General features: G+C 43.7%; 1 protein-coding gene across 1 annotated transcript; it reads left to right on the top strand.

Annotated features, from left to right (window-relative positions):
* Positions 1 to 28600: 28600 nt before the first annotated feature.
* On the top strand, positions 28601 to 119310 carry TGFA (transforming growth factor alpha). The gene is made up of 6 exons (XM_087823750.1): positions 28601 to 28640; positions 59145 to 59198; positions 100951 to 101071; positions 110545 to 110694; positions 110896 to 111103; positions 119281 to 119310. The coding sequence occupies exons 1-6, from the start codon at positions 28601 to 28603 to the stop codon at positions 119308 to 119310; spliced, it is 603 nt and encodes a 200-aa protein (XP_087679876.1).
* Positions 119311 to 144179: the final 24869 nt, after the last annotated feature.

Genomic DNA, 144179 nt, shown 5'->3' with positions numbered 1-144179 from the left:
ATCATAAAGACGAAGATTCTTACCTGTGGTCGACTGGGATGAGGTACTGTGGTGGTGTTGTGTTGGATTAGGAAGAAGGGTAGAGCTGAAACTATTGTAGGCAATTGCAATTATAAGTGTTTTGAGGTTGTCTAGTTTTTGTTAACTGCCCTGAAAGTCTTGAAAAAAGAACATGATGGAACCAGGAAAGCCAGCTCTCAACTTACAAAGCATGCTGTGTAAGCCAGATTGCTTCTATAGAGGCACTTAGTAAGACCCCTCATTTCCAGCAGCTACAGAGCACATCATGTCAAAAATCAAGCCAGAACCTCATTGTAAAAGTAGCAAAATAGGAAAGGAGACAACATGTATCCACATAGGTGTCACATGTAAAAGTCAAGGCCCTCATACAAAAAGAATGAATCTGTGACACATGGGATGGGGGCATTTGGATGTATGAGCCTAATAATTTTGAAACTCTAGAATTCCCCTGAATAGTGTGCACTAGGAGAAACAGTCACCTCCCCCTTATCAGGCGGAGCAATCTCCTCTTGCCTGGGGACCTGCAAAGACTACCTGAGGTCGGTACCTTGCAATATAGACCTTCATCATAGTTGTCTATAGGCTGACAACTATGATCATGTGTCAGACAGCCTGAGGATAGAAATATGGTTCTTGTCCCAAGCAGAATTGCAGGACCTGACTCATACGCACTGGCAGGAACCAGGGAGCATATCTGGGAGTGGTCTTTGAAGATATTAGACCTGGGGATGCAAAATCTAAGGAATACATTGATATGGGGCTCTCACCAGTGACTTGGGATGTAATATTCTGAAAGGACAGTCAAACAATTTACTGGAGACCTATTTCAGACCTTTAAGAAAAAATAATTAAAGGGGGGGGAATTTTTTTAACTGCTCCAGAGAATACAAACTGTAAAATATTTCTGATGTATAAAATAAAACTCAACTTATAAAATAAAGCTAATATTCCCCTGAAGGCAAAAATGACAATAAAAATTACAGACCAGTTTGTTTTATCAACACAAGGGAAAATCCCTAAATAAAATATTAGCAAATACTTTTGAACAGTATATTTTTTAAAAATACACCACACCATGTCCAGATAAGGATTTATTCCAGGCTCCAGGGGGAAATCAGAAAAAGAATATGTTCAGGGGGAAGATTTCCCAAACTCCGTGATTGAATTACACCAAACTCTGTCTTCAGAATTAGTCTGTCATCTTTTAGAATAAATTATTTTTCTCCTTTCTATGGAAGGATACTTGAAATAATAAAGGAGTACTTAGTTGTGATGTTTTAAAACATATATTTAAAAGTCAAGGGTTTTATTATACATCAGCAATAACTAGTTTAAGATGTCTGATAAAAAAAATGTTCCCAAACCTTTTTGTGAAATGTCTAAGAATAAACTTCATATGAAATAAGCAGCAATTTGCCCAATTAGACAACACAATATACAACAAAGACAGTTCAATAAAGGATACAATTTTCGATAATTGGTCAAATGGCTAACCATTTGGAAATAAATAGTTACTTCACACAATAACACAATAGAGCAACATCATCACCAGATAAAGGCATGAATGTAAAAAGTGAAATTATAAAAACCCATAAGGAAAATAAAGTAATCATTTTTATATATTTATTTTGGGTAGGGAAGTACTTTCTAAGAATGATACCAAAGACAGAAATTATAGAAGAACTAGATCATTAAATTTTCACAATATAAAATTACTTATATCAAAAATAATTCTAAAATAAGATTAACAGGCAAACAACAATTTGGGAGAAAATATTTGCAACTTGTAAAGGAAGCAAATATTTGATATCATACATATATACTCCTATAGATCAATAGGAAAGAGATGGATGGTCCAACAGAAAAATGAGACATGAGCATACAATTCACAAAAGAAGAAATACAAGCAAATGCTGATACTGAAAAATGGTCTGGGTCAATAATGACCAGCAAAATACAAATTTCTAAAAAATGAGATGCTATTGTATACCTACCAATTTGATAAATACAATTTAATAATGATAATAATAACTAGAATTAAGGAACATATGGGGAAATGACTATGCTCATGACCTGTTGGTTTCAGTATAAAAGGCACAAACTCTTTGAAGGACAATTTGGAAATAAATATCAAATACCTGAATCATGTTCATACATTTTTGAACCAGAAATTCTACACCTAGGGCCCATGTTTAGGGCATTTATATTAAGAATATACACTTTGGCTTCAAAAAGAAGGCTTTGACCTCAAAAATTATATTGTCGATGCAAAAACAATTAGAAGCAATCTAAAACTACAACAATAGGGGATGGATTAAATATATTAATATATATTGTATAATATAACCCTAGCAACCATTAAAAGCAATGTTTTAGAAGCATTCTTAGTGACTTGGAAAGACTGCATTATATTGTTAAATTAGAAATTAGTTTACTAAACAACATGTACCACATATTTATTTTTGTAACACAGTATAACAAGATATATGTTAATAGTGGTTATCACTGGTTTGTGGGATTCCCATTTAATTTATATTATCTTTCATTGCTTTCTGCCTTTTCTAAATTTCTTACAGGCAACAGAACTTTTATAATATAAAAACCCCAATAAATGCTAAAAACAAACAAACATAAAAACACTAGGTCACACCCCAGAGGTGGCTAAAATTCTCTCTGTTGGGTTTGTGTGCTGCCCAGGACAAAAGTGGCAATAGGAAATTGAAAATGAAGTTATTATTCTTGCATTAATTACTATTATTATGGAGGCACAATTGCAGTCTGTCAGTTGCCCAGTTCCTGTTATTATGTGAGTGTAAGTCTTCAGGGAGTCTTTGTGCCCCTCTGGCCTCTTTCATCAGCAGATCTCTGAGCAGCAGACAAACATCCCCTTCCTGGTGAATTAGAAATGGTGCAAAGACCATCCGGCTTTCAGATGGACAAACACAGCTCGGGGAGACAGGGGGACTTCCCATCCCAACACTGGAGTCCCTGGAGCTCAGTGATGGACATCATCTTAGGAATCGTCTGTCACCCAGCACAATGCTGAGTCCCTGGTACCCTGCCCTCGTAGAGCACTGTGCTCGAACCCAGGGCCAGGCAGTGGATCTCTGTTATTGGGCCTTTCTAACAGTCAGCAGGCCCCTCCTGATCTCAAGGCAAAATCTGCATCCCTGGAATTCCACTCCCTGGCCATGATGAGAGAAACGGAATTTTTTTCATTGTTCTGATGCAGCTCTGGTTCTGCTGGAGTCACCAGTAATCGTCCATCCTGCAGGAGAAACAGGAGCTATCGGTCACTCTTTGCATCTAAATAGCTCTCTGTGATCTGCCTCTTTCTTTTCTTTTTATTTAACAGCTTTATTGTGGTAAAATTCACATACCATAAGTGTGCAACTCAATGCTTTTTAGTAAATTTACAAAATTGTGCAACCATTATTACTATCTAATTTTAGAACATTCTCAACACTCCCCTCCCCAGTAAAAACCCTGAATCCATTTGCAGTCTCTCCCCCCCCTTCCTACCTGCCCCCTAGGTTTCTATTTTGTACAGGGGCCTACAGCTAGGCTGTCTCTTGATCATCTCTGAGGTCAGTATTCCCCGCTTACATTTTTTTAAACTGTTTCCAACCTTGTTTCCTGTTCTGCAGCCCAGTCCTGAGAATCCAGGCTAACCCAGGTTTAGAGCCTGCAGAGTGACGAAAGTCAAGGAGGTAACACTCTCTCCCTGTGCCTGGCTTCCACTGTTCCAGGCCAACCTGCACCCACATGCTTTGCAAGCATCTTTTGCAGAAGATGGCCAATGTGCTCCTGAATGAGCATCTGATGTGATTTAGTTCAGTTTGTTAGGGGTCATGAAAGCCTAGGAGAGGGCGGGACCCATGATTCACCTTTGAACACTACAGAGAGATTGTTTTAAAAGAAGAAGCCCTTGCTTCTCGCTCAGCTCTCTGCGATCAGATGTGATGATTCAAGAATCATGTCCACCCCACATCGCACTGAATTGGGAGGGGTGCTGGCTGGGTGTCTTAGGCAGAAACCCTTCAGGTGGCAATTGAAGGCCAACAAAAGCCTTCCCAAGGCCATGTCCAGGGCATCTGGGGATGAGTGGAGGCAGGGAGAATTTTGTAAAGATGCAACAGTTTGGGTGGGTCCTCACATGGAGATGTGTGACATAGCCAGAGTTTGCTTTCCCCCTACAGTCCTTCAGGGAATGAGGCTTGTATCCTGTTTGCTGGATGCATGAAGGAGCCACAGATGGAATGACTCCGTCCAGAGGAGTTATTTATCCCATAACGCTCCAACCAGGAACAGAGCCTTAAACTGTGAAAATTCATCTGTAGCATACTACACTAGCCATATCTTTAGAATTAATTCTGTAGCCCCGCACCCAACTTTCATGTTAATATCATCAAACTAATCCTTTAATCAGCTACCCACTTTAAGCCACCCCCACAGATGGCTTTTGGTTGTTTTTTCATTCTTATTCCACAAATAAGCCTACAGCCATTATGTTTAAACTAAACCAAGACATTTAAAGGTCTCTTACCCTCCTAACTTGTTGAAAGATCTTACCCAAAATTGCCATAACCCAACCTAATTGTCAGACAACGCATTCACCTCTCCCCAAGTCTGAAATTACTATTTCTGGGAGTGTAGTGGAGGTGAAATTCAAGGAAAGATTCCAAAATGTAGAAATAAAGCCCAAGAATAGGTTTAAAATTCCTCTGGGATTTACATCTGAACCAAGTGTCACGGGCTTCAAACCACCTTCCCTTCCTGTTTCTGTCTCTGTGTGTGTGTCTCTGACTCTCTCTCTCTTTCTCTCCCTCTCTCATCTTAGCAGCTTGATGACAAGTCCAAGGGGACCCAGGGGGAACATGACCGTTTCTGGAATAGCAGAGCACTCTGTTCTTAACAAGGTCTGTCATCAGGGGAAACCAGTTCATCAGCCTAACCTGGTGGGGTATAATCAGAGCCTAACTAACCTGGGAGGAGGGAAATACCCAACTCCAGTCAGCTCTGGACATCCTCTCACACCTCAGGGGAGAGAAAAAATACAAAACACTTGTGAAGTTCACAGTCCAGAGGGACGGGCTCACTAAAAAGTTGAGACCAAATTATAGGACTGTAGAATGCCTCCTCTCCCACCACACCTCACCACCATGCTGTTAAAGGCCTGTTTACAGCGGTTTGCTTTACCTGACACATCATGTCCAGATATCAAAGAAAATATTATATGGCATAGCAAAAGGCAAAAGCACAATTTGAAGAGGCAGAGTAAATACCAGAACCAGACATGGCAGGGATATTGGAATTATCAGACTGAGAATTTAAAACAACTGAAGGGAACCAACGATTTGCCATCCTTGAAACAGCCTTTTTGGGATATTAACTTGATGCTGTTTATTAAGAAACAAAAGACTCAGAATGAACCTTTGACTGCCCCCTCTTTCCTGCCCAAGAGATTCAGACAGAGAAACCTGCTTCATAGACTCGCCTCATCCTCGACATGACATCACAGCTACTTAAAAACCTCAGACCACTTATGATACCCCAGGGTTTCCACTGTCAGGCTTGGGGCTGTCCTCCAAAGACGTATCGAAAGATGCATATAAACTCAGGAATTTCTAAGCTTTCGTTCTCTGTCTTCCGATGTGGAATTTTCAGACTCTCCCCTTCACCAAAAACTCCATGTCCAGATAGGTCATAGGAGGGGAAATGACAAGTTTTACGCTTCCCGTTGGACTACTATGCCTGGGTGACATTCGGAGATAAAACTATTTACAGATTTTAAACATTTGCTTAAAGTTTGGCAGAAGACGTAACTTTATTATATGTACATACACAAGCATATATACAGGAAGCCTATATACATGCTTACAGATAAATATCCATATATATGTATATGTACTTTCTTTCACTGGCAGAGGCGCAGAGGTGACTAGCGGGGGAACTGCTCTCAGGATGCACAGTAAGACGTAGATCAGCTCTATGCGGTGAAGTAAGTGGCATTATTTGCGAAACAACAGAATGGGGGCATGTGGGAGAGAATTTATCATGGGACTTACTGGACTGCAGAGGTTCCCTGGGCTCCACTGATGTCTATCAGGGCATCTCTAAGCACCGGCTCCCAAATTGAAAAGTAACTTTATGAAAGTGTCAACCACTTTTTTTCTCTCTCTTAACACCAGGTAGTCAGATTGACAGTTTCATGTGGAACTGTTTCCCGTTAGAGTCTAATCCTTTGTCCTTTCTGCCGTGGCGTTCAAAGCGGGACTTCGTTGCTGTCATTCAGTTGCCTCCCACATGCCATCAAGCATACTACCGCTGACATTTGGAGAGCTTATAAAGAAGGCTACATTTATCTATGAACTCATTTATGGCGTTGCCTACATTGTGGCCTCAGGGCGCCCACAGTTGAAATGGCTTTGTTTCAGCAATCACCAAGGCGACAGTATCTATAACCCAGCAGGACTGCGGAGCTGGTATGCAGCAGTGCAGCGCCGAGGGGACTCTGTGCGATGGGGGAAGCCAGATTATTTTTACAACTATCTCAACTGAACAAAGACAGCCACAACTCTAAAAGAGCTTGCGGGGTTTGCGATAGCTTGCTGTTAGCTGATTGGGAAATACCTAAGCTAGAGGGACAGCAAGGGCGTGATTGGTCTGTTTAAAATAGCTTCTGATTTCCCCCAGAAATCCTGAGTTTGGTAGTATTTATTGCCTCCAGGGCCCTAGTAATCACTTCTTCACCATCCAGCCCCAATCCACCCATCCAAATGCATAGAAGATGTAAGAAGGTGTGCAAACAGTGAGTTAGTTGTTTGATTTCAGGCATTTCCTTTTGGATATTGTGCAGAATTCTAAATGCAAAAAAAAAAGTTGATAAGCATAAACAGCATTGCATAGATACATCTTGTCACGAGGCCACACAGAGAAGGATATGACCATGGATATCTTGGTTGGGTTATACAAACCCACAAATGGAGCCAGGGCATCAACGATGGAGGAGACTGGAAAAGGCTTCTTCATGGACTCAAGTTGGCCATTCATGGGGAGACGGTTGACAAGTTAGCTTGTTAAAAACATCAGGACACACATAAGATTCCTGCCACCAGAAATGAAACAAAAGAGAGCACTAAGATTACTCAGAGACCAGTTAGAACAGGACAGAACACATTGACACTCTCACAGAGAAGACAAATCCAATTCCTGCTCTACTAAAAATAAAACCAATAGACTATGGGTATCAAGAATTTTGGTTGAAAGTGACAGATATAAAGAAGAAATAAGAATAGCCAATGAATATTTTGAAAAAATGATCAACTTCGCTAGTAAACAAAGAAGTGCAAATTAAAAGTTGACAAAGATGAAAAAGAGTGAACAGATTGCAGAGTGCTGGTAAGATATGCGAAGTGCTTATTCATAAGTATCAGGTGGCAGCACAACCTCCATGGCTGCCAGATTGTCATTTGGGTCACCCTTAATTACAAGCTACAGTTGTGTTCAGGAAACCCTAGTGTTGCCCATGGTACCCAAAACAGGCTTTAGAAGCCAGAGGTGGCAAGATTGAGACTGGAGATACCCAAAGGCATACCCATCGTAACCATCACAAACTGCTGGAGGTCCTCTGACTTTGACCTTGACCTTCATGTGTGTTTTTCTTAAAAGTCTCAGAAAGGCACAGAAACAATTCTAGAACAGATGAGTAATATTAAAATATTTTCAGTTTGTTTATTTGATGGTCCCGGTGCTATCACAAAGGCCTATAACATCTATGGTGACTTGCCAAATGCGTTTGACTGGAGGATATTTTCAGCTACAGCTGGGTCACTCTGACTTAACTCGCTGATATCCCATTAGTTACAAACTGGATACTGATGTGTTTCTAGGTCACATTTCAATGTTGTACAGAGCAAGAGAGCAATTCCTGTGGATGCTGAGGTTAACACAGCTATGGTCTGAAGCAGGGTGGAGCCCCAGATGGGTGCAATCTGTTATTTACAGCTGTATGATTTAAACTAAACCACCAGACCCTAAAAGCTTTAATTATAGCAGTGATAATTTGTCTTTTCCTGCTTGTTTTCAGTACAAGTAGGACAAAATCCCAGCTAATGAAGCAGACCTTCTTGTTTCATGAACCTTCAGAATTTATACCTACAGCTTAGACTGGTATATTCAGCTGTCTACATGACATCTTTGCTTAGTTGTTCATTCTTAAATTTAACTTGCTCAAAACGGACCTTCTTCCCTTACTTTCCCCCAAAAAACTTGTTCTAGTTCCTAAGCGACTAGAACAATGCTTGGTACATAATTGTAATTTTCTTCCCCATGTCAGTAAATAGCATTTCCAACCTTCCAGTTGCTCAGGCCAAAAATCTTCCTCAGACATTCATCAGTTAATCAAAATTTTTCCAAAATCAAGCTCTTCTCACCAACTCCAAGAGATCATCCTATTCCAAGTAGTCACAGCAAGCCCTCAGGAGCCTATGAAGAACTGTTTGTTTGCTATAGTCTTGTGGGTGTTGTGAATACAAGCCCCATTAGCTTTTAGAGGTAGGTATTTTGGGGGCCAATCTCTCAGGTGGAAGTAGTAAAAGATGTGGTGCTAGATGCTGGGTCCAGACCCTTTGCTCCTCAGAGAGAAGCTGGGAGTTACGAGTCTTCCCTCACCACCACCAATTGTTTTCTAGATTTCTTTCAGAGGGAAACATGTAGCTATGAATTTGGTATGTGTCCATGGGAGGAGGTGAGTTCAGGAGCCTCCTATGTCACCATCTTGGAACAATACTTCCAGGAACAAGCTCCTTGTCATGGGTCTTGACAATGATTTTTTTGGATGTAACACCACAAGCACAAGCAACAAAAGCAAAATAAACAAGTGAGACTACAAAAGCTTCTGCACAGCAAAGGGAACCATCAACAAAATGGAAAAGAAACCTATGAAATGGGAGAAAATATTTGTAAATTATACATCTGATAAGGGATTAATATCCAAAATAGATAACAAACTCCTAACTCAATAGCAAAATAAAACAAACCAACTCATCAGATTAAAAATTAGGTAAAAGACCTGGATAGATATTTCTCCAAAGAAGACATACAAATAGCCAACAAGTACATAAAAAGTACCCAACATGGCTAATCATCAGAAAAGTGAAAATCAAGACCAGAATAAGATATCACCTCACTCCTGCTAGGATGACTTTTTTTTTTTAATCTTCACCGAAGGATATTTTTTCCATTGCTTTTCAGAGAGAGAAGGAGAACGAGAGAGAGAGAAACATCAATGTGAGAGAGACACATGGATTGGTTGCCTCCCATAGGTGTCCTGACTGGGGCCGGGATCAAACCTACAACCAAGGTACGTGCCCTTGATCAGAATCGAACCCAAGGTGCTTCAGTCCATGGGCCAACACTCTAACCACTGAGCCAAACCAGCCAGGGTGGCTTTTTTTTTTTAATCCTCCCGAGGATATGTTTTTATTGATTTTAAAGAGAGAAAGGGGGAGAGAGAGAAACATCTATCAGTTGCCTCCTGTATGCAGCCCAACTGGGGATTGAACCCACAACCTAGGTATGTGACCTGTGCAAACTTTTGGTGCACAGGATGACACTACAACCAACTGAGCCACTTTCCCAGAGGATATGGAGAAAGGGAACCCCTGTACACTGAGGATGAGAAAGTAAATTGGTATAGCCATTATGGAAAACAATATGGAGGTTTATAAAAAACTGTAAAATAGAACTACCATATGACCCAACAATCTCATTTCTGAGTATTTATCCACAGAAATTGAAATCAAGATCTCCAAGAGATACCTGCACTCACTGCAGTATTATTCATAATAGCCAAGATATGGAAGCAACCAAATGTTTATTGATAGATGAATAAGAAAGAAAATGTTGCATATACATACTGCTATAGATTGAACGTTTGTGTCACCCCCAAAATCCATGTGTTAAAACCCTAATCCCCAAGGTAATGGTATTAGGGAGTGGAGCCTTTGGGAGGTGATTTGGTTAAGAGGGCAGAGCCCTCATAGATGGGATTAATACTCTTATAAAAGAAGCTGAAGGAAGCTCTCTTTCCCCTTCCACCACGTGAGGGCACAGAGAAAATATGCTATGAGCCAGGAAGTGGATCCTAACCAGATACCAGATCTGCCAATGCCTCGATCGTGGATTCCCTGCCTCTACAATATTTATAAGCTACCAGTCTCTGGTATTTTGTTAAAGCAGCCCACACAGACTAAGACACATAAAACAGAACATTATTTGGCCTTTAATAAAAAGGAAATCCTGCCATTTGTGACAACATAATAAGCATGAGGACATGATACTAGGTGAAATAAACCAGACACAGAAAGGCAAATAATGTATGGCCTCACTTATATGTGGAATAGTCAAACTCATACAAGCAGAGGAGAAAATGATGGTTTTCAGGGGCTGGGGAGGGGAAATGGGGAGGTAGGTGATGGTCAAAGTGTTCAAAGCCTACGTTATGCAAAGTAAATAAGTTCTGGAGATTTACCACTCAGCATTGTGCCTATAATTAACAATGCTGTATTGTATATTTAAAAGTTGCTAAAAGAGTAGATCCTGTGTTTTGTTCTTACCCCCTCCACACACACACACACAGTAATAATAATAATAAAGCGTGTGTGAAGACACTTTGGGAGGTGAAACATATGCCTATAGCCTTGATGATGATGATGGTTTCTCAGTATATACTTATGCCCAAACTCAAGTTGTATACATTAAATATGTACAGCTCTTTACATGTCAATTTTACCATAATAAAATAGTTTTTTCAGGAAAAAAAATGTAGAGACTTAAAAAAACACATAATCATTTTATTTTCTCCCTTGGTTCCTGTGGGTCAGGAATGCAAGTAGGGCTGAGCTCTATGTTTCTGAGGTCTCAAGCAATTGTAGTTGGATGATGGCTGGAGCTGGAACATCAGGGACTAGAGCAGCGGGGGACTGGCCAGGCATTCATATAGTCTTAGGGCCTCTCTATGTGATCTCTCCACATAGGCTAGTTTGAGCGCCCTCACAGCATGGCACCTCAGAGCAGTTAGACTGCTTCTATGGCAACTGAAGTCTAATAGAGTGAGTGTTCTAGTAATCCAATAATGCAGCAAGTTAAAGCTGCATTGCCATTTATGACCTGCCTAGGAAGTCATGTGATATACAAGCCCATCTGAATTCAAAGAAAGGAAAATTAGACTCCATGTACTGATGGGGCAGTGGCAAAGTCACATCGTTGAAGATCATGTGGGATTTGGATTTGGATTGAAAACCTTTTTGGAAAGAAGTATTATCTAAACAATATTATGTGTCTTGATCCATGAACATGGTACATTTCTCCATTTATTTCGGTCTTTAAAAATATTTTTCTTTTTAATATTTTGTAGTTTTCAATGGAGAGATCTTGAACATCTTCTGTTATATTTATTTCTATCTAAATAGTTGATGATTTTTATGCTGTTGCATATAGTATTTTTACTTCATTTTAAATTATTTATTGCTAGTACATAGACATTAACAGATCTTTATATTGACCTGTATTCTGCATCCTTGCTAAATCACTTATTAATTCTATTTCTACATTCTACTGAATTTTATACATGTGCAATCATGTCATCCACAAATAATGAAAGTTTACTTCTTTCTTTCCAAACTTTATGCTCCACCTATACTATTATGTTGAATGGAAATGGTGACAATGGACATTCTTGCCTTGTTCTCAGTCTCAGAGAGAAAGCATTCATTATTTCACCATTAATTATAATATAAGCTGTAGGTTTTCTGATAAATAGTTTAACCAGGTCAAGAAAATTCTCTTCTATTCCTAGTTTTCTGAGAATTTTATCATGAATTTATGTTCAATTTTATTAAGCTTTTTTCTTCATCTATTGAATTTTTTTAAACCTATTCTGTTAATACATCAATCATTTTTTTAAACCTATTCTGTTAATACATCAAACATTGATTTTTGCAATGTTACGCCAAACTTACATTCCTGCAATAAGTCTCATTTTGTCATGATGTATAATCTTTTAAAATATATTTTCTGGGTTCTATTTGCTAAAATTTTATTTAAAAGTTTTAATCTTTTTTTATGAGAGATGTTGGCATAATTATCAGCAGTGTCCCCTTTCACTCTAAATGGGATAAATTCAATGATTACTCTAATAAATACCATGTCTTCTTGCATTTCATTGAATTTGTAATCTTCCTAAAACTTTCTCCTGGTTCTACAAGAGATTTTTTCAGTCTTCAAAATCATATTCCCTTTCCCTCATTCTGTAAGTTTTTTACATATGCCCAGTTTTGAGGTGTGAACAGCAGGATTTGTGGGGTTTTTCTCATCTTCACCTAAGATGAAATCTTTCCAGACTAGATGTTGTTCATCAGTCAGTGTAAGTGTGCTGCCCTTGGCAACACTGTCGTTCCACTGTGCAGTGAACATCTTTTCAGATTAAGAGTACAAGTTGACATGCATCATGTCCAGACCAATTTTCAGTTTCTAGCAGGTGTGCACCTAACATGGCTCCATTCAACTGAGGTTGCATATTCTCCCACCTGACTTTCTATTTCTTTGACCCATGGAGCCACCTGCAAAACTGCAATTGATAGTGTGTACTGCTATTAGAGACCTTCCTGTCCCCACCCTGCCTGCAGTGTTTAACTTGTAAATTAAACACCTCCCAGGATATAGTACAAAATTGCTGGTTCTCTTTCCTCCCCTCCCCCATATATATACACTTCCTGACCAGTTATTTCCTGGGAGGCACTCCCTCCAAATAGGTATAGTATTAGCATCTCAAAAAGCAGCACTGCCTTAATAATACTGTATTGCATATTTGAAAGCTGCTAAGAGAGCAGATTTTAAAAGTTCTCAGCATAAGAAAAAAAATTTTGTAACTATGTAAGCTGGCAATGTTAATTAGACTTTCTGTGGTGATCATATTACAACATATACAAATATCAACTCATTATGTTTTACACCTGAAAATAATATAATGTTATTTGTCAATTATACTTCAATAAAAAAAAATTTTAATTTTTTAAAAGCAGCACTTCCATGTCATATGGGTACCCATGTAGAGTTCTAGTTGGTACAGACCTTGAATCTCTCTGTCTATAACAAAAGGTGGGGGCAATTGGCTTCCCATCGACTTCTACTACCTGAGACATCACCTGCATAGGTTTGTACCAATTCAGTGTGTCCCACTTTATAATTAATAAAAATGCTTCCTAGAATCTGGTTAAACCCTTGATTGTATCAAAGTTTCTAGTGTCTTTTTGAGTTCCTGTCTTTTCCAGTTTTCATAAATATCATAAATTGGAATAATCTATATCATACACTTTGAGCCAAATGGTATTTAAAGCCAGAAGTCATTTCTTTGTGGTTACCTATTTTATATATGTGTTTAGATGTCATTAGAGAGAAAGGCAAGGTTCTGGAAATCTGTGAAATAAGACTGTTTGTTTTTGGTTGGGCATGAATGGCATAAAGAAATAGAACCCAGATGTCAGAGAATGCTATTCTCTTGTCACTTGCAATGAGCTGTTTACACAGGAGATGTTACTGCATGGATTTCAGCACAGAGAGACCCTTTTTCCTGTGTCTCCTCCCCTAGTCCCCTCACTACAAGTCCGCTTTTCTAACCATGGGGCCACTGTCTTTCCCATCCCTTGAAACCTCCTCGAATGCAGACCTCCACTCAGTGAGTTCTCTGCAAAGTGAGAACTCCAGTCTCACTGCTTTCTTGGAGAGAGTGGAGCCTCCCTCTCTCCATCCTCTCAAGTCTCCATCCTGGGTTTATTCTTTTAAAAACATTTGGTTGGGCAGTTAAAGCTGGAAAAAGTCAAGAGGAAGGGTGGTCTGGTAGGGCCCATCAGAGGTAGAGGTGAGCACTTAAAGGCACCTAATCCGTGGGGCTGAGACCCACTCCTGGTAAAAGTGCCTTTAATCTTACCTTTAAAAAAACCCTGTTTTTCAAAAATTGAGATTTCAGATTTGCAGGGCTGACAGGTTTTTTAAAAACATGCTGGGCAGTGAGAATTTTATGATTTTGTTTTGGTAAAAGTTTCTGACAAGAGGATCTGGGATTATTGGGAGATTTATGGAACTTTTCAAAAATTAATTCACTCACTCATTGAATGAACATTTATTGGGAATCAACTAAATTCTAGGCTGTGCTAGGTATGTAAACTTCTGTCAGGGGAAGGTAGACATAAAGCCAATAATTTTGGAAGTTCTTATGTACTTATAAGTGTGGTATGGTATAATAGTCATGAATTTAGATGAAAGAAAAGACATTTTGCTTTTCCTAAGTCAAATACTGCTTAAGAAGCCACTTGCCCAGGTTAGTGAAGTTCACCCTGGTGATCCCTGCTCTCCTTGAGCTGATACCATCCAGGAAAACAGGGTGGGACCCAATTCCTCAAGCTGGATAACTCCCACTTTGGCTGACCCTTTCTGCCCACATTGCCCTGCTGTGGTAGCCTTTATTCGGGAGGCTCCACCCTCTCCATCCAAGCTTAACCATTAGAGTCCCAATGAAGGGCCCAAGTTTGCAGACTTAGTGCCTGAACTTCACAGGCATCTCAGCAGTTACTACTGGAGGTGATGTGACATGGTCAGGCTCACAGAATCAGCAACCTTCTCCTCCAGCCCCGATCTTTCATGGTTCCAATGCCCACCTTGACTCCCACTCCCACCCAGGAGGCCCAAGACCTCCCCATCCTTCAGGGGATCCTTCCACTTAATACCCCAGGATACCTGTAAGACCAAGAGAACCTAGTGAGGGGTGGAGTGGGGTAGAAGGGCATCCTCATCTTTATTTGGGGGTCAGACAAAACACCCTGAGATGGAGACAAAGGGAAAGGCCCCTTGAGAAGCCTGCAGCCTACTATCAGAGTGCATGTCTCTATGTCTGAGGAATCAGAGGCTGAGGGATCAGATCATTTGGCTGAGCTGGGAAGGGGAGTAGGAGTTAACCAGGAAAGTTTTAGACTCAGTGGCATGGGGGGGGGGGGGTATGTGTGTGTATATGTGTTCTCAGACAGAGGTAAAGGTGGAAAGTTTATTAATCACATTAGAAGGATGACATTTTGATTGTGAGTATAGTTTGGTGAGTAAGGCTGCTTCACTCATATTTGCATTATTTCTTACCTTCTTGGGACTTTTGGAGACATTCCCAAGGGAACAGGTGTTGGTTTTTACTTTCCAGCTGAATCCTGCAAGAGTCAGAAAGTTCAGAGATGTCTCCCAAAATTTAGGTTGTTTAGAATGATCCACAGAAGCAAATCATTAATCATGATCCAGACTGTACTTTATCCTGACTTTGTTTCTTTCCAATCATTCACCACCAGCATACGTGTGGGGACATGTTTGGTGTTAAGATTCCTGTGTGTGAAGATCTGCACAGGTAGAACCCCTCCCAAAGGGAGGGCATGCTTGTCATTCCTCATTCTCTTAGTCACTAGGTTCTCTAGCTACTTTGTAACTTCTTTTGGTTGTAATGGCTTCCAACAGTTTTTAAAAAATTGTTCCTTTCTTGCTCTCTTCTCTTTTTTTTACAAGTTTTTAAAAATAAGAAATGGGCAAAGCCAGCTCTGTTTTCAGAATTAAAATGTAGAACAAATGGGAAAATTGTGGTGCTTAACCTCCCCAAGTTCGAGCCCCCACCAATAAGTTTTATATTTTCAACAGCCCTTCTTCATATGCTCCATTCTCTCTAACTTGGTTCCAAGTTTTATCTTAATTCCCATGTATGCCAATTCCATTGTTATTGGAAAACGAAAGGCCTTCATGGTTATTGTCAGAAACTGCCCTTTAGCTTCCTCCCTCCACTAACTAGCACACTAGAGAGAGGCTGGAGTGGAATGTGAGCAGTACCAAGAGTGACACAATTCACGAGGACCAGTCAGCCCTTATAGGAGCCTGGTTGCTAACCTTTCTACCATCTGTGACCATGACTCCTGACTGTTATTTCCTCTGAGAAATGGGGGGATTCCTTCCTTTTCCATGGAAGTAGTACATAAAACAGCTGTCTCATCAGCTGAGCTGGCAGGGACACTCCAAAGAGGCCAAGGAGCTCTGAGATCTGAATAATTAAGAACACAACAGGACCATGTCTTTGATTCCTCTCCTGGAAAGATGGCCCTGCAAGAGAAGTGATGGCTTCTGTTTCTCTTGGGGCAGGTGCAGCAGGAGGAACAAATGTTGACTGAGCCCACGGCGAGCCAGGCCCTGGGTTTGGTGTTCAGAGGCCAGAGTTCAGCTTCTTGCTCTCACATTTCCTGGTTGTGTGACCCTAAGCAAATCACTTAGTCTCTCTGAGTCGCAGTTTACTCATCTGTAAAATGGGGATACATTAGCGGCTTCGCCACATGTAATATAAGGATCAAGTGATAACGTGATTCAGAAGGGTCTCTGAAAGTGGGAGCAGGAGAGGGAAATTTTGGTTCTGATTCAGTGTGCCCCAGCAGCAACATCACTGAGCTCATCTCACCTAAGAGGTTCCATCCAGGGGAATTCCAAGGCCTTGCCCAACTGGAGAAGCAGATCACTTGGCAGGTTCCTATGTGGCACCAGGAGGGCTGTGAGAGCTGCAGACCAGGTCGCTAGTGATCGTTAAGTCAAGGACACTATAGGTAGGCACACTTGCTCTCAGATCTGGGGTGTGGTTTCACGACACAGGTAAAGGCCGGGTCATGGACAGACATGGAATAATGCTGAGCTGTTTACTGCTATATTTACAAACATGTGCCCTCAAGTTTATATGAATGCTCACAAGAAAAAATATTAAAAATCAGAGGTCCAGTTATATGAAAGTAAAAAATAAAATGAAAGCATCGAGTCTCTTTCAGGTAAGGATAGAAGTCAAAGGTTTTTGTTGCTGTTTATTGAGAATGACAGCCCTGGGCAGTGTTTCTCAGTGGTTAGAGCGTCAGACCCATGCACTGAAGGGTCATGGGTTTGATTACTGGTCTAGGGCACATACCTGGGTTGCAGGTTTATTCCCTGGCCCCAGTCGGGGCTTGTGCAGGAGGGGACCAATCTGCATGTCTCTCTCACATCGATGTTTCTCTCTCTCTCTCTCTCCCTCCTAACCTCCCTTTCACTCTCTCTAAAAATCAATGGAAAAAAATATTCTCAGGAGAGGATTATAAAAGAAAATTGAGAATGGCATACACACTAAAAAGAAAAAAATTAACTGAATTATATCTGAATAAAGGCCAACTAAATTTAGATTTTTTTATTAAAAGAAGATAAAATATTAATATACTCTTAAAACTAAGGACAAAATACAAAATGTCACTCATTAAAATGGAATCATTTGAATGCTTAGTTTCTCATGTTGTTGGTAAACAGAGGGAGAAGGGGAGAGATGGGGAGAGGCTAAGGAGGCAGGTTAAGGTGCGCAGGAGGCAGCCAGGAGGACGAGCTGAAACAGAGCGCAGGGAAAGAGGCGGCGGCGGGAGGTTCTAAAGTTAGCATGGAGCCAACGAAACCGCTCTTGTCACTCGAAGCACGGACCTCAACAGAAGTTACTACTGACTTTGGTTTTCTGATTATCTCTCAGAGTCATCACTTCTGCTCTAGAAATAGCTCATCTACCTGTTTTAGGAATAAATGCTTCTTTCCACTGGAATTTTGAAAATTTTTGATGTGCAAAGGGATGGCTTAAGTTTTAAGAATTTTCTTTGTGTGATCTTAGTTATATCTTAAAATCCATTGGCTTACTTTTTTTTCTATGTTCCTGCTCGTGACTAATAAAAACTCAGTGGCTAAAAAGTGGGAGTGTCTGGCCTCACTGGACTGATTTGCTTCTGTGTCAGATCTTTGAAGATTCAACTCTATACGACATTTTTAGAAGAGACTCAAGGATCCTTAGGATCTGAAATATGACAAAAACGTCACTTCAGATATTTGCTTCTGATGATGTTAGTAATGGTAAGATTTGGCAGGACAGAGGATGATACATGGATATAAATTAGTGGTCTCCCCTTTCCCCTTTCCATACATTCATATATTCACCACACCCCGCTGGGGACATCTCTCATCACAGGTGGCCATTCTCAGTCTCACACTGCTAGAACAGCACATCACACTCGGAGGGTAGGATCAGATGTGGGGTGCAAAATTTCCTCCCCAAAGTTTCCATGTCCACCCCCTTTGAGAGTTACTGGTACTGTGGTAGTCACTCAAGAATAAGCCAGCATCAGACAGAAAGTCACTGACCTACAAGCTGTGCCTTCCAGTCCTACACATGCCCCAGTTCAGCCCCATCTTCCCGAATTGGGCATATGCTATAACTGCCTATTCCATATCCGGTGACGACAGCAGTGACAGCCACCATGCATTGAATGGTTGCCATGCATCAGGCTCTGATTACACCCTTAACACACATCATCTCATTTAATTTTCATTAGTGACTCTGTGCTGAGTGTCATGATTATCCCCATTTGATAGGTAAAGATATTGACAATCAGGAAGGTTTGGAATGTTGTCCTTGGGTAATTAGTGCCAGGGCTAATTGAGCCCAGAAGCCACAAAAGTCCATACAATTTTCACCATGCCATGGGCCTTCAAGAGCCCATTCCCTATAGTCTCAGGCACAGTCTTTCCATGTAGAACTACCTTGACTTTTACCATTTAAAGATTCCTATGTCTGATAAACGTCTGTCCCTTTGTAGGCCTAATTTCCTAATTTTGAATGAGCATCTGAAAGGAAAAAGAGTTTTCCACTGTGTGGGAGGTTGGACAGAAGGGAGGGAGGAGGCACATGGCCATGAATATGTGGGTGCTTCCAGCCTATAATGAGCTTATTGCAAAAGGTCAAGGGTCACTTGTTCCAGCTGACTGAGATACAGGGAATGCCCCATTTCCTGGGCAATGAATGCACAATTCAAGGGCCTAGTCAGTCACTGCTCCTTCTTAGCCTTTAAACCATAAATCTAAAAAAAAAAAGAAAAAAGTAATAATAAACAAGGGAAGCTCTTTAAGACTCCCTCAGCAATCTAGTCTGATTGATTTTTATTCAGGGAAGATGCCAAAAAATCCCCGACTCACGACAATTTGTTTTTTTGTAAGACACTGAAAAGAAGGAAAACTCAAATGTTTTTGCTGCCCTTCGTTTGAACGTTCCTAATCCAAAGTAAACAGGGGACCTCTGTCCTTTGTGCTGGACAGTGGTGGACACAGGGCCCTTGTTGGAGGAGCGGGGTATGGGCCCATCTCAGGCCCCAGTGCACACTGAGGCCCCTGTGTCCAGGCCAGAGAGACAGGCCGGGCTGCCTCTGACTCCTGCCCGGGCTGGTGCAGCAGGGCAAACGGTTGGTGTTCAAATCTCATCTCTGCCCAACCCCACAGGCATCTCTACCTCCACAAAAGGAGAGAAACTCTCTAATCCCTCATTCTCGGCAACTCTGAAACCCACCAAGCTGCACTCTCTGCCTTTCTTTATGAAAGAAATAAGGTTTCTTCTTATTATGAAAATGAAATAAATTCATTGTAGAACATTTAAACAGGAGAAATAAAGAGAAGACTAGACAAAGAATTGCTTCAAACCACCCAGATCTAAGTGTTAAGCATTTTGGTACATCTATAGTGTATATCTGCTTCTTCAGGTATGGATATTATATTTATGGGGGAGGTATAACATTTGGATCATACCGTACATTTCTTAGGGGTGTGTTGTAAATAATCACCAAAGAAGTCAATTGGATTAAAGGATTCAATGAAAAAATGGTGGAATAAATATAGATATAGATGACTACAGGGTGGGCAAAAGTAGGTTTATAGTTATTTGTATGGAAATGATACAAGAATTAATAAATAATGATACAAGAATAAAATGTGTTTCATGTACTCACGATTGTAAACCTACTTTTGCCTACCCCTGTATTTATATCAGATGTTGTTAACCTGGGGTCCATGCATAAGCTTCAGAGAGTCTATAAATACATAGACTAATATGCACAATTTGGTATATTGATATATACAGATATAGATATAGACATAGCTATACGGGGAAAAAAGGAGTTCATAGTTTTCATCAGATTCTCCAAGACATATGTGATCCAAGGAACCAATAATTTCTATTAACTTGGCTGAGGGAAAACAAGGAATGTAGAAAACCGCCTACCACATAGCTGGTAGAAATGTTCAACTTTTCTGTAGGGCAGTTTGGACACTCGTGTGTGTGTGTGTGTGTGTGTGTGTGTGTGTGTATGAGAGACAGAGAGAGACAGAGAGAGAGAGAGAGAGAGAGAGAGAGAGAGAGAGAGAGAGAGAGAGAGAGAGAGAGAGGGAGACTAATTTAAAATAGCCATAAGATATTATGATGTTAAAATAATGCAAAAAGCCTGGAAATGAATGGGACCAAGAATATAAAAGATTTGTGATATGATAAAGGTATTATTTCAAATCAGTGAGGAAAGAATAGATAAAAATAATGAGCCTCAAAAATGTTAAGATTCTTCACCATGAAATCAAATTTTATGATGAAGGTTATAGAACAGTGGTTAGATTAACCTTTTAGATCAGATTCCCTGATTATTCCCTTTTCTAAGCCATTATTTTTGCTTTAATTGTGACTCCTTAGATTTATTTTTTCTTTCTATTTAAGTTAAATTGTCACTTCATTTAGTCTTATTATTTCTAAATAATAAAAGAAAAATTGTGGCTACAAATTTTCTTTGAATACATTTGGCTGAATCCCAAATATTTTTATTTGAAAGCAATGTATTTATCTCTATAGAATAGAAAATCTTGATCTGTGTATATTGAGTTAATTATATTAGAAAAATTTTCAAATTCATCATAACTTTACTGAATATTTAGCCTGTGGAGGTGACACAGAGAGAAATATTCAGGTTTCACAAAGTGTATCCAATAGCTACAAACAAAACACCCTAAAATTTAGTGGTTGACCAAAGGTAGAACATTGACCTTTTACTATTCCTCATGATTCTGTGAGTTGGATGGATTCATTCTTACAGAGAAATTCAACTGGTGGATTGGATAGGGCCTGGGTTCGGAAACCGTGGCTCCTCTTGCTTCACAAGGCCTCCCTTCCTCTAGGAGACTAGACTGGGCTTCTGCCCAGCGTGGCAGAAACATTCCAGGAGGACAAGCCCTAATGCACAGCAGCTTTTAAGTCCCTGCTTGTATCATTCGACCTACTGAGTCCCACTGAACTAAGCAAGATACATGGCCAACCTCGGACTCAGTGTGGGAGGAAACTACACAAGAGCGTGGAACAGGAAGCATGCTTCATTGGGGACCATTAATGCGAGGATCTACCACATAAAGGGATTATAGTTTGTCCTGATAGTTTTCCTCATATTTCTAACAGTTTTGACCAAAATGACCCTGTTTATATATTAATTCTTTTTTGCTGCAAATTTTCATTTTCTCATAATTTTCTTACCTCATCAGATTTCTTATGGCTTGTACTCACAGGGCAATTGTGTTTGCTTTTTATATCACTGTCAGGTGTGTTTCTTAAAGGTTTCTAGTTGGGTTTTGTATTTTTAAAGGGGAGTTAAAACTATTCGCATTTAATGGGAACATGGTAACATTTGTGCTCACTTCTACCATCTGATCATATATATGTTTTCTGGCTTTTACATTTCTTGGACTTTTCATAATTCTATCCTTTTGCTATCATTATCTATCTATGTGTCTATCTATCTATCTATCATCTATCATCTATCTATCTATCATCTATCATCTATCTCTATCTCCTCTCTTTTTTTCCTCAAGAAATATGGATACGTTCTGTTTTTATTTTATTACTAGTAATCTTTAAATTTTTAAAAATAAATTTATATCTCTAGCAAAGAAAATAATATTGCAGTAGCTATTAATTCTCTTTAACAAAAGATGACAAAACAAGTATAATTTTTTCTTTCCCTTCTCCTATGCCACCCTGTCCTCCCAGTTTCTATAACAATAATCTGGGCCTTTAAATTTAGGTTATTAGTATTATTTAATCCCAGCTCCTAATTCCTATATATATGTTTTCTTTCAAGAATTACCTTCACTAGTTTTATTAACTATCCCACCATCCCTTCCACCTCACACATCAGACTACCTGACCCACAGTGGCTCAGACATTCAGGACATTTAACTGTATCATAAAGAAAGGTAGGTGAAGGGAGACAGGTCCAGGGTTGGTTCAGCAGCTCTTCCACGCTCTTCGAGGTCCTCAGTGGGCATCTCTCAGATTCTTTTGGCCTTCTCATAGTCCCCAGAGGAATGCCACACTCCCGACCGTTCATCCTTAGACAGCCATCATCGAAGCAGGGGGAAAAGTCAGGCTCCCTCACTTCCTGTCATTACCGAAAAGCAAACTCCTCCCCAAGAAGTCTACCAGGAGACTTTCCCTGACAGTTTGTTGGCCAGAACTTAGCCCCATGCCCAGCCCTAGGCCAATCATCAACAATGGACTAGACATTGTCTTGCTTTATCTTCTGGGTCAATCACACGAAATTGGAATCTGTTAGCAGGAAGGACAGGAAAACGGTCATCCTATTGGCAGCCAACCATGAGTGCCACGGCATATAGAAAACCAGGAGTGCTGCTCCACATTAAGTTCTACTGCTTTCATCAACTCACTGACATTTCTTTTATACTATTTCTTTTACATTATTGAATTTATTTGCTCGACTGGAATATCTTCTTTGGAGTCTTTTTTTTTTTTCAGTTGGGGTGGTACATGGTTTACTTTTTAATAACTGGTTGTCTGAGATATCTTAGTATGAAACAGAATTTTAAGTCATAATCATTTCTTCTCAAAATCTAATGGATATAGCTTTGTTGTCTTTGGCATTTATGTGACAAATGTATTATTTTTTTTTCTCTCAGAGGTAACCTGATACTTCTGCCTGAGGAGCTCTATGAAGCGCAGAACACCTTACTTGTCCACTGTCGAATCTCCACTGCCTAACCCGGTGCCTGGAACATAACAGGCTTGTCATGGGCCAGTGTCTGTGAAGACTCCCCAAAGAGCAGAGTTTTGCCTTCATATTATAGAGGTTTTTTCCTCCCCTGCATGCTGTAACCACATAAAGCTAGCTGGGAGCTGGTGTGGCTGCCTTACCATCACTGCCCCAGACATCAAATGTGAGCCCCCAGGGGATCTCTTTCCTGTGTGCCCAGTACCTGGGCACTTCAGGACACTTCAAGACGATGAACATTGCCCTGGTCAGGTGGCTCAGTGGGTTGCAGTGCCCTCCCATGCATCCAAAAGTTGTGGGTTCAATTCCCAGTCAGGACACATACCTAGGTTGTGGGTTTGATCCCCCCCACTGGTATGTGTACAGGAGGCCGATTGATGTTTCTCTCACATCAATCTTTCTTTTTCTCTCTCCCTTCCTCTCTCTCTAAGAATCAATTAAAAATATATCCTCGGGTAAGGATTAGAAAGAAAAAGATGAACATTTGCCCTTCCCGACTTTCCTGTGATTAATTTTTATCTACAGCCCTTGTCACAACCAAGCTTGGATCTGGATCCAACCAGCATTACTGGATCTCTTGGGAGTCCCTCCCTCAAGAGATCTTTTTTTTTCTGTGAGGTGAATTGAAGGTTGTTGAACCCTTCTCTCAAACCGGTCTCATCTGCATTAAGTCGTACAGAAATTCCTTAAAATGTCTGGTATGTGGGTGGAATCCTTTTTTTTTTTTTTCTTCCTATTTTGAACAGTGACAGATTTTCCCTATCATTATTTATTTTTATTCTTTATTTTTGGCTGTTTTGATGGGACTTTGGAAGAGAAGCAGGATGGGAAGTTCAGTGTGACGGTCTGAATGTCTGTCGCAGAATGGAAGTGTTCCTTGCACTTTCCAGAGTCTCTTTAGAAAAAGTCCCCTTCTCCTTAGAAATCTATGAAAAGTACAACCCTCTCCTCTCCTCAGGAGTCCCTCCTGTTTGGGGAACACGAACATTTTCTCTATCAGCACTATGCTCCTTTCTGGGCTCCCTATTAAAAACATTTTGGATATCCTGGTTTTGTCTTCCTCTGTCTCATAATTTCTCTCTCATAATTTTTTTCCCTCTTCCTCTGAGCTTAGGGAGAAATTTTGAGTTTGTCAGACAGATTGACCCATCCCTGAAAAACAAATTATTGAGCCCCCTTTGCAGCTCTTAATCTTCCTTTGACTCCTCACTCAGTTCTTTATATTTCCCTTTTCCTGTCTATCCTGTGCTTCTCTTGGTCATCACTGCCCTGGCTCCGTCCACATCATCAGTTTTACTTGCCTAGGGGTTTCTAGGTGTGTGATTTAGGGCTTTCCCCCAGCACTCCTGAGGGCATCTTCCCAGTCTTCAGAGCAATGTGGCTGCACGGTTGAGGCGGCCAGAGGACAGCAGCAAGGACAGCAAGGACGGAACTGAATGCACAGCTCCTCCTCCAAGCGTGCTTAGCGTCTGACATGAGCTGTGCTGAATCCTCTGGGCACCTTGGCTGCATCCAGTCACCTAGGCACTTCACGAGCTATACGAGAAGATAATGCCTTTGGTTGCAGCAGCCACCTGGTAACTCCAAGCCTCAGAATCTCAACCTAGTGCCTTGATGTTTTTGCGCTGCTTGGACCACCCATGGAATCATCAACCTCCAGACCTCAATATTGGGCTTTAGAGCCATCCTGTGATATCCTTGGGAAGGAAGGATTCAAGTTTAATACACAACTTCAATGTGCATTCCCAAGGCAGACCTGAGTGCTGGGCGATGGAAGATGTTAAGCAGAAGGTCAGGCCAGTCTTTGGACAGCAATGACCATGAATATCACCCCAGTAGCTGAGGACAAAGCAAATGCTTCTTACCCCACCCACTATGCTGGTGATGAAAACTGTAAAAATGGACCAAGCATAAGGTTTCCCATTTTCCTTTCAGCTAGAGATAAGGAATACACTAATAGCTAAGTCTTCATAGGGAGCTGATACTTGGACAATACCTTACTCTGGATTAGATTTCTTTTCTTAAATCCCTTAACACACTAAAATCTTCTCACTCTGCCTAAACACAGTTCTCCAGAGTCCTTCATAAAATATCTCTCTCCCTCCTCTCTCTCTCCCTAACAGATCACATCTGACTTTTGCCCTCCTACTGTACCAGGCACCCTTTCCTGTTTTCCTCTGAGCCCCATGTCTGCTGCTGCCACCAAGGAAGGTCTTGCAGCCCCCTGAAGCCGACTGTGGTCATTGCTCTCTGAGGCTTGTCTGCAGGAATTGTGATTCCTTCAGTGCTGAGGCTCATGGCTATGCTTCCTCCCGACGAATGTCTAGGCTGGTTACTCACTGATGTCTTGGGTAACTGAGCAGTGGCAGCCTGAATCATTCAGGGAAGACTCCGGTGATGGTTGCCCACGGTCACTTCTACAGATGAATCAGGACAGAGGAGGAGGCTGATTACAGTGAAGAAGGGGACTCTTTAAACACACGCTCTGTAATAAGTATGTAGAAGAAAGGAAAGAGAAAACTAACAGTGGGATTTTACTGGCCTCTGAGTGGAACATAACGTAGTTCTAGTTCGCACAGGGAGGAGAAACCGATTGGCTTCTTACAGCAGCGGTTCTCCTTGAGCTCAGGGCCAGCTGAAGCACGTGTGCTCAAAGGCAGCCCAGGCGGATCCCCAGTGCAAGGCCACCTATTCATTAGGTTCCATGTCCACACAGAAACAGGATCTTCAGTGGCCAAGGGAGACAGCTACAGTGCCTGTAGCAGAAGAAATGCACCCACGTGTCTGCATAGCTTCCTGGAACTTCACTCCATTCGCACAGCAATGTATTCCATACCGCCCTTTAGGGAAAAATGGTTTCTTGCTCTAAATCACATTCTGTAATTTTCCCCCCACTCCTGTTACCACAGACTGAGAAACAAATACAGAGCTCCTGACTTACCTGTGACGCTCTCCCCTGTGGGAAGGTGTGTTTGTGTGCATGCACGCACATGTATTCATATGCAGCAGCAAGTTCTGATATGGGAATGATAAAACAAAGATAATGGGAGGAAACTGAGAGAAGGGAAAAGTATGGCCACTGAGGGAGTTTTTTTCTTTAAACCATAGCTAGATTTGTTGATATCAAATGCTGTGCTAAGCATGCAAAAAAAAATCCTTGTAGTTATTCCTCATAACAACCCAGTGAGTTCAGAATTAGTCTTGTTACAATGTGGGAACTGAGAAGCCAACACATAGGCTTGGAACCAGCTCGTTTTGCTTTTAAAACTAGGCTCTGCCACGTGCTGGCTTTGCAACTCTGGGTAAGTTACTAAATTCCCTAGGTCTCAATTGTTTTTCTATTAAAGAGAGATGGAATCTACCTCATAAGTTTGTTGTGAGGATTAAATGAGATACACAGGTGCCCAAGGCAGAGTGTTAACATTTTAGGTTATTAGCTGTCCTCCTACTTCTATAAATAAATGTTCAAAAAATTATTTCAGTTCAGTTTACAACAAATGCTGTAGACATTCTAAAAACAAACAAACAAACAAACCCAACCCCGATTATCTGTTTGACTTGAATAAATTGGAAAGTTTATAAAACTAGTAGGTATGGATTGGCTCTTGAAAATATTGGGGGAGAGTCAATAATTTCCATGCATCAGAATGTGCTTTGGTTTGGATACTCTTTAGTTTACAAGTTGGCAAATTACTCTTGATTTCCCAGTCCTGATGGGCATGTGCTCGCTGGCTTGATTCTGCTGCCACTTCCCTCCACCCCCAACTTCATGTGAACAGAGAGGGGGAAACTGCTGAACCTGACTCTCACCAGCTTGGACGCCCAGCCCTCAGCCACAGTAAACCTGATGTGTGCATCCCAGTGGGAGTCCTAGAGAACAGGAGAGCCTGAAGATTGATTTCTTCCCTCTTGTAGCCAAGGCAGGCTAGTCTAGGAAGGAGACAGATGAGCCACCAGAATAGGTCCAGACCAGTTAGAAAGAGGTAGACACAGATGCTGGAAGGGAGTCAGGGACCACTTACTAAAGGAAGCATGTATGTGCCCTGTATCTGCGTAGGCGTGGACAGAGGTACCCCAGGGAATGCCGAAACATTCACCATGGATCATTAAGGGCTGAGAGAACAGCAAAGTCTCCTCTGACAAATGTATTGAGAGGAATGATTTCTCAAGGTTAATTTACACTGTTCTCAAAATCCCTTTCCACGCTGGTGTTTCCTGCTCAAATGTTGAAGCCAGTGGCTGGTGCTTCCTTTCTCAAACTAGGCCTCCCAGCTCATATGAAACAATCTTAGCAAAAGTCAACCCTGAAAGTCTGATCCTTGGGCCACGGAAACAGCAGGAGATTTCCCCCTGCTCCCCACCCTCATCCCACCAAGAAGAAGGGGTCTACCTGGGGCAGCCAGGCTGGAAGAGTTAGAAGAGAATTAGTCCCTGAGCTCCGGGCACCTCGAGAATACCACTGGTCACTGCCTTTTGGGGGCATACTCTCCCTATAGACATTCCCCAAGGAACTTATGAATGGTTCCCGAGGAACCTATGGTTCTTCCATTCTCTGCCCAGAATGCCTTCCCTCTGTCGCCTTCACTTCCCCAAGTTCTAGCAGCAAGGGCCCCCCAGGTAGCTCCAGCACATACACCCTGGCTCAGGGTGTACTCGTGGGCATGCTGCCCCACTCCTGGCCGCAGCGCCTGTACTGGGGTGGGTGGGCTGGGGGTTGTGGTAGATAACCAGGTGCCCGGTAAACAGAGACCCATCGTCATTGTCAGCCCCGACCTGCTCAGGCCAACATGTACGAAGACCCGCTGATCTTAACCCTGCGCCTGCCGGTGAAGGTGGGGCGGCTGTGCTGGGGGAATCAAGTGTTCTTTGCTGGGAGGAGGGCGCAGGTGAGCAGCCTCGTTTAACAACTTCTCTGATTCTAGGGAGCACTTTCCTTAGGCCAAGTCTCGGCAGGCGGCTGGCGAAACTCACAGGTCAGGTCGTTTTGGGGGCCGCGTCCCTGGCAGTGGCAGTGGGCACAGGTGACCCCCGCCGGGCAGCTCCGCTCCGCCGCCTAGAGCCTAGAAGCTGCCACTGGCCCTGGGGACACTCCGGCTCCGCAGCAGGCACCGACCCCTGGCGCAAGGGGTCCGGACCACGCTGAGCCACTAGTCTGAAGGTGGTGTCTGAAGTCGGGCGCTTCCTGCCTTTTTCTTGGCCTGGGTGCCAAGCTCCGGCAGCAGGGCTCAGAGAGTGCGGATCGCCCCGCCCCGCCGCCCGCGCCCTGCAGGGTGCGCGCAGCTCCCCGCCCCCAGCCCGAACCCCCACCTCCTATGCCCTTAGGGGGGCACCCCCACCGGGGCGGGAGGGTGGTCCGCCGTGCCTGTGGCCGCGTGGAGTGGCGGGGAGGTGACGGTAACCGCCCTCCCGTTTCCGCCCAGCCGCGCCGGAGGGCGAGCGCCAGCCGAGGCGCTCTGCTCGCTCCGCCCGCCGCGCGGGGGCTGGACTAGCCTCGCCCGCGCCTTTTCCCCCCGCGCCGCAGCGCCGCTTCGCCACTCGGGCACCGCAGGTAGGGCAGGAGGCTGGAGCGCCTGCTGCCTGCCGCCCGTAAAATGGTCACCTCGGCTGGACAGCTCGCCCTGTTCGCGCTGGGTACGTACGCTGCCGACTGCGCGTCCCCTCCCTTGGGCGACACCCCGTTTTCTCCTTTCCCTTGTCCCCTTTATTTCTCTTTCCTGGGGGGTTTCTCTGCCCGCCTAGAAGAGTGGAGCGGTGTCAGTGCTTTGCAAGGGTTGGAGGCTAGGAGGCAAGGGGAGTCGGCAGGGCTTACTAGGGATTTGGGGAGCCCATCCCAAAGAGGGGGGCCCGTCGAACTCCCAGGCTTTCCCCCACAAAGTGCCCTCCCGGGCGGTGTAGCAGGACGCCCGCCCGGGGAGGGGAGCGGCGTGAGCTCGGGCTTGAACTTGAACCCTCCGCGCCCGTGCGTGCGCGTGCCCTCGCCCACAGCGCGCGGCTCACCTGGCCGCCTCCGAGCTGCTTCCCCCGCGCCGGCGGCACGTACGCTCGCGAGGTGACCGGCGGCTGACCCTCCGCCAGACCTGGCCTGCTTACCTTTGCTGCCCCCTTGCCATCCTCGAGCCCTGGCAGATGTTCACGGTCAGTTGAGGTGCCCTCAATCTTCTAATTTACAGGGCTCTTGGGCTTTGGGGTAGATTTTGGATTTCTGTGCGGATTAATTGTTCTTTTAATTAACTTCCCTGGGAGACGTGGTTTAGGAGTCAGCCAAGGGCAGGAGCGAAACCTTAGAAAGTTGCCTATTTCCTTTGAGTTTGTTCTCGGATGGGAACAAGGGATGGGGGGAAGGGAGGGGCAGTTAAACCCGCAAGCCGGGGGTCAGGTCTGCCCAGCTGGTGTTTGCAGAGGTGAAGTTCACAGGTCGGTCTGTAAGGTGAGGGGCGCGGCGCCGCGCACCCCGTGGCGAGCTCTGGGCTCTGGGGAGTCGGGTCTGGCCAGTGTGGAGAGAGCAGATTAACAGCCCAGGTGTCCCGGTTGGTGCGGCAGCTTCAGTGAAGTGAATTGTGCCTGGGTATCCCCTGAGTTTAACCCTATAAAGCAAGTTGCTAGCTGCATCTGAATCTGAGAAAAGCTATGGAACTTCTGCCCTCAAATGCCCAGAACCGCAGCCTTACCCAGTCCCGTGTACAGTTTCGGGGGGTTCACGGACCCGCCTGGGATCCTGCCCACGCTGGTTAAGAACCGCAGCAGAAACGCGGGCACCACCTAAAGGAATTACGGAGCCGTGTGGAACCGAGCGCCCAGCTGCATCCTATCCTGAAACTCACCAACAGGTGGCATGATTATGGATGGCTCCCCCCACACCCCCACGCCCGCTTTTTCTAAGACCTTTTTATTTTTTTCTATCGATGTTTGTTCTGATTTTAGATGTTTTAAAAGCAATAAAGCATGACTGAGCCAATAGAAGCCTCCAATATGCAGTTTCCCTGTGGTAATTTTCTTTGCAGATTCTAGTAGTGAAAATAATAGCTTGAGCTTTTTACTCTGTGTGAGGCACCGTGCTAAATGCTTCACATGTATTAACTCGTTTAACTTCCACACCAACCTGATAAAGAAGGAAATATCATCCCCATGTTATAGAGGAGGAAAGTGAAGCCCACGGGGCCCACAGTGAGGAAGTAGTTGCGCTCAGGTTGTTAAAGAGTGTGGACGGAATGTGGTTATGAAAAGTCATTTAACTGTGGTCTCTGTTGTCCCATCTCCCAGGTTTGGGACTTTGCCTTGAGGAGAGATTATGTAGAATAGCCTGGAACTGGCTGTTAAATTCTGTTGAATTCCTAGGATCTCAAGGTGGTCTTAAGTTACTCAGTGAAAATTAGAAGCAGGAAATGATAAAGGTAAACATATTTGAGGAAGTCTTTTGAAAGTTGTCTCCCCCCCTCCCCCATTGCAATATAATTGCCCATGAAGACTGCATTCATTCATCATATAATTTTTCTCTTTTGCCTAAAAGTTCAACCTCATCTTTGTTTCCTTCTTTAAGAAAAATATGTACAAACTTAAAAGATTGATTAATATGTAAAAGCTGGCTCATACAATTCCAAAATGTGAGAAGTTGCGAAAAAAAGTCAAGGAAAAAAATGGCAGGAGTAATTTACACCGGTGAGGATTCCTTCCTATTTATATTCCACCTCCCATCTCATTTTCTGCTAGATTACTAAATACTATCAGTGCCACATGCATCTTTAATTTACACATCTCCTCCAAAGCTGCATTCCTCTCTAATTTTCTTAAAGTAGTTGAAGGCAGTTCCAGGCAAATCGGCCAGTGTTCCATCGCTAACCATGATCTCAAACCAGGATCTCTCCCCGCTTCCCCATTTTCATGGGGACACTCTGAGACAGAACCAGTTAGTACTCCTGATTACTTAGAACCTGAGCAGTGATTGGTGTTTTGGCAGAGAATGGGGACACTGATGATTAAATGACAACATTGGGAAAGTAATCCAGGTCCAGTGGTGGCTGCCCTCCCATGGCAGATTTCCATCACTGGCAGAGCAAACCTCACAGGAGCCTGGCCCCTCCAGTCCCACCTCCTCCTTTGTGTCCGGAGAGCAAGATGTGTAATCTTGGGCAAGTTACTTAGCTTCTCTGTGCCTTGCTTTTCTCATCTCTAAAAGGGATATATTAATAGGGTTGTTGGGTGTATTTAATGAACATAGAATGGTGCCTGGCATGTAGTAGAGCTTAATTAGTCTTAGCACCATCAAGTTATCACTGTTGTTAAATGAACCCCATAGAATTTCATTGCAGGTTATGTCAGTTCTGTAACCGGGAAAGTGTCTTATCTCATCTCCCTGCTCTCCATCCTTCCAAAGCCAGAAAAATACCACCCAACTTAAAAACTTGCCTAAGGATTTTGGTGAATATCATTTGACAGATGACAAATTCAGGCAAGTTTGGGGGTTCTTTTGGACATTGTGAATTCTTTAATTTTTGATGCAAAATATTTGTATTTCTCCCATGACATTTTAATGGTCAGTTATTTACTGAATTCAGCACTAAGTTCCAGTTTTCTCACCTGTAAAATGAGAACAAAACTATACCCACCTCACAGGTTATTATGAGAATCAAATGAAATGGAAATGTGGAAGCTATTTATAAACTATAAAAATAAAGGGTTACACACAAAGTGAAATTGATTTTATAATACAGAAGTAGGTTTTATAATCCAGAAATAAAATTATTATTTTTCTGGCAGCTCCCAGAAGTAGGACTGGGTGTAGACCTAAAGGACATCCTAGGAGGCAAAATGTCATTAAGGATGTGTAGAGATGAAACAGGTCAGCTTCCCTGTGGATTTGAGACTGAGATCAGTAGGAGGCATGAAGTAAGACATTTCTCCATTGCATGGAAATTATGTCTTTCAATGTAGACAGTGGGGGTTGGCCCAGAACACAGGTTTTCCTTACTGGGCAGCCATAATTAGGGAAAGTTCACTTAGAACATGGCCCTAAAGGTGTATATGGAGCCTTAGAAGCTGAGTTTCCCATATTTGCTTTTCCAAAATTTTATTTCCTCAGGATTTTTCTGTAATACTCCATATCCCCTGCAAAGGGGACCTTTCTTGTAGGAATAAATGATGCTTCATGTTTTTATGTTACTATGGTAACATGAAAAATAGATGACTTTTTCCATTAGCCCTATCTCTAAGGGCCTTTAGAAAGTGTGTTTGAACAGGGTCCTACTCTTCGGGCTGCCCACTAAAAGGGATGGGCAATGGGAAGTGGAGGTTGGGTCAACCAAAATGGGAATGGCCTGCCACACTGAACTGGGCATTTTGTGCTTGGTTTCCCATGCAAACCTCTGTAGCGTCTTCCCCAGCAGTGCCCTCAAATCACAACCAACCACCTGGAGGCTTTGGTAAACCAGATTGCCAGGTGGGAAGTAGGGGCGTTTGCATGGCTAACAAGTTCCCAGGTGTGGCTTATGCTGCTGGTGGGGAGGACAGGGGCGGGACACTTGGAGAACCACCGCTCTTCAGTCCCTTGTTAGGGAAGCTTCTGGCTTAACCAATTGCGTTTTATCTAAAAGTACATTCTGACGTTTATAAATGCCGCTGTGGATTTATGAGCCATTATTAAAGGTGCTTCTGTAGCCTGCCTTGTTGACCAGGGCAGAGTGAGAACTCTTGCTGAGATCTCTTAATTGTTCTAAGTGTTCTTAAACTTTACCCAGCAGAAGTGTGACAATCCTGTGTCATTAGACTTAAGCTAACCACCGTTAATCATGTCACTCTTTCTTTTGGGCTGCTAAAACTGACCGTTGTTTTGCTACCATTTCAAATATATTTTTTTAATCCTCACTTGAGGATATGTTTTATTGATGGGGTGGGGAACGAGAGATACAGACAGACATTGGAGTGAGAAATATCAGTCGGTTTCCTCCTGTAAGCACCCCAACTGGGAATCGAACCCATAGCCTTTTGGTGTATAGGACAATGCTCCAACCAACTGAGCCTCCCAGCCAGGGCCATTTCAAATAGTTTTAATCACCTATTTTAAAGTATAAACTTAATTTTACGCTAAATGCTAATATGTTTAAAATTGCATCTAGATAGAGAATTTGGGTCCTTTTATAATGACATTTGGTTTGATTTTTCTTTGCTTTCCCCTGTGAACTGTCAAGTATAAAACCCTTTCCTAGGAAAGCCTGAAATCTGGGCTACCAGAACCATCTCTTAGGAACTCTTCAAGTACAAGACACATTCCCTTTGTGTAAATCTGGGTAAATTCTTTTGAAACATTCTGAATCGGTTGTATTGAATATGACTTAAGTAAATCGTTACCTGGGCTTAGAACAAGTTGGAGGCTTATTGAAATGGAACTTCATGTATTTGCTAGTGCTTTTTTTTTAAGTCATAGGAAACAATTTTCTTTCATATAGAGTCTCTCCCCCTGTCAAGTGAGTTCTATGCTCAATATCTTTGCCTTTAATTTTTCGGTGTCGCCTTACCTTGCAAAGCATCCACACACACACACCCCGCTTCTTCCTCATACTTCTCAGGTACTTGTAGATGTTAAGGCTTCCCCAAGAAGGGATATGCACACAACTCCTTTGTGGAACAAGCTTGTGCATATAACTTTGTGGAATTCCAGGCTACTGTTGCCTTGCTTTCGTTTGTTTGTTTTAATCGTTGAATAAGACATTGCTGGCTGGGAACCTCAGCAGCAGAGTTCTGGTCCCTTCGTGCCCTGCCTTGGAATAACACTGGCTGGTGCTTGCCCCCTCTCTTCTGCTTGTTTGAGGGCTGCTGGGGGGCAGAGACTCTTGGTCTTCATCTCTGCCCTTGGCCCTTTGAGCGCAGGTAGAGCCTCAGAAGTGACCGCTAAGCACTTGGGGTGTCCTGTGCTGGATCCTCCAAGTGCACACTCAACTGGAAGACACTTGGCCATGTAGTTACCATTAATCCTGAAAAACTCTTTATTATGATAAGGGTGATAGCATGTAAATTCTCACAACACTGAAACAAGTAGGCTTCAGAATACTGTTTTACTGTTATTTAAAAATATAGATTATGATTTAATGTTTTTAATGATTATGAAAACATTTTTTTCCTCTAGAACCATTTGAAAAATTCTAGAAAGCATAAGAGAAAAACTGTTTTTAATGACCTATGAAAAGAAAATATATTTTTAAGTTTGTTTCTCTTGGCAATGATATTTTAGGGGGAAAACCCCGAACTTTTGTTTAATCATGAAACCAAATTTAAGTGAAAGCTTCATATTTAATAATGTTCCCAGAAGCCTGGGTGAATAACTAGTTTATTTACATAATTGCCTGTGCCCAAGTTGTTATAGTAATGCCATTTCTGGTTTGAATGATGCATGGCATTATAACTTCTAGCAGAAGCTGCTAAGTAGTTTCCTATTGGTTCCTTAAGCGTTAAAATGTTTTAATACCTCCAAATACACAATTGTGTTTATTAGATGCTACTATATAGCATTTGGAGTAAGAGGACCCATGCTTGTGTGGGAGATTTTTGTTGTTGTTTGCTCATTTGCTTTTTGTTTATTTTTGTTTTGTTTTTAAGATCAATACTTCTAGGTCAAAATATTGGATTCTTACAAAGAGGCCAGATCTTCAGCTTGAGTTCCTTAGGGCCTACGATCTGAGTTTGAATGAGGTCAGTCAGTAAACAAGTCTCCTGGCCACTTAGTGGATAGATGTACCTTGACTGCTCTTTCGTCATCTCTTGCCAGGTCTGAGGCATTCTCTGGGTAATTAATGTACTTCCAAAGGTACCAGAGATTAACTGACTAAATGGTACGTGTAATTTGGTGACACAAAAGCAGCTGAAGCTGATAAATGAGAGGTTTGCAATTACATACTCTGCTCCTGCCCTTCACAGGCCTTGGCAACCAACTGGGAAAACACAAACTTAGGCTACTTTTCTTAGTTGAAAGAAACAGTGGGACGGGAGGAGGTAAAAGAGAGAAAAGGGGGAATAAATGGTGATGGAAGGTCCTTGACTTGAGGGGGTTAACACACAATGCAATATACAGATGATATATTATAGAATTTTATACCTATAATACATAATTTTATTAACCAATGTCACCCCAATAAATTTTTTAAAAATTAAAAAAAGACAGGGACAGGGACAAGAGTGTGGTGAAGGTCTGGAGTGGGGCAGGGGCTGGGTGCAAGGGAGTAAGGGGGGGGACATACGTAATACTGTCAACAATAAAATAAAGAAGAAACAGCTCAAGACCTGTAACTTTCACCGTGGCAGTGACTCTGAGGAACTGGCGCACGAACTATGAAGGGACGTAAACTCTTCACCTTACTTGGCACCCAGCTCGGATGGACACTCAGCCTGGGCACTTCTCACCTTGAGGTGGTTATTACTGTTTTTGCGTCAGAGGAGCGCATCCCTGGGGCTGCTTCCACGCTGTACACACCCCCCACCGGCCAACTGAAACAATGACAGATGTTTTTTTGCACATAGCAGACCTTGGGTGTTATAATTAGGGTTTCAAGGGCTGAATCATAGGTCCCTGAACTAGAAGGAAGAAAGCAGGCCTGGGGCCTGAGCATTTTTTAGGGAGGTGAGGTAAACTCAGACATTACCCAGTTGGCGAATCCTCCTGGACCTGGACTCTCTCTGAACCTCATCAACCACAATCCTGACCCCCTTCCATAAACAAACAAACAAACAAGCAAAATGCAAAACAAACACACTTCCCATACTGGCCACTGTGCAGGCCGCTGAGTGTTCACAGACTTGCGGGCCATTGGGGATGAGCCTTCCCTGCCAGCCTCGGCTACATCGGCTCACTCTTTATCCAAAAGGAGACAAATCGGCATCTACAAACAAAGGAACCTAGAAACTCCCCAAATCTGACTCACTGGAGGCATCCAGTGAGGTAGGCATCCTACCAGATCTCTTTCTGGGAATGGATACAGATATTTCTATGTTCATTTTTTTCCTTCACAAATGCTGTTTGATAGATTATGTTTTCAAAGCTGCCTTTCATTTGCAGTGTGTAGGGAAAATATTTCTGTGGCAGAAACAAACATCTTTTCAACCTATTATTTTTCAGTGACCGACACATTCCGTTATATAATTATCAGTTTATTTCTATATCCTTTATTGATTGAGATGTAGGTTGTTTCAAACTTTTAAATCTTCAGACCTGAAATAAGAATTCTTGCAGCTAAATTATTACTAGCATCTTTCAGTTCTCTTCTGTGGACTAATCCCCAGAAATGGGTTACGAGGTCAAAGGTACACGCTTTTTCACCTTGTAACATGTTTTACAATCTGTCCTCCAGAACAGTCACCCAAACTGATACTTCTACCACCTATGTGCGAATGCCTATCTCTCAGCAAACCTGCCTAGGGTGAATATTATCACTTTCTAGAATTTTCTAATTATGTTAGCAAATGGCATCTCATTCTTTTAATTTGTATTTCTTTGGGTTAGACCAAAGTTTGGTACAATTTAATGATTTTTCATGTTTGAGTATTTGAATTTATTTGCTTGTGAATTACTTATTTCTGTCCTTAGACCATGTTTTGCATAGGTTATTTTCTTATCAATTTGTAAGCAGTTTTTAGATACGTTGAAAATATTTTCTTTATTTTGCCTTTTGAATTAATGTGTTGTGTTTGGGTTTACAGAAGCATGTTTGTTCTTTTACTTTTAAGAACTTAAAATCCTCATCATTCCTTTATGATTTCTACTTTGCATAATACTCAGGCTTGGAGTAGGATGGCATTTCAATGACTGTTTGATCTCTCATTTTCCCTTGTACTTTTCTGTTGTTATTTTTGGGGTTTAAATTTCAATTCCTTGGGAATGTATTTTGGTGTAAGATGTGAGATAAGACTCTAACTTGCCTTTTGTTAAATAGTGATCCAGTTACTCTAACACCATTTGTTGAATAATTTATTCTCTACTCACTGAATTTAAATCCCACTTTTTGTCACTTGATACATTCTTAGGAGTACCTGGGTCTGTCTGTGGAATTTCTGTTCTGTCCCATTAATATGAAGCTCACCCTGTAGTGAACCATTCTTTGGGGTTGGGAACGCGTCATTGCCCCAGAAGTTGGAGCAGAAATTATTGAGAACTAGGAAAGCAGACACTGTATTATAGTGACTATCACTTCACTTCTCCCTCTCATGGCAAGACTTCTCTTTCCCTCCCACCCAGGGAATGTTGAAAGAAGAAAAACCTGTGGTGGCGGAGAGGATTACTTACCATGTTTCAGTCCCTGGGGAGAAAGGATGTCTTACCTCTTCCTCAGCTTGGTTGAAGACCGATGGGTGTTGGGTCTCTACTGAAAGGCATGGTGAACCTGCCAATGCTCTCGTATTCTTTCTGGAACTTTGTGCTTTCCAGGATTTGGGGGTCACAAGGCAGGCCTACAGTCCGCCATGTGACATTCTAGTTAACAGAGACTGTATTTTCATGTCCCCTTCTCAAATGGGAGTACTGAGGAGTATGCCATGGCATTTTTGGCACCACAGACCAAACCTAGCACATCTCCCTGGAACAAAGAATAATTAAAGAATCTAAAAGCAACTTATCTGGCAAGTTATGTTTCTATATTAAAACATACTCTATTAGTGAATAGAATGGAAAATGGAAATACCAAAATTAACTTTTAGAATGTAGGACCTCAATAAATGAAGGTGTGTGTTTTTCCTTTGATTGTTTTAGACTGTGTCCTCAGACCCTGAAGGAATGGGTCTGAGTTCCTTATCTTTGTCATTTCAGGGATTTTAATGGAAATTTTTGAGAAATACTGTCCCATGTGGCTGAATAATTTTCAGATATTTAAAGTAGAACAAGACAGTAACTAAAACGAATACCTTTATCATATTCTTCTTTCTTTGAATTTAATTTGTTTTTCCTTTTCAGACTTTTCCTAAGGTTCTTTCTTCTTTTCTAATATATTTATTCGGTGTTATAAATTGGCCTCTAAGCACTGCTTTTACTACATCCCACACATTTGGATGAGCTGTATTTCTACTTTTATTTAATTCGAAATATTTTTTGATTTCTGAGATTTCTTCTTTGACCCATGTGTTATATAGAATTGGGTTGCCTAATCTTCAGTATTTAGCTCTTTTGTTGTCTGAAAGCAAACAATGAATGACTTCTAGTCTTTTAAATTTGTTAGGGTATGTTTTATAGTCCAAAATGTGGTCTGATTTGATGAATAATCCATGTGAGCTTGAGGAGAATGTATAACCTTCTGTTGTTGGATGCAGTAGTCTATAGATGTCAATTATATCAAGTTGGTTGATGGCGTTGAGTTCATTTAGGTCCTTACTGATTTTCTGCCTGCTGGATCTGTCCATTTCTGATAGAGGAGTGTTGAAGTCTCCAGCTATGATAATGGATTTATCTGTTTCTCCTTGGAGTTCAGTTAATTTTTGCCTTGTGCATTTTGACGTTCTGTTGTTAGGCACATACATGTTAAAAATTGTTATGTAACATCATCATTCTTTAATGATTCAGAAGCTTTTGCAGGGTCTCTTGGTACCTGAAGGTCATAACTAGTAAACTCTCATCCCCACATGGTACCTGTAATTATTGCAGAACTTTCATTACTTCCTGTGGATGAGAAGTTCCAGTGAGTAGTTTTCTTCCTGACTTAGTTTAGCAAAAACTCTGCTCTATTTTAAATTTCCTTGGGAGAGAAAAAAATGCAAAAGACATTACTCCAAATTCCTGGACCAGTGCTCTATTAGGATCAAGAGAGTGGGACCCTTGACTGAGGCCATCATTTCAAGTAAGTTCTAATTTTGACCCTTCTGTAGGTTGTAGAAGGTTTCAGGGAATGAACTGGTTATGCCTCAGTGAATAACTTAAAAGTTAGAGATTTACGCTTAGGAAAACAACATCAACTAACTGTGTAATGTGAGCTTATTTTCTTGTGAAGTGCCTCTTTCCCCTACTCTGGAAGAGAGGGAAAAATAAACAAAAGTCCTTTCAACTAAATTGGATTTTTTGATTTCACATAAAAGGCAGGACATTTTTTTTCTTTTAACAATAATAACAGGCATTCGGAGTATCTCCACTGTCATCCCTTGTAGACTATATCCAAGTGATCAAACAGTAGTTGTGATTTTTGTGAACTGGGCCTAATGTGATTCTTAATTCACCTAAGGTAGCTACTTTATTCAGTTAATGCTGTATTATAGTGCCAAAGGAATGAATAGCAAAAATAAGATTTATCAGCTCAAAGGGAGGGATGCTGTTTATTTGTTGAGATTATTTCTTTTATGTATGGATTGTTCAGATTCCCTGCTGAGTTTGGTGATATTAATGCAGAAGGCCGTGACCTAGCTTTTGCACCCTGCCCTTGAATTTTTTGTAGATTGTAGCCAAAGCAGACACACAGTTTTTCACACTATGATGAGATACACAGTGGGCATCTCGGGCTCAAGAGGAGGGTTCTTGGTATGACAGGGCAAGGCACTCTTTGGGAAGATAATGGCCATCACTTAGAACAGTGCCTGTACATGGTAATTTCTTTTAAGCCCTTTATGTGTAGCACAAACTCCTTTAACCCATCTACAAATCCTGTGAGATGTGATTATCCCCATTTTGCAGATAAGGAAACTGAGGCACAAAATATAAAGTAACTCACCCAAGCTCCCATAGTCAGCAAGTGGCTGAATAAGCATTTGAACCCAGGATCCTTGCCTGCTGACCTAGCCATCCCACTGTTCTGCTGCTCTGTGTCTGTCATGGAAGCTCTGGGTGCTGAGGCGTCTGGAGGCACTCACATCGGAGAGTGTCATTTTGTAGCAGATATTAGGCTCAATGTAATCAGATTTTCAAACAGCCACTGCCCCAAATATTTACCATATTGAGAGTAATTGCCATGCAGGTAAGTGTCATGCTGGCCAAAAAGAATTTTATTACTTCCCAATGCTGTGAAATATCATAAAGAAAAGAGAGTGGGAGAGTTCTTTCTTCTCTCCTTCAGCCAGAGTTCAGAAGACAGAGAATCACATGAGTTGACATTTTTTGTTGTGGCCAGGGAATCTCTAGTAATAAATTCATTAATGGCGGCCTGTTTACATTTCTACCATAAACTTTTTAAAGGTGTTGTTTTTTAAAGGTGTTATTTTAAAGGGCTATCTCTTCTGTTTACAGTTCGCATGCCGTGGCTTTCAGGCATAGTCTCTCAGACCCTCTGCTAGGGTGCTGGCATCACCTCCTCCTCACCCCATTTCCACACCTCCCCAGGTGATGTTTCCCCCCAAATAACAGCAGAAGATGGCAGAGTCTTTAACACTTTTACTTTCACACATTTAGTTCTTCACAGTCCAACTCAAGATAGAATCTGGGTTAGCACATTTGCTAATAGCTGGCTGGCTTTCAGACTCTTCACCCCCAACTTTAGCAATGACACATGCCCACGAAACACACAGGCATTTCCACTGACTTGATGGAATAGCCCCTCAGGACAAAAGTAGCATTTATGGTTTCACCTGTGCATGGGGACGTTCTTCATGCAGCTGGCAGCATATTTTGATGGCCTTTATGCCTCTGAATAGATAATTTAGTACCCAGATCCTTGGGTGTTAGAGGAGTGCCATGGTGTGGGCTCTACCTGTGTTTATTAAAGGCAGTTTCCCCCTTAAGTAAAGATAAAGGTGGTGTGCGCACTGGCAAACTGTATTGCTAACACGTGAAACAGCCCGTGGGACGGATCTCTTCTGCAGTGAGTGAGCAGCTGAAAAAAAATGTGGGTTTTAAAAATCAGTGTCTTAATTATAGGACTTTATTTGATAATCCTTTTCTAGAACAATCTCCCCTTAATTGGTTTGCTTAAAATAGATCACCTTCGCTAAAGCGCCCCCAGACCCCCGCCCCCCACATTGACGACTTGGTAGTTAGGTAAAGGCCCATCCTGCTGGCCCTTGGGGGAGGAAACGCTGATGTTAAGGAACCAGGAAACTAAACTATCTCCTAAGATTTAAATGCACAGATAGTAAGTAGCTCCTTATAAAAATCCCGTTGTTCTCAGAGCTGAGGGCCTGCTTGTGTTTTCCACGGGGCTCTGCACCCCACCCCACAGGCTTCCTTGATCTTCACTTGCGTCACCTAATCTCTAGTGACCCACTATCAAACGTTCCTTCCTCTCATTGATGTTCGTTGTAACATTCAGCAGGAGGAAAAAAGAAAGAAAGGTTTAAACTTTTGGAACAGGACAGTCCCTTTGGGTCAAAATTTTTTCATCTTTTCACTTTGCACCTCAGAACCCAGAAAACCAAAATGACAGGGAGCTGGTGAGTGATGACAAGGACAAGACTTTGGTGAAATGAGCCTGCTCTTTCCCAGCAGAAAAGAAAATAAATGTGCTTAATCACCCAGAGATGGGCTTCACCTACTAATCAGGCACCAATGCTTTCCGGCTGTTTGCTCTTCTCTGAGAGGAGCCACCTGAAGCAGGGACAGGGTTTGGCCCCAGTGGGTGACTGTTCACAGGCCAAGGATGGAGACAGTCTGTCTGAGAGGCAGCTCCCCCTGCAGAGAGCTCCCCCCAGCCTGCCTTGCAGAGGGACAGTTTATCTGAGCTCCCAGAGGGGTGTGGATATCTTTGTTATGTCAGAAAATGGGATATGATATATGTCTTCCATGGAATATACCATTAAGCAAGGCAGGTACCCGCTGCCCTTGTGATTGGGGAGAGGCTCAGGCTGCGAGGTGCAACCCCCCCCCCATGAATAGTCTTCATCTCTGAGGGCTCCATGGCCCCAGGGCCTGGTTCTGGCTCAGCCAAGGATGCCCTCTGAGGGCCGTGATGTCATCTGACCCCGTTGTGAGCTGAGCAAAAGTGGGCGAACAGCCTCATTGTTTGGCCTTGAAGATAAAGTCATTAATTTTTTGTGAAAAAGCATGTTTAGGCTCCCAATAGAAAGCATGAAAGAAAGCTGGGTTGTTCTGAACTACCTACCTGCGTGCTGTTCTTGGTTTTCTCCTGTTTAATAAATGGTTCAGTCATTGTTTCCACCTGGGCTCTGTATCCCCTGATGAGCTGGTTATTTTCAGAGGCTTCACAGCAGAAATTTTCTGAAAATCTAGGGCTTTGTTTATATTAAAACCTTTGGCTTTGAGGAGGCAGAGAAATGGGTAGAAATAACTATTGATATTCTCAGGTTCTACCTCCCTTATGCGGGGGGGAAAGAATCCAGTTTGATTTTGTCATACCAGCGGTGCTTCTGGATGCCTCTTGCTCCGTTGGCAGTAACTGTGTGTGAGTGTGTGTGTGTGTTTCATCTAGAGATTTCCTTTACTACTTCATGGACTTTTTTCTTCTATTCTCAACTTCTGCAGTGCCTTGCACAATACCTGACATTTAACGGTTGACAAATACATTTTTATTGATAACAAATAATTTACCCCCAGAGTCTCTCTTCACTTCTCTCTCCTTTTCCTTCTCCCCCCTCCCACCCTCATTTCCAAAACATTGTTGACATAACAACAGATGTTTTATGAGCAGAAATGGGAAATGGGTCCACTTTCTGTAACCACTTGGAAGTGGCTGTTTGAAAGGATTTAAGGCCGTATCTGTGTCCGTGGGAATAGTGCTGTGATCAATTAGTAAGTCTGCTGTGGGCTCGGTGTGAACGTGATGATACGTGCAGTATATTTGATTCCTGCTCGAGATGGTAGGACACTTTTCCTTTAAATTAAAATGTTTTAATTTATCTTTATTGTTGAAATTATTACAAATGTCCCCTTTTTTCCACCATCAATCCCCTCAACCCTGTATTGCCCCTTTCCAAACCAGGCCTTCAGTGCACTGTTTTCTGTGTCCATGGGTTATGCATATATACATATAAGTTCTTAGGTTAATCTTTTCCTGCCCACCCCTGCCTTCGCTCTGAGATTTGTCAGTCTTTTCCATGCTTCTGTGTCTCTGGATCTATTTTGTTCATTGGTTTATTTTGTTCATTAGATTCCACATATGAGTAAGATCATGTGATACTTGTCCTACTCTGACCAGCTTATTTCACTTAGCATAATACTCTCCAGGTCCATCCATGCTGTCCCAAAGGGTAAGGGATCCATCTTTTTTACAGGTGCATAGTATTCCATGGTGTAAATATCCGAGAAGATGCTTGATACGATTTCAGCCTTCTTGAACTTATAGAGATGGGACACTTTTCTTAAGAATGAGACAAAGACATGTGTTTTCAACGAATTAGTTGAAGTTGGTCCCACTTGTGTTATTTACATTTCATGCCCTTTTTAATATACTACTCTGATTTTTAAAAGATGTTCCATAAACCTAATACCGAAGTCATAGAAGTGCTACAGAGTCCTGTTAGGCAGGATTAGCATCCCAGCAAGACAAGCAGCCTATGAGGGTGTGGCCTGGTATGTCCTGTCATCATTTGGGACACGGGCATTTGCCTCCCTTCAAAGTAAGAAGCGGAAAACCACAGCTAGTGCGGGGTGACAAAGCTCTGTGGTGGTGTTCAAGTCAACAGATCTGGGGCCCTTATTGAGTTATCAGCAGGAATGTTCTGGCTGTCTCCTGTCTTAGAGGGGAGGACTCATTTCCCAAGAGGATATGTGGCGTGTTGCGTGCTCAGCTGAGTAGCCATCTCGTTATCAGTACACCTGCACCAGTGAGGTGACTGTCCACAGGCCGTGGAGGGCTCTGAAGGAAAGGAGAGAGCTGAGCTGGGCTGTGCCCACAGGGGCCATAAAAGATCCTGCAAAGACAGGACATTTAGGCCAGAAAAACCCAGAGCAGAGAATACCTCTGGGCCTGTACATTTGCACCTTGCACGTGTTCTGGTCTCAAGTCAGCACAGAGCCTGTTAGCTTTGCTCCTTGCCGGCCCTTCACTTCTGAGCCTGGATACTTTAGTCCAGGCCACAGGCAGTGGCAGAGAGGTACAGACGCCTTGGGCACAACCATCATCATCCCGAGGCTATCTTATCCTGATGTCCAATGTGTGTCTCTCAGGAAAGCCTTGGACCTGCCTGGAGATGACCCAGGGAGGAACCTTCATTTTAGCATGTAGCATCCTGGGGGATCTCAGGGATAGTGGGCAGACCCTGGAAGGGACTTCATTAAAAGCTCTTTAGAGAAGTTTGAGAACATCATGACCAAGACAAGACTGACCTGTATGGATTTGACTCGTGTGGGCATCCAGCCTGCTAATGGGTTTCTCTAGGCCTGTGTTCTGGTGCATTTATCCATTTGTTTGCTTTTTAATTTTTTGAGAAAGATGGGTGATCAGGAAAGGTTTTTGAGGACATTGATGTTTCCCATGAACTGCCCTTGACAGTAGAAGAAGGCCTGTGAAGGTGAAGAGAAGGCAGAGGGATAGTAGAGATAAAGACAGGGTAAAAAGAGGCGGTCCCTGAAGGGACAGGACCAAAGCCTACCTCCCGTGTGCAGTCCTCCCAAATTCAGTGAGTCCTGTCAGCTCTGATTATATCATACTCTACATCCGACCACTTCCCACATCCTTTCCTACTTCCCCTCGTCTTTCACCTGAACTTCTGCAATAATCTCATCTTTACTCCTCCAGTTTCCAGTTTTGCCTCTGGTGAGGCCTCTTCTGTTCTCAGTACCCCAAGTGATCCCTTCATATACATCATATGCTGTTACTTCTCTGCTCAAAACCCTCTGGTAGCTGCTCAGCTTAGAATAAAATTCAGATTCCTAGCACTCCCCACAAGAAATGTCTGCCTTGGCATCTCTCCAGCCTCATTTCCCACCACTTTCCTGCTCCAGCCACACCAGCCTTCTCGTTCTTCTTTGAACAGGCTAAGTTCACTCCCACCACAGGACCTTTGCACTTTCTGCTGCTTTAGCTTTGGATGCCCTTCCCCCAGATATTTGCAGGACTGGCTCCCTAATTTTATTGAGGCCTCTATTAGATGTCACTAGTTCAGAAGGAACATCCACAATGACTCTCTTCATCTACACACACATTTCCAGTATCTGCATTATTTCTTAGAGATCTGTCATCATAGACAAGTTCTTATGGTGTCTTATTTCAGAATGAAAGAACCTAGATTCCACAAAATCTTTATAAAGTTTTGCTGTTCAAATAGGAGTCTTCTTTGATTTGCACCCCCTAGACATCTCTATGGAACTGTCTGACAGGTTTGGCTTGAAAAGGAACTGATTTCTTTTAGCAAGTATTGTTGAGAGATGTCTATGTGTCAGGCACTATTTGGGCACCGAGAATACAGCAAGCCAAAAAATCCCTACCTCTCCCCCACCCCCACTTGATCCCAAAAGGACAGAAAATGAGCAGGCATATAATAAAATGTCAGGTTGTGATAGTGCTGTGGATGGGGAGTGAGCTGCTCGCTTCATATCCTTGTCATAGGTTTTTACAGAAGGGCGATGTGGGACATTTAAAAGGCCCCCAGTGCTGTCCTGTTCCTTTCCTGCCTGAAGTGTAAGAAAAGACAGGAAGAGGAGGATGAGAAAGTCCTCTAACTGTACCTTCATGTTATGATAAAGGCTGTGCTTGACACCTGCTTGGGAGCCATGCTTAGATGCAGCTGGAAGGTCAGGAAATGGGATGAAACCGTCTTTTAGCAACTCCTAGATTCTGTGCCCTCAGTCTCTGAGCTCACACAGCTGACATCAGGTTGAAAATCTGATGTCATAAGTCACCCTTAGCTGAGAAACAGCACATCTAGGAAACATCATCTGTTTTACATCAGGGGCCACAGAGGCCAGTTGCCCTGAAACTGGGATACTGGATTTCCTTGGTTGGTTCAGAGGCTGCTTCAATTCCTGACTGTGCCTGTCAACCTCTCTGTTGGAAAACTTCTCTTGAAGACCCCTCACCCATTATCCCCCCCTTTCCTCCCCTCCAGCACCTCCCCTGCCTTCTCTCTGGCCTGTTTCCACAGGGAATGTGATTCCCCTCTGCTTTCTCTCATCTGACATGTGCCCCGTTTGAGAGGGAGGCACAGGGAACACGACAGCCCAGCCTGTCAGATCAGCCACTGACAAAGCTGGTCCTTGCTTCTCTTGGGAGTCACTGTCAGTGTTTAGTGAGCACAGGCCTACAACCCATTTCACAACACGGGAGAATAAGTGTGCTTCTTGCCCTCTGAGTGTTCAGCTGGCTGGATTTCACAGTGATGGCAAGAGCTGGCTGCGGAGTGAGCTCTGTTGCCTGTCTTTACACTCTGCCAAGCTGATGGGGCAGCGATGATGCCCAGAGCCATGGGGCTCGGTGGAAGGCTGTGCAGTGTCCCTCTGCATTTATAGAAAAGTTCAACCCTTGCTGCTTATGCCAGCGTGGCCTTCCCAGGAGAAGGACATTGTACTTGAACTTAGGGAAACAGTAAGACTAGACAGTTCAGAATGTGAAGAAAATAATATGGCTTCACAGTGTTGTAATTATTATCAGCTGATTTTTTTTAATAGACATTTTTAGAGCAGTTTTAGGTTTATAGAAAAATTTAGTGGAAAGGTCAGAGTTCCCATATACTTCCTTACCCCACCCCACGCAATTTTCCTCATTATTAACATCTTGCCTCGATGTGGTACATTTGCAACAATTGATGGGCCATTATTGGTGCATTATTATTAACTAAAGTCAATGTTTTTTAACTAAAGTTAAATGTAAACTACAGTTCTAGTTTACACTTTGGTTTATTCTTTGTACTGTGCATTCTCTAAGTTCTGACAAATATATAATGACCTGTACCCACCATTGTAGTATCATACAAGATAGTGTCCCTGCCCTCACAACCCCCTGTGTTTCTCCCATTTATCCCTTCCTTCCCTTGTTCCAAGCCCCTGGCAACCACCGACCTTTTTACTGTTCCATAGATTTGCCTTTTCCAGAATGGCATATAATTGGGATCACACAGTCTCAGTTCATGGATTTTTCTGATTGTCTTTCACTTAGTAATATGCATTTAAGGGTTCTCCCTGTTTTTTATGGCTTCATACCTCTTTTTTAATTGCTGCATAGTACTCCATTGTCTAGACGTACCACCGGGTATCCATTCACCTATGGAAGGATGTCTTGGTTACTTCCAAGTTTGGGCTATTAGGAATAAAGCTGCTATAAACATTCGTGTGCAGGTTTTTCTGTGGACATAAGTTTTCAGTCATTTGGAATAAATACCAATGAGCTCCGTTGCCAGACCAGATGGTAAGACTATGTTTAATTTTGCAAGAAACCACCAAACTACCCTCTAAAGTGGCTGCACCATTTATTCAGCTGATTTTGGTTCCTACACCACTTTCATTGAGATGAGTCTGGTTTTCCTAGACAATAATACACTGAATGTTAGTAATCTAAGACCCTTTTCTCTGCACCCCTCCCTCCCTGGGACTTAAACGTGCAGGGCTGCCACCCACATTCCTCTCTCTGCCGTCCTCCTATTCTTGCCAGAGCTAAGCCATCCTGGCGGAAAGCTTCCTCTTCTTGCTCCTTCAGCTCCTTTGCTTCTCATCTTTACCCTGTTTTCAAAGAGGTAAATAGGGACAGGGCAGGAGCAAGGCCACTGGGAGAGATCCACTCCCATTTTCCCCTGGAAGAGCTACTGTTTCTTCCCTGGGTTTTTGTCTTCCTTTAAAATGCTTTAAGTTGACACCACTAGAAGGAATGTGATGCCCTCTGCACCAAAACTCTGGGGACAGGCATGCCTGTTCCTTACTGGTTGTGTCAGTCCACAGATGAGACTCTTCCCATACAACTGGGAACAGCTTCACTATATATGGCCAGAAGAACTCATGTTGCCCCAAGAGAAATATGTCAGGGGCCCTAAAATCTGGCAGTGGCCCAGGAGAGAGTCAAATGCATCATATCTCCCATCATTTCCCTCCTTCTTGGGGCTCCTGGGAGTCCCTCTGAAACCCCGTGACTATAAAACACTGGGAGTGGGTTTGGGCTTGTCGGTCTTTTTACTTTATAGGAAGGTTCATATTGTGCAATCCAAATACTTTGGGTTAATGTAGAGACAGACAGATGAACATAAGAAAAGAGGGAATTACTGAATGGGTAAGGGAGCATCCCAGTTAACTGAGGGCAGGCTGATCACCACAGTTACTCTACAAGCTTCCCCGAGACCATTTGCAAGACTAATTAGTGACCCTGTCTGTTCATGTGACTGCCAGCTTGTTCCATTTCCTGAGTTTTGGGTGCTCCTGCCCATTCATTTGGAGGCTGAATAACCTGTAGTTGAAGGGACTTTCCCTGTTGGGGTCCAAAATCACTTCACAGAGTGCACTATTAGCGTCTTATGCAGGACAAAGTCCTGTGAATTAAAGCAATTTAGCATCCAGCTCTCACCTGCTAAATACCAGGAGTGCCCCTGAATCACTGTGACAATGAAAAACTACTGCCATCAGTTTCCAGATGCCCCCTAGGAGGCATCAATGAGAACCCCGGGGCTAGGGGTGGTCTGGTCGGAGTCTCCCAGGGAAAGGAGGTCAGTGTGAGCACCTCCTGCCCAACCCTCATGCAGGCCCTTCTCAGCAGCTGGTCCCTCCATTATCACTTCAGCCCTTTCTCACCTGCTTCCTCCCCGCCCTGCTCCTCCTCTTCCTCCTCCTGCTCCTCACTTCCAGGGCCCAAGGGAAAGAACACAGACACTGCCCTAGCCTGCAGCGTGATGTGGGTTGAGAAATGTGAGGTTATAAGTACTTCACGGTGTTTTCCCCTTAACTCTTGAAAATCTGCAGTTCTGGAAACTTGTCTCCCCTGTTTGAACCCTGCCTCTTCATTAGTGGCCCTGATCTAGTCAAATGAGTTCTCCACAGGCGTGTTCTGTGGCCATCCCTGAAAACACAGAACACACTGGAAGCCTGACAATGGTGATCAGCAATTGGTGCAACACTGTCCCCTCTATCCCCCCACCCCCAGGCTGCTGCCACATTGCTCTGAAATTCTGCCAAGTCACACGGGTATTTATCTTGGCTCAAACCCCAAACTTCACAGTGCCTTCTGCAGGGTGGTTCCGGGCTGCCCTGAGTGGCACGGTGGGAAGGGGTGAGTTTGTCATCGCCAAGCTATTCACGTGGAGGAAGTGGGACAGAGGTCAAGGATTGCTTATTTTTTACCTCCTCCCCACTCCTAGCCTACTTCCAAGCCACTTGCAGTAAGTGATGTTTACATATGGCCTTGACCGAGCTGAAGGATTGGCCTGGCTTGGTTGATTCTATGGAGAAGCTAACTCTACTAGTCTGAGGTCCACACAGCAAAGCCCCTGCTGACCCTTGGCCCAGAGGATGGCAATTCTGGGGCCACCACAGGCCAAGGGAAGCTGAGATTGGGCCACTGGCCTCCATGGACCAGGAGGAGGCTTTTAACACCCAGTAGACTCTTCCAGAGCTGACATTTGATTCCTGAATTTCCTAGCAGCCAGGTCTCCGCTCAGCTGGCTCACGGTGCTGAGGGCCTGGCCCCTGCAGATAGAACCATTGTGTCTACCACTTTATCCTGGCCTTATCTTTCATATACTTCCCACCCCTCCTTTCCTCTGGAACTCTGGCAATGTCAAGTGTAGCTCTTTCCACAGAAACCTTGATGCCTCAACTCTCTGTCAGCTGGAATAGGGCTTCAGAGCACCTCAGCTTGGCACAGCTTCTTTCGGCCTCAGAGCTCAGCCCTGGTAGAGCCTGTTGGTGATTCAGTGCCTAGGGAACTCCAGCTAGCCCGAGATACTTGCCCTGCCGCTCTGCCACCCCTGTACGGGGGCCTCGGCCAGCCAGCACAGGAGCAGCCTTGCGGAAGAGGAAGTTTGACTCAGTGCCCAGCCCTTGGTCCAGGTCTTTGATAAGGCTTTAACTCTGCTGGAGATATGATTGCTGCCTCCTAGCAAAAGGGTATAGCATAGATCTGGGTGAACGGGTCAGTCCCCAGGTCTTCCTCCCCCAGAGGAGATGTCCCATGCATCCTGGTTAACTGATTGTTTGGTAGAGATATTTTGCCCCTAATGCTATTTGCATTATTGGCAGGGGTCCTCTCAGACCACCAGATCAGTAGACAGCATCATCCTGTAAGGCTTTTAAGTGGGTGGAGAGTTGGGGAGAGTGGAGAGGAGATGTGTGTTGTATCACCTTCTGGTCCTTAGAAACAGAAGTATCTCAACAAGGCAGCACCCACCTCCTCCTACAAGGGTCTCTGCGGCTTTTTAATTTAGTCATTTATTTTTTTGCACACTTTCCTGGAAGTCTGTAAGAGCGCATCATCTTCTTTTACAGCTGCATTTCTTCTCTGATGCCTGTGCATGTGGTGTCAGTCCTGGGCATTAATTAGGCCCATTCTAAAGAACTCAAAGCATTTTACAAATATTCTCATTTGCCCCTTGAAAAAGAGTAAGAGAGAAAGATAGTAATCAGTTCTCCTAAATCAGAGATGGTGGGAAATGAGGTCTGGGCTGAGAGGGACGGGGAGACCCAGGTGAATGCCTGGAGTGGGCTATACACCCTGGTGCTGACAGGCGTCAGGAGGTGAAAGGTGAGAATGCTACCTGCTGGAGTGGTCAGAAGGGTGTTGTGGAGGACATGGGGGTCAAGCTGGGCCCTGGAAGGCTGCATAGAAGTGAAGTTAGAGCAGCAGGAGGGTTTTCTAGGTGTGAAAGAATGAGTGTGTATTTAGGAGATCTGAGCCAGGTACACACATTTGGGTGGAATGAAGGGCTTGAGGAGGGAGTATGGGACATTTGAAGAACACAAGTGAGTGTATTTTCTTTCAATTGTGACTCCTCATCTGTATTGTAAACCTGTGGCAAGTCTTGCCTTTGCCTGAAGAGCCCCTGGAAATGTAGTGCTCAGCGAACACTGGCTGGCCAACCTGCAGCTCCAAGCCATTAAGTGAGCTCTACACCCCTCAGCACTCCCTGTCTTCTCCTGCTTGAGGTCCCTAGGTGCAGGTCTTCCTGTTTTTTCATAAAGTTTTCAGAAAAGCACATAAAATGAGTTAAGGATCTGAAAATAAAATGTTTCAGGGCTCATCTTATTGGTGATGAAACAACTCAGAATCACCTTGGCATGCGGTCCAGCAGACGCTCTCCAGGCTCAGAGAGATGACACTTGCCCACACCTCCATGGTCCTCTCTCCGTGCTCGTGAGACTAGTTAGCATTATTGCCGAAACAGAAAATGCATTTTAACTCACCACCAACCTGAATGGTGGTGCAGCCAGACATTTATAATGGAGTTCAGTGTAAATAGTTTTCAAGAACTGGAAGGATTATTTTCCACGGGACAAGTACACTACAGACATTGTAAGAGAAGGAACTTTTAGTCCTTCACTCTCTCTCAGCTGCACCTAGAGCTGTGTCTGCCATGTAAAGGGTGCTCAGTGAGCGCTTGTTGAATGAATGAGTGCCAGTTTCAAGTGTTCTTCATTTCCACTGAAGTCAAAATAAGAACCAGGTCTTAGAGCTTAGAGCTGTGGGGTCTAGGATAGACGTGAGGAAGGAATTCCTGAGGATCGGCTGGTTTTTCCATTCCCCATGTGCACTCTCTCAATCTCAACCCCCTTCAACTCTGTGACCTCTTAGAGGAATTCAGTTCAAGGTATCAAAAACCTAACTAGGTGCAAGGCATTATCCCAGGTGTGAGGGTAGATATGAGTAAGGCACAGTTCCTGACCACACGAGAGGCGAAGACAGATAAGACGTGAAAACTTTTGAACTACAAGGCAGAATCAAATAAGAACTGCTCTGAAGAAAGGATTACTTCTCATATTTGAGTGAAGCTGTGAGAGGCAATTTGATTTCCATGGGTAGAGGGAAGGGCCTGCCAAGTTGAGAGATTAGCATAATACATATTCATGGTAACTCTCTATAATAGTAGCTACAATTTATGTGCCACTAACATACTACACATTTCTCATGTGTCCCCTTGTTTTATCTTTGCAACAACCCCATGCAGGAGATGGATAGCTTCATCTCTTTTTACAGTGAAGGAAACCAAGGCTCAGGCAGCTAAGCAAATACCTCACAGCTGAAAGGACTTGAGTCAGGTTCCTAGAGGTGTGAGTCCAAGGCACCGAGCTCCGAGTGAAGGCAAGTCATGTGCAGGGAAAGGGGGACAGCGCCTGACAGGAATGGTGGGAAGCGCAAGTGGAAATGGGGTTTAGGACCAGGTCCTGCACCTTAAATCTCTGCTCGGGACTTTGGACTGGGTTCTTTGACCCGGGGAGCCCAGGGGGAGTTTGGAGGAAAGAAGTGCTATGGTCCAGCAAGCGCTTCAGGCAGGTCCCCCTGGCAGCAGAAGCAAAGGTAAAAAAAAAAAGCTGTTGGCAGGAAAATCATTGAGACAAGTATTGTGATAGCCCAGGAGAGATGATGAGGCCTGAACTGGGGCAATGGCGGCAGGGATGCAGGGGCATGGGTGAGATGGACAATGTGGAGGCGGGATGTGTAGGAGGCCTTGACTTGGATACCAGGTGAAGGAGAGGGAGGGGTGGCTGATGGCTGTCGGGCCTTCAGCCCCGCCTAGAAGTGAAGAGGAGGAGGTGGAACAGGTCAGGGGATGAGACCAGATGAAGTTATTTTTGAACACATGGTTTGAGGTCCAGGCCTCTGGAGAGTGGTCAGGGTTGGAGATGGTGCTGGGGCGCAGAAGCAGAGGTGGTGTCTGTAGGATCGTGGAATCTGTGCTGCCTTTGGTACCCCATATTCATCTGCCTGGGCTGTAGCATGGAAGATTCCCATTCCCCCGACTTGGTGTACTCCATTTCATTTCAGTCAATCCTTGCAGAAGCTACGTAAGGAGGTGTCATCCTTATTTACGGGTGAGGTCACCAAGCTGAGCATGACTAGACAACATAGCCAGGGTCTCACAAGCAAACAGTGGCAGAGTCAGAATTTGAACCCAGGTCTAAGGGGTCCTTTCTTCTCTGCCATAACAGACCCTGAGTCAGAATTAGAAAGGTTGCAGTGTGGACACCTATCTGCTTATTTCTTCCACCTCCCTGACCCTAATGGTTTATTCTGAATACTTGGGCTTTTCCTACCCACAGATATATTGAGATGGACATGGAAAATACCTATGAGCCTTCAGGTAGCACTGGCTCATTTTCCATGATGTCATAATCATGGGGTATTGCCTTAGCCTCATCATGTTGGATTTTGCTACCTATGGCCACCCCATTAGGAAGGGCAGCTGAGGTCCCCAAGCTCACTGACCAAGTGCATTTCCTCACAGATGGTGAGCTTGCCAAATATATTGTCAAGCCAAAATCAAGACTGCACTATGCTCACTTCAGCAGCACATATACTAAATATCTCTGCCCCTGCAACCTTTCTTCCTAATCAGTTCTTCCCTTCATGGAAAACAGAGAAATAGAACATAGTGCATTTTCAGGTTCAGGTTTAGGATTTCTTCCATCTTCTGATATTTGGTGTAAATGTCATGCTAGATTGAAAGACAACATTACCATAAACCGAGCATGCTCACTGAGACACACAGCCTGATCCTCGTACAAGGCAAGGGGTCCACCTACAAAGTGTTGGAGGAGGCCAGTGGCCCTTGCTGGTGCTTGTGTTTTAGGTGGTTAAGGAAGATGGACAGCCCTGTATCTTCACAGATGCTTAGAATTTAGGGACTGGGCAGATCTCACCCATTGTCATTTAAAGATAACCCAAGAGTGAGAGAGGTGAAGTGACACCATTCATGGATGACCCTAGTCTCTGGGCTCCCCATTAGCTGTGTTCCCCATGTCACAGAACATACATTGGTTATATCCAGGGGAGAAGAGGTGGTGGTGGTCTTTTCTAGCATCTCAGTGTTCATTGGCGAGCAAAATCAAAGGGAGGCCAGCTGAGCCCTGTAGCATGAGCCTGCAGTGTCTGTCATGGGTGACCTTGGGGCAGTAACTTCATCCCCTGCACCTCTACTTTCTTACCTCTAAAATGGGAGCAGAGTAAGTCCAAAGTAGTAGGACTTACTTTGAGTATTGAATGAGATGGTGCAGGGCACATAGTAAGTACTCAAGCATATGTTGCTGCTATTATTAATAATGCCATCGGCCACAATCCTGTGACTGAACAATGTGAGGAGGGAGCTCAGGACACTAGTCAGGCTCCAATGGTCTTCTCTCCGCCACCTGCCACTGGCATAGAAACAGCTCCCTGGATAACTTGTCCTATGTCACAGCTGTGTTTGGGTGCAGGGGTGAGGACCTCACTTGTGTAGTTTGGAGCTAAAAGCTGTCCCCTCCCTGCATAGCTGGTTTTTTTTCTCCGTGCGTCAGGACCTGCCACCTGAAACACAACACTAATCTTTTCAAATAATGTCTTGATAAGACTCTCTCCTTGGGTAGCAGGGTCCAACCTGTGTTTTGAAAGCAGTGTTCCAGATGCTGGGCTGGCGAAAGAAAGAGCCCTCTGTCCAGTAAGCCCGTCTGCCCAAGGTGACTCATTCCTGTGTCACATGTTTCTAAACTCTCCTTGCCATCCCCAGAGTTTTCCTAATCCCGCCTGGCCAGTTCCTCCACAAATTCCTCTGCAGCTTTGCCTGACATCAACTGAAGTGAGTGTCACTGGAGTCTGTGAGCAGGAGCAAATGTGAACTGTCACCTCCTTAAGAGAAACCATGGCCTCTCTGAGGGCTGGCCTCCCAGTGTGATGGTGGATGCTATGGCTGCTTTCGGCCACAGCACTTACAGATATTGTCACAGGGGCCAGGCTCATGGTCTCCTGGTCCTCCCAGCCCCCCTTCTGCCCCTACAACCTTTCTTCCTAATCCATTCCTACCCTGCAACCAGCATCTTCACCTGGCTATCAAAACTCTCTTGCATTTAAAAATACTGATAAAATCATACGATGTCACAGTTTCTGCTATTCAGTTAAAATCCTGCCATGTTTGCAGATAAAACTTCATGTTAGAACCTGTACCAGCAGGCCCCGGGTTCCATGTGACCAATTTACACATATGTTCGTGTCCACACGGCTGCTCTATAGGTGTCCCCTATGGACTGAGTGCTGAGATGCGGGCTTCTCCCCTTCTAGGGACCACCCATCACTTTCTGAGTTCCTGACTCTGTCCCTCATGACTCCAAAGCATGGTAGGAGAGGAAGGGGGTGTCCTGGCTGGCCTGCAAACTCCCACATCCTTTCTGCCTCTCTCCTGCCTGACCCCTGCCCCCCTGCCTGAATTAGTTCTTTACCCTCATGCCTTTCCTCTGCTAAATCCAGGGCATCCTTCATCCAGAGGGCCCGCTGCAGCCTCCCCAAGTCTCCCTGACCCCAGGACCTTACCTTCACCCACTATGTAGAGAGCCTGGCTTAGGGGGCCCGAAAACAGACGAGTATAGCTCTTGATTTTCCCAGTGGAGTGGGTAAGAGCCTGCAAGCAAACACTGGCTACCACAGAGGCCGGTGCTGGGCATGGTCCACTCTGCTGGGGTGACCGCACCAGAGCTGTGTCTACAGAGGAGACGGCCTCCAGGCTGATACGTGGGAGAGGATGGATGGTGTCCCATGCTGAAGGCACAGCCCAGGTCCCCATCCCGTGCATGAGCGAGTGTCTCCACAGAGGCTGGGGTGGGCTCCCTGCTCTGTGGGCCAGGGGAGATGGGGGCCCAGCACCTCTCAACAGCATTTCCCATTGACACACCTGTGAATAGGTTTCGTGATGGCTCCACCGTTATGTGTACTCACGAGATGAATGGCCTCGCCTCTCTGGACATTCGTTTTGCTGGAAATTCTTTACTGTCTTTCTAACAGCTGAGTTATCAGCACTGCAACCCTTGTCCTTCACGGGATGCAGGCCTGGGTTCCCACTCTACATGGTGGGAGCGATCAGCCTTTCATAAGGCTTTCCTTCCGTTGTATGTGGTTTTCCCCTCCTTTTTTTGAAGTCCATAATCCAGGGATTCCCCTCTTTGGAATTATTTAAACAGGAATGGGGTGCTGGCAGGAGCCTCTTAAAAGGATTCCTGCCCCAGAAGGAGGCTTTCTGGGTGGCCTGTGGCAGGCAAGGTCCAGCTTTGAAACTCAAGCTAGAGGAGCCTTTGGCTTCAGGCCACAAGCCTCCATCTGAACTGTACATTGTCTCCCTGGAGTCACTGGGTGTGGCAGCTGTCCCAGAGCTGTGCTGTCCCCACACAGGTGCTCCAGGGAAGGATTTCCTGTGTTTCTGATGAGCTTCAGAGCCTGCCAAGGCCACATGTTTCTGGAAGGTTTTCACAGAGCCCAGCTTTCCAAGCACAGCCAGGGGGGCCGGCAGTCTGAACACCTGGGCCTACGCAGATTGGCAGCCAGGGGTCTGGATGTTCTTGCCCCTCAGGAGACCTTGCTCATAAAGGGGGAATTGGAGGCAATGGAAATTCCCAGGAGGCAACGGATGTGGCCTCTGGAGGAGAGGGATCGAGCTTCGCTGCTAGACCTGCTGAATCTGTTGTTTGGACTCTTCAACACCAGTGTGTCGTGGCAGGCTGTGATCAGAAGGACTGTTGTGTGGTGTGGTACTTAAACACCGTCTTGGGCATAGGGGTTGGACAGATTTGAGTTCGAATGTGGCTGCAGGAGCTTGGGCACATTTCTTAACCTCTCTAAGCCTCAGCTTCCTCTTCTGTAAAACCACATGTTTCCACAGGTTGGACCAAAAGGCTGGAGGCTGGGAGGTGCCTATACTGTGGGCTATTCTGAGGGCCCCATAAGACAACACATGTAAAAGTGCTGGGCCGGGAACTGGTACATGCCCACTAAGTGGTACCCACCCACCTGAGAAATGAAAGAAGTGACCTGGGGTTTTTGGTCTGGGGCCCTCTTAGGGAGCTCATCACCTAGTGCAAGTGAAGCAGAGGCCTCACCTTGCATCACAGCCTTGACTAAAGTTGTGCCTGAGTCAAGATTGCAGAGAGAAGCCAAGAGCATTAGATGCTGTTTTCCAGGGACATGACAGGGTATAGAAAGGAACTAGTCTTCTTGCATTTCTCAAATTATAAGTCAAAACTCAGTGTCTTTCATCGGTGCAACATGGTTGTTTTGCAGACTCTGATTAGGTCCCAAAACACCTTAGTGAAGCTCCCAGAGGAGGAGCAGAAGGGGCGAAGGAACATGCCCCAAGGCTGAGGGAGCAGCCCTTCCACACGCCCTGGAGACTTAGTGATGGTCTCTGCTCCGTCCTGGCTGCAGTTGGACAATATTTGCTTTCTCTTGGTTTTGCTTAAGCAGAGGTCAACATGGAGCCCAGAAACTGGACTTTCGCTCACTTACAGGATATGGGCCCAGGGAGGGAAGTGGCAGGATAATTCATTCATTCAGGGACACTTTGTGACTGGCCAGTGGCACTTCTTGCAAAGAGGTATGCAAAGCGTCCCCGCATTGTTATGCTACTACAGTTCACTGACTGGCTTTGACCCTGAGTGGTTTGTGGTGGTGCCAGCAAAGTCAGTGTGACAGGTCCCAGCTGATCGCGTGGAACCACGAAGACTTCTGGCTTTGGCAGGAAAGCCTCACTCTAACGCTTGGTGTGTGGATTACAAACTCAGCTTTTACATTTGTGCAGGGGAACTCTCAGAGTCTTGCTTCCAAAATTAGTATCTGTAAAGCAGCATGAAGGAATTGCACAGGGAAGACATGCTGATTTTACGCCTTTTCTCTCCTTGCCCCTGCCCCCTGCTCCAGCCCAAATAGCTTGTCCAGGACTCTGTAGGAGCCTTCGGGAAATCCAGGCCAGTCCTGCATGGCCTAAACATTTTGCGGTGTTGCTCATTTCAGAGGCCTGAAGGAAAGTAGTGAGCATGACTGCTTTATCTGTTCCAAATATGTTTCTCCACTGAGAGTCAAGGCTTCTTTGTCTACACACTGAGTGAGAGGGGAACACGGCCCTCACATGCGCAGCGGGGTTTGCCCTGGTCCTGCACAGCAAAAGGGTCACAGCGAAGAACTGGGCTTGTTTTCAGCAAGACTTCATTCATCTGCCTTCTGGGCTAACCCCTCGGTGGCCCAGACTCTGCATGGCCACTGTGACATCTTTTGCATTTCAGTTTTAGGAAGTCATTGTAACTCAGTTTGTGCTGATTGCATAACTCATAAGAGGTTCCTTTTTTATTGGAAATTTGCTACAGGGTTTCCAGAAACCTCTGCTGCTGTAATGTCCGGGCACCTAAGGTCATCCGTTGGCAGGGGCAGCCTCATGGGCGTGCGACTTGTGTAGCCGCAGAGTCTCACGCTCAGATGGGCCCTGAGGATGGGGTTGATGCTGTGACTGCTGTCTTGAAATTCTTAATAGGTTTATCTTTAAAAATGTATCTTGTAAGTCTGGGATGATGGAGTGTGCATGGGGGCCTGTGATCCCACCTGCTGCCACCTCCTGCCTCCCCTGGGTGGGACCTGGACACAAAAAAAGGTTAAGGTTAGGTGCATGCACCCCATGCATCTTGGGACAGGGCTTGGCGACAGCTGTCCCCACGCTGGGATGACAGCTCTACAGCATGTTCAGTGGGTGACTAGATAGGCATGAGCCTCTCCCAACCCCTGATTTAGGTACCTAGTACATCCTGGTGCAGAGGTTGTAATGCCCTTTGGGATCAGCTGTCCTCCTCTGGTTGGGGCGCCTGGTCCCTGGAAAGAAGAAACACCTGTCTAGACTTTCCTGCCTCCAGCTGGGTTCATAGCATATCTGTCCAGCCGCTGGCTGGGCTGGTGGGGAAACCGGGCAGCTGGTATCACTCAGGCCCCCTGTGCCTGTGAGGGGCTCCACTCACCTTGCAATTATCCTCATACTTCAGAGAGAGAAGTGACATGAACAACAATGTGAATGTACTTAACACCACTGAATTCTACACTTAAAATGGTTAAAATCATACATTTTATATATATTTATCTCAATAAAAATATTTATATGGTATTAAAAAAACAAAACAAAAAAAAACAAGAAACATCATGACAGGTGGAAAGAGAGACCATGAAAGAAAGGAGAAAGCTTTCTATTTAGTACCTTTAGTGGCACAGTGTTCCTGCTCTTTGAACAAGGGGTCCCGCATTTTCATTTTGTACCGAGCCCGCCAAATTATGTAGCCAAGCCTACTTGTGGCCACCTGGTAAAACTACCCAGGCTTTACCTTCCAGAGGCCTGCCCTCGAATCCTGAAAGCCATGTGCTGCTGAGCTGACTCTTACCTTTCTTCTTCCCTATGCAGGTCTTCTGTTGGCTGTGTGTCAGGCCCTGGAGAACACAACATCCGCCTTGAGTGGTGAGTCCTGTCCCCTCAGCCCCTTGGTTGGGAATGGCATGTGGAGGGTGGGGAGGGAGCAGACCTTGGCTAGTTTGTGGAGCCCAAGTTCTAAGCTTCCTTCTGGGGCTCCTGCCTGCTGAGCTCATGCCCAGCTGTGCCCTGGAAGCTCTCAGGCCTTCATCCCAGGGGCTAAGATCATGCTCCTGGGAGACCTTAACTGCAGACCTGAGGGAGCTACTTACCTGATCTCTCAGGGCTCACCCCCTCCCATCTCTCTGTTCAGACAGTCAGTGTGGGCAAGGGTGGTGGAAAAGAGAGGCTGCAGGACCCAAGAACTCAGACCTAGCTCATCTAATAATCCATCTAAAGAAGAACCCAAATTCCTGAACCCTTGTCTGCCTCTGCCTGGTGACCTTTGTTTAGCTATTTTCTGGTTTATCTTTTGACATTTATAGCCATATTTTCCTTGTTTCATTTTAAAGACCCTAGATGAACAGATTGAAAAATTTGGGAAATGGAGCAGGCAAACTGCTCACAGTCACAGTGCTACAGAAGCATCCCTGTTAGGCTTGCACCTTGCTTCTAGCCTTTGTCCAGTGCGCTAAACTTTTTATTCAGTTAGCCATGGTGAGGAAACTATTTTGATTCCTGCTTTATAAACTTAAGGTCTGGAATTGTGCGTTTTTCCATGTTGCTAGAAAATCTTAAGTTTTATCCTTTTAAAATGTCATGACGGTCCATTAAAATGGACATGTGGCCCGGCCAGTGTGGCTCAGCGGTTGAGCATCGACCTATGTATGATCCAGGAGATTGAGGTTCGATGCCCAGGTTGCAGGATCGATCCTCAGCCGGAGGCGTGCAGGAGGCAACCCATCAATGATTCTCTCTCATCACTGAGGTTTCTATCTCTCTCTCCCTCTCCCTTCTTCTCTCTGGAATCAATAAAAATATATAAATATTTTTTAAAAATGGACATGTGGAATGGAATTCAGCATTCCCCATTGGATATTTATGTTGCCTTCGGTTTAAGTTACGATGCTACATCATTATGCCTAGAAGCTTTCTCCTTATTCTGGATACTTTCCTTGGGATATATCTCCAGGAGCAAAAATAAATATATTTATGACCCTTGGTACCAATTGCCAAATAGCTTTCCAAGTGAATTTGAGCTGACTTTTACCCCAGCAGTGCATGAGTCTGCCAGTTTCCCCCTTCGTTCCCTTGCTGACACTGGGTATGCTCCCTCTGTTACTGCAGCAGCCCCCTGACCCGTCTGTGTCTCCCTAGTTACTTCAGTGCAGTGTCATTGTATGTGTATGTGTGTGTGTGTAGGGGGGTGTTACATATGTATTCATAAAGTCTCTAACCAACCATACACTGTACTGGTACTTTGCTCTTCTCTGCCAGACCTTTCCCTCCAAACACCCTAGAGGTGATGCTGCAGCTCCCGTTGGGTACCACTGCTTCTGCAGCCCCACAGTCTCCCCTTGGAGCTGTTGTCCTTGATGCACTTGAACCCTTAAGGTGTCCAAGCCACTTGATGGTCCATGATGACGCAGGAGAAAATGCCTTTCTTCCTCCGTGTTACACTTTGTTGGAGCTAGGGGTGGAAGGGGGTCCAGGGTCTTGCAGAGTTTCCATAAAACAGTTCTTTCCATTTTAATTATCTCCCATGCCACAAAGGGCTCAAATGTGAACATATGGGGAGGGGAACAGCTTAGTGACTCCCCTATGCTGTTCTCATATTTGTTCTGACCCCCTTCCTAGGATCCATTTACCCACCAGGTGCATCCTTAGCCCCTCCTGGTCTTCATGGTAGGACCTGGTAGGTGAAAGTGTCACTTGCAGGTGACAGGTTGCAATGATGATAAATGCTGATGCTACCATCCATGGGGAGGGGGTACTCCTGGTTATTCTACCCCTCCTTCCAGTCACCATCCATTCACATAGACAAGGAAGGCCTAGGAGTGTTGTACCTAAGCCTGTTCCTTCAGGTGTGTCTCCTGCCAAGGTCCTTTAGGGTTCCCTAATCTCTCCTGGGCAAGACATGGGAAGACCTGCTATCCTTAAATGACTGTCCTTGTTGCAGTAGTGACAGCCTGTTTCATCTTTCCTTTATGGACTTGCTTCTGTGAGAATGTCTCTGATATGAGCAAGTCCCTGAAGTTCACTCTCCTCATTAGGGTATATGTTCTGGAAACCGCAGTTGTACACCTCCCTCTAACAGACTGAGTGCCACCCTGTGGCCCAATATGGTGGGTGAGAGCAGGGGCAGTGCCACAACTTCTAGTGTCCAGGGGACTTTGAGGCCCTGGAGTTGTTGGTGGCCTGTGGATAAGGGAAGTAGGCTGCCCGTCTGGCCTCCCTAATGACCTACGTTTTGATGGGTTACTAAGCTATGGTAATTGTGCCCCAAAAGGTTGATAGACCAGCTCTTTCCATTTTTACTTACTCTCTGTCCTGCCTCATTGGACCTAGGCATGAATTCAGAGAGGGCTGGGCTAAGAGCCAAGTCCAAAGTGTGACAACCATGTCATAGGCACCCCTCCAAAGGCTAGGGCTCTGAGGCTGAATCGGGCCTGTTTGCTTAACTGTCTCTTCCTTTAGGGTGACCCTAGTAGGGGTGGTGGCCTTAACAACCACCACCCCTACTCTGTCCTCACCAGATATGACTGAAATCCTGTGGCAGATGCCGCTTAAATGGGGTCCCACCCCTACCAACCATACTCAGTACCCCAGCACTGGGCGGGGTGTGCATGTGCCCACTTCACTCTTGGTTAATTCAGTAAGTAAAACTATTAGATAATGTTTTCTAAGGACATCTTCATACATAGAAAAGAAATAGTAATGAAACCAATCCCCGTGTCCATCACCCAGCTTCAACAGATAGCATCACTGCCATTTTTCTTTCATCTATTCTCCCACCTTTTTTATTTTTCCCTTTGCTGGGATATTTTAAAGCAAAGCCCACTTGTGGATATTACTTTTATCTAACATAAGGACTTTTAAGACCAAAGCCAGAGTCCATTACACCACAAAAGAAACAATGATTTATTTTTTTTGCTAGATCCTTAAATATAGAGGGTAGATGATGCTGCATTCAATTTTGTGACACTTCATTTAATTTACATTTCCTTTCATGTTTTTATATTTTGCTTTCTACTTATATTACCTTTCAGGTGAACAGTTTCTGTAAAGCATGCTCATTTATATACTGCATGACTGACTTTCACATCTGAGTCCCTCCTAACCCCTTATGCTCTGGATGCCAGTGGGCTCATTTTCTGATTCCCAGAACTATCCATTTAGGTGTAAAGATGGATCATTTTAGGACAGAAGCTACAGGGGCTTCACCCGTGTAAATAGGCAGGTCTCTTCACGCTAAGCGTTGACAGGAATGAGAAACAGCAGTGGGTATAAGAAGGGTTGATCCATCCCTGAATGACGGTGCTAGAGCAGGACTGTAGGCCTGCTCAGGATCAAGCTTAAACTGTGTGATGGAACAGCATGGAGAGAAAATGCAAACTCCATGTACCAGTCAAGGGTGGTCCCTGAGCTTAAAAGAACAGGGGCTGATTTCATGTGGCTTTCTTGTGCTTTTGGCTGGTGGAGGGGAAGTTCCATGTTCTTATTACTTGAGAGTTAACCTTGGGCTTTCTTATTGAGGTTTCATTGGTTTCTTCCGGTCTTCCTCTCTCTTACATCCCCAAATGTGGAGGGTAGATGATGCCAGACATAGGAAACAGACATTATTGTCATCAGTAAATGCTTCTCAGGCATCTGCTTTGGGTGGGACTTGGAGGGATGCATGCCTTAGGCTGGCGGTCGGGAATCCTGGGTGTTGTGCCCAGCTGGTCTCAGTTTTACAAAGTCCCTGGGCAAATTATTCATCTGGCTCCTGTTTGGATCTGAGTTTCCTCATCTCTTAGACTTGAATGAGGGATAGCCTGTAAGATTTTTCACATGGCCAGTCTGATAACTTGGTGGAGAGTACTTGGAAAGCTTCGTTAAGGAGCTTATTAGGCTACCTTCGGGCTGTTAGGAAATACAGTGATGATCCATAGGTAATGCCTGCCATGGACCCAAGGTCAGGAAGTGGCAGTGTGACTGCCATGTGTTTAATTCTCTTGGATCCAGGTGCTGTTTTACATTTTAACATTCTAGTTGCTGAGACTATACAAAGAGGCAGTCCTTCTCTGTCCTTGTCTTCAAGGAGCCCACCATACAGGTGAAAAACAGCATGAGAGCCTTATAATGACCTAAGGCTACACAGGAATGAAATCAGTAGTCTGGGGGTTAGGACAAGAAAATTTTATCTAGTTGGTTGTCAGTTTGTAAAGCATGCAGAGAAATATTAGCTGGAGGCAGGCGAGGGTGACAGCACCTACAGCATAGAACATCTGTCACACCCTCCCAAGGAAGGAGTTATGACCTGTCTTCAAAAAGTACCATTTAATGTCTCTTAAAAGGGACAGAATGCACCCGGTTAGGTTGTTGGGTGGCTCCTTGCTTAACCGTCCTAAATGTTGCACAGCTCAGGCTGCCCATCTGGTTCTCGTGTTTCCATGAGACTCACTCTAATGACTGAGAGGTGTGGTGAGGGCCTCGCTCAGGCACCTGGGAGCCAGGCTCCAGGGTTCCCTCTGCTATCTGCCTGGCATGATCACGGTACTCTGGGTGGCTCTTTAAACCTCTGAACTACTGCTCCTTCCTCTAGCCTATGTCTAATGACACCCACATGGAATCGGGAGTGTTTGAAGGCTTGCTTAATTTAGTGTCAGAGGTGGTGATGAAAGAACATGGAAAATTCACAGTGGTGTCATTTATGGGGAATGTTACCATTAGAAGCTTGCTTGGGGAGATGGTGGTCAGATTTTGATGGTGACTTTAGACTTAACTATGTTGAGAGGGCGAGTTTGGGCTGGAGGTGCACAGAGGTAGGGCAAAGCAGATTATAGGAAAAAGTCTCGGAAGGCGTTACTTATTGAGAAAACAGGTAGAACATGGACCAGCCGGCAAGCCAGGGATCTGTTTATTGCTCATCTTGCCAAACAAAAGCTTCTCAGAATACAAACTGCTTCCCCATTCCATTGTCTGGAGTTTTCCCATGTAGAGCTGCAGTCCTTCTAAAATTAGAAGGCTCGAGTGTTCTGCCCAGGTACATGGCTCACTGTTCCAAATGCATCTTTAGCACAAGAGGCCTGGTGCGTCTTAGTTTGGGGATAAAAGCACATATATCGGTGTGTTGCAGAACTTGGCTCCATGCTTGGAGGAATATGGAGCCTCGGGGGAAAAGGAGGGACTCTCCTTTCCACTCTGGGATGTATCCTTCTCATCCAGTTCCTCACTTTACCTTCCACTTTTTGCAAAGGAAACTGCTGGGTCAGAAGGAAGGTTGCTCAGGATAGTAGACAGGCCAGAGGATATGGAATCAGGGACCACAGTTCTGACTCACTAGCTGGGTGACTTCAGTGCAGCCCTCTTAAATCGCCTTGAACCTTGGTTCTCCCATCAATAAGATTAAGGAGTGGCATTAAGCTAGTACCTTTTCAAACTGAGGGTCATGAAGTCACTTTAGCGGGTCACAGCCAACATTTTCTTGATAAGAATAGCTTAGAATAGAGAATTTTGGAGTGCATTACATGAAGGAAGGACAGGTATTGTTTCATGAGACTCTTGTTTTCGTAATTGATGGATTCATAAATTGACATTATGCATCATTTTTTTAATTTATATGTTCCCATATTGCACCCTTTATAATTTCCAGATTTGATTTCTTTAGTGAAAGAAACACTTGCAGAATGAGTGCCATAAACCCTTCTAGACCTGTACGTTTTCACCCCCAACACACCCCTATTCTCTTACAGATCTTATTCATTTCTAATTTGACAATTCTTTTAATCTACTCACCTTTTTCAAGCAAGTCTTCCCAAACTTATAGTAGAAACAACAGCTCTTTCCTTATACCTAAGCATTTCATTGGTTTACATGATAAGTAATTAAATTACATAAATCCAATAATGAGTGCAACTGACATAAACAGGCTTGGAAACAAACACAAATGTCCTTTTAGTAAATATACAGCCTAACTAGTAAAAACAGAAATGGGCTAGCAAACGAGACTAGCCAACTAACAGCTGTCACATGCTGAGGGTGTAGAAGTCACCTTCCATTACACATTTTGATAAGGGAGTTAGGCTATAACTTTCAAGACAGGAAAGCTAGGAGAGATTCAGAATGAATTGGTAAATCAAACAGGTGCTGAGCCTTTCCACTTGATATCCTGTTAAATAAGTATAGCCCAGCACAATGAAAGGCTCTAGAAACCTAGATGCGCACCTAACCTAATGATAACCAGATTATAGTTGCCATTGGAGGCTGTTTCCCAAGGATTTAACCCTAGGCCAGTACTTCCCAACGTTTTTCAGAATAAAGACCAAATTTGAACATCAATAGTGTGTGAGGTCTCACAGATAGTCATTGTGCTTTTAGTATTAAATTAAATTGATATACAAAACTGCTGTGAGAACCCAGTAACACTTCAAAATAAATTTGTATTTTATTGATCACAGTAGAATCTATATAGTAATACATGAGCTAACATTTAGAAAACTCTCACTTTATGCTGGGTACTGTTCTATATATCCTCATTTCGTTACTACAGCTCTAAGAAGAAGGTACTATTATTAGCCCCATTTTACAGTTGACAAAACTGAAGCACAGAGAAGTTAAGTAACGTGCAGCAGAGCTGGGGTTTGAACCCAGGTAACTGTAGAGATCTAAGCACTTCACCACTGTACTTTTAAAAATACACACACAGAGACATACATATATCTCATTGAGACCACAGATATTGTTTAAGGGCAGATTTACAAACACCTTGCATGAAGTAACACTGATTCTCTTTTCCCCTCCCTCCAGACAGGTTGGGAACTACACTTTCTTGGTTTTAATCCTCCAAACCACTAAAAATTAGACATACGTCTTAAAGAAATGTATAGGCATGCGTGTGCGTGTACATATGTGAACATTCCTGTGTGTACATGTGCCTGCTGTCAGGTGGCTGCACAGGTGCGGTGGGAGGGGGAGGGGGAGAGGGAACCCAAATTTGTTCTTTGGGAGGCCTGAGGAAAGGCTTCTCAGATGAACTGACTTCTGAACTGAGCTGAAGTTAAGCAGGCCGGCTTTGGGGGAGAGGATGTGCATGTAGGGGCGCAGAGGTGAGGCTGGGAGAAAGCAGCTGAGGAAGACTGTGCATGGACTTTGTTTTGAAGTGTATACATTATTATTATTGTAAATGTTTGGCCTAAATCTAGTTACAGATAGGCGCTTCCTTTAAACATCTTTTCATCTATTTCTGTTAAATGGCTGAGTTACTAGGCTTATGAAACACAAAGGATTAAACCTGTAGGGCTCCGAGTCACAAAATCCCTGTAGATAATTGCACAGTCCTCCCACTCTTTCACTTTATTATGTGCAGTGTTCCCTGTTTGCCAGCTGCCTTGGGTGTATATCCAGTGGGGGTGGTTTCTAGGTTAGAAATTCTCACATTACTCTCAGAGCTTATGCTTTACTTGACTTCAGTTTCTCATTAGCAGGTGAGGGAATTATGCCTTTTTTTATCTACTTAAATTTGGCTTGATGGAAAGGTGCCTAAAAATAAAAATCATTAGAATCTAATAACACAGTGGTTACAGTACAGTCCAGAGCCAGATGGACTGGGTTCAAGCCTTAACTGTGCCCCCTGGGGACTGTGACCCTGGGTGAATTACTTAACCACTCCATGCCTCAGTTTCCCCATCTACAAAGTGGAGACAGCAACAGAGCCTACCTCATAGGGTCATTGTGAGGATTAAACGAGATGACATGTAAAATGCTTGAACAGTGTAAGGTGTTTAGTAGATTCTATTTGTTATATAAATATTTTCACTTAGATTTACAAAGAGAGAGAGAAAGCAGTAATATACATGTAAGAAATAGTATGTGAAATACCAAAATGGCCCTGGCAGGTTTACTCAATGGTTAGAGCATCAGCCCACTGGCTGAAGGGTCCTGGATTCGATTCCAGCCAAGGGCACATACCTTGTTTGCAGCCTCCATCCCCAGGCCCAATCAGGACGCGTGTGGGAGGCAACCAATCTATGTGTCTCTCTCACATTGACGTTTCTCTCTCTCTCTCTCTCTCCCTTCCAGTCTCTCTGAAAAGCAATATCCTCAGGTGAGGATTTACAAAAAAAAAAAAAAAAGAAAGAGATACCAACATGGCCTGAGCCAAACTGGTGGCAAGGATATGATTGGAGTTTAAAGATGTAAAGGGCTGTGACAGAGCAGGCCACATAACTCAGGGCTCAAGGGCAGGCATGTCCTTGAAAGAATGGGAAGAGAGAGGAAACCCCACTCTGCCTGTCGGGAAGTGGTGTCTTGAAACGTACAACACCAGTTGATGCCAAAAAATGAAGCTTTTCTTTTAGAATTACTGTACCCAAAGCAGAGCAGACACAGTCTGCCCCTTTGGTGACAGTTATGGGAGACGTGCAATGTTGTGCTCTGTTCTGAGCAAAGAGATATAGGAGGAACACAGAGCAATTGCAGAGAACCACTGTGTGGGAAGGTTGAAGGCCAATCGAGGCCTGGAGAGCAGAAAAGGAAGAGGGAGGTCCTAGCTCCCTATGTCCAGGGCCCAGCACCTGTCACAGGGGCACAGAGTGAAAATGGCTTGAGGAATTCACATCCCTACTTGCTACATGGAAGCCCTTTAACACTGTTGTTTAAAATAAAGTATAGATGGGTTGTTCCTCCTTCATGTAAAGGGTTCAGGGAGAGGTTGATGGTCACACATGGGGACTATTTATAGCGATTTTTATAAGAGTTCACTCCTAATTCCCCTTTTGATTCTAATGAGTTAGGAATCTAAGTGGGAGCACAAGTTAGAAATGTATAAAGATGGGAAGATAATTAGATAGTTAAATGAAGAGTATTCCTAATTGAGAAGCTAGAGCTATTGAGATTAAATGGCTCTTAGGATTAACTATCAGGTGACAACACAGAAGAAAATCCTATTTTTTCTAAAAGATAAAAAAGGAAAAAAAAAAGTTCTATGGGACCCTTGAGAGAGAGGATATTATACTGAAGGGATTGTTGGCCCAATTTGCGTTGACTTACTTATGAGGGCCGACTGCAAAGGGCTGTGCTGGGCATCAGAGATGGACGAGGGACTCTCCCTGGTCTCACAGCCCTTTAAGTGATGGGAATGAGGAATAGAACTGCAGACCTTTAGGACAGAATGCGAACCATTCGAATCTTTAACCAAATGACTGCACACCAGAGTTAGAAGTAAGTCAGCGTCAGGAAGGGCCGGGCCAGGCTGTCGTGTGCCTGAGGACGCTGAAGGAGGCCCCGTGGGGAGTGCATTTTTAATCTGTGCTCCACCACGCTGGAAGGCCACCCCAGCTTGGGAATCAACTTCAGCCATGGCAGGCAGCTTGAAAATGTGTGTTGGGAGGATCCTGAGTGCTTCAGGATCTAGGATCTCTCACCCATGAACCAAGGAAAAGCAACAGGAGCTTTTCTGAAGTAGGGGATGTGTGGCCTGGATCTTAAAGAGCAGGCGGGCGTTCCCTAAGCAGAATGCTCTTCACAGGCTCAGGTGGCATGAGAAAGCACTGGACCGTTGGGCTGCTGGGATTAGACTCAGGAGAGAGGACCCAAAATGTCATTGCCTTAATAGCAATAGTTTAATTCTTACCCACGTGAAGTCCACTGTGGGCCCTGGGAGACTCTCCAAGGAAGCTGATGGTCCAGGTTAAACCTCCATATCAGCAGGTAGGACGTCAGGTCTGGTGCTCACATTTCATTGCCTGAAGCCACTCATAGGGCTGTACCGAACTGCAAGGGGACAGGGAAGACCAAGCCGTCTGTGCGTTCAGTAGAAACATGCGTATGCTGGCACACAAGCCAAATGCGAAACTCTGAGCAGGGCCTCAGTCTACAGTTTTAACTCCGCTGGTGATCCACATTCACACTGTTGTTTGAGGACCACTGGGTAAGACAGGAGTTTTCAACTTTGGCTGTACTTTGGAATTACCTGGGGAGTTTTTAAAACTGATGCTCTGGCCCTTCCCCCAGAGATCCTAATTCGTGGTGCTGCAGTAGAATCCAGGCATGAGCATTTTTTTTTCCCAATCTCCCCGGGGGATTCTAGTATGGGTCCAGGGTAGAAAACCACAGGGGTGGGGGAAAGCTCAAGGGCTGTGGAATTCTGACCCTAAGACTGCCTGAGACCCAGTTTGCATATCTGTCAATAGCAGTGAAGATCAAGCATGTGAAAGCACAAGACTGAACAAATATTGGCTATTATGCACTGGCAGGTGTGGGCTTTTCTATAAACTGGACCTGCGTACACTCTCATGTGACGTTTGTCTCCCTCCCGACAAAGCCAGGAGAGGAAGGAAAGTGCTCCCCGTACCTTTGCATCTGTCTCCTTTTCTAGTCAGTGTGTGGGTAGTCCCTGCTCCCTCCTGTCCCCTTATCTTGGTGATAAAGGGGAGAAAAGGAGAGCGGGGGAAAAACTCCTTCCCTGCCTCTATTTTCCTTTCCCCTTTCCAAAACCCTTAGCCTTTATTCTGCCATTACCTCTCCCAGGCCCCTTTCCCTTTACTGTCCGTTCACCCCGAGACCTGTGCCTTACACCTCTAGTCCCCTACAGACCTTTCTCCAGCCCATTCCCCACAGACACCCTCGTCCCATGCCAGGACACCCAGCGAGCACCCTGGCCCTGGGCGAGGCCGCTTCCTGCTTTCTGATGCGTTGGGCAGCATAGAAAATCCGTATTCCCAGAAAATTCATACCCAAGGCATTGTCCCACAGCGATATTGTTAGGACTTGCAGGTTTAGCTCCAAGAGGTAAAGCATGCCGTAGGTGAGGCCAGCTTCTGTGAGCTGCTCTGGCACTCTCACCCACTTTTTCCGGTTAGATCTTGAGATCTAGCGAACTGATTTGCAAACAACCTCTTCAAATGCTCCATTCTATAACCTGGAAATTGCCTCAGAAGTCAGTTTTCTTTTGTTATAAAAATACCACACTGACTTTCTTTCATTGACAGAGTTAAGGGTTAATGCTGGAATAATTTTTAATTATTTTTTCCTCTCACGTCTAACAATTTTCAAGGCAGAACAATGCAAGAGTACCTCATAAGAAATCAATGCAGTACCACTTATGAAACACAGATTTGTGCATTTGATATAAATTTCTGACTTAATGAAAGGATTGAAAGACTCCCCCACCCCAGACAGCTATGATATAGATCCTTTGAAATGATCCTTATTGGTACTGCTAATATAATATTGGTCCTTGGCAATGCAGGTTTTATATCAAACATCCTACTATAGATCCAAAAGCTGGAGCCCACCACCTTCCTACCCATCAGTCTAAGCCTCCTCTCCACCACTGGTTCTTAATCAGAAGTCAGCAGGGCTGGAATGCAATGTGTCCAAAGGAAAATATGCTCAAGGAGCTCCCTTCCTTGTCAGCCGGGGCCACCAGCGCAGCTTTTCCATATCTTCAGTGCCTCCTGCATAGTAGGTGCAGTTGGTGTTTATCATTGATATGTACATGGTATTAGGTCTAGTCTAGACTTTGGAGGTTTTTTGAATTAAATAGAAATGCTTAGCGATCCTAAAATGAGCCTCCTTAGGTAAGATCTCTGTGGTGTATGTTCTTGCAAATGAAATAGTTGAACATGTATTTGAACTTCTGGTTTAAGTTGCACCCAATGTAATATCTGCCATGTTACCATCAATAACGATAACAACAGCCATCAGTAGCAACATGCTCTCAGCCTAAGACCTCAGCACACTCCTGCCCTGTGAGGCCCTACTGTGTGCAGCCCTGCCTCCCTCTCCAGCTGTAGCTCACACTTCCTTCCTCCTTACTCTCTCTGCTCCAACTCTCTGGCCTCCTTTCTTTTTCTCAGATGTGTCGGACCTTTCTCTGTCTCTAGGCTTTTGCTTTTGCTGTTCCTTCTGCCTGGGATTCTCTTTCCCCAGTTTTCCCCATGACTCACTCATTGGTGTCCTTCAGGTCTCAGTTCTGCTTCCCCTTCTCAGAGTGGCCTTCCTTGAATGGTGACCTCCTATAGCCACTCTCCATCACACCTCTGTTCATTTCCTTCGCAGCGCTCACTGCTGTCTGTAATGATTTCATTTGTTCATTTACTTATCATGTGCCTCCCTTCCCCAGTAGACCTAAGAGCGGGGATCTTGTCTGTCTAGTTCATTCATGTATCCCAGGGCCCAGCACAGAGCTTGACACAGAAGGCACTTGATATTTTGGTGAGTGAGTGAATGAAGGAATGAAGGAATGAATGAATACTAAGCACCCTCCAAGTACTTTACATCACCATTGCATCTTTATAACATTCACTATTGATAATGGGGAATTGAGGCTCAGAGCATTTCAGTGAATTGCCCAAGATCAGAATCAGTAACAAAGAGCCAAGATATGATCTCAGTCTAACTGTCTGCAAAAGCCTGTCCCAGAGTTGGTTCTGAGGTTATGGTTCAATCTTAAGTTTTTGCCTTATTCTGATCTTCATAGATTCATTAGTAGGAAGTATTTTATTCCCATGACTCCAAACTTTTTGTACATGGCCTTGAAATAGGTCATTACCCACAGTTTTGTGCAAAAGAAGTTACAAGGAAGTGTTCTGATAGAAGCCTGTTTTGGAGGGAGTTGTAGATATCTGCTTGAGCATGAGGATTATAAATGATTCTTATTTGAGAATTAATACACATCTTAAAGCCTAGTTTTTAGAAAACAAATAAAATAATTATGGCATCACATGGAAAGCAGGGCCAAGCTCCAGACAGATTAATGATGCCCAGGTAACACCCTTCCCCTAGGGGCAGGAGCTCAGAGGTTCAACCTGTGGGTGTAGTGGCAGCTTTGCTGTGTCACTGAGATCTTTGCAGCAGCCAGACTTCTTACACTTGAACACTGTCAAAGGGTGCTCAGTACACTCTGGTTGGAAAGGAGATTAAGTCACTGTTTTTACAAAGTATATAATTATATACCTGGAAAACACACACAAACCACCTGTTAGAAGTATTAAGAGTATCCAGTAGGGTGCAAGTAAGAAAAAAAAACAATCAGTGGTTTTCCTGTAAACCATCAGTAACCAATTAAAAATATACCAGAGATACCCTCAACCACCGAGCCACACCAGCCAGGCTCAATCTATTTTAGAAAGGAGGTTTGAAAGCATTTGGAAAAGAGACTCCCGGGCAGATTAAGGATGAGAAATGAACACAAGCACTAATGCAGACACTCCCAGGTTGAAGGACTGGCAGTGTTAGAATATTGTTTTGTTGAAGTTCACAAAATGCCTTTAACACTTAAGCTGCCTTCATTATCTTTACCATTACTATTGTTGTTCCTGATATTTTTATCCTCAAAGTACAAATGGGAAAAAATTAAAAAGCAAGAGAGAATCAGAGTTTATCAGTTGTCAAAACTAAAATACTCAGCAGGTTACAGAATCAGGACTTAAACCTATATTTTAACTCCTGCTCTAGTGCTTTTTCCAGTTAAGCTGGGGGCTTTCTCTGGTTCATTTTTATGCGTTTGTTTTGTGCCTGCCTTTGTCTTTGACATATTAGGGCCTATCGTGAGTGGATATAAATGAGCAGGGAAGCTATCAGAGACTTCAAAGATAAGGTCAAAAGGACTGGAGATAGAGTGGAAAGCTCCCATTTGCCAAAGAAAGGACAATTTGAGCAACAATAAGGAAATGTACTGCATTGAGCTGACACACTTTAAAAATGTCTACATCTATGAATTCATAAGGATGCTAAAGGCAACAACAGTAGCAACCTCACTGATCACCTTTGAAGAATGCTTAGGGACCAAATTTTTATTTTGAAAACTGATAAGTAAAAGCAAAGAATTAAATATTGATTCTGCCTTTTCAATATGAACTGTAGTATTGAGTAACCAGAATTGATGAAGGGAAGCTTCTATTTACAAAGTATTCCAGTTAATAAATGAAGAAAAAAATAGAATATCACCCTTTGTATGGGCTCTAGGCAAAAAGCATCAATGGCTGATAAACACACAAAAAGATAAGCAGACATTATGTGTGAAAGTCACACCAACACCTGTGAAGTATTTGTCAACTTAAGAAACATTCAAACCTGTGAAGAATTTTTGTGAGTGTATTTGAGCCAAACTGTTGACAATTGCCAGGAAGCAAATTCTCAACAGATTGAGTTAATGCTCCAGAGAATGGCAGTTTTGCCCCTTATTTCATACATTACAATGAAAAGAGGAGACATGGGTTACATGAAATCCATTGGTAATAGATTAGGGAGGCGGGAGAAAGCAAAGTGGGGAAACCTCTGTGACTGGGTAAAAAGTAAAATGATAGACACACACTTCTTTTACATAGGTGGATATAGGATAGTTAACAGTCAACATTTAACTCAATAACAATGAGGGGATTTGTGGTCTCCACAGAGCAGTGCCTGTGCTTTAAGGGGTCCAGAGAAAGGAAAATTACTTTGACATTCCAAAGATATGTTATCATAGATACAAAAAGACAATAGACAGGCTCAGTTAGGGTAAAGATTGACCTTTGTCAGGGAGGATGCCGGCCAAGGACATGACTACCCACCAAAAGCGGCTTTTAGTTTAAAAAGTTTTAATTTCAGACCATCCTTTGTGATTACTTTAGGTCTCTGAGTTCGCAAGCCTGCCATGCAGGCCTTCCCTGAGCTAGTCAGGTTAGCATGTGACCCATTCACGCCCAAGCATCCCCTTTTTGGTCATAAATCAATCCAAAGGATGCATTGATGACCAACCTTTTGGTTGGATGATGGGTTCGCATGGTGCTAGGAAGGCTTATTCCTAGGAAGTCTCGGTGTTAGTGTTTGTCTTGCTGAACAATGGACCATCGGGGATGGGGCAAGACCATAACCTTAGATGGCATTCAAGATCAAATTATTATTCAAAATAAAAAGGTAGGTAAATGGGAGGCAGTCAGATCCTGTAAGCCTTTGTTAAAAAAAAAATTCTAAAAATCAGTATTTAAGTAGGTAAAAGAGCATTTATCATTTATTCAACATAGTTTTAAATGTGTTTTTAAAATTAGAGACAACTGAAATGCAGGTAAGCTAATATTTTTGGTACACTCCTGGGATGGAATACTTACTCCCATTATAGATATGTTGTACATGATAAAAGCAGCTCATATATGTAACTTTTAATTCAGTTAAATATATGATAAAGTTTTTACATTTGCATTATAAAAATAATACAGAGAATAAAGCACACTCCCCTCCTCTCTCAATCCTCTTTCTTGTGTATTTTTCATAGGCCCTTTCTGGTCTCATATAAATGTTTAGACATTGCTATATGCAAATTTCTCTTTTGCCATAGCAATGTATGGACACTTTCCTGTGTCAGTTAAAGTTATCTTATTCTTTTTAACCAGTCCTTTTTAATGGACATTTAGGTGGTTTCTGTTTTTTGCTATTATTTAAAATGCTGTAAAACCTATCCATAGGATAAATGCGGGGGCAATTATACACACACACACACCAGGGGTAATCACCTTCCAATAGTTATAAAACAGACTATAAACTACATAGGAATAAATTTTAAAAGATGCATTTGAGATCTATTTGAAAAATGCCATAAAACTTTCCTTTGAGGTAACTTATTTGACTAAATACAGAGGCCTGTGCCTCAGTGGGAAAGCACAATGTTATAAAATTGCTAGTTCTTCCCATTATTCCTTTAGAAACTTAAGGCGGTTCTAGTTAGTCTTTAGGGTCAGAGTGGGGAAAGGGGAATTTGACTAAATGAATCTAAAGTTTCCCTTTAAGAATAAGGCACAAGAAGATGTTGATTTAAAAGGTGGAGGGATTTGTATTATTGAATATTAATAAATAATATAAATCTGCACTAATTAAAACATTGTGAACTGGTACAAGAATAGATGCACCCATGAAGATCCAGTAGAGAGCCAATTATACATAACACGCTGACTGGATGAAGGGCAGCATTTCGCCCCAGCTGTTTCAGCTCAGTGGCCGGAGCTTTGGCATGCGGACTGAAGGGCCCCGGGTTAGAGTCCAGCCAGGGCGAGCGCCTGAGCTGCAGACTCCATCTCCCACCCATCCCTGGCTCAGCGGGGCGCGGGAGGCAACCGATCAGTGTGTCTCTCACATCGATGTTTCTCTCTCTCTCTCCCCCTCCCACTCTCTCTGAAAAGCAATGGAAAATAGATCCTCAGGTGAGGATTTTACAAAAAAAAGAAAGTGGCATTTTGCATCCCTAAAGAAAAGAGGGGATGATATCACCAATGATTCCAGGGCCCTAGACTAAGCACTGAAATGGAGATAAAGTTAGATATGACAAACTTAGTGACATTCTCAAATAAGTTCTAGCTCATTAGGATATTTTTTTTAATGGAAGCTTAAAATTTATCTAAGAAAATATAGGTGAATGTTTGTATAGCTGACCAAAAAGTCAGTTAATCAGAATATTAAAGAGAAACCATAAAGGAAAATAGATACATTAAAATCATAATTTTATGAGCATCACAAAAAAAGCCACTATAAGGAAATCCATAGGCAGTACTTGCCAATATTTGAATCCTAAAGTGGATTCACATCTTTAATACATAAATTCCTCATACAAACCAGTAATAAAAATATATAACACACCAGTAAGAGAACAAATTATTTGAATAGATAAGTCACAAAATAACAACCTATAGCCAATAAACATAGAAAAGATGTCCTGCCTTGCTAGTCATCAAAGACATGCAAATTAATTTGAGATATTTTTATCTTTGCTAATCTGATCAATGAAAATAATAAGTGTTGGAGAACAAAGTAGATAAGGTTGGAGACTGGTGCAGGTTGTTACAACTTTTGTGAGAGCCATTTGGTAATATTTATAAGGCTTTAGAATACCATTGACCCAGAAATACCACTTCTAAGAATTTATTTTAAGGAAATAAGCATGGGTAGATTTGTGTAAAGATAACTACAATGATGTTCATTGAAGCAAGATATTGATCAGGAAAACTCTAAGCACTGATATGTTAAGAAGTGCTGAGGAAGTTTAGAATTGCTTTGAAACTGATGGGTAGGACCAGTGTCCATATTACAGGACCACATGGAATGTTTAGTGCTCAGGCCACACATGTTAATGGCAATAATGTATTTGATGGTATGGAGATTTTTCCATTTTTGATGGAAATTTAGCAGTTTTTTATCACAGAAGTTATTGTGAATTTGGGGCCAAATTTCTCATTTACACTTTTGCTATTGAACACCTGCTTAGGTTCAGATAGTACTAGTGGACATAGTCATTTGCTTGAATTTCTGACTTGTGTTGGCCCTTGAGTTATAAGTGTACAAAAAGTAGGTTTCCTCTTCCTACTGCTCCACCCAATTTTGCATTTGAGGAGGTAGGCTGATTAATGGTCTCCCAAAGATGTCTACATCCTAAGCCCCAGAACTTGTGACTATGTTACCTTACACAGCAAAAAGGGACTTTGTAGATTGATTAAATTATGGACCTTGACATGGGGAGAATATCCTGAATTGTCTGGGTAGATCCAATGTAATCAAAAGGGGCCTTATAATGGGGAGGCGGGAGGGTGAGAGTCAGTTGGAGAGTAGATAAGGGAAGCAGAGACTGGAGTGATGCTGCCATGAGTCAAAGAATTCTAGCAGGTCTAGAAGCTGGAAAAGTCAAGGAAACAGTCTCCTCTAGAGTATGTTAAAGGAAGCTGCCCTGATGATACCTTGACTATATAGCTCCATAAGACTCATTTCAGAGTTCTGACCTCCAGAACAATAAAACACATTTGTGTTGTTTGAAGTCACTGTTTGTCGCAGTTTGTTATAGCAGCAATAGAAAATTAATACATTTGTAAAGATAGAAAAATCAAACTTAAACTTGAACCATAGTTATACGTTAGTTGGTCCCAGGTGAGAAGTTCGGGGACCTGGATTCTGGTCACAGCCTTGAGAAGCCACCTCTCTAGGTCTCGGTTTCTTCATACCTAAGGTTCCCTTCTTCCCCTAAAGTTCTATTCCTCCTTAAGCATTTGTTTACCATCATTAGATACGTCATTGTTATGACACTGATTAGTATGGGTGAGGCTGGTGAGTAGATTTGAGTTTGTTTTGGAAGCTGGCTACACTATTGTTAGCATTTTCCTTTTTGGGGTGTGTGCCTGGGTGTGTGGTGTGTTCTCGTGTGGAGGATCCTGGAGCATTGCAGTGAGCCCAGTGGAGGCAAGTAAGGATATAGACAGGTTAGAAGTCATTAGAACTAAGACAAATGGATGGCAAGGCACATGCAAGCCTCACAGAGTCTCCATAGTGATCTGAGATCCTTCTAGAAGGATGTTCTAGAAGATCCCTCCTACTCAGACCCCTACTCCAAATCAATGCAAAGTTTTACACATACAGAACGGGAAGTTTGAGGTTATACTGTTGCATCAAGGCCCTGCAGTGGAACAACCCAGGCGCCCACATGCACTTGCACAGTAAGCCACAGGACCTGCCCAGGAGAGAGATCAGGCCTTATTCAGTCTTCTTTCCTCACATGGTGTCTACTTTCTGGCCTACAGAAGGGACACAGTAAATGTTGAAGAAAACTTTGAAACATTAATAGTGACAATTATCACTTGATACCATCATGTATGCATGTATAATAACTTAGTTCATGGGCATTTTGGGGTTTAATCACATATTTTTCTTCTACATATAAGCACAAGAACCATAATAAATATCCATTACTGTTTGCATTTGAATATGTAAAAGGTAATGTATATATGTAGTTTACAAATTGATGTTTGTGCCTATAAGGGATCAGAGCTATATTTAAAAATGAGAATGAATTAATCTTGTCCCCTTTAGGAACAAACTCCTGTAGAATTTAGCATTCACACCCAAAGGAAATCTGTTTTTATGAAGGAATGACATGAAAGACACCATTGTTTTTTGGAGTACATTTGAAACACAAGTGATGATTGAGACACATGTGAGGCAGCCATAGTTATAACCTGTTATCCCAACATGTGGAAAGGTTATAAAATGGAACTGGGGTTTTGAAGTTGAACGTGGGAATATGGAAAACCCCTACTTTACCCAGATTCAGTTCAATAATCAAAAAGGAGCAGCAAAATGAACCAAACAGACTAGCACAGTGAAAAGTGGGGAAACAATCCTGGACTTGATTTATCTGACACTCTCAGGTTCCTGCCATGGCTCTCTTACCAATTAGCACAGTGACCTGGGGAAAGTCACTTAACTTCATGAGTCTGTTTCTTTGCCCATTAAGTGGGGAAAATAATATATACTTGTCTGGTGGTGGTGAGAACCAGGGGTGATGGCTGACACACTTAGTCATTCATCTTTTCCACACCTGACCTCAAGCAATGCAAAGTCCAGCTGAGAAGATGCCCAGGGCCATGCTCAACTGACCACAGATCCAAGACAGAGCTCATTAATTCCTGCTCTAGAATCTTCTCCCTTTGACCCCACCTTGGCCAGGTGTGGGGAAGGAAGTGCCACATGGGAGTACCAGTCAGGCCCATGGTAGCTGTGGAAGGCGCCCATAAGTATGAGACCAGCTCTATCATTTTTCTTCCCCATCTCAATCCCTTATTGTGTTGAGACCCAAGGTTTGGTCTACAGTCTTGCCTTCTTTCCTCTTGTCCTTCTTGGTATCTTTGTTTTTGTCTTTGTATTACCACAAATGGGAGTATGGGTATTAACTTCACCCAGGTATATGATCCTGGTAGGCATGACTTGCTCATGGTCTTTCTCTTCTACAGCAAGTTCTCTTCTATGGTAAGTTTCCCTACAGATAAAGAGCTGAGTTAACATTTGGTGAAAATTTTTGTAGAACTGAAGGTCTCACCTACAAAGCACTGAAGATATACCTATATGCAATTCATTTCCTGGGCTTCGTAAACTCTTAGTGCATGCCATGTGGACTGGTGCCCTGAGAGTGTTCAAAGGATGAGAGTAGGAAACCGACCAACCCGTGGTATCTTCAACATGGCAAGGAAGCCTTTTCTAAGGCAGTTGGAGGACAGCAAAGAGGACCTTTCACTCACCAGAGTAGAACCCTTCTGAGAAGGAAAGCTGTGCCAACAGTCGTGTACTTGAGACCCTGTTATGCTACTGTCTCCAGGAAGGGGCCTGGCTGGCTGGGGATAGGGTGAGAGGGAGACTTTTCCGTGTACACTGTTCCTTTTGAAAATCAAGAAGATCAAGGGAATGAATACTTTTTAAAACCAAGTTTCATATAAGTTTACAATCCAAGGAGACTCATAGAAGCACGATGGCCTTTGATTGCACTGCCTTGGGTAGAGCAGGTCTCTCTGCACACACATGCTGGGGTGACTTCTGGATCATGCCAAGCTGGAAAGTTTGGTTTAGGCCTGGAGGGTTGTTGGTCCCCTGCACACTACAGAACTGAAAGCCACTTGCCCCGGCCAACCTCCTGACACCTCAGTGTTACCTGCCTCAACATGGGTTTGTCTTGGGGGGGGCGGGGGGCGCTCCATTCCAACCTCATTCCTGACACTGCCTACCTGGGACTGAATAGCCTGAGAGAAGCACCGCCCAGCAGTTCAGGTCCCTGTCCTCAGCCCCACTAGAAGAGAACTTGCTGGTGGGACCGTGGGAGCTGACAGTGCCTTCTTTAAGAGTTAAATTAAAAGTGGGTGGGTATGTGAACTCCATGCTGCCCCTGCGCTTGGAATACTGAATACTGACCGTTTGCCACCCTGTTCCCACTGAGTATGATCATGCCATATGTAAAACCTGATATGACTGGGAAGCCTGAGCCAGGAGTCACTTTTGTGAATGGTTTGAATTGAATGGCTTGAATTGAAAGGAAAGGCGCTCACTGCTACCCAGACATGCCTCCGCATTGTGTTGGCGTGCTCCAGGACCAGATACACGTTCAAGTGCGGGAAGCCCCGTAAGCCTAGACTTGGCTTTGGGGCTGACGTGCTGCGTAGGTGGCTGGAACGTTAGGGCAGATGTCTTTTCATGGCTCACCTATGAGTTTAAAGCAAAGTAAGGCAGGAAGTCAGAGAGAGACCCATTCATACCCCCTTGATTATTTACTCAACATGATGCTGAAAGACATTTGTGTTTTTTGGAAGTTCTGTTCCCTGGCAGTGAAATAAAACCTCCTTTCTAGGCTAGAAAGATTGATGTCCAACTACATTAAAGGACTATGTGAGTAAAAGGAAACTCTGTATTCCCAAATGAACACAAGAACTTCCACTGTTCTCATGCAACCGTAGTGTGAAGTACATTATCAAACCTGAAACTTGCAATGCAAAATAAAATTGTTCGGATAAGACTGAAGCACAAAAATATCCCCACTTGCCACGGTTTGAAAATTGTTATATGAGGAGGATGTTTTTATTTATTAGTCACAAGACAGGAAGAAGATGGGAGAAGGGAAGTGTTATATTCTAACTTAACTAAAGATTAGGATTCAACCTTGTTTTAATTTTTCTAAGTATATCATTTTTTGATGCTATATGGTAAAGGCACATCAAATTGGTGGTTATATGTTGAGTTCCTTCTCAATGAACTTTGCTTAGTTGTCTGCAAAGCTGTCTATGATTCTATTTATAGTCCAGGAAGGAATTTCTTAAATTGTTTTAATCTACTTAAATATGTACTAGACCAGTGGTTCTCAAACTTTGCTGCATATCAGAATCACCAGGGGAGTCTTTAAAAATCCCATTGTCTCAGCTGCACACCAGAACAATTAAATCATAATCTCTTGGGGTGGACCCAGGCATGACTGCTTTTCCATGGTGATCCCCATGTACAGCCAAGATTGAGAAGCACTGAACCAGGGCAGCACTTCTCAAACCATGATGTGTGCACAATCCTGGGGGCAGGGGACTGGTTAAAATGCAGATTCTGATTCAGCAGCTCCAGGGTGGGGTCTGACATTCTGCCTGTCTAACGAGCTCCTGGGCAGTGCCACCACTGCTGGCCTGTGGACCATATTTTGAGCCGCAAGATCTTGGACTAGAGAAGAAAACTTACAGGTAGACACTAGATTATAGACCCTGTGATTATAAGATGCTGCACAGGTTCTCACTTGTCCCTTGACTACTGTCCCTCGCTTTGTAAACAGCAAAGCTGTTGGAGTTTGTTATCTTTCTTTTCCTGTAAGATTTTTATTATTATTATTATTCTTTTCAAATCCCAAAGGAAAAGCTCCTCTTTCTCAGACATCGCCTGGTGGGTTTCTTTTCCTTGAGAACATCCACCATCCCTGAGGTGGAGATTGGGGTCCTTCCCCCTTGAGTGGGTGGCACCCGGTGTTCTCTGCCCTGGTAGCTCACCCAGTTGCTGGAACACTCCCCAGGCAGTCCAGGGAACCTTGGTCTCGTGCTTCGTCTGACAGGGAAGAGAGATTTTAGTAAACACTGCGTGGGAAGAGGAATGAAATGGGCAGAGAATGAGGTTAAGGAATGGGTGTGTGAAACGCCAGGTTGAGGGAGGCCAGGGTGCCTGGGAGCAGCATTCCAACGCCCACGTCTCTAACAGCTGGTGGGAGAAGGCGCTCACCTGCCAAGGGAGGCAGGCTGGGCAGAGCACCAGGGGGCATGTGCCCGCGAGGGTGACAGGGCCCTGGCCACTCTGGCATAGCTCTAGGTGCATGGCCTGTCTGAGCCTCACTCTGGGGTCTGGGTGTGGAATGAAGGGACAGCTCCTGCTGGTGCCTCCCCTTCTAGGCACTCCCCAAAAGGCCTCCATGCCCCATCCTGTCTTTTGGGGCATCCTGCTCTGTGCTCCCCATGCCCTCTCAGCTCCTGGAAAGGTCTGATTCTAGGCCAAGACCCCTAAGTTAATTTACCTGGATTCTATGACCATCAATAGACCAAAGAAATCTTAGGACTGGGCTGCAAGTTTTGCCCTAGACCCTCTCTCTGTGGAGTGGGTGGATTCTATAGAACTGCCACCCAAGACCGAGCTAATAGAAACATACATAAAAACTGGCTCAAACACCATTGTCCTACGTTGCTGCTCTCCAGTCAAGAGTTTACCGTGGCTCCTGCTCTCCAGTCTAATGAGATCTACCTTCCCCCACACCCACACCCACACCCACACCCACACCCCCCACACCCCACCTATACCTTTGCACATACGTTCCTCACTGGGGACACTGATTCCACGTATTTGCTGTGCCTTTCAAGATCCCACATTCAGGTTCACCTCCAACAAGTTCTCCCGGACTAAACTGGCTGAGTTGCACAGTCACCCCTTTATCCTTGACCCCTCAGCACCCGAGCATCCCATTAGTAAAAGACATCACATGTGAATTTCTGTGGGTTCCATCTTCCTCCAAGGGCTCTCCCGTCTCCCATCTCACTTTTGACAGAATGAGGATTTTACTAGGAAAGCAACCTTGGGGAACCCATTTTACAGAGGAGTAAACTGAGACCCAGGGAAGGGAATGACTTGGAAAGCAACCTTGGGGAACCCATTTTACAGAGGAGTAAACTGAGACCCAGGGAAGGGAATGACTTGGCCGAAGTCATCAAGAGTGGGTGTCCCAGTCACCACTAGGACCCAGGCTGCCAAGTTAGAGTGTCTTGTGCTGCCATCCTTCCAGCCCTGGCACACCCTTGCAGCCTCCAGTGCACACTGTCACAGCAGGCCAGTGTGGCTAAAGGCCTTTGCAGGTCCTAGCAGGGATGGTTGACACTAAGCCGAGGGCATTACCAGAAGCAGTGAGTCCAGCCATCAGTGTGCACAGGAGTTCCATGGAACTTTACTGCACGGTGCGCAAAGGAGATTAGAATAAATGGGAAAGCATAGCGTGTCTGTGACTAGGGATATTTCATATGCAAAGGGGCCGGTTATCTGTAGGTTAATTTATGTTACTCTCCAAAAGATTTGGATATCAGGAGAGAACTTATAAATGATTCTAAAGTGCATCTGGAAAACAAACATGAGAGTATTCTGTTTTTAAAAAATGAATGGTGGGGCAAAGGAGAATGACAAATTTGTGCTACCAGACATTAAGCCATATGACAAGGTTACAATAAATAAAATGGTTTGGTACTGTATAGAAATACATAGAATCTAAATGGAACTAAACAGAAAGACCACAAAATAAGGACATAGTGTGTGATAGAGATACTATTTCAAATAAATAGGGAAATGATGAACTATTCAATAAATGGTGTTGGGATCATTGGTTGGCTGTTTAGAAAATAATAAACACTATACATTAAAATTTTTTAAAAAAATATATCTTTATTGATCTCAGAAAGGAAAGGGGAGAGAGAGAGAGAAACATCAATGATGAGAGAGTCATTGATCGAGCCCACAACCCGGGCATGTGCCCTGACCAGGAATCGAACCCTGATCGCCCGGATCCCAGGTCGACACTCAACTGCTGAGCCACGCCCGGCCAGGCAACACTATACATTAAAATAAATTATAGATGGTTTAGGATTAAATGTAAACAATAAAGTAGTAGAAGGGAACATAGGTAAATATTTATATAATCTTAAAGCAGGGAAGGCCTCTAACCATAATGCTGAGGTGTGACTTCTGAATAAACAAGATGCAGACATAAACCACAGATTATTTTATATATAGTGTTATTATTTGTTTTTATTCAGCTCTTATTAAAGATCTCTTACAAATAAACAAGAAAGAACATATCAATAGAAAAATGGGCAAAAGATATAAGCAGCTAACCAAAGTTGAAATACAAGAGCTAATAATCATATGAGAAAATATTTGACATCATAAGTAATCAAAATGCAAATTAATTTACCTCCATGAAATTGGCAGAGAGAGAAAGGAAAGATAATATCCAGTGTTGGGAAGGATATGAGGAAACATTCATCTCCTCATGGGAGTATAAATTGTTATGAATGTCCCAGCATGCAGCTTGACGGTATGTCTCAGAAGTCTTAGAATGAGCATTCTTTTGTCACACTAATTCTGCTCCCAGGAAAATAATCATAAATGTTCACGAACAAAGATCTATGTAGAAAGATATTCACTTATATCTTATTTACAAGAGTGAGATGTTGGGAAGCTATCACAACATCCAATAAGAGGAAATAGGGGAAAGAAAACGTGTCAGTAGAAACCACAACCGCTGAAGATGACCTTGTCCTATAACACTTCTTGATTTGGGGACAGCTTCATGACAGTGTCACCTTATTCCTGGGGGACAGAGTGGGGGACAGAATAAAGGCTATACTCCAAAGTACTAACGGTAGTTGTCCATGAGTGGTGGGCTTACGGGCAACTTAGGTTTTTTTCTTTCTTTGTGTTTTTCTGTTCTCAAGTTTTCTGCCTTGAACATATTCTGCTTTTGCAATTTCAAAGGTTATTAAAGTGAAAAAAAAGAAAGGCGGGGGTGCAGTTGTAAGAATCAGGGTGCAGTTTACTCAGATGATTTTGAGAGACTGTTTAGGCACTTGTGGTTGGGGTCTGGTGCCACCAGAAGTAAACCCTAGAGGTGCCCAAACAAGGACCAAAGGAGGCGAAGTGCCCTGCCTGAACTCCCTGGGTCCTCTTTCCCATACGGGCCTCAATGGAATAGATCTGAACGTTCATTGTTTTACCATCAGAGGGCATTATTTTTGCTATATTGTCTGAGGGCAAAATATAGACCTTCTCTATTAATAGGAAATATCTCAAAAATGGGTACATGCAAAAAAGATCTATTTCAGTGGGCAGTAGGAAGCAATGGCCTCCTGACTTGGCAGGCTGGGAAAAATATATTCAGGACACATTAATTAGGAGACTTTGCTCTGTGTGTTTTTGCCTTTCAAATACTATCTGCTTGGGAGAGCAGAAGATCCCTAGAGTCCTCCGTTCCAGGAGGAGACAATATGGTTGTGAATTGTGACTTCTTGTTGAAGGGTCTGATGTTGACCCTGATGCAGGTAGTTACTAGGTATCTGGTTTTTCTTGACCATCTTTCTGAGACAGGCTGGAGAATGGCCACACAGCCACCAAAATGGGGCTGTTGCCTAAGTAAACGTTATAAATATATATAACAATGACCATGGCCAATCCAGATCCCAGCAAGATATGGACTATCGCATGTGAAGACAGGGAAGTAAGTACGTGTTTGGCCAGAGAGCCACCCAGCCGAGCGGTATGTCCTTAAACAGAAATTTGGGGGAGAGAAAGATAAAGACAAAAAAACCAACACAAAACTGTAAAGCCAGATGCTGTGGAGAAATGACAAGTATGGTTTGAAAACTAAGCAGCATTCAACCCTTTTGGAGTGATGCTCAGTTCTGTGACAATACTGAATTTGTTTTTAAATTTCACAAACCATTTAAGGAGGCCATGGAGTTATGTTTATCAACTTAGGAAGGGAGAGTTGAATTAAGAAGAACACTAATAATGCAAAGCACGGCATTACTATAAACAATACTTAAGACGCTGGGGAACTATAGATTTTGAATTCACTTTGGGGGCAGTGAATAGATTAAACTTAAAAATTTTAATCCAGTTTGTGCCTTGTGGGCTTGTTAGGGAAATGTTTTCAAAAAACATTTTGAGTCCAGTCAGCTGAATGGGCAAGTCCAAGACTCTGTGGGCATTGGAGACTTGGTGGAAAAGAACATCATTGGGATAAGTCACTGGGAGAATGTGCCTTGCTCTGGAGTACATTAGCTAGGGCTCTTTGACTGTAGCTGGCTAACTTAAATAAAAGCAACCTTGTTGGAAGGCTGCTAGAAGCCCACAAAAATCAGTAAGAAAGCTGGAGAATTGCACTTGGAAATGAACAGTAACCAAGGTGAATCCAGGGAGCAAGGAAATGGGGATCACAGAATCCATTTCAGAACAGGAACTGTGCTCAGCATGCCACATCGGTCACACATGAACTCCACCCACATTATTTCTTTGTCTTCTCGAGGTTCAGATTTTAGGGAGAGAGGGCGTCAGGGGGGATGGGGCATCTGATTGTGGATATAAACCAGTCTAAACCCATGGTGGAAAGGTAATTCAAAAAAAAAAGTCTGGGGTGCTGTTAGAAAGGGGAGAAATGTTTGCCAGGCAGCTCTAAACTGTTGAGTACAAACTAAACAGATGTGGATGTTTGATTCAAGATGAAAAAGAGAAATATCAAAAGTAATATCATCCTGGATCAATTCTGTGGATAGACGGTTTATCCAAGTAATTAATACCATCTGGATCCTGATTACAAAGTAGTCAGAAGGATAGAATGTGGTTTGACCGCCAATGTCAGATCGGTACCTTTTCTGGAAATCTTAGCATGCCACAAATTGAACACCTAAAAAATTGTTTACATACCCATTGGCTGTGGTATTACTCAGAGGCAGAGAAGGCAACAGGGACACCTGCTTTTTTGAATGCAGCCTTGATAACAGGTTGGTATCTGTATGTGTCACTTTAAAGTTTGTGAGAGCGAAAGAAGGAAACCTAGGCATAGTTTAACCTCAGAAAAGCAGAGTCTGCAAAAATTCAGAGAAAAACCAGATGTGACCCCATGAGTAGGATTCTAAAAAGGAACATGGCCTGCAAGGACTGGAAGGCTACTAGTTTGGCTCCAAATTTGTCGTCAGAGGGTACATGAGAAAGACAAAGGATAAACACTTAAAGAAGACCCAGGTGCATCTGTAGAGGGAGTTCTCTGCTGGACCATTTAATAAGCTGTGCGGAGAAGATCCGAAGAAGGGCATGTCCCAAGAGGTAGAACAACAGTACTGAATGGCACTTTGTTGAGTGAACAAGCAGGCTGGTGCCTCCCCAGGAGCAGGTGCTGCTCTGCAGGCAGGCAGGTGTTTAGAGAATATCAGGAAAAGCGAAGGGCAGAAGAAACTGAGGATTGCCCACGTGGCTATTGACTACACACACACAAAGCTTTTTAAAGCTATATTTGGGAACAGACGAGTAAAAAAGGAAGGAACGAGTTCATTCCTTGGGACAGGTGGAATAACATTAATGCAGAACCAGGAAAAGACTAGTACTATTATTTTGTTTTTATATTTTCTGTCAAGAAGGAGCTTCAAATGAGAGGAAATAAAACATAGTAAATAAGAAATAGAAGGGCAAGCAAGGATCCTAATAAAAGACCACCTAATGCCATAAATGAATTTATTTTCAAGGATGCAGATGAATTACAACTTAGTAGTCTAAGGAAGTTGGTAGCAAAAAATATTTCCATCCTTGTTGATAATTCCTAAGAAATAATAGCAAATATGAAAAATGCTTAGACTGTGGAAAAAGACAAATATGTTTCTGACTTTAAATGAGTAAAAAACACCTGAAGATTCTTTAGAATATAGATAAAATTTGATGATACTGCCAGGAAAACTCTAGACCAAATTCTTACAGCAGGTAGAGAATGAATACTTGGGCCCCTGGGTGAATTCACCAAAATGAGTCACAGCAGACCTACCTGTTTCTTTTTAAGTGTTATAGGACTGATGAGGGAAATGCTGCCAGGGTAATACTATCAAAATAAGACAATGTGCTTTCAGGAAGGCACATGACAAAAAGTCTTCAGTAAAACAAGATGAAAAAATATGAGTTAAAACGGTGTGTGGTCAGTGAGGTAGAATAAAAATGATCTTAAATGAATGATCCCTATACAGGTTCACCTGTGAGCTTTTGGGAAGGGCAGGAAGTTTTTAACCAGGGCATCCCCAGAAAATGTTCCCTAATGTATTCATGTTGACCTGGGAGGGGGCCCGTCGGGTGTGCCAGTGGGATTTGTCCCTCTTTCCTCTTGAGAATTTTATGAGCAAATTGAAGGAAGACATATGGCAGATTTATGAAATGTAGAGTTGACACAAAGCCCAGAACAGTAGCTGAAGTGTTGTTGAATGTTAGAATTAATACTCAGAAGGAAGGACAATTAAAGTATCAAGCTAGAAAGATGGATCGAAGCCAACCAACCAGATTAAATTGAACAGTGACACATTTACTAGTATTTAGGTTAAGAATAATGATTTAATTAGGAAGGATATCAGGCCAAGTTTGACAGCAGTTTTATGTAGAGAAAAGCTAGAGGCCAAAGTCGCCCACAAGCTTATATAATCCAATAGCATTCCAGAACTACTAGAAAAATTGATGGAGAATTAAGTGTTACAATAGTGTAGAAATAGTTAAAATCTGCGAATAGTATAGAAATCAGGCCATGGGAGAAGGTATTCCTACTGTGCTTGGTTCCCATAGCCCAGAGTTTTAGTGTGGGCTCTGAGGTCACACTGCCTGTTTTCAGAATTCTCCTCTGGCCCTAGACCTCTCTGAACCTGTATTCTTCATCTGTAAAATGAGTAGAATAACAGAACTATGTCATAGGAATTTTATAAGAATTAATTTAGATGATACATATAAAACTCTCAGCACAGAGGCCAACACCTAAAGCATTTGGTTAATGTTTTTGTTATTGGAGTTATCATTGTAACACTCTACTGACTCTTCTAAGGTCACTAAGAAAGTCAGAATCTGTCAGGTAAAAAAATTTTCAGACTTTCTTGCTTAAAGAGCTTTTATAGGAATTTGGAGGGCTTATTTGTTTATTTATTGTTGTGTAACAAATTACTCCAAAATGTAGCAGCTTAAATTAATAAGCGTTTATCTCATATATTCTGAGAGTTGAGAATTCAGAAGCAGCTTAGCTGGTAGGTCTGGTGCAGGGTCTCTCATAGAGGCTGCTGTCAACGTGTCACCTGGGGTTGCAGTGTCATCTCAAGCCTTTACTGGGGGCCAAATAATGACTCACTCACATAACTTTTGGTTGGAGGCCTCAGTTTCTCGCCACATGGACCTCTCCATTGAGTATCCTCATGACCTGGCAACTAGCTTCCCCCAAAGTGAGTGACCCAAGAGAGAGAGAGCAAGGCAGAGTTGCATGCCTTTTGTGACTTAGAATATGGATGGTATGTGACTCCAGAGGCTATTAGTCACACTGACCAACCCTGAGATAGTATGGGAGGGGACTTCACAAGGCCATGGATACCAGGAGGTGGGGATCACTGGGAGCCATATTGGAGGCTGGCTATTACGGGGAGGTTATCACCACAGAGATTCAGAGATTTGATGGCTGAGTGCAGCTACATGAAAGGACTATTGTATAGACAAGGGAGACTTATTCTGTGTGGCTTCCAAGAACAGAATTCAAGCCCTTCAGCAGAGATTCCTTTAGGGCTTCATTTATATTATTTCACTTTTGATGGAAAAGAAATGTTTCGGCAAAATATAAGGTCTTTGTTCCTAAACCAATATGGCTTGGAGAAACTATTAAGAGGTAAAATGACCTTGATGTTTTTGGAATCCTGAAATGTTTCTCTCTTTTTTAAAAAATATATATATCTTTATTGACTTCAGAGAGAGGAAGGGAGAGGGGGAGAGAGAGAGAGATAGAAACATCAATGATGAGCGAATCATCATTGATCAGCTGCCTCCTGCACGCCCCCGACTGGGGATCGAGCCTACAACCCAAGCATGTGCCCTGACTGGGAATCGAACCATGATCTCCTGGATCCTAGGTCAATGTTCAACCGCTGAGCCACGCCCAGCTGGGCTATTTCTCCTTTTAAGAACAAAACTCTGACGTGGTTGATTTAGACGTAGCCCATGGGGTTTAAACCAGAAATTGCCAACTTTTTATGAGGCAAAGCCTTTGGATCATGGGAGGAGCAGGAGTATGGGCAGAGTTTTCTCTTTGGGAATGCCAGCAGACCTTGGGGAGAGAAATGAGGGTGCAGCTCTGGGGGATGCTGGCCAGGTAAGGCTCAGCCATCTACCGGGGGATACCAGCCTACACTTTGCGTGCATGCAAAAGGATTGCTCACACTTTGCTTGGATTCCCACGTGGAGAACTGAGAATGCACTCATGTTTAAACAGCCGGAGAAACTTTTTAAATGGTTGGTGGATGTGGTGGGGTGCTGTTATATTGGTCACTCTGTATACATCCAATGTATGAAATGTCCAGAAGAGAATGAAGTTCTTCCAGGAACATGAAGGGAGAGTGGAGCATGCTGCTTTTACTCTTCCTTTCTCCCATATGCCCATGGGCACTCCCTGAAATGAGAAACCAGTAGAATATGAAACTATTTCTAATCTTGAATCAGTACTAGAAGCTCTGAAGAATTTCTGCCACTGGATGTACATACGGGATTCATCCTACCCCAGTGTAGCAACTACTCTTCTAGGAGGTGAAGGGATGATCATGAGCAGAAACACACCAATAGCCCAACCTTAGAAGGCCATGGTATGGAGGTGAGGGCAGGCCATGTGGCAGTGGAACTGGGGGAGGTATATCTGGATCCTGTCAATGTCCCAGGAAAAGACACGAGTCAAGAAAAGATACCAGTCAGGGCTGCACTGAGTGATGAGCTCAGGTAGCTCTTGTTCCTGACATGGCATGGGTACCTGGCAAACAAGAGAAGGGAAAAAATACCTTCTGACCCAAAGATAAAACCCTCTGTGTACTTGCTTTGTCTCCTGCTTCTACCAAACAGATTCCTCAGCTACTTAAAGTCAGTATATTTAAACCTTTTCTGTCTCTATATGGGCCCAAAATATTGAACAGGGCCACACAATCTCTGATAGAACCTCCCTAACTCCCTATTGTACTTGACACAATAGATTATCCTAGGCCTCCCATCAGGGACTTCCGCCTGGTAGTTGGTGAGAAATCTGAAGTTAGTTTTATTATATTCCTTTGTAAGTAACCTGTTTTTATTTTCACCTGGATGCTTATGAGACTTTTTCTGTGTAATGAAAACTTGTCCTTAAGACTGAAAGCATCAACTTTCAATGTCACTTGACAAATCTTTCAGCTTAAGAAGGGTCTCTATGTCTTTGATAATGATGTCAACCTTAGTTTGCTTTCTTTTCTTCTTTTGGCATTATTATTATCTGAATATTGGATTATTTTGTTCCATTTTTCAGATTTATTTTTTTCTCCTCATTTTGGTCTTTCTGTCCTGAGTTCTGGGAGAAATTTCCCAAGTCATTAATTTCACTGATTTGATTTACTGTAATATTCAATCTGTTGCTCATTGGTCCATTGTGAATTCAAAATTGGTTGCCATATTTTTTCATCTCCTTGCAGCTGGCTTCTTACTTTCAGCTCCCTGCTATCATTTCATAGATGCAACGTCAGCTTCCATCTTGAAGACACAAATTAGGGATTATCCAACATCTTCCCCCATTTCTTAGGAGTAGAGAAAGTCATTGAAATTCCTCAAAAATGTTCTCATGTAATGAATCTTTTCACGTGGACAATAATTTCTTGCATCATCATCATCATCGTTACAAAGACAAGACAGTAACATGATTTATCTTATGCAGATTTAAATCTAGATTCCTAAAAAAACAGTCTTATATAAAACTACAGTTCAATCTGTGAGTAAAACAAAAAATAAAGGTTGATTAAACGTTAGTCATGTTTATAATGTTGCGGGGGTTTAATTTTAAATGTTTATTTTCAAATTCTAAAATGTTTGTTTTATAACATTTGGAAAATTATAAAAGAAAAAATGATTGCCTATAACCCACCACACTCTTAACATCTCAGTGTTTTTCCTCTGGAAGATAATCTTGATTGAAGGGCTTTTATCTAAGGGCAACCAAAAATCATTGATATAAAACTCAAATGAAAAAGGAAGAGTCACATTTTTGTCATGGGACAAAGTCCCAATCACAAATTCACATTGATGTTTTTAAGGCTGTTGAGCTTTGCCATAAATTTACTTCTGGATGCCTCTGTTTCCTTGCTTAAAATGAAGAGCATCCTTCATCCACCCAGACTGCATCTGCAGGCTGTAAATGCAAAAGGCATCTGTCAAAAGTTCTAAGGGCATAGAATGTTCTAGAAAAACAGTTGTCCCTGTAGTGCTTACATGTATTTAGTGTAGAGCGTTTGAAGAGATTATGGTTCAAAGACAACAAGAGGAAGCATTTTTTCCTAAGGGTAAATTGAGGGTTTCCTGCCAACAACTTTACCTAACAATTTTGATATTAATAAAATAAAGAACAGAGACACACAGAGTCTGCAAAGCCAAGTAGCCCTGGGCTCCAACGGGGTTCTTCCTCCAACAAAGCTAAAACAGAATTCCCCATCCAACAGGACTTGGCTCCAGTTCCCAGAGCCGTTCACATTCTGGTTCAACACTGGCTGGTGAGAGTCAAACATAGATATCCTTATTTACTTTGTAAATGGAAATTTGAAGTGAATTATTTTCAGAATGCTGGTTGACACCCAAAAGGATGTAATTAGAATAAGGGGCTTTCTGGTTTGAAGATACGAAAGAAAAAAATGATCTGTCTCTTTGAAATGAAATTATTAAGTAGTAAGAGAGAGGAGGTTTGGTTTTCAGCCTTCAAAGCAAAATCAATGGCCTGCAATTTCCTTTTCTTTTTTCTCTTAAAATTACTTAGGCCACAGCAGGGGTAGAAGGAGCAACCCAGGGGCTGGAGAACTGATTTGTGAGGAGGATCAGTGGGGAGGAGGCAATCTTGTGTGTCTGGTGCATTTCCCTTCTATTTCCATCCCATTTTAACCCATAATGGATCTAGATTGCAGTGATCCATTCTAGATCACTACTTGGGGTATTTCACACCTGCCTCTCCCTTCCTCATGCCTGTTGGGGGAGGAAGCAGTGTTACTGGTGGGAGCTGGGTACAGGTAAGAAGCCAAGGTGAAATGTGTATGCTTTGCATCTTTAGATGAACATGTCCAGACTCTGGTTTTATCCCATACTTCACATGATTTCACTGAGATTTTATTTTAGATTCCTAAAGTTTCTACTAATTAAAGCCATTTTGCCTTGGGACTTTTAGCTCTTAATCCTAGAATAGCCCTGATAATTTCCTGGTAATTTCTGATTTGTTTACGGTACCTGTAAGGATTTCTTAACCCTCAACTCATTCATTCATATTCTCTCTCTCTCTCTCTCTCTCTCTCTCTCACACACACACTCACACACACACTTTCTGAAGTGACAGGTGATGTATCAGAAAGAGCAAGATCTTTAGAGAGCACCAATGCCGAGTTCTGGTTTCAGTTCTGCCATTTACTAACTTAGCAACACTGAACAATCTTAACCTCCCTTGGCTTCACTTTCCTCATCTGTAAGACCAGGATAGTAATAACTACCTCACAGGATTTTTGTGAGAATTAAGTGGCATTCTCTATATAAAATGCTGAGCATAGTGCTTGCAGTTAGAAGACAACTTATTAACAGTAGCTACTATTAATAATAATAGTCATCAGCATCAGCAGCATCATAGTCCAGAACCTCAGAAAATCCACAGTGGGTTAAAAACTCTTAAGTACTTTAGGTGGAATATGAACCTAGCAAAGTATTTCTATGTCCGTGTTACCCACTTCTCCCTGTGGAAAAAGGTACCAAAGGTGATGCAAATTCTGCCTTTGCCTTCGAAATAAGCACAAGCAGGATGAACCCCAATGGGGCCACATACCACCGGTGACTGTCTCTCTGAATGTGTATCTATTTCCCATCACACACACGCTGTGTCGCTAACAGCCATACCTTTGTAGGAAAGGATAAACTATGTTGTCTGCTTCTCTACTGATACCTTTCTTTCAGTTTGGTTGCCTAACATCTGATGTCCCTTGGGTTTTATCCAAAAAGAAATGACCAGAAAGAATTACATTAACTCAGATGTTCCCCCAAGTTCCACCCAGCATCTTGCTTAGTGCTGCAAAAGCAATTTAAGAGACCATTTGAGCACTGCTGTGAGCCAGAAGCCCCCAGTCTCTTGGGCATGAGTGCCATGAAGCCCAGAGGTTGGGGCTCTCTGGGCAGACTTTGTGGGGCAGCCTAGTACCAGCCTGTGAACCAGCCCCCACCCTGCTTCCAGCTACTCCATCATCCATAGGCGTATAGAAGTCTCTTTGTCATTTTTTTGTTTTGTAGCCACTGCTCCCTTGTGGGAATAAGTTCCATATGTACAGTTCCCCACTCCTCCCCCAGATAAAGTAATACTTCCTCTGTTTCTCCAAAGAGTGCCTCTTTCTGATGACTAGGAGCTGCCTAACAAGTGTTCCCCTTCCTTGCTGCCATGTGATTTGTATATTTTGATTACATGCCTTCCCACCACTTTTCTTCCTGGACTTGAATAGCGTCCTAATTTTCTACAGCTCTTGACTCTCTTCAAATCAGAGAGAACTGAGATAGAATTTCAATTCTACTACTTCCTAGCTGTGTGTCTGTTGGCAAGGTTATCTAAGCTTTAGTATTGTTTTCTCATCTGAAAAATAGAGACTGGTAGTCCTTGCCCATAGGGTGGTTAGAGGTTTCATGAGATAATACAGTATTCATGCCCCTAAGTGGAGGTAGAGGAGTGGGTAGTGTCTAAAGCCAGTTTAAGATCAGGGGAAGGTTAAGGTCAAATAAGGTCAGAATTAGCCAGTGCTGGAAAAGATTGCTGAAGAATTAGTAACTCTGTGTTCAGGGATCAGGTTATAGGAAAACTATGTATTTTTGAAGTATATGAGTTACTCTCAGGAAATAGACTCTTGGGGTAGAGGACAGTAGTAACAATGGCACTACCCTGCCCACCCCCATCAAGTGGGTGGCAGGAGGAATTGCAGCACTACCTCTAGTTACTTTTCTCTTTCATTGCTTAACTAAAATGAATGTTCCTTCTCCTAAATGATGGTACTGCAAAGCCAAACTGTTTTCAAATTGCTTTATATCTAGTCTTTTAAAGTACTCACCGTTCTCAGTTTTAAGAGTGAATGAGTTGAGTGATTATATTTATCACATTCTGCCACTGCACACACATCCCCAAAACAGCAAAATGGACTTCTCCTTGTTTGTCGGAAGTCCTTGAGAATAAGTTTCCTACTCCTGCTATAAATGTAACTGGGATGTAACTCTGCGGACTTCCACTGCTCGTTTGAAAACTGCCCCCTTGCTCTCTGGCGTCTCACACAGCCTTGGGAAATGCCCTTATTGATTAGCTTCCTTGACAGGCATTCTTCTCTGTAGTAAAGGTCAGGTCAGTAATGTTGCCACACTCGATATTAACAATGCTTTCCCTTTTTGGGATCATTTCTAAAACTTGAGTTCTTATTGTCACCACAACCCCCAAATGCTCCGGGAACCAGGGCACCTGCTCACATTTCTATCTGGAGAGGGGCCTGTGTTCCATACCACTGATATCCCTAAGTCTTGGCCTAGCACTTCCACCAGCCCATGTTAGCCCCTCTGTACCAGCCTTTTCTTCACACCTGGCTAATTGTGGAGATTTGTGCATTGTCTCATGTGAAGTTGGAGTTCCATCCCTGTAAAATGGGCCACTGGTGGCCTGAAGCAAGCCTTCCCCATCCCAGAACTGAGCCTAGAACCGTGCGATTCTAGCCCTGTGGTAGAATGGAGGCCTTGGTACCTGGGAGCATCAAGTGTGGATGTCAGCTGTGTACACTCCCCTAACATCACCAGGCGCTGCTGACCAACTTCCATCTTCGTTAAGTTCATCTGCCTTCTCTCCTAGACATTCCAGAAGCATTCGTTGGTTTTGCCATTGTAGCATCTAAGAGAAAATACTTAGTCCCAGTTCAAAAACCTTAGCTGAAAGTTCCTACTACAAAGCCAAGCGTCATTATTAAATTGTCAGAAAATTGTCAGAAAGTTAGCCATGACATTTGAGGAAGTAATGAAATGGCTATAAATGATGTAAGCTTCCTAACGGCTGAACATGTTCACAGCTCTGACATCTAGAGAAGAGAGCGAGGAGCCGCGGCTCCAGCCGGCTCCCACCCGCCAGCCCAGCAGAAAGTCCAGTGAGGGCTGCTTTGAAAAGGGGGTGATTGTACTTGGTGGTGCGGATGCAGGTCCCCAGGGAGCAAGGCTGTCGGAAGGAGCTGTCCAGATGGCTGCCTCCCTGGCCCTTCTGAACTGGAGAGACCCCTCCTGTGAATTGAATCCATAGTTTCTGTGCCCCTCGGCTGCTATTCCAAATTCTCTTCCCATGAGTGAAGCTGGGCTCCAGGCCTTATTAGTAGGTCTGTGATCTCCGGGCAGAACTTTCACAGCTTCCCTGGAGAACAGTGGTGTCTACAAGAAGTGCCTTTGGTTAACATGTTGGAGGCCTCTCGTAAATTTCAGAGCAACAGGAACAGAGCAGCTTTGAAACTCCAGATGCCAATGGGCTCAGTATGAGGTCTGTCCTGAAAACCGGAACATTTGATTTTCCGATCAGCCCCGAGTGCTAATCAGTCTCGGTGCCTGGAGGAGCCGAGTGCAGAGTCCGGAGCCCTGGGGAATGGGGCTAACTCTTCCCTCTGTCTGGGCTTCCTGGGGGCCTCCTTGGAGTTTCCCGGTTGACCTTCACAGCCTTCCTTTTCTAAGTAAGGGTTTTTTCCCTTTTAAGTGTCTGGGCTTTTTCTTGCTTCACTTAATATTTCCTTGAGTTTTCAGAAAGAAGAGAAAGAAAATTAAGAGGGAGACAGGGAAAGACTGGAGGAAGCTGGAGAAAACATAAAGAGGGGGGGAGAGAAAGAGACAGACTGAAAGAGTCATTCTCTGGGAAGATGCTGGGAATTTGGAGATTTCCTTGTAAAGGTCATTTTTCCTAAGTTACTGAGCAAATCCTCCACCTTTTGTGACCACCTACCCTGCCTGGATTTGAGAGATGCTGTAAGGATCGCACCTGGCACTCAGCAAATGGTAACCCCTCGTCTCCCCTCCGCAGCCTTTCCAGAGTCCCTTTCCTCCTGGACTTGTTGAAGCTTCTGGGAACATCAGTAGGGATGGTTTTGTGCGTCTGGCCTGACCATGCTGCAGCGTGTGTCTCCTTTGCTGATTCTGGTGGTATCTGAGACAAACACCTTTAAAAGTCCCAAAACAAGAACAATAGCTCCCCCTCTCCTTGTGGCGTGCTTTGCACTTTGCACAGAGCTTTTAGGTGCACTAGTCCTTGAGGCTATCCAGGTGCACTAAGGGCGGACGAGCCTGATGCCACCCCTTGTCTGTGGCTGGCTCACCCTGAGGTAGCAGTCAGAGCAGAGGGCTAGACTGTGCCTCCCCTTGGAACTGTTGGGCTTCTCCTCCTTGTAAATCACATTTCCCACAGCTGCAGAATGTGCTGTTGGAAACAGGACCCTCCCCTCATATCACACACATTGAACTCCTCAGGGTTAGAGGCCAGGGCTGCACCCTCTGCAGAATCTTGAATTAAATGCTCACTTTTAGGATGTTTGTGGTTATATCAGGAGAGAAAAACACATGTAACAGAACAGAAACAGTTAAGTTCACAGGAGTGTGTGCATTGTATACTAACATAGTTCTAGGTGGTAGATTAGAGATGAATTTTATCCCCTAAGTTTTTATTCCACATTGCCATTAACAAAAGATTTTCCACAGTGATGTGTCATTTTTGTAATCAGGAAAAAGATTTTTTAAAAATAAAGTGATCATCAAGCTTCCTTGGTCCCCTCGGCACCTTTGGTTGTGTCAGACAAATGAGATAGAGGACCAGGAGCCCCCACCTGGTCTGTGAGTGCAGAGAGCAAAGTCAGCACATGCTAGCTGCCATCACGGCGACCAGGCATGGAGTTTCCTCATCTGCTGGGCTCCTTGGCTTATTCGTGAGCTGCATGAAGGACAGAGACGGTTTCCATTGGTGGCTGCTTCTGCATTGTCTTTGGGAGGTTGTGAAGGATGTCATGCACTGTAGCACATGAGTCCCTTTCAGAAGCAGCCACAGAAGAGAAGTTGCTCTCTGACCATAGACTCGGGCAAAGCTGAGCCTGTCCTGCATTTGCAAAATGGGTGCATTTCTATCTAAGGAACTGTGTGCACCCTTGCCCAGACTGCTAGAGGGCAGAGAGCTGGACCCACCGCTCGGAGTCAGCACACACATGTGATCTTCTGCTGCTCGTGTTTGTATATGACCTGCTACCTGACTTCTTTGTTCTTTTCAACCATCACCTTCATTTTCCTTTGCCCACATCTCTCCATTCCTTTCTCACTGTTTCTGTGTCTTCCTCTCTTCCCCCTCCCTCCACCCCTTTCTCTGCCCCTCTTTCTACCTCTCTCTCTCTCTCTCTCCCTCTGTGTGTCTCTGTGTCTATCTCTCACACACACACCCCTACCTTTCCCATCCATGTCCTCTTTTTATGGTACCATTTTTTTAAAGCCTCAAGTCATTTATGAGAAGAGGCAGAATATCCATGTGTACATAAAACAGTGACACTGAGTCTACTCCTCACCGGTTTTGGAGAGTCGTGCTCCCAAGACAGATCCAGAGGTTTTCTTTCAATATCTTCTATTTACCTGACACTTCACCACAAAAGAACTTCAGCAGGTTTCAGGCTTTCGTACCACACAGGAGTTTGAATTGCTGAAAGATGATCGGCTCCAAAAAGGATCCCTCCAGGGACCCCTGTCTTTTTTCGTCTCTAAGAGCCTTTTTGTCTCTATCTATTTTTGTTATTGTTTCCTGTGTAATACAAGCCTGTGTCTCAAACACTAGCGAGTCTCCTGGAGGGCAAACGGTACTGTATATGAAATCTATTTAAAACCTGACTTTTAAAAAATCATCTGCAGAGCATGCCACACAGATTCCTGGGCCCCAGCCCAAAGATCCTAGTTCAGTGGGTCTGGTGTGGGGCCCATAAACTTGGCTTCCTAACAAGCTTCAGGAATGTGAAGGTGCTGGTCCACAGACCGCACTTTGAAGAGCCCGGCTCTAAGCCCTGACGAGGGATGCCCTCTAGCCACGTGGAGGTGGTTGTCTAAATGGCCTTTTATAGAGCTTATCAAAAGCCTTTTTCAAGGTCTAAATCAAATCAGATCCACTAGTCTCTAGCCCCTTCATCTTGCCATGTTTACTCCTTGGCAAGTTTAGTGAACACAGAGGAGCCAGTTGTGTGAATTACAGCAGACCCTCCAGTGTCTGCTGTCGGCAAGTGACCAGCCCTTTATCAACCATCCAGGCCTGGGACTTGCAGGTAGCTGATCAGCCAAGGCAATTGGACCCCATATCCTGGAGACTGCTGCTGACAGGGACATGCTGCAGCCAGGAGGGCCAAGGCTGGCCAGCACCCCCGGGTGGACATCCCCACCTGGCTTTGGGCTTCCTGTTCATCCTCACATGTCAAAGTAGCTATCATTAAGGGCTAACGGGGACACTTGGACTTTCAGTCACACTATACTGAACTTATGGAGGGAGGGGGACCATTATGTGACATAGTGGTCTTATCACATGCGGGACTTCATGAGCATCTTGGGTTGTCAGTGATGGTAACAACACAAACAGCTGAGCGATATGTAGCGGCAGTTTGTTGAGTACAGTAGTGATCAAACTTTGCCTCATTCCCACCCACGAGGCAGGTGGATTCTGCATCTTGTAGAGGCCCAAGCAAGCTAGGAAAGTTCAAATACTTCCTCCAGGTGGCAGAGGTAGGATTCAAACCCGTGTCTCTCTGCCTCCAAAGCCCATGCTCATAACCATTAAGTGCTCTCTCACCATCTGCATCAAGGATTCTATTGTAGTTTTAGCCTCTGCTTTTTCCACTGAGATTGTGAGATTTCCGAAATTGTGATACTCCTGGAAGCAGCTCAGGAATAGAAAGGCAGCAGTGTGAGTTCAATATTCAGTCGCGGTCTAGAACCCACAATATGAGATGGTCTGCCTTCTCTCAAAGAGCAAGAGCTCCAAGAACATTTTTTCCAGAAAATGAGTGAGAAAGACCCATTTCCCACAAGCATACGAGGACCTTTTGAAGGAAGCAACAAATTACATCCACTAGGCCATCTTGAAATAGCTACCAACTGTGTCTCAAGTGTTACTTGAGAAAACAAAGCTACTGGAGTCTAATTCAATAAATCCAAAGTGATGCTCCTTGGGCTGGTCCACAGGCCTGTTCGTGTGTTTTTCCTTGCAGTGCCCCTGGCTGGCTATTTTTATTCCTGCCTGAGAGCCAAGAAGGAAAACCCTGAGAGGTTTGTTAATGCCCCTTGCTCTTAAGAGTTATGGGTGCCAGGGCTGTGAGTAGGTTTGGTCTCTGCCCCCCAACTCTATTCTCTTTCCCTCCCCCCAAAGCTTTCCTATTACTGTCTGTGCTGCTCCCAGGTGGACTTCTGTGCCTTAAGTCATCTTCACCGCATGATCGTGCCATGCCCACCACCCAGAGAAGCCCTGCTACCATACATATATCCTTCCCAGACTTCATGTTTTTTCAGTAGAATCATACAATACAGACCATCTTGGAAATGCACCTAATTTCCAGTAATGTATCATGAACATCTTTCTACATCATTAATGCAGAAACATTGGTTTAATGGTTATCTAGTACTCTTTTGTGCCTCCCTTCTGGTTTCTTGCATTTAAGACAGATTTTTATGAATGCTTTCTATAAAAAATAGTCACCATCACTTTGCAAAAGCAAAATTAGGTCGCTTTGGGGTAGTAGACTTTAAATAGTAAAATGGCTGTGGGATCTCTGACTCACGCAGAATCTGTGGAGAGGTTGTTTTGTTTTCTACGAAGGTAAATAAATAAAGCTCTGCTGGCAAGCTCTTGATGTAGGAGGTGCTAGTCCTGGACTGGCAGGGAGAGAGTAAGGGAAAGCTGTGGGGGGCATGCCAGCAGGGACCAGAAATCCCAGCCATCAGGGCTCGGCCCCTCATGACCAGTGGGGGCCAGCAGGTATTTCTTCCTGTACTGTGGATCTAAGCCAAATGTCTTTTCTCTCCCCAGCAAATCCACCCATGGCCGCAGCTGTGGTGTCCTATTTTAATGAATGTCCAGATTCCCACAGTCAGCTCTGCTTCCATGGAACCTGCAGGTTTTTGGTGCAGGAGGACAGGCCAGCATGTGTGTAAGTATCCCCTGGTGTCCTGGGGTTCTGGCACTGGGGACGGCCCTGCAACCAATTCAAAGAACATTTACCTCCATGAGGCATGCCAGAAGCCCTGAGACCCCTGAAGCCTGACGTGTTGGAAGATCAAAACCCAGCTAGTGAAAAAGCCAGGTTCCAGGGTCCCAGCCCAGAGCCACTGAGGTAGAACCCCTGGGGGCATGGAGCCTGGGAATCTGCATTTTAACAAGCACCTCATAACTACTGGATTCAGCAAAGTCTGAAAACTCCTGGATCCAAGTTTAATTCACTACTTGGAATTTCCAGAGGGCAAGGCACTGGATTGGATCCTTAGAGTAGCCAGAGTCTCTAGGATGAGGTCTCTGTAGCACCTTTACATGCAGCTAATAGAATAGCAGAAGCACTTGCAAAGGGTTAGTGTACATAAGTGGCAACAGAACAAGAAAAAAAGATACATACCAGGGCACAGTGGTTTCCACATCAGGCTGAGCCCCCCGCAGCGGCTTCTTAAAGTATACCTGAGCCCACCCTGACCCCCTGAAGCAGAATCTGCAGGAATGAGACCCAGGAGTCACACTAGTTAAGAGCCACCAGCCATGGTCAGCCAGACTGGGGAAGAAAAGCTCTGAGGAAAGCTTCCCAGAGCAGGTACTGGGGTTTGGCTGGTGGGAGAACAGAGAGGTTACTCCAGGCCTGGAGTGTTAAGGACCTGCTGTTACAGGTCAGTGCGGCTACAGCAGGGAGGAGACAAGATTGAAGACAAAGGGGAGGCCAGAGCCTGTTGGAGTGAGCCTTTATTCTGTAGGCAGGGGAAGCCATGTCAGTTTTGGAAAGGGATGTATTAAGAAAATTAATCTATCCATACTAGAAAACTATTAGGTGGCCCTATACTCAACATTGGCACGATTGACATTTGGGGCTGGAGAATCCTTTGTTGTAGAGGTTGACCTGAGCATTGAAGGATGTTAGCAGCATCCCTGGCCTCTACCTACCAGGTTCAGTAGCGCCACCACCCTATAACGATGAAAATGTCTCCGGCCCGGCCAGAGTGGCTCAGTTGGTTGAGCACTGTCTGTCCTGTGCACCAAAAGGTCGCCCTTTCGATTCCGGTCAAGGAGCACACCTGGGTTGTGGGTTTGATCCCCAGTCAGGGAGCATACGGAAGGCAACAAATCGATGTTTCTCACATTGATGTTTCCCCCCATCTCTCTCTCCCTCTCCCTCTCCCTCCCCCTTCATCTCTCTAAGCATGTCCTCAGGTGAGGATTAAAAAAAGAATCTCCAGATATTGCCAAATGTCCCTGGAAGGGAGGCAAAATCACCCCCTGCTCCCATTAAGAACCATCCAAGTTGCCATTTCATAGGTCAAAAATGGTTGCAAGTCAGCAATTTCATGGGGTCCAACCTAATAGTACCAATAAATAATAAAAGCTAGCATTTATTGAGTTCTTGCTCATGCCAGTCCCATTCCAAACATAATCCATGTGCTCACTCATGTAATCCTCATAATGATTCTGTGAGGTAGGCACAGAGAGGTTGTGCCCAGGTGATATACCAGAGTTTACATTTAAACCCAGGCCAGCTCCTGAAGCAGAGTCCATAACCATGATGCTTAAGAATATCAAATGCATTATTAACCCAAGAGAAGTTGGGGACCAGGAGAGTTTGTGGCAGTAAGTGGTAGTGGATAGGGCTTTCTTCTTCCTGGGATGTGGCTGTGTGATCCTGAGCAGGCCCCTTGGGGTGCCTCTGAGCCTCACCTGGACAGGCACACTGGCCACCTTCCTCCTGGGGGAAGGACTGTGTGAAGCTCCCAGGTCATGTCTGCAGAGCTAAGAGCCCTTCCCACCCCATAAATTCAAAGCACAGTGATGATAATAGTCATAGTCATTATTCATTATTATCATTCTTATTAAAATGCACATGGAGGCCCCTGGGGGACTGATGGGGTTGTTTTGTTAGCAGCCTGGTCATTGTGGAAAAACACTGGCCCTGGAGGAAGAGTGGCCTCTTGGCCCAGATATCAGGAAAGCTCCCAGGACAGCAGGCAGAAGGCATTCTCCCCTCCAGCAGTACCCAATGCAGGGGCCTCAGGAGGCTGCCTCTGGCTGTGCATTGAAAGGATCCTTTTTGGAGAGAGAGGGCAAGTTTTTGCTGAGTTCTAATTTTTGTGTCCAAAGCTCAGTTTTCTCCTCAGGTGCCTTCCCCACCAGATTAGGAGCTGGTGTAAACTTTCTGAGAGCTGGCAGCCTCCAGCCTGGCCAAGACCCCTGTCGTCGCTGTTGGAAGCCTTCTCTTGCTCTCCTCAGCCTGGATTCCAAGCCCTGCTCTTGGCTCAAGGAGATACTTGTTCATCACACCATTACATTTTGATAATCAGGATGACTGACTGGCTATCTCTCCTCCATTCACATTATAAATGTTACTATATAGTAATTTCTCAATAAAAGCTGTAGCTAGCTAATGCCAGGCCCCCAGCATGCCACATCTAGTGGCTCATGGAGTCCTCACAGCTCCCCTCTCAAGTAGGGATTCTTGGCCTTATTGTATAAATGAGAAAACGAGCCAGCTAAGAGAAGTTAAGCAACTTGCCCAGAGTCCCAGAACTAGTAAGTGGTAGAGCTGGGATTCAGGCGATCAATTCCAACCCCAGAACCCATGTTTTCAGCCACTGCCCTGGAGGGCACACTGCCTCAGCCTCAAAGTTCACCTGAAATCCCTAAGCTCTGTTTTCCAGGAAAGATGTTGGCACCTTCCCCCTGCAGGTAAACCTTCCTCCGGAGAAAGGTCGGGGTCATTTCCAAGCTGCTTGCCCTGACCACAGACTCTTAAGGAGTCTTTCCCATGGATCCCATGGGGGGTCTTTGGAAACAGCAGAGACGATTTTGCAATTTGGAGCAGCTGGCCTTCTGTGAGAAGACGCAGCCATAAAAGCAGGGACCACCTCTTTAACTCAGTTTCCCCACTGGATCTTGGTGGCACTCAGCCCACAGACATGATTTATGTAGTGGTAAAGGAATATCTATACTGTTCTTTGGTGGCTTTGGTTGTCAGCATTTTGGAACTATGGTTTCGCATCTCCTTGCAGCTTCTCTTAAACACAGGGTTTGCCCTCTACAGCTCCTCAGTCTCTACTTCTGCGCTAAGGAGCTTGTAAGCTCCATGAGGACAGGACCACACCTTATACCTACTGTATTTACAGTACCTAGAAGGATCTTCTAATTAATCAATTCCTACTAGACCAGAAATTCAGTCCATACAAAGAAAGAACATTCTGTCTCTCACCTTAAGACCCACCCCAGCTTTGAGGAGCTGGCATGTATTCTGGTCAATAAAACTGACATACCTTGAAGTAAGGCCTCGTCTTTCATGGCCTTATAAAGAAAACGCACCCTGACCCAAGACCATAGTCTCAGAAGAGGGAGTTCATTCTAAAATACTGTCAGCCTTAAGCTTTGTTTTCCGTAAGAACAATAGTCTGTAAGTGTCCAGAGAACCTCAAACACCACCTTTGAGGTCAAGACAAGAAGTTCAAACAAATAATCAGAGATAGTCAAAAGTAGTGCAAACTAGCCTTAAACAGCTGTGCTTCAGATGAGCCCTGGATGGTATTTTATATCTTCCTTTAATAAAACCCTGCTGTACCCAACTGCATCAGGAAATAAATGGGGAAAGAATTTCCCAAGAGAGTAAAGCCGTAGAGATGCAAGCTCAGGACTCGCACGCCCGTCTTATCCCCCAGGCAGATTCCACACTGTGGTCTGCTGCCTGCAGAAGCCTTCAAACAAAGGAAAACAGTGGCAGGAAGCCACCCAGGGGACGAGATTTAAGGGTTCCGGTGTTGGCAGCCACTGGCAACTAGTTTGAAGTTTTGATAGTTTGAAGTTTCTCACCTGTTCATAACGTCCCTCCGTGACTGAACTCCCTGACTTAACTTTCCCACAGCAAAGTGTGAAAACAAAGTGCTGGCGGCCAAGGAAAACATTCCATGTGGCCCCGGCCACCGTACATTCCCGCAGGATCTGAACAGTCAGACACCCAGAGAAGTGACCGCCGTGTGTGACCAGGATCACACCTCCCAAGAGAGCCGGATTGAGAGGTTTTCTTGTTGGTGCTTGAGCCACTTTATGTAGATCAACTCACCTCAACTACCAGCAGGTGGTGTGGCCTCGGGGTTAAGTTATGACATCACTACCATCCCCATGTCTGGAGAAAGTGTATGTCCTCACTTTCTCTGTTTGCTCCTCTGGAAGCAGATACTGAGGGTCACACACCAGGTGGGATAGCACAGCAGTGAAACGCACAGATCTGAAGGTCAGACAGACCTGAGTCACTTCGACAAGTGACTTAACCCCATTAAGCTCCATTTTCTTTGTGTGTAAAATGGGGACACTAGTACTTCATAGGATTGGGGGGGGGGCAGTGACCATAATGCGTGTAGAGCTGTTGCTGTTCAAGACAAGAGACACTAAACAGGTGACGCTATTGACATTAATTTGTTTAATTAAAATTTTGTTTCTGTCTCACTAGCCACATTTCAAGCACTCAGTACCTCTAGAGGCTACTGTGTCAGCAGCATAGACAGACTGTTTCCATCATCACAGAAAGTGCTAGAGAACATTCCAGCTCAGTTCCCAGCAGAGCATAAGAGCAGTTGGCATCAGGACCAACTCCACTGTGATCAGGTCATTGTTACCATCACCGTAGCTGAAGGACTTGAAAGATTCTGCTGAAAGGAGCAGTGAAGGTCAGGTAGACAGTAGAACCCAGGGCTGTCCCATGAGGCCTGTGGATCAGAGCTGCAAAGGAAACCTTTACTCCCCAAGCCCCAGAAACAGAGAGGCTATAGGACTTGGCAAATCCAGTTCTCAAGAGGCCAAGAATGAGTGAGCCCAATACCTATATCCCTGGGCTCAGGGGCCTCACTCCCACCCCAGCCCTGTGAATTCTCTCCATATTAAAGGCAAGGTAGTGTAAACATATTTCTGAAACCAAGGTCCTTGGCCCCCATATTAAAGACTTTATCTTGGGACCTATGCCAAAGGACTTGGCTACAAATCAGAGCATTAACCTCCTGCCAGAGAGTACATCATTGTTTATGAAGACAACGTCTCTCAAGAGCCTTAAAAATGTTCCCATCCTTTATTTACATTTTTAGCACTTAGCCCTTCCTTTGTGCCAGGCACTTTGCAAGATATTAACTCATGTAGTGCTCATAACAGCTCTGTGAAGTATGTATTATGACGATCACATTTTAAAGTTGCAGAACTGATGGTACAAAGTGATGAATTTGCTGAAGGTCACACAGGCGTTAGCTGGGAAATGGGATTTGAACCCATGATAATTTGGCTCCAAAGTCTGTACTGTGTTGTGCCAACATGTGGGACCCTATCCTGAGGAAATACCAAATGCAAGCAGATGTGTACACAAACACCTGGCTTTATGTATGATCTTAAAATTTGATAAGCCTAAATAGTAAGGGTTTGGTGAAGCAAACCGTGTACATAAATACTGTACAATCATTTTAAACGGCTTTTGCAGAGTTTCAAATGACATAGTAAAATGGTGAAGAGAGGTTAAATGAGAAACTGATCCAGAAGTACTTTTAAAAACTATCTTAACTATGTTAAAAACTACATAGAAATAGTCTGGAAGGAAACGTTAACTGGGCTGCCACTTGAGGTGGGTGTGCAACAATATGGGCTTTCTTATTTCTTTTCCTTTCCACTTTATTATAATTCATGTGCTTTACAGTTTGCTTAGAAACATTCCATTTCTAGTTGAGGGAATTTTTTCTTAAGAAAAAAAATTCAAGAGCACAGCTCTACACACGTTATCATATTTCTTTAAATTTTGAGAAGAGCTCCTGCTGTGAACCACATGCAAAGGGACTCAAGGTGGAAACTGAGCAACTCGACAGGACTGGCAGACCCCAAAGCCCTCAACAGAGGAGAACGGAAGACATAGATCATTTCATTCTTCTTGTTAAAACAGACCTACAGCCACAAAGTTTGCTCCTAGGAAAAGCACCAAAGTAACCTCCAGACTTAATCAGGAACAAAAATGCAAAAGCGCCCCCCCACCCCACCCCACCCCACCCCACCCCACCCCACCCCACCCCCCACCGGAGCATGTTGCCTTTTATCTCCAGCCACACTGGCTCCTTTCACAGCGCAGACAACCTCCTTAACCTCCTGGACTACACTCTTTCTTTCTAAAGCACTTCTTCCCTTTTGGTTCGCATTTTGGGAAAATAGCCTGAATGTGATTCCAGAGGCTCATTTTCAGCATTATGAAGACAAAATAGCATTCCAGAACCTTGTGTTTGGCAAAACCCACTCTAGACAGATGAAACTGAAAGGTCAAATGATATTTTTTAAAAGTTCGGTCCTATGCATTTCTCATTCCCCTCTATGATCGATAAAATAACTCCTATTTTGTTCAGGTTCCTGTCATAAACGGGTGCAACATCTTCCGTTTCTCCTGCACTTGATATGAGGGGGCCCCTTTTATAGCCACCACCCTGGGGAAATTCCCCGGCGGGGGAAGAATGAGTTGGGGCATTTTAAGAAGTGGCATATTTTGAATTGTTGGTCCTTGATTCTGTGTACTTAAATGATAGTTCTACCTCAGTGGTCCTTAGGCCTCCCTGCACATTAGAATCACCTGGACGCACAGAGCAATGGGATGGTCATCTTCTGGGGTGTGACCTTGGCCCTGGCATTTTCCAGAGCTTCCCAGGTGATTCTAATGTGCAGCCCAGTGGGAACCAGTGCCCACCTGAAGTAAAGGAGAGGACAGCCCCTGAGTCAAGTGTCATTCATTTGTGATCAGGTAAAGTGACTCTTCCCTTCCTTGTGTAACTTGTACCTAAAATAATCAGCATAATTAAGTCTAATGTTAGTAGAAGCTTGCAATATTAAAAAAAAAAACAAAAAAAAAAAGTCAGCAAACCTTTTCTTTCTCCCCCATATCATAAGAAGCAACTGGGAAGCATCCCCATTCTTAGAAATGACTGCGGAGGAGAAAAGACCCCTCCTCCACCCTAAGGCCAGAAAGTCAAAATTGTGGTTCTTAACTTTGGCCGCTCAATAGAATCATCTGGAGGTCACCGGTTCAATCCCTGGTCAGGGCACATGCCTGGGTTTGTGTTCAGAATTCTGTGGTCCAGATCCTTTTTCAAGAAGAGTCTTCTTGCCAGGGAGACCCCTCTTCCAGCTTGTTTCTCTTCCATCCGGGACCTGCTGTCTTCTCAGGTCTGTAGAGAACCCTATATGGCATTTTCCATCCTAGTTGGCCCTTCCCAGCTTCCTTACTTACCAAACAATGAAAACCCTTTGCACCCTGTTGAACGTCAGATCTTTTGTCCTAACATGACTGGAGGCTAAACCAAAAGCTAGATTTGATCAAGAGCTTCATCCATGGCATTCTCATCCCACCCCCCGTTTAGCTGTCAGGGGGAGCAGCCTGGTAAATAAGCGAGAACCCAGGCTGGGGGGTCAGCAAACCTGGGTATAAATTTCTCTCTTCCCTAGCAGGGTGGACACAGCCAAATGACTTGACTTTTCTGTGCAAGGATTAAATGAGATAGAGTGTGCTAGATGTAAAATAACCCTTAACAGAAAAGCAAGTGCCTGAATCCAAACTAAAAAAAATACCTTTCTGTAAGGTACATCACAGGTGGGCTTTGGGATAAAGAGTGCCAGTGAAAGACTTCCATTAAGCCATGTTACAGACAGAAGCTTGTATGCACTGGTAGCCTTAAGCAGCAATTTTTGCAGCATCTACTGTTTGCCATAAATCTTAACTCCATAGAGTACCTGTTCCTTTAAAATGATTAAATTTTTGTTAACATTGAGCAAAACCTATGCTCCAAGAAAACACTGTTCAGCAAGCAAGTCCTCACTTAATGTCACTGATAAGCTCTGAGACTTTACCAGAAATGACATATAAAGAAACCAATTTTACCATAGGCTAATTGGTATAAATAAGAGTTAAGTTCATTAACATCATAATGAAATGTTATAATGAAACAGCATTATAACAAAACGAGGGTATTCATTATCCAAGGACCTGGCTCCAAGTACCCTCTGGTGGCTGGGGTGTGGCAGGCCGGCGCCCAGGTGTAGGGGGATCACACATGGACCCCCTCTAGGTCTAGCACTGGCACAACAGCAGGCACACCAAGACCCTTCACCTCCTTTCATTTTCCCTTTTTCCTCATATGTCTTTTAATCTAAAAGTGAAGGTGGCAGGCTAGCTACTTCATCAAAAGGTGGACTCTTAAAAAATGTTTAGCTATCATTGCCATATGATAGCAATGATAGCTATCATATCGGGGGAGGGGAGGAACAAAACAAAACTCAAAACTAGTGTGTGAGGTTTGGTGCAAGGCTGCTCCTCAGGGAAGTCCCTCTGGGAAGGAAGTTTCCCCACTGGAGAAGGCAGCGGTGATCAAACATTTTCATAATTTGAAAGTCACCCCCGACAAAGGGACCAAGCTGTAAGCTAAGTATCTTCTATTGAGAAGAATTAACATGCTTGGAGGGGGGAAATGCCTGCATTAGAAAATGGCCATCGTTTCCTTATGGCTAAGGAATCAGCATGTGAGAACCACTTGTGGCTGCCCCGGTTCTAAACCTTTAGAATTGGGAGGGGGGAGTAGCATAGGCCAGAGCGAGATGGAAGCAACTGCATTAGCCTTTCGCACATAGGGTTCCATGGTTACTAAATGCATGATTCCAAAGAGCCTCTGAATAGTAGCAATACCAGTAATAATAGCAGCTTGTGTTGATGTTGCCTTTTAAAGGCTGCACACAGCTCACAAGCATGACTTCTTTGGTGCCCTTACTAATCCTCTGGTGGAGGGAGGCCAGATGGTGGTAGAAATGAGGACCAGGGTTTGCAGGAGATCAGCAGCTTCTCCAGGCCTACAGTTACCATTTAGTAGTGCTGGCCCCAGGTTCTTACGTGCCCCATGTGCTGGGCCACCAGGTAAGTGCTTGCAGAACTGATTAAACTTAAAGATAAGCAAACCACAGAGCATGTCTCCCACTGGTTTAGTATGTTTCCTTCAGATCATCAGAAATTCTGAATACACACATTTGGTTTAAAAATAACCTGAATTTTTATGAACTGCCAAAATGAACTGCGTGTCATAAACACATTTGCTGCTTCCTTCATTTCCCCCAAGAGCTGGCATGGTGACAGTAATAATGAAGTGCTTCAGCAGCGCCTTTCATCCTCACATGACAAAGCTGGTTCCCTACCCCTCGATCTCCAAGCAAGAGGTGCCTGGGCAGGGAAGTGGGAGTGGCAGGAGCCTTGCAGGAGCGACCATTTTAATAATACCTGGAGGGGTCTCCTGAGGCTTCTCCTAGGGCTTTGGGTCCCTCCAGCCCAGCCTTCCCTGAGGAGTTAGGGGAACAGGACCTTCTGCCGGGAGAGAGTGCTGATATCCCTTTCTTTCCCAGCTGCCACTCTGGGTATGTCGGAGAGCGCTGTGAGCACGCGGACCTCCTGGCTGTGGTGGCCGCCAGCCAGAAGAAGCAGGCCATCACCGCCTTAGTGGTAGTTTCCGTCGTGGCCCTGGCGGGCCTCATCATCACGTGTGTGCTGATACAGTGAGTATTTGCTGCCCCTAAGGTCGGGTCCCCCACCTGCCTGCCCTCCCAGGGACATCTGCAGCATGCACAGATAACAGGGCCACCTCAGCAGTTTATTGCTGTGGTGTCTGAGCGAAGCCAGCAGGCCCCTTGGGCAGACACTGCATGAGCTGGGCGCTCCTGCGAGGCTCCTGCCTCAACCATGTCCTCTGTCTGCAGCTGCTGCCAGGTCCGAAAATACTGTGAGTGGTGCCGGGCCCTCCTCTGCCGGCACGAGAAGCCCAGTGCCCTCCTGAGAGGAAGGACCACCTGCTGCCACTCAGAAACAGGTAAGGGGCTGCAGCGAGGAGGGGCCTTTTCCCTTGGGAGACACCACTGGGTGGAGAAAACAGCTACCTCCTCCAGGTCAGGGCAGAAGTTCTTGGAGGTTGAAGTGGGAAGAGGGAGAAAAGGAACAATACTTACCTACCAAGTCAGGTTTAGTTTAGTCCAAGGTGTGTTTTACTCAAAAGGGAGCTCTTACCCTTACTGGTGACCATGTGGCTTTTAACCCATTATGTAACCTCTCTGAGCCTGTTTTCTTATTAGAAAGGTGATGTGTAAGATTAAGTACTGACATCAAGCAACTAGTATCGTGTATCACCAACTGTAGATACGTAACAGATGTTCGTTTTCTTTCCCTTGAAAAATCACTTCCCTTTTCCCACCTGTGAAGTGAGGGATTGGCCTACAGAAGACCTCTAAGGACTCTTTAAACTCTTAGATCCTGTGACCATCGTTAAGTTTTCCATTGTTTCATGAATGTTTTTGAACACCTAGCCTTGGGCCAAACATACATCTCAGGAGCCCGCATCTGAGCATCACTAGTTTGGTGCTAAGAGCCAAATTGCTCCTTTAGCCAGACAACCTCTGAGAAGTCTCACATCAGTTGTTTTTCTGGACTGCTATTTAGACCAGTAGAGCCCATCATAAAAGTTCCTTTTCAGGAAGTAGTGGGTCAGGAGGCAATTGCCCCAGGCTCATCCACCTCAAGGTGTCCTTATCTAGTAAACAGTTGACATTCCAGAAGCTCAGGGTTGCAGGGAGAGTGTAGGAAGAAAAGCAACTGGTGTTCATTAACCCTCATGGTATCTGACCTGGAGGGAATGGAAGGCCCAGGAGCACCTAGTATTTGTTCATTTCAGGAACCACAGCAGTTGTGCATGGGCAGTTCTTTTGATCTGGGAGGATACTAATTCATTAATCCTCAAAATAGCCTTAAGGAGGAGGATTTGTGGGTGATGCAGGTAAACTGAGTCTTCCAAAGGCCTGCTTGTGTCCCACCGTGAGCCTGTGGGAGAGCTATGATGAGGAATAAGGCCCCTGAGGCCTCCTTCCTTCCACTACCTCTGGGGCCATCCGCTGAGCTAATGGAGGTCAATTTTATTGTCTTTTAGCACCAAAAGAAAAATTATACCTTGTAAGAAAATTCATAGGTTTTGTACCATTTGTCTGCACCTCAGCAGAGTAAGTTTCTTCTTAATACTACTTCTCTACTCATATTTGAGAGGACTTCAGCCTTGAGCCTGGGGATGGATCTGGCCTCCCAGAGAGGGCCATTGAGGCTGAAGCCCCTGTCGCCTGTCCCCGAGATGATGCATACCTCCCCACCTCCAGCTGGGGTCTGGCCCACAGCTTAACCTGTGTTTCCTTCCTCACAGTGGTCTGAAGCGCCCAGAGGAGGAGTTCAGCCAAGTGAACTGGGGCAGCCCTAATGAAGAAAGGACTTCTTCAGGACAGCCCAGCAAGGGATGCCTGGGATGTGCCAACAGACTTTCCTACTCTGCCGGCAATCACCTGTGCAGCCTTTTGTCTTTTGTGGGCCTTCCTTCAAAACTATCAGGAACTCTGTCTGCTTGGGGTTATTTGGTGTGACCTAAAAAAGAAATCAGTGGATCACAATTTGACTGGTCAAAAAAGAACTGCAAGGGGTGGACTTCCTGTTTACCTGTATAAGGTGTGTGCATCAGTCTGCATCTGAGTTCCAGGTGCAGTTGCCTTCTACCGTTCATAGATGCCAGGCTGTGTTTCTTTTTAATGGGCCCACAGCAGCATGTATCCTGCCCAACACCGGAGATTCCTAGAGTTGTTACAGTTTTTTCTCAACCCCTTATTGGGGAAGAAGGTGGAGAAAGGATAACTGCTTATTGCTATGTGAGGATGCCAAGTTTAAGAAGAGCTGTGTCTGTCCTCTACCCACGAGACCCTCAACCAGCCCAATGTCTTCCACAGACACGTGATGTTGACCTTCCCAAGTCACCACCACCCTTAGAGATAATTTCTTATTTATTAGCTGGATGATGGTTTTATTTTTAATCTCTTAATTCAATGTATAAGGCATAAACTCTTTTAGACTTCTGCATTAATGATGGATGTATTGCTGGCTGCAAAGCTATACTGATTAAAAATGTCTGGCCTCTTTGGGACAGCTAAGGCTTAGGAAAGCCACCCAGGAGGTACAGAGATGGAAGCAGAGGTTGAGTAGCTGATGGGGGCAAAGATTGGGGTTCAGCTAGCTGTTGTGCCATTTAAGACACAAAGCAGGTAATGCCCCTGGATACATTCTTATGGAAAATTAGCCAATCCAGCAGCATAGATTTGTCACCTCTGTCAGGAGAGAGAGGAAGAAAGTGCGTGTGTGTGTGTGTGTCAGTCTCCACTGGTTAAACACAATACTTGCTACACTGCTCCATGATTAAACATATTAACTTCCTAGTGAGGCCTCTAAGAGCCATGGGCATTTGGGGCCACATCCATGGAAGGAGAACTGGTCATTTTGCATTTTGTAACTGGGTTGATTCATTTTTAAAAGGAGAAATTTAACTGTTCTATGTATTTTCAAGCATGAGGAGAGATATTCCAGGGATTTTTTTTTTATTTTTTTTTCATTTGGGATGCTGATTTTATTAACAAAAACTCTAACAAGCCATCTCCACCATGAGGGTCTTTCTTTCCCCTCAGAGAAGGAAGGAATAGCGCTTCTGGGTACTAGGGTACATTCTGCCCCTCTGGCCTCCCTCCAGCTAAACAGTAAGGAGCTCATCCCTAGGAGCTTTCATTAAAAGTTGGGGACTGAACAACAATGAAATAATATACAAACTCCTTATGTGAGGGAAGTCTTTTTTCACTAATATTTGGAAAAATGGAAGATTTCTACCTGTTAACCCTTCAGTGCACGGAGCTCCTCACATCGTGAAAGAGACCTTTAATATATATCAAATTGGCTTGAAATTTCTATCAGTTTTGTCCTCTCCTAATTCTTCCCTAGTTGTCTATTTCAGTGAATTTCCTCTCCCTTTCTTACAGTTGAGACCAGTATGTGACCTGTGTCTTACCTACGGCACTTTTATTGAATCATGATACACCCAAAGCACTGAGAGCAGAAGCGGGATCTGTTCACCAGCTGGCCCCCTAGCCATGTGATTGACATAGCTCCTAGGTTTTAATTCTAAAAGAAAATAGATCTAAGTTTACATTCCATGGGCCAGTCCTACAGCAACAGATAATGTGGGCTGAGGCCGATGTGTGTAGCATCTCGCTCAGAGACCAACCCAGCTGACACCAGCTTATAGATTCCAGTGTGTGTTCACCTTTCCCATCAGCCTCTGACAGTCAGATTCCGGTTTAGAAGACTAATGGAAGTGGAGTAGTGTCACTTAACCTGAGGCCACATTTTTCCTCTAGGACAATCTTTCCTCAGTCTTTTAGAGACTTTGAAGTCTGATTGCCTTTAACAAGTATGGACTAATGTGGAAATGTTTGTAGGCTTTTCTTCACCTAGTGAATGGAAGGATCAGTGTCCAGTCTTTAGTCTTCCAAGAGCCTTTGCAGAGCTATGAGAAGACATGGGTGAAAACAGAGGGAATCTTCTTGGTTCCCTGTGGGGACTTTGGATTTAGTGTCTGTGAATGCTCTGGTCCTCAGGTCCAACAAGTCATAGCTGCCAGCGTCCCTTCCTTGTGCGTGTACAACTGTTTAGTGAACAGGCTCAAATATGTGCTTCCTTAGATGTGCCTCTTGGGTCAGTCCTCAGTAAACCATGTCTGAAAAGAGTTGGAAGCAGAGTCCGGGGTCAAGGCAGGCCTGGTTGTACCTTTGTCCATGCCCTGGGATATGACACAGCCTTGCTTCTTTGGTGATTTCTAGAAATCAGATGGCCAACAAGCTTGGGATTCCTGAGCCATTTTATGGCATTGATACTTCTTTGGTTAGCTGTAAAATACCCCCATGTCCCCATTTCAGGTTAAAAACATATCTTCTAACCCATCTCTAAAGATTCCTTGTGTTTCCCTGCTTTTTAGAAAGCCAGGTGTTCATGATGATTAGGGAATCATTCCCAAGATCTGACCCGATAGGTAGCTATACACCTGGGAGTGGGGAACACAGATGTTTCCAGTGTCTATCAGGAGAAATGAAAAGACTCCATTTTTAAAAAGGTAGGAGGTGCTTCCACATCTTTTATGGAGCCTGCTCTACAAGCCATGACTTTAAGCATACTGGCAGGAGACATTGTCTTCTAGAAGGAAGACATACAGCAGCCAATCCTGATCTGGAAAACACATCCGGACACATGGGAAAAGCAAGCTATGAGTTTGCCATTGTGATCCAGCGGAGGAGGTGGGCAGAATGTCCGGGTCTATTTTGCTGAGAAAGGAGGAGGTGGGATTGACGCTCCCCCACCCTCTTTGGTGAGGGAGGGGAAAGTGCGGTTCTAGAGCTTCTTGGGAGACTATTCTTTGCAGGTAGAAAAAGGTGTCTGGCATCTCCAACTAGGTCTTCCAGGGCCAGATTGTCTCAGTGCACATGGGCCACTGGTTGCTTTTCCAGGCAATTTTGGCAGAAATGAGTCAACCAGGCTCCAACTGCTTAGGGGACCCTGACCCCTTAGGGGGACCTGGCTTTAATTTCTTCCAGTCTTCTCAGTACAGGCAGGGGCAGGGTAGACATCACAGAAACACATGAACACCTATGTTTGCTCTTAATGTTCTAACCTAAGACCTGTTCTCTGTAGCCACCAATTTTGCCAGGCTTTCTGAAAGCTCCAGTGGTAAGCACACACACAGTACTGAAAAGCAACCCCTCTTTCTAATGTAACTGACTGAAGTGTTCAACTTTTCATTATCTTTATTATAACAAACCTGATGCTTTTTTTTTTAGAACTTGTTACTCTGACTTCTGTATATGTTGCACTGAAAAAGTTAATATTTAATGTTTTAATTTATTTTGTGTGGTAAGTTAATTTTTATTTCTGTAATGCATTAATGTGATTAGCAGTTCTTTTCCTTAATATCTGAATTATTTAAAGAGTAGTGAGCAATATAAAATGCAGTTGCATTTTCATTAATGTGCATTGTTGTTCAGTTGTACTGTACCTTGTTTGGAAAAATGAAGGAATGGACTCTCGTGTTTTCCTAAATCAAGACTGAAACTTTTCTTTCGTGAGATTGGGATATTGCTGAAGCAAATTAAGATTTTTCTCTGCAAATGTGAGTAATGAGAAAAAATTAGATGCTCTTTTTCAAAATGTGGGGATCCTAAAGTGAACCCGAGTTGATCCCTGTCTGCTTGAAGAAACCAAATTATTTCAAGTTCTCAATATATCATCTATGTGTCCTACAATATGCTAACTGATATAAGGGAAAATATAAAATACACAATCCCTGCTCCCAAAAGAATTGAGATCTGGCTAGGAAGACAGATCGACATGCAGAAAATAAGTCTGGCCTAGTTCTAGACAAGATGCAAATAGTTGTAAGGTAGAGATTATGCATTAATAACTGTGGTTCTCAGTGTTGTCCCCAGACCAGCAGTATCAGCATCACCTGAGAACTTCTTAGGAATGCAAATTCTCAGGCCCCACCCCAGACCTATTAAACTCTAGAGGTGCCCAATGCCCCCTCCACCTTTCCGGTTATTCTGATTCATGCTTAAGTTTGAGAACCACTGTGCTTTAGGACTCGGTGAAGAGCAAATCAGTGTGGGGCTGTAGTTTTTAGGAAAAGCTTTATAGAGGCTTTGCAGAAGTGATGAAAGTTAGCACAATTTACCCCTTAATGTTCCAAGTTAATAGCTATCAGAAAATATGGTCTTGAATAAAGACCTGCATTAATTTGGATCCTCTCTGCTCAGCCTAGTTGAAGAAAAAAGCAAGCCTGTCCATTTCCTGCCACACCGCACTCACCCACCTCCAGCTCCCCACTGCCCAGTTTCTAACTAAGGAATTGCTCCAATACTGTAATGCAGCTCTTATAAGCCTCACTCACTTGAATGCCCATGGTTAAGCCTCTGCACTTCTAACCCATGTGTAGACCTCACATGTACAGCATATGAGGAGTTCATGCAGAAGCAGGAGGGTGAAATAGGTGCTAAATGGCATGAGATCTTGGTCCCCAAGGAAGGTTCAGCACTTTGTAGTCAGGGACAGGTGTGAGGAGACTTGTCCAGTCCCCAGAGGGCTTGGTATCAGCCTAACTTGCAGGAAGATGGACACCCAAGCACCTTTTTTTCCGAGTCCCCTGGCCTGGTGTCTGTCCCTCAATAGAGCCTTTACCCACCTCTTAGGGGAAAGAGGGCAAGACCTGCTACCGATACTTGGTATTCCCCCTCCTGACCCTACTCAGTCTTCAGGGACATCTAGGGTCTTATTTAACCCATGGAATTTTCTACTTATCCTATTTTTCTTCCTCCCTGATTTCCAAGCCCTCTTCCTACCAAAACTGCCTGCCTGCATGCCAGAACTAGTGTCCAGTGGCTGTCCCTGGTCCTGGTCAGGGGCACTGGACTGTCTGGAGTGTTAGGTACTTTTTCCTGGAATGGGTCCCTATGAACTTGGAGTCAAGCCGGACCTTCCCTCGTTTATACAGGTGACCCGCAATTGCCAACTCAAATCCATGTTCTGCACTGTTTGGGCCTACTCTTTTGGGATGCTGTTGGCCCAAACTTCCGAACCGTTTTGTCTGATTTCTGGTTGGCCTGACTCCCACCTGGCCCAGTTTTGGGGTGTTCAAGTGTGATGTCGCCTTGTCTGCTCCCTGGCTCAGAGCTCCTTGCCCTGCAGCTGCCTGGAATTCTCGCACCAGCGCTCGCCGAGCCTCCTGAAACTTCCTCTTCTATTGGGGTGGGCAAAAGTAGGTTTACAATTGTTCATATGGAAAATACAATAAAAATACAAGAATAAACTCTGTGTCGCGTACTCACAGCTGTAAGCCTGTATTTGCCCACCCCTGTATTTGCTTGCTTTCTGCAGGACTTGCTGCTCACGGCAGGCCCTGGGGTTTCTGCTGTGACCTTTTTTACCTGTAGAAATAGGGAGGGACATGCGTATTGACCCTACAAGCTGGGTCTGGCAGTGCCTATTCCACTAGGCTGGTGTCTCTCCCCCCAGGTCAGCCGAGCTCCAGAATCTGTGACAGTGGACCATGAGCATTTTTTTAAATTTATTTTTCAATTATAGTTAATATACAATATTTGTTTCAGGTGTTCAACATAGTGATTAGACATTTATATACCTCACAAAATGATCACCATGGTAATTCTAGTACCCATCTGGCACCCCACATATAGTATTATTGCCTATATTCCTTATGTTGTACTTTACATCCCCTTGACTATTTTTACAACCTTGGGCATTATTTTACATATCTCCTAGTGATTTTAATCCAGTCCCTACTGCCCTCTGGAATACACCAGGCCCCAGGGAACAGATGGCACAGGAGGGATTTGATGCCTGGGGCTGAGAGCACATCATACCCACCTAGGGCATCCCACCCTGGCCCATGCTTGGATATCCTTAATATCCAGCAGATGTTAGCCCCTGGGGACACTTGGAGGCTTGTGCCTCCTTTCAAGTGGGATAATCTAAGGCAGAGAAGTGAGAAGTCACCTGTGGGAACAGGGGCCATGAGGAAAACCACATGGCTGACACTTGAGGTCATACACAAGTGGACAGTGGCTTTTCAAGAAGCAAATTTTGCAATTTGGAATTAAAACAGCAATATTTATGCTGAATGGGAAATAGGAGAGGGAAAAAAGGCCTCTTTCAGGACATTTGCTCCAATGGAAGCTTCAGGCCCTGATGTGCAGCTGCACAGCTAACGAAGGATGAGAGGAGCCCCTGCTGCCTTGAAGTCCTCCATAGCAAGTTCAAGGTCTATGGGAAGCCCCTCTCAGGAAGTTGGGAAGATGAAATTGAGAGCTGGGCAAGGGAACAGCTCCACTAACCTGGGGCAATGGACGCCCATGTTGTATGCAGGTGATGTTTTGTGAATTGTACATTTGAAACCTGTATGGTTTTGCAAACCAATGTCACCCCAATAAATTCAATTTTTAAAAAAGAACAGGTTTACAGCTCACTCTCTGTGAAGTCTACCTGGAGCCCCCATGCAGAACCTTTCCAACACACCCAAAGCACATCCCATGTCTATGGATTGGAAGACTTGTTAAGATAGCAATACTCCCCAAGTTGATCCACAGACTTAAAGCAATCCCTATCTGAACATCAGCTGACTTTTTTGTAGAAGCGAATGAGCCAATTCTAAAATTCAGATGGAGTTTTGGGGTATCCAGAACAGGCAAAACAAAGGAGAACAAAAGTAGGACGACTCATGGTTCCCGATTTCAAAACTTACTACAAAGCAATGGTAATTAAGGCAGTATGGCACTGGCACAAGGGGGGCTAGAATTGATCTAAATAGATTAGTGGAATAGAATTGAATGTCCGAAAATAAAGCCATACATCTATGGCTAACTGTTCTTTGACAAGGGTGCCAGGACAATACAATGGGGAAAGATAGTACTGGGACAACTGGATATCCACCTGCAAACAAGTGAAATTGGACTCCTATCTCAAAATAGATCATAAACCTAAATAAGAACTAAAGCTATAAAATTCTTAGAGAAAACATAGTCCATCTTGTGACTTTAGGTTAGGAAATGGTTCTTAGACACCAAAAAGCACAGCAACAGAACAAATAGAAAATTGGATTCCATCATAATTAAAATCCTTTGTGTATAAAAGAACATCAAGAAAATGAAAAGACAATCCACAGGATGGGAGAGAATATTTTAAAATCATATCCAATAACAGTCATATCTGAAATATATAAAGAACTCATAACTCAATAAAAAGACAACAATTAAAAATGAGCAAAGGATTTGGATAAACATCTTTCTAAAGACATAAATGGCCAATGTGCGTGTGAAAAGATGCTCAACCATCATTAAACAGAAATGCAAATAAACCACAGTGAGATACCACTTCACACCCACTAGGATAGTTAGAATAAAAAAGTCATAACAAGAAGTGTTGGTGAGGAAGTGGAGGAATCGAAACCCTCATACATTGCCGGTATGATGTAAGATGATGTAACCAGTTTGGAAATAGTTTAACAGTTCCTCAAATTATCAGAGTTATTATATGACTCAGAAATTTTGCTCCTGGGCATAAACAGAAGAGAAATAAAATATGTATGTTCACACAAAAACTTGTTCATGAACATTCATAGCAGCATTATTCATAATAGCTAAAAAGTAGGGAGTGGGGAAACAAATGTCCACCAACAGATAGTGGATTTTTTTGAATGCAGTATATCCATACTATAAAATGTTATTTGGGGGGAAAAAAGGAATGAAATACTGGGATGTGCTATGACATAAATAAATCTTGAAAACATACTAAGTGAAAGAAGCCAGTCACAATAGACCACATATTGCATGATTCTATTTTCATGAAATGTCTAATATATAAAATAGGCAACTCCATAGGTCAGTTATTGTCTGGAGCTGGGAGAGAGCAGAAGAGAGTGTCTGCTAATGGGTAGAGCATTTCTTTTGGGGGCATTGAAAGTGTTCTAAAATTAAGTAGTGCTGATGATTGTACAAATTTGGGTATACTAAAAACTGCTGAATTGTATACTTAAATAGGATGAATTTTACGGTATATCTAATGCATCTCAATAAATCTATTACTAAAACAAAAAATACCCCATTACATAGAAAAGGAAAAGCAATCAGATGAAAAGAGTCATTGAACCAAAGACATGGACTGAGATTTTTATTGGTTTTGCCTCGACACAAATACATATTTGCTGAAAATACTGTTGTTTGGCATGATAGAAATAGGGTTCAAAACATTCAGGACAAGTTAATTGGAAACAAATTGATATTTTTCTTATAACCGATGAGAGCATAGATCAAAATATATGGCTAGCTATGCCTACTTCTGGAATTCAGTAGGTGTTTTTGGTTTTGGTTTTTCGGTTTTTAACATAAGAATTTTTGGACATGTGCTCATGTTAGACAACATTGGGGAATGAATTATTTTGCGTTGAGAACATTCTTGAAAAGTTTAATATAGACAGGTCATAATTAGTCAGGATAACTGCTGTGATGCTGATGTTGACGTTAACATGGGACTATCTTATGAAACTTACTTCCAAGGTGGCATTACTCAGCAAGGAAGCAGAATTTAAATTCATTGTGTCATTCCCCAGGAATGTCTCTGTTGCTAAAACAGAAGAGAACACAGGATGGATGTAGTAATTAACTCTGTATAGTAGATTCCCACTCTGGCCTGACCCAGACAGTTCAATACATGGTAGATTGGCTGCTAAATATGGCAGCTGCTGCACTACACAGAGGTTATGTGGCTAACTAGTGTCCTGATGTAAACAGTTTTAACTGTGGGGGGAAGTTACATTGTTTGTGTCATCTGAGCAAAGTCTCCACCTCAGCTCACCGATTAAAATGGGATCAATTCTTGGTATTTTTCTTCGTCAAAACAATACCTTCAAAACGACTTGGAAGAACATTCACAAGTAGCTCCTCACTCAGTGCTCTTATCCCAGACGGTGGCTGTACACCCAGCAGTGTGACTATCCAACTGACGCTGGTCTCTCCCACAGCATTGTAAGATCCACGAGTGCATGACTTGCTGATCTTTGCCCACCATTAAAACCCCAGAGCCTAGAGCAGACCCTAGCACAATGGTATGGTGGTCACCAGGGGACCGGAGTGCGGGAAAAGGAAGGTGAAGTGGGCCAGTCAGTTACATGGTGAAAGAGGAGATTAGACTTTGAGTGCACAATGGAATATACTGATGACATATTATAAAACTGTGCACCTGAAACTTATGTTATTAAACAGTTACCCCAATAAATTCAATTAAAAAGATAAGATATACAGCATGGTAGACACTGTTAGTTATCTATCCAATATCCACAGCTTTTTTTCTTCCTTGCCAATAGAATCCTAATTTTTGTTTCTGGAAGCAAGGTGATAAATTGTAATTGATTTAAGTCGTCGTGATAATCTTGTTTTCCAGTTTCTCAGTGTCCCAGTCTCCCTTGCAATTAGTGATGGTCATATAACCCAGTTCTGGTCAATAAAATATAAGGCAGAAACTGCTGCAGGATCTCTGGGAAGGCCTTTGCTTTGCTGAGGCACAGTGGTGGGTGTTGCTAACCCTCCTCTTTTACTTTGAATATAAACATGATTGATGCCTGGAGTTTTAGCAACCGTCTTGTAACCATGAGGAGACAAGCACAGGGCAAAATGCCAACATGCTAAGGATAGCAGAGCAGAAAAACAGAAGTTAGCTTGGGATCCTCAAGCAATACCCATTACTATTTACCTCCAGATCCTTATGTGAGAAAAAATCCTAATTTTTAAGCCTCTATTAGTACTGGTAGTAATACAGGAACAGTGATACTGGTCACCAAATACAGAGTAGGGTAAAAGTAGGTTTACAGTTGTTCCTATGGAAAATCATAAAATAATAAGTTTATTCGTGTATTGTTTCACATACTCACAACTGTAAACCTACTTTTGCTCCACCCTGTATACCTCTAATCAGATACATATCTTTTGACCCAGCCATTCCTATGTGTGACTCCATCCTAAGGAAATGAAAGGACCTGTATGTAGAGATTTTTGTGTAACATTGTTTTTGGAAGCAAAAACTAAGAATAAATGGAAAGGCTATTAGTAGCCATATGGCTGAATAAAATGGAATGTATCCATATAATAAAATGTTACATAACAGAATAATTTAGACCAGCCATTTTCAACCTGTGTACCACAAGAATTTTTAAACATGCAATACCTATTTAGTCAGGGGCAGTGACCTTTTCCCTTAGATTGTCAAATAAAAAATGACAACAGCCAACACCACAATAGATGTCTGGTGTGAATGAATCAAAATTAACATTAGGAACAGATAAGTAAAATATCTAAGAAATGAACTGAATGAGAAGTATGCAGGATGTATACAAAAGAACTATTAAACTTTAGTCAAAAATATTTAAGTGGAGAGACAAATCATGTTCCTGATTTGAAAAAAATTATAGTTTTCATTTCTCTCCATTGTATAATAGATTTAAGCTGATTCCAATCAAAATCCCAATGGGAATTTTTGACAAGAGAAGTTTACTAATTTTATATGGTAAAAAAGGCAAAGAAATTTTAGAAAAATGAGAATAGAAGTAAAACTACAAGACCTTAAAACTTATAAAACTGATAAATAAAACAATAAAAGTGTAGTAAAAGAATGCAACAGCATATAAGAATAAAAGAATACAACAGTATATATGTGTCTATGGGGCATAAATGTATTAATTTACCAATTTAATAGTGGTTAATATAAAATGGTAAAGAACAGAAATCAATTGAGACACAAAGTTTTTCAACAAATAGAGCTTAAAACTAGTTATTTGGGGAAAAAATTCTTTTAGAGCCTCACCTTCTATACCAAAATCACATTAAGTTAAATTAAAAAGTGAGGTATCAAAAGTTCAAAACATGGGAAAGAAAATATAAAAGTGAGCATTTACCAAACTTGTGGAAGGGGACACTTTCCCAGCTTTGCATATAAGGTGACTGAGAACAGAGGAAAAGATGACTTTCCTATATACAAAAATTTAATCTTCTATATGTAAAGATAAAAAGGCAAAGAATAGAAACATGATTGCTGCAGAAAAGAATGGCATCGCTTATGTAAATTCCTGTAAGTTAATTGAAATGTACGAAGACTGGAAGACAAATGGACAAAGACTACGCATACTCGTAAAAGAAATTACTTAGTCAACAAACATGAGAAAGGTTCAACCCTACTGATAAATACAAATTCCATCTGGATCTCATATTTTTTCCTACCAAATTTGCAAAGATTAAAAATAAGGTCAACTGCTGGTGAGGGTGTGATGAAAATGGCTTCTCTTATGTACCCACATTTGGATTAGAAATGGGAAAATCTTTTGGAAAATAATGGTTGTCTAATTCAAGAGCATTAACTATGATTTTTTTATTTTGTAGCTCCACACTGTCAAAAGCTAATTCCCAAAGATTTAAGAAGCCTTTCCTTCAGAAAGTTATTCAGTATATTGTTATTTTTAAGTTGACAAAAATGGAATTAATGTCCAAAAACTAAGTGAATTGTGCATCATTCAGTGGATTATAATGCAAACATTTAAAATAATACCTATGCTCTTTCCAGCCAGTGTCAAGCCATGGATTGCCATGATCTCACCAGGCATAAGCTCCTACAAATATACTTTAAATACACCAAGATATGCAGACAGGGTCAAGGAGCTGGGCCCCCACAGTGGGCCCTATGGGGAGCAGCCAACTCAAATGGAAAAAGAGGCAGAAGCCAGCTCTCACGGGTCCCTGATCACAGGCAATTTTTCTAAGGAAGAAGTGGAACTGTCCTCCCAGATGTCCAGCTCTAATGAAGCCATAACTCAGATCAGGGAGCTAGAGAAGGCCATAGAAGAGCTCAAGGAGATCAAACAGCACAGCCCAGGCTGGCTTGAGCTCTCCAAGATGACTGAGCAGCCAGACTGCAGCCTGGAGGCCTTTGTGAACAAGGCAGAGTCTGCCCTGGCCCAGCAGGCAAGCATGTCTCACCCTGCAAGATGTCACCAAGCCTTGGGCCTGGCCATGCAGCTGGAACAGCAGGCCGGCAGACAAGCAGCAAGAAACGGCCCCAGGGACAATTACAAATAAAGATGTTTGGTTTCAATAATAATGTTTATAAAGACTAATGATATGGAAAAATATGTATGCTTTAATGTAAAGGAAAAGTTTAGGTGCAGAAGTGCATGGATAGTATGACACTTACGTTAAAACAAGTAAATTCTCTAAAGAAAAAAAACACAAACCAAGTAGTAGTGACTGTCTAGATTCTAGTGTAGATGATGTTATAAATAATGTGCTGTCATATTATAAATTAATTATAATGGAAAAATAAACATTTCAAAAATAACTGATACTTGAATGATTGTGCTTAAAACTTTTCTTTTACAGTTAATTCCCATGAACATGTTTTCACAGTCAAGTACATAGGCTTGTGATTAATCCCTGGCTCTGTCACTGTGGACTTTGGGCAGGTTACTTAACTTCTCTGGGCCTCCATTTCCTTATTAAAATGAGGGTATTAATTGTACCTAAACTCAGGGAGGTTTTAAGAGGCTTAAATGAGTTACTGCATAAAAGCTCTTTGGCACATAGCAAATGCTCAATAAATAGCTATTGTATTCATTATTATTAGCAACACAAACAATCTGCATTACACTTCTACATATCTTGTTGGGTTCACCCTCATTGATCCCTGGGAATCATGTTACATGCACACAAAGCAAGATCTCACTCATCGCAGGTGTGCTGTGAATGACCTTAGAAGCGGGTTCCCACTACCATGTCGAGTGCGTGTTAAGAACACAGTAAAGACGAGGGGAGCCAAGTTTTCGCAGGGGAGCTGGGCCAGCCAGGTTTCATCACGCCAGCTGCCTGGGAAATGCATTCAGACCTGTGCCCAGCGACTCAGCAGTCATTGCATAAGGCACAGGGAACACACCCTCAGGGAGACACACGTAGTCACAAAGCAGGTATAGTGTGTCTGCCAGGCCCCCCACCCCTAAACCAGAGAGCAGTGAGAGGCGACAGACACAAAGAGACTCAGAGGCCATGTGACAAGCTCATTCCTGAGGGACTCAGCCGCCCTCCTCACACACACCCTTTCTAAGTAGCCCTGGGGCCACTGGCCCTGGAGGGAACAGCTAGAGGGCCTCTAAGGGCTATCTGACTAACCATCGGAAATTACAGATCAGTGAGCCCTTTGAAGCATCCTTCCAGAATTGGACATGGATTTGCCTGGATCCTTTCTTCCATTCCTAGCCTGGCCACCTGAGATTAACATTTGCAGGAGTGTAGAAGCTTCCTATCCACTCCCAGAACCCCTAAGAAGTCCAGGAGTTTGTGTAGTTTACATCTAGAAAGGGCTCAATACTTAAAACTTTTCCTCAAAGGAATCACACTCAGGGCACAACTTTTTTTATTTCAGTTCCACTTAAAGATCTTTAGTGACTGGCTTAACCATGGTCCTCTCCCTGGATTTCTTGCTGGTTTTTATCTTTTCCTATCACCACCCCCACCCCCAATCCTGCTCCCAAGGGTGGGATGCAGGCATTCTACCACTATAGCAGCACAGGTTGAGCCTAATATACAGGGAACAAATGCAACCAGGCAAGACTCAGGAAGGGCTATTATTCTGAAAATTAAAATATTTAAGGTGACATTGAGACAAGGCCCTGACACTGAGCCTAGACATCGCCATTCGAAAGTAACTTTGCAGATAGCTTTTAATGATGAGGGGGAAATGCTCACGTTCTAACATCAGGAAAGAAGACTGTAAAAGGCAAAAGAAGACTAAAGATTAAATTAGTGCTTTTTCAATATAGCAGGATGTGATTTTTATTTTCTTCTTTTCTGCATTTTCTATAGGGTGCTTTTTAATTTCATTTTCATGTTTCTTACCTAGACCACAATTCAGCATGTCTTTCAAAAGCCCAACCCCCTCTCTCCATCTCCCTGTGTTTTCATCCACTTGCTCTACACCAACCCCAAATACATCCTTCCCCAGGTTCTGCTTCCAGATTCACATTCTCAGCAAACAAAGGGATATATGCATATATTAAAAAAAAATTTCAGGCTTCTCATGAGAAATCAGACCTGTCATACTGCTCCAGGATTCCCATGTGACAGCAACCGCTTGGTGCCATCTATGGCCATCCCCGTTAGACAGGCACCCTTTATGGTTCCACATCCAATACAGCCTATTGTCTCTCCAACCTCAAAGCTGAGTATCAGGTGGTTTATTTTTCAATAGAGAACTCTTTTTTCCATTCCCATTAGAAAAATAAAAGGTAAACCAAGAGGTCCATCTGCGTCAAGAAAAATTAGAGAACACCTCTCTTTGTGAAATAAAAACTATGTATTTAATAAACAGGCCAATTTTATTCACTTACATCAGTTGTCTGATCTGACCTAGTGGTGGCCAAAATGCCTTTCCAGGTTGAATGGTCATGTTTCTGGATAGGCTGAGCACTCCCTGGCATAAAATGAGAGTGGAAGAGAGGCTCTCTGACCCATGTTTTAGCCCCACTCCCCCACTTCATCAAGCTGTAGATCTGGTGTTAATAATGCACCCTGCAGTCTGCAGGCTTGACCTTGGGGAAATCAGGGAAACAAACACTACTGTGACCCAGGACTTCAAGCCAGAAAACAGCCATCCTACCTGCACTGGGCTGCAAGTAACTGAAGGCCCAACTAAAAGTGGCCTAAATGAACATGCTAGAAGGTCAACAAATAGCACCACGGCTGCAGAAGAGAAGAGGAATGCCTGCTGGGTGGACGATTCGTGGCATTTTCACATTACCTACACATACTTTAGCCTACCTCAAGTGCATCTGCCTCCAGTACCCCACCCCAGAAAGCCCTCCAAATTCTTTGACTCAAGAGGGCCAATTGCCTGGATGTCTTTTTTGTAATTAACTCAGTCTTGTCTTTGCCAAACACATTTAAGACGTGCCACAAGTCAGTTCTCAGATTATGGCAGATGAATGGATGGGTGGAAGAATAAATAAGCGGATGAGTGGCTGTAGGGGGAAGTGACTGGAGGATGCCAAGAGGCCAATGCAAGTCCTTCAGGAAAGGGAGGAAGGACTTAGACTAAGCCAGGGATAATAAGGATAAAAACTGTATGTATTTTAGAGATAAGTGGGAAGATTTGTCACTGGTGGCATGTTGGGGTGGGGAGGAGTTGGAAAGACCTTGGTTTCTAGCTTGGACTTTGTGATTCTATTCATGGGAGAGGAAAGTCAGGGGCTTCCAGGGCCTTAACAGTACCCCCCCCCCTTACTGCCATTGCTCACTAACGCATTGGGTACAAGAGGATGCTTTCTGGGGAGCAGGATAAAGAGCCAAGTAATGAGATTAGAGCCAAGATTGTAGCTGTGGGGGACAGACAGAGCAAATGCAGAGAGGGCTGATATTTGGGTTAGATCCGATCCCTGGAAACTCCCTAAATGCAAAAACGCTTGCTCAGGTCCCTTGGAGAGAGAGGACCTCTCAGCTGCTGGGCTGGGCTGCTATCATTAACTTTGGTGCCAGAGTCAACATCCAGGCAAAGGACAGAGCTCCACAAATGAGCCCTGCAGAGCACTGGGGTCACATGCTGCTGGGGAGGAAGGAGGGACAGTTCCAAAGACTACAGCAGAAAGTAGGTTGGAAAGAGCCCCAAACATTTAATTAAATGCAATCAGAGTGAGCTAACCACTGTATTTTAAATTTAGAAGATCATGCTCCACAATTTGAAGTGTAGAAGGAACTGCACCAAGATTATTTCCAATTCAGTTGAAATGTCTCTAGATTGGAAATGTTGACTGGAACTGTCACTTATGATCAGAAAGACCTTCCTTACACTGAATACATCTCACCTGTGGGAATTGAAGTTGGTCCATGTTCCTGGCAGAATGAGCATATATCAGCCACCCTTCTCAAAAGGCCCACCATTCAGAAATTTAAGGCTTTCCTTCTTTCCATTGCCCCTTCAAGTCCTGTTCTCTGGCCTAAACAATCTTAATTCATTTTGCTTTTCTAAATTCACTCCTTTAATCATTTTCGCTAATTTCTGTGGTTTGTTTCCTGTTTCTCTTCTGAGCACCTCCAAATTGCTTCAGCAAGATGTCAGGACCCAAGCCATGCCGGGCACAGTGAGGAAATTGCTGTACATTGGTCTGCCATTCTGGATTCCTTTTCCCTGAAAAACAGGCAAAGGGTATAAGCAGGCATCTCACAGAAGAAATGTAATGGGCCAATAACATATGCCCTACTTTACTAATAAAGACATACAAATTAAAATAGAGCATTTTTTGGCCCTGGCCAGGTATGAGTGTCTCTTTCTTCCTCTAAAAAAAAAAAAAAGAAAAAGAGCATTTTTCACCTATCAGATAAGCAAAGATAAAAGTGATTCCAGCATTCAGTGTTGAGGGATTTTTCAAATTTTATTGGTAGAAATGTAACTTGGAAGAAACTGCTGGTTGTTTTGACCTTCCTAATCCCTTCACCTTTCCACCCTGCCCCCAAACCCCCTCCCCTCTAGCAATTAGCCTGTTCTCTGTATCTATGAGTCTTAAAACAGTTGTTCTTAAAGTGAGGTCCACATACCAGCAACATTGGCATCCCTAGAAGGTTTATTAGAAATGCAAATTTTCAGGCCCCAACCCAGAGCCGCTGAATCAGAATCTCTGGGGGGTGAGACCCAGCAATCCGATTTTCAGTCCCTCCAGGTGACTCTTCTGCTCACTAAAATTTGAGGGTCACTCCTCCAGAAAAAGCATTTACCTAGAAGTGGGGAAGAAGAGACATAGCTTAGGGGAAGTTTCTACTCATACAATCAATTTTTTTCAACAAGACAGTGAATAAGTTAATGAGGAATGCTTCTCAAAGTCATATGCACATCTTATTAGGTTGCACTAACTTATCAGTTGAATTGACTTCTGTGCTCTGCTTGAGGGAAATCCAACATGGAAAAATTCATATTTGTGCAGCCAACAATGTAGGAAGATACTTATGTTACTAAACAGTTTCTGATGTCACTGGAATAAAGCAGAATGAACACATGCATCAGGAATTGAACTCGACTCTGCTGTGTAAGCCGAGGGAAGAGAACTCCGGCTCTGAGCCTCGACTGCCTCATCTATCACTGAGGGTGACAGCAGCCACCTTGTCTCCTCACAGGTCATGAGGAGCAGTTGACACAGATAGCATACTACTAACTGCCATATTATTAGTACCACGGTTTCTTAAAACATCAAAATGCCTTCAACAACTTGATCAACTCCCTCAGTTTTACAGAAACATCACTGTACAAAATTGTCCCAGGATGGTCCTCCTGGTAGAAAGGGGTCTGCCAGGGAGCCTTGACACATGCCTGCCCTGATCCCTTACTACTGAAACATGTGAAACTTGATGAGCCGGGGAATAAGTGCAAGTGATTTCTTTCCACCCATTCCCAAGCCCTCCCGCCCATCCACCCGTCCGCCTGAAGCCTGCTTTGTGTGGTGTCTCTTTTATGGCCTGTGAAAGTCCTTCTTGTCTCTCACCTCCCTGTCCTCAGACAACAAAGCAGTCTTTTCTATTTGCACAAAGTGCTCGTTGCTTTCTTGATCCATGAGAAAACATGGAGCAGGCGAACAATAACGTGCTGCTTCTTTCTGCTCCAATAAAAAAGAGTTATGAAACAGAAGCCTGGGGCCAAGCAGGCTCCCTGTCGTGTGTTTTGACAAAGAAATCATTTCTGTACACAGAGTCGCTGGGCAGATGGCAGTAAATGGGTCCATGTGCCCCAGATCATGGAGCTCCTGCCCTGTTGATGAGAACCTGGTCTCTGGACCCAGCTAGGTGCCCAGAGGAGCAGGCAGGACCCTGGCCTTCCATTCAGAAGGCCCCAAACCCACCCCCACAGGAGAGCAGTGCAGAGGGCTGCCTGCAGCTGCCTGGGATTGGAGGCCCCCGAAGCTGGCCTCAGCTCCCAGCCCTGTCCTGCCAGCCAACAGGGAAGCTGTTGGGACAAATACAGGTAGATCCACAGTTTTCCCCACTGAAATACTGATTTGGTAGATCTGGGGGGAACATCCAGGAATTGGCCCTTTTGTTTTTGTTTTTAACTTCTGTTGATGATTGTGATGGTCAGCCAAATTTAGGGACCTTAGAGTCATCTAAAATGTTTCTGTCCGAATCCCTGACTCTCCCGGGCACAACTAGTGCCACCATCCACCTTCGCCTTCTCTCCTTCACACATGCTCTCAAGGGAGCCCATGCCAATATGATTACTCCCCTTACACCTCTTCTCTCACCCCCCAAAGGTCAATTGCGTCCAACTCCAAGGTGGCGACTTACTAGCCCAAGTTCCTGGGAAGCTGACAAGCATTTGAGCATCAGTGTCCTCAGCTATAAAATGGTTGTTCTTGCCCAGGCCAGTGTGGTTCTGTTGGTTAAGCATCATCCCATGCATGGGGAGCTCATGGTTTGATTCCAGTTTTCTTTTTCTCCTTTTGGATTATTTTTTTATCATTCTATTTGATCTCTCCTACTGGCTTAATAGTTATACCTCTTTCTTTTGCTTTTTAGTGATTGCACTCCAGTTAACAATATGCAATCTACCCTTAAATATTATGATACCACTTCAGGTATAGTGGAACCTTACAGTACACTTCCATTCCCCCTGTTCATCCTTTGTGCTATTTTTGTCTAATGTTTTACTTCTACATATGTTATAAACCCCCAAGCAGGTTTCCTACACCACCACCACCCCCAGTAGCAGATGGCTTTTACTTCTACCTCTAGCCCAATGGTAGCAGCTCTTTGCCTAGGATCAGGGGAAGGAAGAGTTTTCCTTTTCTCACTCCCTGCCCCAGAAGCATGTGGCTTTTGCTTCATAAGAAAGAATCTGAGAAGCAAGCAGGATTCCATGCCGGTGCAACAGAGGGGAGAACTCTCAGGTCTCCTACCTCTCCCCCATCTTCTCCATGAGCACTTGGTAGATGCTCATACAAAAGAGCTGGCAAATAAGTATGGGCTCCCCTTGGGTTTGGGGTTTCCAGGGATTCTAACTTTTCATTCTAGAACCAGTTGGCTCTCAAGAATTCATTAACATTTCAGCTGTTTTCTTCTTACCTGTTGTTTTGGCAACTCCTTTCCCCTCCCCCACACTGTACCAAAGGTGAAATTATTCATCTGTCCTGTTTCTCCTCAGAAGAGCTTCTCATCTCTTGGAATTTAGTTCAGTCAACCAGGTTGAGAACTCAGCTCTCTAATGGGTTCAAAACATTTAATGACTTTTTCATCTTTGTCCAACTTTTTCTCATTACTAGTATGTGCACAATAAGCCCTTGTGGCTTTTTGTAGTCTATAAAGAAGTTTTATGATATTTCTTCATTGAAATAGAATTTAGGAATTACCATAAGCTGGAATGTTAGACACAGCTCTACTTCCATCCAAATATATAGAATACCTCTCACGCTGAGCAGTCTAATACTTTGTTCCAATACTTTGCTTCAGATCTTCACCAGTGTTTTCTAAGCATCATTCAATAGTTTTAAATCTTTTTTCTGACATATGAATGCATCTTAGTCTTTGCCATGTTTTCTGTGTATTTCAGCCAGGCAGTCAGGAAGTGTTTTTCCAATAGCATATGACTTTTTGTCTTTTACTATTGCGTAAGAAACCTCAAAAGAGATTTTAAACAGGTATTAAGTATATTAAAGTTTTAAAAACAGGTCTGGTTTATTATTACTTTAAACATTTCTGGAAAACTGTAGAGACAGGCCTTCATGTTTTGAGTGCTTGGTTTTTAAATATGTTGCTAAATGCGATGCTTTTATATATCCATTAGGTATTATCTCAAAGCATGGTATAAACTTAGGAGGGTCACCTTACAGGTTGTGGGTGTAAGTTCATATTTCCAGTAGTCTCCTTTACCAACTTTTTTTTTTTTTTTTTTTACCAACTTCCCATCATATCTGATCGGGTTGCCACCGTTTCCCTTTATAACATGTCTGGCCCATACAGCCCATTGCAGGAAGGGAAATGTTCCCTACTATCTTTCTGTTGTTTACTTATATTTAAGTCTCAGTATTATTTTCAACCCATGGCCTCTCTTTAAGCCACTGGTCCACTTTGTGAGGATTATTTTAAAAATCTATAAATCCTTTTGTGTCCATCACAGTTTATCTTAATATGCTAAAAATGAATGTGAAAGCCTGACGATGCCGCCGTTAACTTTCTTTGTGGTCATAACCTCCACTGTACCCTCAAGATACTTCAGGTTCCAGGCATGAAAGTGCTAGTTTCCATTACATAGTTAATTTCTTTTTTATGTCTTGGATTAGGAAATAAATACAAATAGAAGTCCTAGTATGTTTTCCTGCTCGGCAAGATCCTTGAGGAGCACTAGTATAAAACACATAGTGGGTGCCTTACACATAGTGGGTGTTTAATTAATGCAAATTCTCTTCCCTGAGGGAACATGTTGGAAAAAAAGACACTCGGGCTGCCATCCAGTCCTCAGCTCTCTGGCGAATCTTGGAGATCTATCTGTACAGGCAGGAGGCTGAGGGAAGAACAAAGAGGCCCCAGTGAGGGGACACTCGAGGAATGAGCCTGGACAAAGCTTGCATGACACCAGAGCCTGAGGGCAAGGGATGAGAGTCAATGAGTCACCACAGTGAGGTCCTCACCAAGGCCCTGAGCATGGAGATGGCCATCAGCAGAAACAGCTCACTCAGATACCCTTGAGTCCTTGAAGGCAGACTCTGATGAGAGGGCTCAGGTCCCCACCCAGGCAGTCTGACCTCCTGAGCTGGCTTCAACTGACAGGAGCCATGGAGGTCCCATGGGCAGAATCCTCCAGATTCCCAGAAACACACAATGTCCCTGACTCAAAAATGCAGCTCTTCCCTGTCCTAAATGTTCTCTTTAAAACAAAGGAGATGAAGACACTGCCAGCCACAGCCACCACCTGGGGCTTCTGCACCCCCCTAGGTGTGACCGTGAGTATCGCTCATCTTGCTGCCGTTCCTGGGATTTGGACAAACCCCGCAGGCCTCCTCCCCACAGAGGGCATGGAAAACCCTGTGGTCCTCCGAGGGCCAGCCTGACAAGGAGTCTCTGTGCCCACACAGGAACAGCTCTGTGTGTCTGGCTGCAGGTCCATGGCCTTTGATAAAGCCACAGGGGGAAAACTTCATTCAGGCAACAAGCATCGCTAGCAAAGCATTTATTGGCCCTTGGCAGCCCTGTGATGGTAAATCACTGCTTCTCCCTCCAACCACTTCAGAAGCACAACTTAAATGACGGCTTTCATGTTAGGCTCTGAAGTGAGCCAAGATTTGGGAAGCTCCTGGCTTTTAAGATGCGGCTTTCCTCCTGTTTTGAATGGTCTCCTTTGACTAAATCTTAACCAAGTTATCAATCAACAAAAAATTGAGCATTTACTATATTTCTTTTGACTGCAACAAACATTTTTTTAAACATGCTCACTTGTACCCAGCTACAAGCAAAAACTTCACATGAAGAGCAACAAGTAGAAAACAGAGGCATGAGACGGGAGAGCTAGAAGAAATGGTAGCTTAACTTCTGTTCTAAAAGTGACAAAACAAAGGCCCAGAAGGTTAACGTGCCCAAGGGCTTCCTGCGAGTCCCAGTTGATCAACAGCATTAGAAGTTGAATCATGGACTCTTAGAATGGGGAGGAAACCGTTTATCCAGCAGGACTTGAACTTAAGTGTGCAGATTCCGAGATCCTCCCCAAGGTGTGCTGCTGCAGGTGTGGGTAAGGCCCAGATGCGCATTTATAACAGTCCCGCCTCCTGCCACACAGCCGATTCTAACGCAGATGGCACTCTAGTCCAAATTTCCAGTAAGTGACACATTTGCAGGCCACCCAAGTTGAAGCGAGTGTGTAAGACAATCCACACTTCCTGAGAGGCAGGCATATTTCCCACTGGATGGCTCTTACCATGAGAAAGTTCTGTCATATAACTGTTTCAGGGAGGTGCTTTCAGGTCCTGGGAAGACATGTGCTCAGGTGTCCCCGGGTGATGAGGCTGTGGCGTAAGGCCAGGTGCGAAAGACAGGATTCCAGGACAGGACTCAGCCTGGATTGCAAGGGTTCCTCATGGGGGACTGAAATAAGGGCCAACTGTCACTCAGGTCCAATGAGCACTCCCAGGGACCCAGTGGGTTGTCTACCCTCAGAAGCTGGCATCTGTTCTCCTTAAGAGAAAATTGGGTCACCCTGTCATTATCCGTGATTAATATGCACGTAGTTTGTAGGTAAGTATCCACTTACTGGAAGGGCACTGAAGACGTTTTACTAATGTAGATGAACTTTTAAAGTTTGGGGAGTAGAACTGTAAAGCAATAAGTAATAAAACGTATCCTTCTTTCACATAATACTTCTTTATATTCGAAGTCAGTAGCCCGCCCCTCCTGAATCTTTTCCTCGGAGAAGCGCCCACAGGTGCTTCCAGACCAGGCTAGAAGGCCTTTCGCCAGCCCTGGCTATGTTTGTTAGTTGCCATGAGATGGTACTTGGCTAAGACCTGGGGCCCCTCACCTCCATCACAAGTTCATAAAGAAACTATGCAGAGGGACATGCCAGGAACAATCATTCTCTTTAATTCAAATATTCATTCAAGATATGTCTATTGAGTACCCACACGTACAGTCACTATTTTAGCACTGGAGGTGTAATGAAGGCAGAGAAAGTGCTTGCTCTCGTGAGCTTACATGCCAGTAGATGATGTAGGCAATAAATAACAGTGTTATATATGATGTAAGTGCTATGAGGAAAAAAAGCAGGGTCAGGGGATAGAGAGCCATGGTGTGGGTGTCTGTCTTAGGATAATCAGGGAAAGAATCACTAATGATTCTTAAGATCTGAATTAAGTGAGGGAGCAAGACATGAGCATGTGGGGCAAGTGTGTCTGATAGAAAAAAGCAGCCCATGCAAAGGAACCAGCTTTGAGTTGAGAATGAGGCCAGTTGGTCATGAGGAAGGAAATGAGGTCAGAGAGAGTGGGGTGGTCGGATCGGGTAGGTCAGTGAAATGCGGTAACGAGGTTGGATTTTATTCCACATGGGATGGAAAGCCACTGGAGTTTTGAACAGAGGAATGTTGTATGTTTTAAAGTAGCATTTGCATCTTAAAAGAATTCCGCTGCTGTACCAGTAGCAAAGAGTGTGTGGAGACAGATGAAGTTGATTGATTTGATGGCAGAAAGATGATTTTTTCTCTTCAGTGAAATAAAAGATGAGGTTGCCAACTGAGGAGGAGGAAGGAATGTTGTAGTTTATGGAGCCCAGTGAGGTGTGCAGAAGTCCTCTTGGAGGATCAGGCAAATGAAAACTGTGGCAGGGTGTCTGCGCAGCAAGCATAAAAATCTGAGATTTATTGATCAGACACATAAAACAAGAACATTCAGCGTGGCTGTGGGTTTCCCTTCAGCCACATCCGCTGCATGGGAGTGATGTAGATGGAGAGAGAACCTGATCCAGGCTTGGGTTTTTGCCTGGAGAGTATTAGGGAATGAAGATAAAGGAGTTGTATTTGCAAGAGAATGACTATAACGATGGACCTCAGGATATACGTTGGGTAAGACTCTGAGGGAGGTTGGCCGTGTAAAAGGTCGATGGGTTTCTATGGAGCTGAAGAATCAGTGGAGTTACGGTCATCCGGTAAGATCTGGAAAGATAGGTGGTGGTGGGAGCCAGAGAGTAGGGTGCTGAAGGCTAGGTTTCAGGAGGTGGTCCAGTTAGTGGTTGTGAGGTTTCAGGTAAGGCCCTGGAAAAAGATGGGTGACATGGGGCAGCAAGAAGAATATGAAGTCCAGGGACAGAGAGGCCAGGGATGAGAAGAACCCCCTACGCAGATGCTGATGGTGCTGTCCAAGGAGAGAGCGCGAGCCAGCTGCTAAAGCCCCAGGGAAGGGAGAGGGTGGCCGTAAGGAGGGCGAGCCTGCAAGTAGAAGCTAGTTTGCGGGAGGCGGCAGTGAGGAGCGAGGAAGGTAACCTGCCAGCTTCTGGGCTCTATCAGCCTTGAGAAACATGAAGGGAGCACTGTCCTCAGGAGAGTTTTGCATTAAGCAAGGTCAAGTTCCACACAAATCAGAGGGTGAAGACGCAGGCCGTTTTTCTGGCGACAGACCAGGAGTTCCAGAAGGCACAGTAGGAGGACTTGGGACAGAGGGCAGGAGAGTGGCCAGGCTGGGAATACACAGAGCTGCCCTGGGGAGGGAGGTTTTCTGGGCGGTGATACCGTGGGAGCCCTGGACCTCTGCTGGGGCAAATGGGATTGGTCCCCATATCTGAGGGAGGGTGAGCCTCGCGACTGTTCTTACAGGCTTTGCAGAGCTGATAGGCCATGGGGCTTGGCCGTCTTTCCACTCCCCAGGGATGCACCCCTGCGTTAGCCTCCAAGTCACCTACTCAGCAACGCTTTTGCCCCAAGCTCCAACTGGTCTCCTTGTCACCTAGACTGGACTGTGTGTGGCTATGAGCCTCAGGCCCAGTTTAAAACCAAAGGGACCTGCCTCCTGGGTCCTTTTTCCCCAAGGCCCACATCTTAAACTCAGTCCTTTCCAGAGAAAGAGGGAAAGAGGGCTTTTTTTTTTTTTTTGATCATTTATTGCATCCTTGTTACTGATCTTGAAATATCTTCAGTGTTTTTTTTAAATTATGTATTAGTTTCAAGTGTACAGCACAGAGGTAGACAGTTATACTTTACCAAGTGATCCCCCTAATATTTCAAGTACCAACCTGGCCCCATAGTTATTACAATATTATTGACTATGTTCCCTATGCTGTACTTTACATCCTCATGACTATTTTGTGGCTACCAATTTCTACTTCTTAATCCCTTCACATTTTCCACCCAGCCCCCCAATAAAGGGCTCTCTCAAGGTCAAGGTCGAACTGATCCACCTCGGGCTTTCCTAGTTTCTCACACAGACCACAAAGGAGAGTAAGCTTCATCCAAAGAGAGGCCAAAGCCCCATCAGGAAGGCCCTGCACGTGATCCACATCCCAGGGGGTGGCCTGAGGTGACAGAAGGAATCTTGAATGTGCCCTAAAGGACAAGAACATTCTCATTTGCTTGCATACCGAAAACCCAGGCCCTTGTGACAGAGATTACATCATGGCACACTGCTGCTGTCAGATCAGCCTAAGATTATGAGCTGTAGGGTTTCTCAGCTGCTAAACTCCAGTGTGCAAGAAATATTCTTTTATGACTGTTTCTGATTTCATGCCCTTCCCAACAGGATGGCAGAAATTTAACTTGGTTATCCTTGGCATGTTGTTCCCTGGGTGACAGTTTCAGGATTTTATGCAGTCAGTGCCAGGCTATCACTGGGGTAGGAATGGAGGGAACCATTGGTCATCAATCATCTGTCCCCACAGTTTTCCCCCGAAAAGCTTGCTGCTCTCTGCTCCCACTGGCCTTTGGATTCAGGGACTCCTTGTTGAGACTATGTCATACACAAGGCAAGGGATCCTGTGTGCATAGAGTCCCCACACAGCCATTCTCTGGGGTCTGGACATCTGGTTAACTGCCATGAAGAGAGAGCCCCCGCTCCAACTGCTATCTCCCTTCCCTCTTCCACCCCGTCAGCCTGGAAAAGTCTGGCCTGGAGGATGCCAATCTCCCCTAACTCTGCCCTGAATTCCCTTCTCCCTTTGAGCTCCTTAGGCCAGTTTCCCCAAAAGATTAGGCTTTCTGAAAACTACTTGCCTAATATAGGGAAGGGAAAGAGGAATGCACAGAGTGCAAAAATATCTGAAAATATTGTTTAGCTACTATGCAATACATTACATAGTTCACACTGACATTTTTTCCCTTTTAAATTGCATCCTGTTAGTTTGTTAATTAACAGGATGGACTTGAAGCACGATTCTGTGACTCAACATAGTATATAAACGACCATTCTATTTTACTGCCTCTAGTCTAAGATACTGGATTTTTCAAATTTTTAATGTTGTAGAAATTTATATCTTACTATCAATAGCAAAGGAAACTTCACTAGTCACCAGGCAGAAATAAATTAAAATGTTAGCCATGCATGTGGGAAATTATCCATGCATAGAAGTATTTGTTCATCTCTTATCTCGAATATTTATATTTTTAGTGCCATTCACTCTTAACTCAGATTTGTATCCCTAATTACCAATTAAAATACCTTTGAAAAGAGATATTAAGTGAAGCACCGAAGCAGAAACCTGTCACATAGAACTTTTTCTGCTACATACAAAGTAGCTCAATTAAGTAGTCCCTTAGAATAGCCTAGAATTTTCAAAGCTAGGACAGATTGGAGTGATCAAGTCATGCCTGTTATGAAGAATTTTCCATGAGGTGTTAAGCACCCATCTGTCAAAATCTCCCAGCTGATTTTCAAAAGACATTTCAAAACTGTTTAAATTAAACTGGACAATTTAACTAAGTTATTTTTGTTGTCCCTCCCGGTTTTCTTAGTCCCAAGGTCCAAGATTTCCAATTATGAATAACCACCACCTGTCGAGGGTACATTCTGTTTGGCTTTAATTATGCTGGTCCCCATCTCCCGACAGATATTGGTTTACAGAGTGGGCTAGTGACACCATCCTTGAAATAAGAAAAAAGCCAGAATTACTAGGAAGACTCCTCCCTCTTAAATAAAATGTCACCTTTCTATCTGGACATTACTGTGCCAGAACTGCTCCCCCCACCTGCCAGCAGCCTGAAGGAGAAGCCAGTAGAGTCAGGAAGAGCAGGAAAGTGGACACGAGCTGGAACCTCGATGACATTGCTGAGAAGCTGAATCAACCCGCCGTGAAGCGTGTTTGACCTCAGAATTTCCGAACACGTAAGAGAGTAACTTTCCTCGCTGCTTAAGCTAGGCAGCGAGGCGAGGGAGGAGGCCTGTCTCTGTGGATTACTGTCCCTGGATGGAAGTGATTTAGAAGAGTTATTAAGTTCTGAATGTAACATAACATTGTTTTGGTTTTCGAGAGTCTGCTATCAAATTAACAATGTGGCTCACAATTGGTGGTGTCTTAGAATCAAGGAAATACGGCATCCTAGACATGCCGCTCAGAAGAAGATGCCTTTTGGAAGGATATCAATTCCTTCAAGATGATTTATAAGTTTGTTTTGATACCAGTTGAAATACAAATGGAATTTTCTTGAAACTTGACGTCATGATTTGGAAGTTCAGCTGGAAAATAAAGTGGCAAAAGTATTTCCAAGCGAGATTCATTTAGGACTCACTCTATCAGATATTAAGATAGGCTATAGAATGAAAAAGATTGAGAGCTAGATCAACAAGTCAAAGCAGAATAGGAAAGTCCAGAAACAGATCCAAGTGCCTACAAACATTAGATGTGATAGTGAATCATCTCCAGTAAGTGGCATGAATCACCTGGATAATCCACTGGGGGAGGGGAGTAACTATGTCCACGCCTTTTACCACGTATCACCATAAGTCACGGAAAGATGTAAATGTATAAGATGAACTTATGAAAGAGATACATTTATGTAATATTGGTGAAGACTTATTAACATGATACAGAAGGCAGAACCTATAAAGGGGAAAGGGTTGACTACATTGACATTTAAAATGTCTTAAATCTCTTTATAGGGGGTGGGGGAACACCTTAACTAAAGTTGAAAGTTACGTAAAAACTGAGGAAACCATTTTCAACATATATGGCTGTCAATACATAAAAAGTCTATAATTTTTAGGGAAAAGATAGAAAATGAACATGTAACTGACACAAGAAAACATCCAAATGGTCAATGACAAACATACCTCATAAATAGTGAGACAGACGCTTTAGAGCCATGACCAGGATCGATAGGTAGCAGGTGTTGCTGGAAAAGCCATCCTCTCGATTCAAGTAGCACACACAGTACTACCTTCAGACTCGCCAATGAAGAGCTCCTGCCCAGAAGCCCCATGTTCCCCCACAGTCCAGAGAGTAAAGGGCTGATGTGTGTGACCAGCGGGAGACCTCCAGGACTCTGAACCTGTATGGCTAACATCTGTTCCCTGATATTTCTACCTCTGGTTATGACATACGACATAACTGAATTTGTAATAATACCGAACGAGTCCTCTGCTCTACACCAGAGAAAGTGTAATTTGGCATAATCTTCTCAGAGGGCAGTTTGGCACCATTAAAGCCATAAAAAATAAGTACTTCCTTTGATTCAGCAATTTCACTTCTAGGAGTTTATCCTGAGGAAATAAGATGTACATGAAAATATAAGATAGTCCAAGTGAAGATCAACCTCTCCAAAAACTGAAGAAATGTATATTATAACAGACACTAATTTTTCACCACCAAGTTGAGGATTTAGGCAGAAGGCCACCCCTGGTGAAAGAATGGGGAGCACTAGGACCTCTCACTAGCTGTTAGTAAATGTGAATGGATAGAACTTGCCTGAAGAGCATATGACATTGTTTTTAAACACATATTCAGGTATTCCACTTCTAGAAAGTTATCCTAAGGAAATGACCATGAATATGGAAGAAGTTTTAGCTTTAAGGAAAATGCTTCTATAGCAGATGAAAGCTGGAAACTATACATATGTCCATCAAAAGGGAATTGGTTGAACCATAATACATCAGTATTATGGCATTCTGTGAAATCATTAAAAGTTATGAGATAATATTTAATGACAATATCCCAGTTTTATTGAATGAAAAAGTGGATTACAAAGTATGTACTGTACAGTTCTTTCATTAGTTTGACAGATTTTTAAGTGAGATCATCCATGTAAAGCACTTAGAATAATAATTGTCATGTACTAAGAATTCAATGAATGGTAGCCATTATTTTTTAATCCTCACATCCACCCTAAAAAGGAGATAGTTTCCACATCTGTAAAATGGGGGTAGTAAAGTAAGGCACAAGGAGATGAAGTAACTTGATGCACTGAGAAAAATGACTGCAACATATTAAGCACTCCATTTCATTACTTTATTAATATTGCTGGGATCTTGTAAAAGTTACAGATGTAACTGAATATTATCTTTTCATGGGAATTTTTTTTTTTTAATTTCTACACTTGACCGTGGAGAAACCTACTGTTAATTCCTTTGTTTTTTCCTGAGCCCTGTATCCTCTCTCTAATCTCTCCCTAGTGCCATGGTGACTTTTTCATAGACTTCAGGACAGAGCTTCTTAAGAATCATCTTTGAGGACCCAGAGCCAGGCACTAGCTGACTCAAATAGTTAGGGCATCTTCTGTACCTGGCACCTGGCCCAGAGCACAGGGATGATTTCTAGGGACAGCTAACTTTTCCCACTGGATCCAAACTAAATGAGAACCTACAGGTGTTTTTTTTTATACTCACTGATGCCTTTTCTGGAGCATTCAGGGAGTAGCTTAGTTTCTCAGAAATCAAGTCTTTCACATATAAAAAACAAGTGTGGATGGTTTAGGTAGAAAGGCAGTTAGAAACTCTCAAGTGAAATAAGCCAAGTTATAATATTTAAGGAAGAAGACTTGTTCCATACTAGCCAGTGTTTAATTTTTAAAGTGGAAGTCTAAAAGTTGAAGAGACACTTGGCAATCTTGAATTTCTCACATTGACACTGAGTTTTTCTTCCAGACAAGACCTTAAAGATCAAAACCCTAAAACTTTAAAAGGACGTTCAGGCTGATAAGCCAGGGCACAAGACATGCCACCTTCCCATTCCCTACAGCTTTATCAGTAGCAATATGTGCATTTATACAAGTTAACCAATACATACATATAACTTAGTCCCTGTTTTTCCAGCCATCCCAGCTTAAGACCACAATAATGGAGATGAACCACCCCAACCTTGACAATCACTTAACTCTCCTTATCTTCCTTTCTGGTTCAAGGCAACCCTTTTCCCTCTAGGGAATTCTCAGTGGTCACTCCTGTTTTTGTTTTTTTTTAGTTCCTTGGTATCAACCCTCCTGGCTGAAGGATTGTTACTCCCTCCCCCTCAAAATGTTACAGGTGTCCCTTTTTCTCCCCATTGACCCCTTCCCACCTGCCCCACTCTCCTCCCCAGTCCCTCACCACACCACTGTTTGTGTCCTTGGGTTGTGCATATGAATTCTTCTGTTACTCTCTCCCACCCACCCACCTACTCCCCTCCCCTTCTTCCCTCTGAGTGTTGTTACATTTTGATGATTCCCAAGTATGTGAGGATCTGCACCCAACCTGTTGGAACAAACATGGTGCCCAAAATCCAGGCAAACACCTTTCAGTCCTCTGGATCAGTTTCTGGGTGATCTTGGGCTCTAGTCTTTGGCTGCATTAGACTCACTTGCTCTTCCCGTTTCAGGGATTTATTCCCAGGGCTCCAGGGGTCTAGCCTTTGACTCTCTCATTAAGCGTACACTCCACATGTACACTGCTTGGTTTTGGTATTGTAGCTCAAGTGACATGGAAGCCTCTCGTCACCAGTACCTGTGTTTTGGTGATGCTGGTTTCACAGCAGCCATGCGTTAAGTTGGACAGTGTTTGGATTAATTGTATTTAAAGGGGTGCTGATAAAAGGAGAAATGACCCTTTTAAGACAGTTTTTTAGTCACCTCACACCTGTCAGAATGGCTATCAATAAACAAGTGCTGGCAAGCATGAGGAGAAAAGGGACCCCTGTGCATTGTTGGTGGGAATGCAGCCACTATAGAAAACAGTATGGAGGTCCCTCGAAATATTAAAAATGGAACTGCCTTATGACCCAGCAATTCCACTTCTGGGAGTGTATCTAAAGAAACCCGAAACACTAATTCAGAAGAATATGTGCACCCCTATGTTCACTGCAGTGTTATTTACAATGGCCAAGATATGGAAACAACTCAAATGTCCATCAGTAGATGAGTGGGATAAAAAAGCTGTGGGACATACAATGGAATATTACTTGGACATAAGAGAATGAAATTTTACCATTTGCAACAGCATGGATGGACCTAGAGAGTATTATGCTAAGTGAAATAAGTCAGAATGACAAATGCCACATGATTTCACTTATACGTGGAACCTAAAGAAAATAAAGGAACAAAATTGAAACAGACTCAGATATAGGAAGTGTCTGAAAGTTGCCAGCAGGGAGAGGGATTCGAGGACTGGGTGAGAAAGGTGAACGGATAGAGAAGTACAAATTGGTAGTTGAAAAGTAGTCACAGAGACGAAGTACAGCATAGTGAATGTAGTCAATAATATTGTGACAACTATGTATGGTACCAGGTGGGTATTGGAAATACACTTTAAAAGATGATTCCCGATATGATTGTCTAACCACTGCTGTACACCAGAAACTAATACGAAATAGTGAATGTGAACTATTTGAAAAAAAAATTTTAAATACAGTTTTGCTCTAGCATTATTGTCTTGACTTGGGTAGTCTGCATTTGTGCTCCCTGTAGGAAGCAGGCTCAGATTCCACACCTCCTAAGGGCAGGCGAGGCAGCTCCTTGCCTTCCCCACCACCCTCGCCAACCCCCTATTCCGGCCCTACTATCCCCCAGAGCACCTCACCACCACCACACAGCTTGCTCCACTTGGCATTTCTCGGAGCTGATTATTGAACTAAAATGAATTTCAACT

The sequence above is a fragment of the Miniopterus natalensis genome, chromosome 13 (assembly GCF_054644295.1).
Source record: "Miniopterus natalensis isolate mMinNat1 chromosome 13, mMinNat1.hap1, whole genome shotgun sequence".
NCBI classification, from domain to species: domain Eukaryota; kingdom Metazoa; phylum Chordata; class Mammalia; order Chiroptera; family Miniopteridae; genus Miniopterus; species Miniopterus natalensis.
This window is presented reverse-complemented; position numbering and strand designations above follow the sequence as displayed.

What these genes read in the sequence shown, in the direction of transcription:
- TGFA (XM_087823750.1), top strand. Translation starts at nt 28,601, where the DNA reads ATGGTCACCTCGGCTGGACAGCTCGCCCTGTTCGCGCTGG. An exon ending in GCTCGCCCTGTTCGCGCTGG is followed by an intron (nt 28,641 to 59,144) that starts GTACGTACGCTG and finishes TTCCCTATGCAG; the next exon opens with GTCTTCTGTTGGCTGTGTGT. An exon ending in CAGGGCAGAAGTTCTTGGAG is followed by an intron (nt 111,104 to 119,280) that starts GTTGAAGTGGGA and finishes TGGGGTATCCAG; the next exon opens with AACAGGCAAAACAAAGGAGA.